This window comes from Pseudoliparis swirei, chromosome 15 (genome assembly GCF_029220125.1).
Source record: "Pseudoliparis swirei isolate HS2019 ecotype Mariana Trench chromosome 15, NWPU_hadal_v1, whole genome shotgun sequence".
In the NCBI taxonomy this organism is placed as follows: Eukaryota; Metazoa; Chordata; class Actinopteri; order Perciformes; family Liparidae; genus Pseudoliparis; species Pseudoliparis swirei.
The window spans coordinates 9,499,376-9,632,198 of NC_079402.1; the positions used below are offsets into that span (position 1 = coordinate 9,499,376).

A 132,823-nucleotide genomic window follows, 5' to 3' on the forward strand; every position below is an offset into this window, starting at 1 on the left:
ATCACAGTTACACACAAGGATGGCGCCGCCGCCCGGAGGACCCACACAGGTACCATGGCTGCTGCACTGGGTCTCTCCACAGGTGGGCAGGCTGTAGTCGATGCCTCTCGGTTGCCGAGGAGGGAAAGGGCTGGACATCTTTGAGAATCGGAATCGGAATCAGAATCAGAATCAGAATCAGCTTTATTGGCCATGTGTGCACAAACATGTAATTTGAGTCCGGTGACACGTACGCTGTCGTCGTACATACATGTCATTTACAAATTGCAGGATGAATACATTCTTTATTTTATACTCATTTTCTGATTTATTTGATTATAATAATTTAGGATAGAAATATATAAGCAATTTTTGCTTCTACCTGTACCTTTTCAGTCTTTCGGTTTTGTATATTATATGGAATAATATTGCATTGTATTGCAATGATTGACTGAATAAAATACACAACAACAACAATATAAAAAAGACATTGAAGACAACAGAGCAGCAGCATGTATGCACAATATAAAAACAACATCTTTGAGGAGGAAGTGGAGGAAAGGTAGGAAACACTGTTCTGTTAAAAGGAGGAAGTGATGAGTGGAAGGAGAATTCGAGGAGAGCGATGAGGTCACACTCTAAAACACAATGGACTCCCAAAACAAAGAAGAGACTTTATAGCTCAACCGTGTCCAGGGATCAGGCCAACGCAAACATGTCCACAAGTTGAACCGTCCTCCTCGAAATCCATTCAACACGTGGTCCACAACAGAAGTTGTTCAACCAGTATTCTGATTCAGACTCATTCTAATCGACTTCTGCACTGCAACGTTCAGTTTCCCTCTTCTGAAGGAAATAAAGGTGATCAGATCTTTCACCAGCAGCCAGTGAGTCTTTCTGCAGCACTCAAACTTTAACTTGTTTGGTGGCTTCAGGGTCTGTCAAATAAAAAAGGTGCTATACTGTGCTGCCTTCAGGTGCCAGACAGAAATGTATACTTTGAATGCAATAAAAGAGTTTGGTAAACACACACGACAGGGACAGTTCGATGCTCTGATCAGTGAGCACGAGGGTATGTTAATTATAAAGGATCTTATTAAAATCCTGCGTAAACTTCAGGCTTTATATAAATAATAAGTAGATACATATTCAATACCATAAAGTTGGGTTCATAAAGTTAGATTTGTAAGCATGTAAAACAATAGCAAAAGTGTACTAAAGATATTGTGTGATAATAGGAATGCTTCTTAATAATAATAAAAAAGCCCAGTGTTCACACAGCAGCCTCCTTGTTGTGTAGCGTCTCATTTGGGAGAAATTGGTCATTTAAATGTGATAATTTAAAAGTAAAATTCAGCTTAGAGCATAACTGTAGCTATTTTAGGGAATTGGAAGAATTGTAAATCTTGCCTTATGACAAATGACTTCTTATTTTTTTGTTGCATTCATTGACGTTTACTCCGTCTGAGAAAAGAGTTGTTTAATTATTAACAGCGTTATTAGTCGAGCAGAGCCTGAAACCAAGAGGAAGCCTAAGCCATCAGGTCTTATAGAAACATCAACCAATCATGATCAGCAGCTGCGTATATATTCACTAACATACTGGATTCATAAAAGAAAAAGGAAGGTTAGTATCCGTCTTTTTTAGATTATCTACACAACAGACTAAGAGCACAACATAGATCATCTCCAGCCACACAAGGAACACAGAGTTAGAAAGAATCGAGGCGGGTTGTTTTTACTTCTCAAGCATCTCGTCAATCAGGTTTTCCACCAGAGCAGAACGATAGCATTCGAAAAGCTTCGGGGCCGACTCTCACCGTTGAGAAATAGCAACGCAACATCTCAGAATACGACCAAAAGGAAACGGAATACTCACGGAAGCAAATAATGCAGATGTGGGGTCTGTCATTTGGAGCTGGGAGTCCAGGTGTCTGCTCAAGGTCCTAGGTTTTTGAAAAAGATGATCTAGTTCCTCTTTCAGTGAGGGAATGTGCAACAAAGGGTAGGAGGGAAGCAGCAGAAAGCCGAGACCTGTAAATACCTGCCTCTTTTTTTCCCTTAACACACACACATAAAAATCACCTCCTCCACCCTCCGACTTATCTTTAATGGCTTGAGTCCTTTACACACAGTGGCTCCCACCCAACATCTCTGACATGGAGCAACTTTAAATTGCATAAGGAGTATGCAAACCAATGACTGTTGAACCACATGTAATACTCTGGAATGAATTCAACGTATGTGGGACCTTTGAGACACACCTTGGACACCAAATAGCAAAGACCAACTAAAAGTTGACAGAGAAATTTAGATTAGCACAAAAAGAAAAAACTGGAAATATGGCATGAATTTTATCATATTGAACACATCCGAAGTGGAGGCTGAACATTATAAAACACACCCTACCCCAAGGACCATTATACCACGTTACAGTTGGTGTGTTTGCCAGGCGAGCGGGGGGGTGGGAAGAGGAAGAGGTGAGAGAACAAAACAAGCTGCAAGACTCGACAAGCTAGACACGCCTGTAACACTGTGCTTCACGAGAAAACAGCTGTGGTGGATTGCTACGGCCTCCTGGGGAAGTACTTCTTTTCGAGTAAGATTTCAACGTTTAATTTTTTTGTGGCATTCAAGAGATGGCGATGTTGATCAGTTGTTGTCAAACATCTACAATATCAATAAATAAAAATAAGTCACAAAAAGAAAGAACTAGAAAACACCTCTCGTTACCTTTAAAAACACAAGCTGTGAAGTTGCAGTCTTGCTGTAGGAAGATGATAACGACAAAGACAAGATGCTGTCTGAGACCGTCTGTACACACACACCTCCATTCATACTGCACCTCACACGAGTATCTGAGTCATCAGGGGAGTTCACTGCAGGATTATGACGATATTTAACAGTACGCTGTAGATGTGTGGCTTTGAGTCCAGAAGACCTGTCAGCTTCTGTTAAACTACCTGCCACCAACACAATTGTAGATACAGTACAAGAAGGAAAGTAAAGGATAAGTGAATTGTACTGGTACTTTGGTCAGTTTCTGTGGATCCAACAATGGAGGCAGAACCAAAACGTCACAGGAAGCACTGGATCAAAACTGGTATCAGATTACAAAATGGCTACGGACCAACATGGAAATCAGCCACAACAGTTTGGCAGCACACACTCACCGAATGCACTCCTAGGATAATGATCTGTGAACACACAGCGTGCGCACACATACACACACCATAAGCCCAGAGGCATTAGCAGACAAGCGGCAGTAGTAAGCTACAATATGGTGACATATGGCTTCGACTCGAGATGTTAAAATATAGTAAGCGACAATAGAATTGTATACATGAATAAAGCAGCAAGTTAGAACACTGCCATGCCCCCCTGCATGCCTCTGATGGATGAAGTCAAAAGTTTAACTACAAATCAAACTTTTCTGAAAGTTTGTGTGAGCAACATTGAGGCATTGTGAAGTTTAGTTGTCGAGTAACTAACCTTTAACTGGCTGCTCTACATTTTGGTAGAGCACATTGTGTCACTGTCATTGAAAAATGTATCAAACTGAACTTAACCTGATTAAACTCTATTTGTTTGAGGTACCTCATTATAAAAATAAAAAAAGCTATTGGATGCCACTGTCTTTAAGAAATATGCCTTAATATATAATACTCCATTCAATATATTGTTTTGTAAAAAGTAAATATCTTGGATAAGTACGATAGTTTTCAAACAATGGATGGATATTAAATATTATGATGCAAGGCCACGCAATTTTCTGGCCTGACAGAAAATAGAGGCTTATAGGCTGCTGGGGACATTTTAGGATACACTGAGCACCTCTCTTCTCTCTCCTTATGGATGAATGTTCATCTCTCCATTGCACATTATTAACTGCTTCCTCCCCGGAGTCCTTGTGACTTCACGTCTCATAGGGTCCATTGGACCTGGCTGGGTCTGATGCCATGGCCCTGATGATGCTCCGCCCACTCCTCCTCTCTACCTCCATCTGCCTGACAGATCATGGAGGTCTGGATCGTGGTCCATTTCTACCACCAACTATTCATACACTGTTATACTCATTGAATGTGTTGTAACTCTGTAATGATTCCTTCTTGTCACATGACATCTATTGCATCTGTCCATCCTGGAGATGGATCCTCCTCTGTTGCTCTCCTGAAGGTTTCTTCCCTTACCAACGTAAAAGTTTTTCTATTTCTTGAGTTGTTCCTGATCCGATGTGAGGTCCTGGGACAGGGATGCTGTATGTGTACAGGTTGTAAAGCCTTGAGGCAAAATTGTAATTTAGGGCTGTATAAAATAAACTGAAAATTTGAATTTAATTGTTGTGGCCAAAACTACAAACGATTTAGAAAACAAAGACTGGGATTGTTGACGAGAACCTTCAGAAGTTGTCATCCTTCTTGGATGGAATGAAACAAAGCCGTGTGATTTTGGGTTCATGTCCATCTTTAATGCACCAAAAGACAACCAGAGAAATACATTCTCAGAATATACTTGTGAATGCATATTGAAGAACTTCTATTTGAGCTGCAGGGCCTTCAACGCCAACGGGGGGTTCTTCACGTCTACTGGGGAGTCCAGCTCCTGGGAGAAGAAAAGAGCATTAACTTAGAAAAGCATTCCAGACAACACTAATGACAAATACAGCTGCCTTTTGGCCAAATTATAGAAATAAATGGATTTGTAATATTTCTAAATGAAAATAGTATTCTTGAAGGTTTTTTGGCACTTTTAAAGAGTTGCATGTCAGTCAAAAAGAGGTAAATGTGCGATTGGCACAATGTGATATATCCCGAGTAAACAAATTAATCAATTGTCAAATTAACTTATTATACAAAATAAACAGAACCCTCTGCCCTCATGGATCTATATTAATGTATGCTCAGCGGCCTGAGGCTTTACCTCACAGTCTGAGTCGTACTGTTCACATGGCAGCTCCATGTTCTCCATCAGAGTTGCTTTCTCCGTGGATCCGCTTCCGAGGGACGGCCAGATCCTCCTGTTGAAACGAGATTTAGAAGAGAGTGTGTTCATAGTTCAGGAGTTTACAACACACAATATCTCTGATGGTAAAACATTACAGCAACTGGCTTCAACGTTTCATTTGTAGTCTGTAAAGTGTTCACTCTTCAGGAGGAATACGCAACAACCCGGCAGGATGCTTTTCTGCCCTCCACTCAGTGGACCCCTCTGGCCAAAAGAAAGAAACTTCTTTGTGGTCAGTACCTTTTAAGCAAAAACAAAGCGACGGCCGTCAACGCAGCAATGAGGCAGAAGACGCCGAGGATCACCGCCACGTGGGTGTGTCCCAGCTGCGCCTCCTGACACGACGCCCCCTTGTAGCCGGCCACACACTCGCAGTGAGTGACGTGGCCTTCTGTGACGCAACGGCCCCGACCGCTGCAGTGTTGCAGATCACAGGACGGAGAGGCTTTCTTAACCGAGGGGACGGAGTTCTTTCCGTCCTTGTTTGGGTGAGGAGTGGCGGAAGACTGGGGAGGGCGGCCATCTCTGGATTTGGTCCAGAAAGACGAAGAGTTTGTGCTTGGACCTGAAGAGAAAGTCAGTTATTTATTATTATGCTAAATATAATTAACATTCATAGTAGCTTTCAGGTATTTCTAAAGCTCCAAAAAAATTAAAAAAGACAATATAATTAACATTAATCAACCTCAATTCATGCCCGGTTTTGGGGCGACATTGATAACTAAGAAACGAGGAAAACAACAACACATTGGTAAATTGAAAATGGACCGACTTAAGGTACGATCTCGTCTGACCTGGATACAGTTATATTTCCTTTGTGGGGAATTAAAGATTTGGATGAAAACTTACAGTCCTGTTCATCCGACCGGTCTCGACAGTCCACCTTGCCGTCACAGAACTTGCTACTGCTGAAACATTTGGTACCGTCGAAGCAAGATTCTTCGCCCGCCGGGCAGTCGGGGAGCGGCGTGCAGGAGGCGGCCTCGGCGGCGTAGAAACCTCGGCCGCATTTACATGTGTGACCTTGAGGGTAAGGCAGGCACAGCTGGACACATCCACCGTTGTTGATGGAGCAGCCATTAGTTCCTGGAGGAAGAGAGGGGAGTCATCAAATTAACAACCATCAGTCTTTCGAAGGATATTAAAGAAAAAATATTAACATTAGAGTGATAATTATAAGTAGAGTGAGTTTGATTCATCATGAATTGCTGTCCACAGAATTATACATGCCACTTAGTAATTGGTCCCACATTTATTCACATACACCTTCCTGGAGTTTTGTAAAACCATGTTAAGACATATTTCTATTAATCTTAATGTCCCATTGTGTAAATAGACATTATTGCATAACATACAGCTGCTTATATCATGGAGTAATGAGGAAATAACAGGCAAACAGCAGATCATTCATTCGACCTCATGGCGTGTCAAACACACAGGGTGCCACGGCTTTGTGTGCGTGACCTGTCCGTTGGCACTGGAAGGGGAACGTAAAACAGGGTGCGGGTAATTGTCAAGCGGACATTGGGCCTGTGGATGTCCGGCACTTAATTTGATAAGCGACTGCATGAGCGCCAACAGCATTCATGAGCGTCTTGAACATTCCAATGAGATTAACCGCTTGTTGGCTGGGTGTCTTTGATTCAGACGCTGCTTTACTGTTCATGAAGTACATTCATGTCAGTTATATTTGAGTGTTAACATACTTTTCTATAAAACCTTATTTTCACATACGTATGCTAAGACTGCCAGAGGGAGTGTTGTGCAAGTGGCCGTTGAGCCCAATTCACCGCCACTTTCCCACTGGAACACGCACAACAACAGACTCACACGGCGCGCCGAGTCCCTGTGCAGACATCACATGGCTCGGCCATCTATTCAACTCAAACTGAGAGGCTTTCATTCTGCCCCGAGTGTCCAATAACACACTTTGTCTTCTCCCTGCACTCAGACCCAGAAAGCAGAAGCGGTGACGGGGGAATGAAAGCATGCAGAAGCCTCACTTGTGATTCTTGAAAAACTTGTTTGGCAGGCTTTTTCTTTTTTAAATTAAGCAGACATTTGGGCAGTTTGTTTGTAAGCCATAAAAATATCTCCAACCACTCTCTGGTGAACCAGCACGACCAGCACGCCATTCCTTCCGTCAGGTGCGAGACACGAGCTCGGGGACGTTGACGACTCAACATGGATTAGGAGAAACAGTCCAGACTACAACTAAAGTGCCAACACAAATAAGTTTAATGATCAGCGGTCGCGACCATATGAGAAATCCAGATTGAAGGCAAAGAGCTAGCCGGTGGGGCACACATGCACTAAAAGCTTGCGGTCGGCCCCGGATACGACCACAACTCAGAAATGCCGGCCTCAACACACAAAGGGGAGAGAGACTTCACATTAATTAATGCCTTGAATATTAAACAGTTCCTTTTCAGAACAGAGGCAGCCTCTCTGGAGAAGCTTTAAAAACATGCTTCTGGCATTTTCCAGACAGGAATTTTAGTGTTCCGACCCGTTCTCAGCTTTGAAACCATATGCCGCTTTTTAAAAAACTGTTACACAAACTGAATAAACGGCTGAACCGATCACTTTGTACGTGTGAGAAACGGCCCTGAAAATGACCCGTCTAACGCCAGCCATGCGTTTGTGCATAGCTCTTGAGGTCTCATTACTTGGCGTCATAGTAAAAGCTGCTCTGTCTCTCTTCAGACTCTTTGCCTTTACAGTCTGCTCTGGAATATTTTAAAGCCCTGCCATCTAGTGGCCATTGTTGAGTCCTTCTCATTGTGTCAATTCTGTTAAGCCCACCCGTCTGTCCAGCTGCTCTCAACGATGAACTGCAGTATACAGATTAATTGGCCGTGAACCTGAAGCAGCTGCAGTGTTGAAGCTGGATGGAGACACTTACCCGACTGACTCTCGTTGTTGTAGGCTTGGACTTGCACCACGCTGATCTTGGTCTCAAACCACAGCTGGTTAGGCTGGAGACCGTCACTGAACCACAGTTTGGTTAAATCTACAGTTTGGAAACAGGAGAGATTGCTGAGAGGTTGTCTAAATAATGTATTGTTACATTAGTCTGCTGCCTGGAGGCAATGAAGATGGATGAAACAAACAAAAAAAGAAGTTGAAAACCAAGAGGAATGAGAAATGTGATTTCACAGCAGGACTGAACAATTCTTATTTAAGTGGAATTGAAAGAAAAGAACAAGACTGTAAAAATATCACAAATATCAGTATATTTTAGGTATGATTGAGAGCTGTGTTAGGGCCAATTCTTCCAGCCTTACCTTTGTCCACGGTGACCCAGAGGAGGATGTGCTCAACACGTGTGAAGGTGGTGAGACCCGGCCCCGTTTTGTATTGTTTATATCCCGTCCCATCCACTCCAATAGAGGAGATCACACTCTCACCTGGACAAAATAAATAAGAGTAACCAGAGAGATACACACAGGCCAGCAAAACGAGAACATATTTTGCAATCTTTTGACTCCTCACCCATGTCAGCCCAGTAGATGCTGGTTCCGTGCTTGGAAAAGAGTAGTGATGTTGGGATGCTCGATTTCTTCCACAACACTACCTTGTTGCGTCCATCCATCCAGACGCAGCCCACCTCAGTCTGGTCCTTCCCACCTGCCTCGACTATACCCGTGTAACAAAGTTGTCCCGAGGGAGGATGCAGCGCGATGGATGTTGTGCACTGAGGGAATGAACAAGACCTTGGATAAAGTGACCAGGACATGCAAAGAACCACAATGTAATCTTGGTGGCGCAAAGAAAGTAAAAATTCTCAATTACACTAATCTTTCAAAACTAATATTCTAAATACAGGAGTCCTTTTGTCCGGCCACAATCAGACAAGCAGCAGCACCGCAGACAAGTCAAAAGAAGTTGGAGAGCGGGTACGAAGAGAAAAGTGTCGGAAGGAAAGCGTCACGTCAGCGTGAAGAAAAAAAAAAAGAGGCTAGATGAGCCGAGTGGAGAACAGTGAAGCAGAGCCAACTTCACCTTCAGCGATCCCTTCTGCAGTAAGGTGGTGTAGCCGTCACGACGGGAGGTCACGTGAAAATTGGGCCTTGCTGCGCTGCTCCAGTAGAGGTTGGAGGTCACCCAGTCAACTGCCAGAGCTGTGACTTGATCATCCTTGTGAGGCAGAGAAGGTTTCCAGAATTTAACATGCTGCCTTAGAAGTTAAGTTGAAGTCACAAATCAAACGAAATGTCAATTATCAAAGATACTTATTACACATTTAAACTTTCTCACATGCAATCAATGAAAAAAGAATTACGTTCAAACCTAAAATTGTAGATTTTGATGAACAGCCAAGACTAAAGCAAAACTTGGATGGTACTTATGTCACAACATTTTATTTTTACTCTTCTGCAATAGTCAATTACAGGAACAGTTTATGCTACAATCTCATTTCATGGCCATCAAAAATAAGTGATACAAAACACCAGAAACTATGGAAAAAACAAAATTCATGGCAGTAAATGAAATTTGTCATGTTTGAAGAAATGTTCATTTCCTGTGAAAAGTTGATTATGCTTACGCTCAGCTTGAGGATCTGGCCGGCAGGCGTCGGTCCCTGTCTGGACTGGGCGCTGCTCAGTTTCAGAACATCCACAGATTGTTGTCCTGCATCAGCCACATACAGAGAAAGGTCCCGGAGGCTCATGTCCAGCCCAGAGGCCTCAGTCACTCCAAGCAGGGCTAAAGCTCGGCCGTTTGGCATTTTCTTCAGCGCAAGGCCATCACTATGCATGGCCTGCAAGTGAATCTAGTGGGAAGATACAGGGTACAGGAGGAAATGAGCGCAGGAGAAGAAAAGTGGACCAATCACAAAGGCTTCCAACAAGAAAGGACAACAGAAGTTTGTCAATAAAGGCCTGCAGAGTCTCTGGTCTTTACGACATACAGAGACCATTCACCTGATAGACTGTGGTACGAGACAGAAGCAGGATGAACGTTGACTCCTTCGGAAGAGTGCAGGTCATCTTGTCCTTGGAAAGCAGCAGACCCTTTGGGCAACGGCAAATTGCCGTAGGCCCCGACGCTCCAGACTTTCTACTAATCGCAGGGGCCAGGAGGCAGAGGTGGGAGCAGTGCAGCTGGGCACAGGGGTTGGATATGGCTGGCTGGGAAATGGTATGCATCAGCTGGGAAGAGGGGGAACATGGTATCAAGGCACATGGCTGGGACTTGGTGCTGAAGTCATTCTGCTTCAAAAGTACTTATTCAGCTGCATTTCATTCCTGAAATATGGCAACTTCCTAGATATTCATAGTTGCAGCCAACAGGAATAAATAAATATATATTAGTGAAATCTAAATATGTTCAAATTATAAAGCTTTCCAGCGGTTAAAACTACAGCATTATAGTCGAAAGTCCCAACAGACTGTTAAACAAACCGTACTGGGCTTCCAGACAATACTACAACGTTTTAAGATGTACTATATTTGGGCGATACCTCTTATAGATGGATTAAAGCAGACCCTCCTACAGTAGGTAACTGGAGGGAAATCACCAAAGAAATTCATGATGGAAAAACTGGTTCATACCAAGCTGAATGTATACATTGCCAGATGGAGGAAAGGGTCAACATATTTGTTTAAATAAGGAACAACTTCGGTAGTTGGCCTCAATCATCTTAACCTTCCTTTTGCTTTGACAACCATGGAACGCAAAATACTAATTGTGTAGTGTTATTTAAAGAGCCCCCATCATATCCAATGTTTTATTGCCGATAGTGAATGTCACATTGCGGTTCTGTTCGATTCTTTAGGAGCGTGGGGGTGCTTTACTCACTTTCAGTCCAAACGGCTGCCCTGGTCTCTTCAGAAGAACCTTTTGATCTTTGCCGGTGTTCTTTTCAGCCGAGCGGATCGTTCTTCTTTTCGTGTCGGACCAGAAGACTCGGTCATTGAAGACTCCCACGGAGAAGGGGCTTGGTGTTTCCACGAGCTGGAGGATCTAGTGAGAGAAGAAGGAGACACCACCATCACCGTTAGCCAGCTGAAATCACAGATGCTCAACCATCGTTCAAATCCATTTTTTATTTGGGTGACGTTTACCTTGATATTTTCTCCGTCCAGAGTGGCCGAGCCGATGCAGCGCAGCTTCTCATCGGCCCAGTACACCCTGTTGTCCAGGAGGTCATAGGCCAGACTGACCGGCCAGCTCAAACCTTGACTCACCACCACCTTCCTCTTTGAACCGTCCATCCCAGACCGCTCGATCTGAGGGGTGCCGCCGATCTCAGCCCAAAGCATCAACCTGAAAGTGTCCATTATGCAATCCATGCAACAAGGAAAGATATGCTTGAAATTTGGGAACAAAATGTAGTTCTCTCCTTTATTAAAATGAGCACCTTACCCTTTATGTGGCAGCAGGACCAATGCGGTTGGCTGCTCCAGATCTTCACCCAGGACCACAGTGTAGTCCTGAGATTTCACTGTGGTATCACTGAGCTTCACAGCCAGAATCTGACCCAGCAATCCATCCACCCAGTACAGGTTCTGACCAACCCAGTCCACCGCGATGAAATCAGACTTTACTCCTATGACGAGATTTCACTTTAGAGTCTGAACTCAAACTTATTTTTCCTGGGTGCTTGAAATCAAACACCTTATTGAAACGCAACTGTAGAGTTCCTGAGACAGCCATACCTTTGATAAGTGTCCCTTTGCTGTTTGAGTTTTTCATGTCAGCCCAGCGGATGCTCTGGTAGTCGGGGCTCAGCCAGTAAACTCTCTGTTGAGCCCAGAGATAATCCAGTGAGAAGACCGGCCGACTGGCAGAGGACAGAAGATGCAAGGAGCCGCTATGGACTCCCAGGACCAGGAGCTCCAACTGCACCGACGCCAGAAGCAAAGGCTCGTCTAGGGATGGAAACATGAACAGTGAGTTATTGTCTCTGTATGCAATCATGTTTAGTTCATTTTAATGTGCCATTAGTCAACCTTGAACAATATAGGCTGCACATCATACTTTGACAGCTTAACTAATAGTTTAAAGAAAAGCACTGTAAAAACGTTTTGAACATGCATTAGTGCTCCCACATCCCAAATGTGACGGTCAGCTGCTAAAAAGCATTGCCCTGACGTCACATTATGGAACACAACCTTTCCTTAAAGCAGAGACGGCGTCGAGACAAACTGCACCTTTGGTCTTGCAGCTTTTGTTGTCAGGCTCCATGTAGAAACCAGGGAAGCAGTGACAGACGTAGGACCCATGGGTGTTCCGGCAGCCGTGTTTGCATACGACATGTGGCACTGCATTGCACTCGTCAATATCCATACAAAGCATAGCACTGGTTCGTAGTTGGAAGCCTGTAGCACAGTAACATCTCTGCAAAAAAAGAGGGGGGAGATTACATTTTGATGGGTTTGGAAATAGGACAAATGTTACGTTTCTAGCTGCGACAGGCTGATCAAATATAACAGTTTCATAGACAAGTGACAACTCTAAAATGCCTGCCAAGAGGAGCTTGCTCGTTAGTGCATTGATGCAGATTGAGCTTAAGTTCGGGACAAAGCAGCGACCACATCTGTTCTGCACACTGACCGGTCCATTTGGGGTGCTGACACAGTGGTGGTCACACTGCGGCGCTGACTGACTGGAGCAGTTGCGTTGAACACATCCCTCTCCCTCATCAGAGCCGTCGGCACAGTTGGTGATGCGGTTGCACACGAGGCTGGTGTCCACACACTCACCGCTGCCACACTTGTAAAGTTGAGTGGCGCAGTTTCTCTGGCTGCCTGTGAGAACAGATGCAGATGTGTTGTTGCCTTTGTACATGTTAACACTCAACACAAGAAAACAAAGCCATACACAGCAAAAATGGACATTTGGGTACATGAAGCACCCTTGAGATAGTTTAATAGATTAGAGGCTCTTCATCAGTTCCATAAAATTACAGCTTCTGCAGCCCAATGGAAAAAACACTACAGGATGGATGCATGTCAGACAATCCATACCTGCAACTGACCAAGACTCTGAACAACTCAGTATTAAACTGAATAGACCTGTGTTTAGATGGCCAAACTTGAATTTCAATGCAACCGTTTTTGAAAATACTCAGATTATTCTTGTGCGACTAATTAAAATATGCCTCAAAGCTGTATGATCAACTTGTCTGACGCAGAGAATATTCCCGACCTACTCAGGCGCCAAATAGCGTATATTCAAGTGTAAATCACAACACGTATGTTGCATAAACAATTACTTTGACTTGAAGGTGCATCACAAAAAAAAAGTACAATATGACAAATTAAAAATATAGAATACAAATGTGGGAAACAAAATGCATTGAAACAAGTGCATCGTCACTGCGATAACATTGCTCACAGTTGGCCTCGTCCACGCTGTTGTGGCAATCCTTCCTCCCGTCACACCTCCATGACAGAGGGATGCATTGACTGCTGGTTCCACACTGCCACTGGTGTTCCCTGCACTTTGCTGGCGTCGAGACGCAGTTCTGTAGACAAATGGCAAGACCACGTTTCAACCACTGCATCCCAACCTCACTAAAAATAAAAGCATTGCCTCAGTCCACTCATTTGCCAAGCAAAGCTCCCACAGGCGTGTGCTACCACTAAACAATACGGTCTCAATTAGCTGGGGAGATCTCACCCGATTATTGCCTTTACTCATTAATACGAGTATACTTCCCTCCCAACTGTAGTGCCTCACCTTCTCATCCGACCCGTCTTTGCAGTCGTCTTCGCCGTCACAGAGCCACTCTTTCTCTAGGCACTGGTGGCTGCCTGGGCACCGGAGCTGTGTCGGGCAATGTGGGGGTCTTGCGCAATACGCCTCATCGGAGCGGTCACGGCAGTCAGCGTATCCATCACATCTCAGGGCATCGGACACGCACTGACCGCTAAGACAGCTGTACTGGTCAACCGCACAGGCCACCACACCTAGGGTGAAGCAAAGAGAAATGCGGTCATCAGCAGACATTTGTAGACGGTGCTGGTTGCAAAGTTTCTATCTGAGCACCTACCACATTTTTCTTCATCGGACCCATCAGCGCAGTCTCTCTCGCCGTCACACAGGAAGGTCTCTGGTATACAGCGAGTGTTGTTGTCACAGAGCCGATGGCAGCCATCAGTCAGACGCGAACAGTCCATTTCGTCGGAGCGGTCTTGACAGTCGCTCTGCCCATCACACACCTGCTCCGAGGGGATGCACCTTTTCCCATGAGCACAACGGAACTCATCTAGGGAAGATGAAAGGAAACTCCTCATAGACAATGAATTGAAATATCCATTTGTAACTATTCAATCCATTTAGTATTGTAAACACAATGGAGTTTCCTGATCCAATCTAGCTGTGGATTAAAATGTAATTCAACATTTCCTGAGACTCAAAACCTTTACAGTGAATCCAAAGAAAGGCCACATAATTCGAAGCTGAAAAATGAAGTTCATGATGTTGCTAACTGGAAAAAGATTTATACAAAACATTGCAATCTCTCAAGCTCTTTGTGACATGAACTGAACATTCATTCTGTTAAGCCGCTTTTCACCAGCTCAATGCACGCAACGAACCTGCTTTGCACTCAGAGGCACACTCCTCTTCGTCTGAACCATCCTGGCAGTCCGTCTCCCCGTCACACACATGGGTGTACATGACACACTCAAGGCCGTCTTTACACGGCTTGAAGGCTTGGCGGCACCTCAGTGGAGCTGAACTTGCACCGAGCTCATCGGCGGAGGCTTGGCAGAGAAACAAAGAATTGAAAGGATTATGGTGTCATCCAGTTTAGCTTTTGAAAGCTGGGCAAAGAAACGGTGAAGTCAGGGATCATTGTCCTGATTAACAAAGGTGTATGACAATTTTTAAGCAAGCTTGTAAGCTGAGCGATGGGGTGTTACGGGGATTTTACAGAGCATAGACATAAAGTATGACTGACGAGTAGTGTACATTGACTAGCAAGACTTGCAGCTGCTGACTGGGATCAATTCAATGTTTTTGCAGTGACGAGACACATTGTCGCAATGTATTTTGCCTGTTAGCTTACTGGGAGCTGCAAGATCTGTAGTTCGACACTGCTCCTCATCGGAGCCGTCGGGACAGTGGGCATGACCGTCACACACCTCCACCTTGGTGATGCACATCCTCCGGTTGCTGCATAAGAAGTCATCTAATGTGCAGGAAGACAAGGTGCAAAATTGAGGCGCAAAGAGTCAATATACCAGTGGAGAGTTGGCAGAAAAGCACGACTCTAAAATCCTTTGGTTCAACGCCGCCCAGAGGGGGGTATATTCATGGTCAAACTAGAACTCAGAATCAGTGAAACTCCCACTGTGGCGTCATATAAATTTGTTTTGAAGACCAAAATGTTTATATTTTTCTCATCTTTGCCACATGGTCATTGCTGGACTCAGACTTACCTGGATTTGTGCATTGGACAATACAGGCAGTTTCATCAAATCCATCAGGACAGTCTCTTTGCCCATCACACAGCTGAGTTGGAGAGACACACTGTGAGGAATCTGGGCAGCGAACTGAAGGACTGATGCAAGTTGACGTGCCGGTGATAACGGGAGTCCCTCTCGTTTCAGCAGGAACAGTATCTGGAAGGGAGAAAGTGTTAAACAAAGGTTGTCGCAGTCACTGGCAGGAATTTTGGCGAGCCAACCGTAAATTAAGATCAAATATAGAAGTGCGTTCGTATTAAATATATTCCTCTGTTTACTCTTAAAGCTGAAAATAATTGTGCAGCCGCATCAGCCTGAACACCAATGGAGAAATAAAATAAAAAAATCTGCCTCTGAAGACTTACCGCAGCCCACCTCGTCCGTGCCATCCAGACAATCTTTCTCGCCATCGCAAAGGAATTTCTTTGGGATGCAGCGTTTGCCATCAGCGCAACGATGCTCGCAGCTCTTGGTAGGTTTCCAGCAGTCTAGTTCATCGGACCGGTCGCTGCACTGCCACTTGCCGTCACACACCTGGGCCTCAGGGATGCACATATTGCCGTGTGAGCACTGAAACTCCCCTGGGGTGACGTTTATAAAAGAAAAAAAGAGTTACAATATATATACACACTTAAAAAAAAAAAAAAGTATTTAATTAAGCATCATTACAGCTAATCTTGACATTTTTCGTTTCTTATATTGCGCTCCACTTTAATTTATTCTCGTAGACTTATGTTGGACAAGATGGAAACAAATCTAGAAAATGTCTGCATAATGAGTCAGTGCTTTTTGTTCAGTTTATAGATGTATAACTCATGCCATGTTCACAGAGATCTCTATAAAAAGCTTAAAACAACCTTGCTTGCAGTTCTCTTGGCATCCCTGTTCATCCGATCCATCCATACAGTCATGTTCTCCGTCACATATGTGGCTGTACAAAACGCACTCTGTTCCGTCAGTACACGGCTTTGAGCCCAAGCTGCACTTCAGGACGTTTGCTCCAGCTGCAGGAGGACAGTCGACCTCATCTGAGCCATCGTGGCAGTCAGGGCGTCCGTCACAGACCAGACTCCTGGAGACGCAGCTCCGCCGGTTTTTGCAGCGGAAGTCAGCTATTAAAAAAGAAAAGGTCAAAGAAAACCATATGGAATTCTTAACAGAATGTGAAAAGGGTAAAATGTTTACGTTATGTCAAAGACCTCTATATATTGCTATGCAAATCAGTAACTGGAATCGGCAACCTGCTAGCCTCGGCCCCCTGATCCGGCAGGGAGTGGGGCAGAAACACCAGGATTAGGACCCTGGGTAATGGGTTCGGCACTGGCTGAATTGGTCTTACTTCAGCACAGCTAACTGAAGGTCCATCTCCCTGAGCTGCACTTACTTTGAGAGGGACATCTGTTGATGCACTTTTCATCAAAGCCATCAGGACAGTCTTTACGTCCATCACAAAATTGGCTCGGAGAAATGCAGAGGTGAGCAGCAGAATGGGGACAGAGCACAGAGGGGCTGCTGCAGGTCGGCACAGGGGGTTGGCTAGTGGGTGGCATTTTCTCTATTGGAGAATTATCTTGAAAGGGTAGAGTAATGATCATATGGACATTAATCCAATATAGAATTAAATTAGTTGTTAAAAAATACATATACATTTTTTTTTCAAGTAAGTGATATCTTGGAGAACTCACCACATTCCTTTTCATCTGATTCATCCATACAGTCATGTTCTCCATCACATATGTGGCTGTACAAAACGCACTCTGTTCCGTCAGTACACGGCTTTGAGCCCAAGCTGCACTTCAGGACGTTTGCTCCAGGAGAAGCTGTGGTCGGACAGTCAACCTCGTCTGAGCCATCGTGGCAGTCAGGGCGTCCGTCACAGACCAGACTCTTGGAGACACAGTGACGGCGGTCTTTGCAGCGGAAGTCAGCTATAAAAAAAAACCATATTGGAATAGTGAGGAATATGCACCCTTTAAAGAAAACAATAACCAAACATTTCCACCGCGACTCATTTGTTGGAAACTGAAAATACGGATGCATCAACTTACTCCTGTACGGGCATGTGTTGACACAGTTCTCATCAGATCCATCAGGGCAGTCTCTCTTTCCATCACAAAGCTGTTTTGGACTGATGCATAAAGAAGAACCTGGACACAGCACTGACGGACTCATGCAGGCTGGCTTGGTGGGTGCAGGAGATTCATTTAAGAGGAGATCTTCTGCAACAGTGGGAGTGGCAGTGTCTGCAGCATCTACCAATATTAAGATCAGTTTAAGGAATCAAATAGTTTTTCATCAGAAGAAAGATGGCATCAGTATTTCTTTTACTGCAAATGAGATGTCATCTTGGGAGACTCACCACATCCCTGTTCATCCGATCCATCCATACAGTCATGTTCTCCGTCACATATGTGGCTGTACAAAACGCACTCTTTTCCATCAGCACACGGCTTTGAGCCAAAGCTGCACTTCAGGACGTTTGCTCCAGCTGCAGGAGTACAGTCGACCTCGTCTGAGCCATCGTGGCAGTCAGGGTGTCCGTCACAGACCAGACTCTTGGAGACGCAGCTACGCCGGTCCTTGCAGCGGAAGTCAGCTATAATTTAAAAAAATCAAATAAATCATATTGGAATTGTTATGGATTTGCTCCGTTTACAGAAAACGTTTGTCAAACAGTTCCACCGCAACTTATTTGTTGCAAACTAAAAAACAAGGATACATTAACTTACTCCTGTACGGGCATCTCTTCACACAGTTCTCATCAGATCCATCAGGGCAGTCTCTCTTTCCATCACAAAGCTGTTTTGGACTGATGCAGAGAGAAGAACCTGGACACAGCACTGATGGACTCATGCAGGCAGCCTTGGTGGGTGCAGGAGATTCATTTAAGAGGAGATCTTCTGCAACAGTGGGAGTGGCAGTGTCTGCAGCATCTACCAATATTAAGATCAGATTAAGGAATCAAATAGTTTTTATCAGAAAAAAGGATAGCATCAGTATTTCTATAACAGATGTTTCCAGTAAATGAGATTTCATCTTGGGAGACTCACCACATCCTTGTTCATCCGATCCATCCATACAGTCATGTTCTCTGTCACATATGTGGCTGTACAAAACGCACTCTGTTCCGTCAGCACACGGCGTTGAGCCCAAGCTGCACTTCAGGACGTTTGCTCCAGGAGAAGCTGCGCTCGGACAGTCGACCTCGTCTGAGCCATCGTGGCAGTCAGGGCGTCCGTCACAGACCAGACTCCTGGAGACGCAGCTCCGCCGGTCTTTACAGCGGAAGTCAGCTAAAAAATAAAATCATATTGGAATAGTTAGTCATTTGCTCCGTTAACACAAAAAATTACAGAATACTTTTCATTCAAACACCTCCAACGCGGCACATTTGTTGGAAACTGAAAATACGGATACATTAACTTACTCCTGTACGGGCATCTCTTCACACAGTTCTCATCAGATCCATCAGGGCAGTCTCTCTTTCCATCACAAAGCTGTTTTGGACTGATGCATAAAGAAGAACCTGGACAACGCACTGATGGACTCATGCAGGCTGGCTTGGTGGGTGCAGGAGATTCATTTGAGAGGAGATCTTCTGCAACAGTGGGAGTGGCAGTGTCTGCAGCATCTACCAATATTAAGATCAGTTTAAGGAATCAAATAGTTTTTCATCAGAAGAAAGATGGCATCAGTATTTCTATAACCGAGATGTTTCCAGTAAATGAGATTTCATCTTGGGAGACTCACCACATCCCTGTTCATCCGATCCATCCATACAGTCATGTTCTCCATCACATATGTGGCTGTACAAAACGCACTCTTTTCCATCAGTACACGGCTTTGAACCAAAGCTGCACTTCAGGACGATTGCTCTAGGAGGAGCTGCGCTCGGACAGTCGACCTCGTCTGAGCCATCGTGGCAGTCAGGGCGTCCGTCACAGACCAGACTCTTGGAGACACAGCTACGCCGGTCCTTGCAGCGGAAGTCAGCTAAAAAAAATTGAAGTAAAAGAAAGATCAGATGGGAAATTCCTCAGTTTACAGAAAACTTTCAGAATATGTTTCATTCAAACACCTCCAACGCGGCACATTTGTTGGAAACTGAAAATACATTAACTTACTCCTGTACCGGCATCTGTTCACACAGTTCTCATCAGATCCATCAGGGCAGTCTCTCTTTCCATCACAAAGCTGTTTTGGACTGATGCAGAGAGAAGAACCTGGACACAGCACTGATGGACTCATGCAGGCTGGCTTGGTTGGTGCAGGAGATTCATTTGAGAGGAGATCTTCTGCAACAGTGGGAGTGGCAGTGTCTGCAGCATCTACCAATATTAAGATCGGTTTAAGGAATCAAATAGTTTTTCATCAGAAGAAAGATGGCATCAGTATTTCTATAACTGCAACTGAGATTTCATCTTGGGAGACTCACCACATCCCTGTTCATCCGATCCATCCATACAGTCATGTTCTCCGTCACATATGTGGCTGTACAAAACGCACTCTTTTCCATCAGTACACGGCTTTGAGCCCAAGCTGCACTTCAGGACGTTTGCGCCAGGAGGAGCTGCGCTCGGACAGTCGACCTCATCGGAGCCATCGTGGCAGTCAGGGCGTCCGTCACAGACCAGACTCTTGGAGATGCAGCTACGCCGGTCCTTGCAGCGGAAGTCAGCTAAAAAAAAAAAGGTGAAAGAAAAATCAAAGCCATGAGTGGAATTGTTATGAATTTGCAGGAAATTCTATAAATATGTTTTTAATAACTTACTCCTGTACGGGCATCTCTTCACACAGTTCTCATCAGATCCATCAGGGCAGTCTCTCTTTCCATCACAAAGCTGTTTTGGACTGATGCATAAAGAAGAACCTGGACACAGCACTGATGGACTCATGCAGGCTGGCTTGGTGGGTGCAGGAGATTCATTTAAGAGGAGATCTTCTGCAACAGTGGGAGTGGCAGTGTCTGCAGCATCTACCAATATTAAGATCAGTTTAAGGAATCAAATAGTTTTTCATCAGAAGAAAGATGGCATCAGTATTTCTATAACTGAGATTTCATCTTGGGAGACTCACCACATCCCTGTTCATCCGATCCATCCATACAGTCATGTTCTCCGTCACATATGTGGCTGATCAAAACGCAATCTTTTCCATCAGCACACGGCTTTGAGCCAAAGCTGCACTTCAGGACGTTTGCTCCAGCTGCAGGAGGACAGTCGACCTCATCGGAGCCATCGTGGCAGTCAGGGCGTCCGTCACAGACCAGACTTTTGGAGACGCAGCGCCGCCGGTCTTTGCAGCGGAAGTCAGCTAAAAAAAATTGAAGTAAAAGAAAGGTCAGATGGGAAATTGTTACAGAATTTCAGGAAATTTCATTCAAAAACGTGTTTAATAACTTACTCCTGTACGGGCATCTCTTCACACAGTTCTCATCAGATCCATCAGGGCAGTCTCTCTTTCCATCACAAAGCTGTTTTGGACTGATGCATAGAGAAGAACCTGGACAACGCACTGATGGACTCATGCAGGCTGGCTTGGTGGGTGCAGGAGATTCAATTAAGAGGAGATCTTCTGCAACAGTGGGAGTGGCAGTGTCTGCAGCATCTACCAATGTTAAGATCAGTTTAAGGAATCAAATAGTTTTTCATTAGAAAAAAGATAGCATCAGTATTTCTATAACTGAGATGTTTCCAGTAAATGAGATTTCATCTTGAGACTCACCACATCCCTGTTCATCCGATCCATCCATACAGTCATGTTCTCCGTCACATATGTGGCTGATCAAAACGCACTCTTTTCCATCAGTACACGGCTTTGAGCCCAAGCTGCACTTCAGGACGTTTGCTCCAGGAGGAGCTGCGCTCGGACAGTCGACCTCATCTGAGCCATCGTGGCAGTCAGGGCGTCCGTCACAGACCAGACTCTTGTTGAGACAGCTACGCCGGTCCTTGCAGCGGAAGTCAGCTAAAAAAAATTGAAAGAAAATCAAAGCCATGAGTTTACAGAATATGTTTCATGACATTTGCAGGAAATTCTATAAAAACGTGTTTAATAACTTACTCCTGTACGGGCATCTCTTCACACAGTTCTCATCAGATCCATCAGGGCAGTCTCTCTTTCCATCACAAAGTTGTTTTGGACTGATGCATAAAGAAGAACCTGGACACAGCACTGATGGACTCATGCAGGCTGGCTTGGTGGGTGCAGGAGATTTATTTAAGAGGAGATCTTCTGCAACAGTGGGAGTGGCAGTGTCTGCAGCATCTACCAATATTAAGATCAGATTAAGGAATCAAATAGTTTTTCATTAGAAAAAAGATGGCATGAGTATTTCTATAACAGATGTTTCCAGTAAATGAGATGTCATCTTGGGAGACTCACCACATCCATGTTCATCCGATCCATCCATACAGTCATGTTCTCCATCACATATGTGGCTGTTCAAAACGCACTCTTTTCCATCAGCACACGGCTTTGAGCCAAAGCTGCACTTCAGGACGTTTGCTCCAGGAGGAGCTGCAGGAGGACAGTCGACCTCATCGGAGCCATCGTGGCAGTCAGGGCGTCCGTCACAGACCAGACTTTTGGAGATGCAGCGCCGCCGGTCTTTGCAGCGGAAGTCAGCTAAAAAAAAGGTGAAAGAAAAATCAAAGCCATGAGTGGAATTGTTATGAATTTGCAGGAAATTCTATAAAAACGTGTTTAATAACTTACTCCTGTACGGGCATCTCTTCACACAGTTCTCATCAGATCCATCAGGGCAGTCTCTCTTTCCATCACAAAGCTGTTTTGGACTGATGCATAAAGAAGAACCTGGACAACGCACTGATGGACTCATGCAGGCTGGCTTGGTGGGTGCAGGAGATTCAATTAAGAGGAGATCTTCTGCAACAGTGGGAGTGGCAGTGTCTGCAGCATCTACCAATATTAAGATCAGTTTAAGGAATCAAATAGTTTTTCATTAGAAAAAAGATAGCATCAGTATTTCTATAACTGAGATGTTGCCAGTAAATGAGATTTCATCTTGAGAGACTCACCACATCCCTGTTCATCCGATCCATCCATACAGTCATGTTCTCCGTCACATATGTGGCTGATCAAAACGCACTCTTTTCCATCAGTACACGGCTTTGAGCCCAAGCTGCACTTCAGGACGTTTGCTCCAGGAGGAGCTGCGCTCGGACAGTCGACCTCATCTGAGCCATCGTGGCAGTCAGGGCGTCCGTCACAGACCAGACTCTTGTTGACACAGCTACGCCGGTCCTTGCAGCGGAAGTCAGCTAAAAAAAAAATTGAAGTGAAAGATCAGATGGGAAATTCCTCAGTTTACAGAATATGTTTCATTCAAACACTTCCAACGCGTCACATTTGTTGGAAACTCAAAATACGGCTAAATTAACTTACTCCTGTACCGGCATCTCTTCACACAGTTCTCATCAGATCCATCAGGGCAGTCTCTCTTTCCATCACAAAGTTGTTTTGGACTGATGCATAAAGAAGAACCTGGACACAGCACTGATGGACTCATGCAGGCTGGCTTGGTGGGTGCAGGAGATTTATTTAAGAGGAGATCTTCTGCAACAGTGGGAGTGGCAGTGTCTGCAGCATCTACCAATATTAAGATCAGATTAAGGAATCAAATAGTTTTTCATTAGAAAAAAGATGGCATGAGTATTTCTATAACAGATGTTTCCAGTAAATGAGATGTCATCTTGGGAGACTCACCACATCCCTGTTCATCCGATCCATCCATACAGTCATGTTCTCCGTCACATATGTGGCTGTTCAAAACGCACTCTTTTCCATCAGCACACGGCTTTGAGCCAAAGCTGCACTTCAGGACGATTGCTCTAGGAGGAGCTGCACTCGGACAGTCGACCTCGTCGGAGCCATCGTGGCAGTCAGGGCGTCCGTCACAGACCAGACTCTTGGAGATGCAACGCCGCCGGTCTTTGCAGCGGAAGTCAGCTTAAAAAAAAGGTGAAAGAAAAATCAAAGCCATGAGTGGAATTGTTATGAATTTGCAGGAAATTCTATAAATATGTGTTTAATAACTTACTCCTGTACGGGCATCTCTTCACACAGTTCTCATCAGATCCATCAGGGCAGTCTCTCTTTCCATCACAAAGTTGTTTTGGACTGATGCAGAGAGAAGAACCTGGACACAGCACTGATGGACTCATGCATGCTGGCTTGGTGGGTGCAGGAGATTCATTTAAGAGGAGATCTTCTGCAACAGTGGGAGTGGCAGTGTCTGCAGCATCTACCAATGTTAAGATCAGTTTCAGGAATCAAATAGTTTTTCATCAGAAGAAAGATGGCATCAGTATTTCTATAACAGATGTTTCCAGTAAATGAGATTTCATCTTGAGACTCACCACATCCCTGTTCATCCGATCCATCCATACAGTCATGTTCTCCGTCACATATGTGGCTGTACAAAACGCACTCTTTTCCATCAGTACACGGCTTTGAGCCCAAGCTGCACTTCAGGACGTTTGCTCCAGGAGGAGCTGCGCTCGGACAGTCGACCTCATCTGAGCCATCGTGGCAGTCAGGGCGTCCGTCACAGACCAGACTCTTGTTGACACAGCTACGCCGGTCCTTGCAGCGGAAGTCAGCTAAAAAAAAAAATTGAAGTGAAAGATCAGATGGGAAATTCCTCAGTTTACAGAATATGTTTCATTCAAACACTCCAACGTCACATTTGTTGGAAACTCAAAATACGGATGTATCAACTTACTCCTGTACCGGCATCTCTTCACACAGTTCTCATCAGATCCATCAGGGCAGTCTCTCTTTCCATCACAAAGTTGTTTTGGACTGATGCAGAGAGAAGAACCTGGACAGAGCACTGATGGACTCATGCAGGCTGGCTTGGTGGGTGCAGGAGATTCATTTAAGCGGAGCTCTTCTGCAACAGTGGGAGTGGCAGTGTCTGCAGCATCTACCAATATTAAGCTCAGTTTAAGGAATCAAATAGTTTTTCATCAGAAGAAAGATGGCATCAGTATTTCTATAACTTCAATTGAGATGTCATCTTGGGAGACTCACCACATCCCTGTTCATCCGATCCATCCATACAGTCATGTTCTCCGTCACATATGTGGCTGATCAAAACGCACTCTTTTCCATCAGCACACGGCTTTGAGCCAAAGCTGCACTTCAGGACGTTTGCTCCAGGAGGAGCTGCGCTCGGACAGTCGACCTCGTCGGAGCCATCGTGGCAGTCAGGGTGTCCGTCACAGACCAGACTCTTGGAGATACAGCTACGCTGGTCCTTGCAGCGGAAGTCAGCTAAAAAAAATTGAAGTAAAAGAAAGATCAGATGGGAAATTCCTCAGTTTACAGAAAACTTACAGAATATGTTTCATTCAAACACCTCCAACGCAGCACATTTGTTGGAAACTCAAAATACGGATGTATCAACTTACTCCTGTACCGGCATCTCTTCACACAGTTCTCATCAGATCCATCAGGGCAGTCTCTCTTTCCATCACAAAGTTGTTTTGGACTGATGCATAAAGAAGAACCTGGACAGAGCACTGATGGACTCATGCAGGCTGGCTTGGTGGGTGCAGGAGATTCATTTAAGCGGAGCTCTTCTGCAACAGTGGGAGTGGCAGTGTCTGCAGCATCTACCAATATTAAGCTCAGTTTAAGGAATCAAATAGTTTTTCATCAGAAGAAAGCTGGCATCAGTATTTCTATAACTTCAATTGAGATGTCATCTTGGGAGACTCACCACATCCCTGTTCATCCGATCCATCCATACAGTCATGTTCTCCGTCACATATGTGGCTGATCAAAACGCACTCTTTTCCATCAGCACACGGCTTTGAGCCAAAGCTGCACTTCAGGACGTTTGCTCCAGGAGGAGCTGCGCTCGGACAGTCGACCTCGTCGGAGCCATCGTGGCAGTCAGGGTGTCCGTCACAGACCAGACTCTTGGAGACACAGCTACGCTGGTCCTTGCAGCGGAAGTCAGCTAAAAAAAATTGAAGTGAAAGATCAGATGGGAAATTCCTCAGTTTACAGAATATGTTTCATTCAAACACTTCCAACGCGTCACATTTGTTGGAAACTCAAAATACGTGTAAATTAACTTACTCCTGTACCGGCATCTCTTCACACAGTTCTCATCAGATCCATCAGGGCAGTCTCTCTTTCCATCACAAAGTTGTTTTGGACTGATGCATAAAGAAGAACCTGGACACAGCACTGATGGACTCATGCAGGCTGGCTTGGTGGGTGCAGGAGATTTATTTAAGAGGAGATCTTCTGCAACAGTGGGAGTGGCAGTGTCTGCAGCATCTACCAATATTAAGATCAGATTAAGGAATCAAATAGTTTTTCATCAGAAAAAAGATGGCATGAGTATTTCTATAACAGATGTTTCCAGTAAATGAGATGACATCTTGGGAGACTCACCACATCCCTGTTCATCCGATCCATCCATACAGTCATGTTCTCCGTCACATATGTGGCTGTTCAAAACGCACTCTTTTCCATCAGCACACGGCTTTGAGCCAAAGCTGCACTTCAGGACGTTTGCGCCAGCTGCAGGAGGACAGTCGACCTCGTCGGAGCCATCGTGGCAGTCAGGGCGTCCGTCACAGACCAGACTCTTGGAGATGCAACGCCGCCGGTCTTTGCAGCGGAAGTCAGCTAAAAAAAAAAAAGTAAAGAAAAGATCAGATGGGAAATTCCTCAATTTACAGAAAACTTACAGAATATGTTTCATTCAAACACTTCCAATGCGGCACATTTGTTGGAAACTGAAAATATAGATGTATCAACTTACTCCTGTACCGGCATCTCTTCACACAGTTCTCATCAGATCCATCAGGGCAGTCTCTCTTTCCATCACAAAGTTGTTTTGGACTGATGCATAAAGAAGAACCTGGACACAGCACTGATGGACTCATGCAGGCTGGCTTGGTGGGTGCAGGAGATTCATTTAAGAGGAGATCTTCTGCAACAGTGGGAGTGGCAGTGTCTGCAGCATCTACCAATATTAAGATCAGATTAAGGAATCAAATAGTTTGTCATCAGAAGAAAGATGGCATCAGTATTTCTATAACCGAGATGTTTCCAGTAAATGAGATTTCATCTTGGGAGACTCACCACATCCTTGTTCATCCGATCCATCCATACAGTCATGTTCTCCGTCACATATGTGGCTGTACAAAACGCACTCTTTTCCGTCAGCACACGGCTTTGAACCAAAGCTGCACTTCAGGACGATTGCTCTAGGAGGAGCTGCGCTCGGACAGTCGACCTCGTCTGAGCCATCGTGGCAGTCAGGGCGTCCGTCACAGACCAGACTCTTGGAGACACAGCTACGCCGGTCTATACACTTGAAATCGTCTAAGATTGGAAATGATGGCAGATAAGGAAAAATTAGTTCTCGAGTCTGTGGTGAATATCTTTACTTCGCAAATAATAATACATTTTATTTATAAGGCTTTCAAGGCACTCAAGGTGCCGTACAACACATTAAAACAATTAAAGTTAAGACAACCGAAGAAACATGGTTTCAGAAGCACCAAGAAAAATGTACAAGTGATACTAAGACATTACCTTTAGAAGGACATGTGGAGACACAAAAATCCTCGTCATCTCCTTCGGGGCAGTCAGTTGTCCCGTCGCACAGCTGGGCTTGCGAGAGGCATATAGATGTGTGCCGGCACAGCACAAAGGGTTCATTGCAGACTGGCGTCTCGGGCACTATGGAGTGTAAAGGAATCCAGCAAAGCATGTCAATTAATATCAGCTTCTTTTCATAAAAATGTTTGATTATACATTTCGTTGTCCATGTGCTGTGGACGGTGAACATTGTTGCCGTCACTCATGAGTGTCAATTTGTTTTTGCTGCATTAGTGTCACTTGGGGATCATCATCAGAAAGGAACTGTCAAATGAAAAGTTGTTTATTCCTGTAGTATACAGTGCTGTTAAATTACTTATGCGCGGAACAGGAATTAAGGGTCTGTGTGGCAACAACCTCTTGCTGTAAATTGGATTGTGCGCAACTGACATGAGCCATAATGCACACAACGGATCAACAATGACAAAAGGGATTTAGATAAAAACAGAACGTAGAACATATATGTGTATTCCCTCTGTAACAGATTAACTTGGTCTGACCTGTGACGTCTCCGAGTGCAGCGATTACACTCAACACATCTCCGCTCACTGTCATGTCCCGAATGGTGCTCCCATCACGCCAGTCCCACAGAGTAAAGACATTATCCGAGAAGGACAGTAGGAAGGGCTCAAAGGCAGCCACGATTGAGCCAGACACATTCCATCTTCTACCGGCTTGGTGGCTTCTTTCCTTCAGCAAACTCATCGTTGTCAAACCTGTAAAATGTGAGACCGAAAATCACCCAACAGGCCTGAACTGTGGAAATATTCACTCAGAATGAGTGCCCATGTTGGGAAATTAAGTGCAATATACCATCCAACGTCAGATTGTGACAGCCAAACTTTGATAAATTGTCTTGTTTATTACATCCCCTTAACTGATAACATGATCAATAACTCAGCAAGCTCTTATTGCGGCATCATGACAACAGATTAAAGTCACTATTGTTTTTACACGGAGGAAATCTAAAGGAAATACACGACTTAAGCGTGCAACTGGACTTTCCGATCTACAGAAGTAACGTACTGACCGGCCCCTTCTGAGTTCCAGAGCAGACTACCGGCCCTGATGTCGAAGGCGATGTTTCCCCTGACGCCTCCTGCCGCCAAGTGCAGCAGCTCTTTGGCCTCGCCTCCCATCATGCTCATGGTGAGGACTTTGTCTCCCTCCAGCCAGAGGATGTCACCCCTCAGCCAGTCCAGGTAAATATCTCGGATCTCATTTGTCGTGTGGTACAGCTGATGCGTGTAGCGATTGCCGCCTGTGCCGATAATGTTTTGCTCACATGACAACCAATAAAGTTTTCCCGTCCTCTGGTCAATTTTTATCAGACAAACTAAAATATGGGGGGAAAAAGAAGTGGCGTAAGTGTGCAGAAAGATGTGATGAGTACAATTAGCTATTTGGTTCACTACTGACCAACATATACAGTTGAAAAACAACTTTTAAGCCATCCATTAATTCTTTTGATAACTCATTAAACTATAGATTTGTGTTGAAACAACATGTGTGGTATTTTGCTTAAATCATTTCTGTCATGCTTAATCGATTTGTCATTGCAATGTCAAGTCCCATGTCCTTACAAGCCAAGGAATACTCAAAGCACTAACCTGGTAGTGATGTTGGGACCAGCTGAATCTGACCTTGGGTTGGACTGGTGCGTTGGACATAGCCAGTTCGGTTAGCCCAGTACAGCCAGTCTCTGTCCCAGTCCAGATCAAATGACAGGATGCCGTCATCAGTGGTAAACAGCTGGATTTGATTGGCATCTCTGGCTCTAAATTCCAGCAAGTTGATGCTGGTGATGGTAGCGTATATAAACCGTGGATCTGTGGGACACAAATGATTTTCACATTTGTATGATGCCCTTACATTTAGTTATACATTTAAAAAAAAAAAACGTAATAGAGTTAATCCCATTATGGCAATAAATAATCTGACAACGCGCAGCAAAGTAAAGTCATGATGAACCTACATTCACATGTCTCATCCAGCATTAGCATTTTGGAGTTTGGACAAGTGCAGGTGAATCCACTGGGGCTGCCTTTGGTGAGCTGGCAGAGCCGACATCGAGTCTTCAAGCACGCAGAAGAACCTTTGAGGATATTTTGGAATGAGTATTAAAACATCGTAAAAAACCAACCATCACGACAAAGAAAGACGTAATCCCTGTTTTGTATTGAAATACATAGTCTGTAGTTTATATAAAAGACTCAAGTAGTAGTAGCAGTACCTTGAGGCTGCTGTAGCTCATGGTAAACGGCCATCATTGGCAGATTGTTTTTCCAGATGAATTGCTTCTCATTTGGTTGGTCCTGTGGAACCTGCCACAGTCCTTTGTCATCCACCCAGTATAAATAATCTTCAAACACAGCCAGGCCGAGCGGGGGCTTCTTGTTGAACAGGCCTGTGAAGGAGTACCGTCCTGTCCCGTCCACCTTCACCGTCTCTATAGACTAAATTAAATAATACGTGTTCACGGTATATGAAGGAAAACAAACATAGTTTACCAAATTCCTCCATACTGACAACCAAACTTTAGCTTGTTTTGTTAAATCAACTCGGGACACCTAAGGAAAGCAATTACTCCCACATTATATTTATATATGACCTTAGAACTAAAAGCAGAAAGGATTATTTTATAAAATACTGGGACACCAAATCTTTTGATTAATGTTTAGACAAGATGACAACTAGAAATGATGTGTTGCTGTTAGGCGTTTCACTTTGCCAGATATATATTGTTGTCCAACTAAAAACAGATTTGGTCGCCGCCATAGCATCACAACCATGTAAGATGCAGTTGTTGCCGAGTTTAGTTTGATAATGGAAGTGTGCAAGCAAGGTGGGTGAACCTGTGTCTATGAAAAACCACTGCTGTTAAAAGGCCCACTATGCATCATAAGTATGCACATCCAAGACATTACATAGTGCATTTAACTCATGTACACCAGAATGTGTGTCCCTCCATAACTCACCTTCTTGACATCGCTGATCCAGTAGAGCCTCCTGGCAGCCACGTCAGCAGTGAGGCTGTGGGCCGACTGAGCGGTGAGCACTGCCAGAGTGCTTCTTTCTGACGCGTCCATCCAGGACTGCTCTACCGTCACTCTGTCCCCGTGACCGGCATTGATCCAGAACATCAGGCTGGGAGGCAAAGGGGAGAGAGAGGATGAATATGCACGACTCTGTTTCATCACCTCTTTGGGTTCTTCCATGATAGATTTGCATGTGTACCGTGAGCGCAATTTTACTCAATTTACCAGGTTCCATACACCATGTAAATAAAAGCAGACTCATCATTCACCAATCACAGGATGATCATTTTGATATTAAATCATTTAAAATGTGATTACTGTATATACTATGTAGCATCATAGCATACCTCTCCACAGGTATCAGCACCAAATCTGATGGGCTGATGTTTTTGCTCAGCAGAGTAGTGTAACTTTTCTCATCAGCTGACTGCATGTAGATCGACTTGGTATTCGGATTGGTCCAGAATAGGTTTCCAGTCAACCAATCACAAGCTAGACCCTTGATTTCAGGTTCCCCTGTAAAAGCCAAACAACTTGGTTAAAAAAAACCTCAAAAACATGTCCATACATAGTCTATTTCCCCATATCTCATGCTCCCTTGCTTCAGTCACTCAATAGAACATATATAAAACAGTTTAAATAGATTGCAGAATCATAAAATGCATTACTTAAATATATAACACAACTCACAACAATCTCAATAATATCTTTGAAAAACATAACACATCTTGGGTCAACTAACCAGTGTAAATTGTCCAGCTACGCTCTCGATCACATTTGTAAATGCTGCCATGGTGGTCAGCCCAGAAGTACCAGCCTCGGGCACCATCAAAGGTCAAGGCCACTGGGTCAGTCACGGGAGTGTTGATGGCTTCAAACTCTTGAGTCTTCACATTCAACAGACCGAGAGAGCTCCTCTGCACGATTAACAATCTGGTATCATTACCTGGAAGTATGGATAGATGCAGGAGAGAAAGAGGACAGTTATGTGAATACTTGCTCTGAAGTAAGTTTCACTTCCTGATAGGTCAACATAAGGGATTACACCACAGCACCCAAGATACACGTAGAAAGTAAATTGTAGAATGTTACAAAGACAATATATTCATGAGAAATATATATAAATCTACATTGAGAGAAAAACCCTAATGAAATAATTTAGTATTTCATCCTTTTACCAAAAATGTGTGGGGGGCGAAACTCAAATTTGATGGAATCTGCACAAATCTTAAGTGCCGTCTTTACCTTTTGTCCACGCGTTTGCACTTCATAACGTTAGTTTTGATCTGTTCAGAGGATGAAACTAAAGCTAAAGTAGAGTCACATTAATCAGTTAATCTGATCATTAGCTCACCAGCACTAGATTTGTACTTGCATGCTGGTTGATGTGTCAAAATAGTCTTGCAGTGCTCGGTGGGCTCCAAGGCTCAAAATATTAAGTTGGCTCCAAACAAGATTGGGGCCCTGAAGTGTAGATGGGGACAACCAGAGAAAACCCCTCATTACCTGTAGCTAGACATGTGGAAGCTTCGTTCAGTTGGAAGCCCTCTCTGCAGAGGCAGTAGTAGGATCCGACAGTGTTCACGCATTGATGCATACACGGGGCAAAGGGTGGCGCACATTCATCCAAATCTGAGGAGAGTGAGGGTTTTTAGAAAACGTGATGATCATAAAGATGCAAAAGAAAGCAATATTTTCAGTTTGATAGTCGGAGAGGGGTTAAAGAGTCCGATGTGGTACTGCCGCAGGCAGCAAACACACCTTTGCAGACTGCTCCATCGGGTGAGAGTGTATGTCCAACGGGACAATCACACAGAGTTCCCCAGGGTTCATCGACACATATGTAGCTGCAGCCGCCGTTGTTTGTGGAGCAAATTTGACCTGCAGCAGAGACATTATGTTATTAACCAACAGTTGTGGTAAAGGATCAGATTGTTCCTTGCTGTGACTGGCGTCTCTGCGATTCAGGTAAATCTGCCCCACCTACCGCAGGTTATGGGCTCATCGCTGCCATCCGAGCAGTGATTTGTCCCATCACACCTCTCTTTAGCACTCAGACACGTCCCGTCAGGACACCGCATGCCGTCCTCAACACACAGACCTGGAAGGAAACAGACTCGCTGTTCGTTTTCTGATACCTGCCATGAGTTAGGAGCTACCTGGTTGAGTCTGTACTCTACTCAGATTCTGTTAATGCTTCTCGCACACATTCATCATGTCTGCAAGTTCACCGTTCAAATGAAATTGAGCCAAAAACATATTTGCCTAGCTCTACATTTAAAGTAGACTGGAATGGAGCGCTTAAAAAAAGGGTGTGCGGTCGGAGATGTCTCAATGCTTATATTGAAAAGAAAACTTAATTGTTCCAATAGCTTTTAGCTTGGTTGAGTTGTGTCAAAACAAATTAGTGCATAGAAAATATTTAGTTGAAGACTATAGAAATATTTGGACAGCTTTCAACAAACTAGATTGCGCCAGTAGACAATAAATTGTAGTAATTTGGGTGCACTGGCCCTTTAAATGTACTTCGCGCTACAGTGCCTAGCAGACTGATGCCCTGCATCGTGTGGCGCAGCTATCAATGTTTCATCCTTCTCACCACAGTCCTGTTCATCAGAGTTGTCCAGGCAGTCATTAAGTCCATTGCAGCGCAGGTCTTTGGGGATACAGAGGCGGTTTCGACAGGTCCAGTCAGAGTCCAGGCAGCCCTCTGTAGCGGCACAGTTTTCCTCATCGGAGCCGGTGGGACACTGCTTCTGTCCGTCACAGCGGGCCGACGCATCAACGCAGCCGATGGTGTCAACGCAAGGAAACTGACCTGGCGGACATTCAGGAGCACCTGGAAGAGCTGGAGGGAAGAACAATCCCGTAAGACCTCTTATACTGAGCTTTGAATGAACACAATTGGCAACCCGACAACCTGAATTTCTAACATGGAAATAACAGAAAATATGAATGGTTAATTGAGAGAAATTCTTTCTGCTGCGGTCTTCTACAACTTGCATTTGGGTTTTCATAGTTTTGAAGCAGTTTGGTCACTCAAGTGTGAATAGAAACAATCCTGAAGTAATTTCTGATCGCTCGACAGTCAGCCCTGTTAAATATAGTGCCAACCATTTCAGACTCAAAAAAACTGATGTTTTGCAGAAGGAGTATATCTACCAGTGCAATCCATTTCATCAGATCCATCCAGACAGTCTGCACTTCCATCACATCTCCAGACATCAGGAATACACTTTTCATCATCACACTGCCACTGGCGACGTCGGCATCCCAAAGTTTCACCTAAACACACGAAAGAGGAGAGAGAGACCAAAAATATGACCAAAGGTCAAAGAGGAAGGCTTAGATAATACAACTAGCCAGTGGCTGGGGTAGTGCAAAATTATACTGGACAAATTGTAGACTTAGTCCTTCAGGATTTAAAAAAAAACAAGCAAACTCACTCAAGAAATAACAAGGCCATTAAAAGACAACGGGGGTCTGGTGTAAAAACTTGTTGAAACACACGTACACATTTGACTGGCTTGTATTAATATCCAAATAAAGTTTGTAACCCTGAACACATGAGGGTCCAGGAACCTAGGAGGTATGCCATTTTGCCTCGTTCGTGTTCTACGTTAATTGACTTGACACACTCTCGCTCAATTTAAGTCACACACATGCCTTAAAAACATATTCAAATGTTAGTTTACCTCGGGAGATGCACAGACTTCCCAACAAAATCGAATAAATGAGCTGCCGTAAGTCCATGTTGGCCCGCGGCTCGTCGTGACAAACTGCGTCACTTGAGAAGGAAACAAATCAGCCGCCACTGCTGCTGGTGTGCATGTGATCATCAACCCGTCTCTTATGTACCGTTCACACAAATAAAATAAAAAATCAAATGAAACCTTTCTTATTGAATATTTGATGCAATGAATGTAGAATTCATTTATTCAACCAGTTTCTTTTTTACAATGTTTAAAAAAAATGTGTTTACATATATTTGTGTGTTTATTTAATCATTAATGTATACGTCATTTCCAGGTTTCCTAACGCGACACCGGTGGGGTTGATTGCCCAGAGCGCGAGCTCCAGCATCACGCTGACCAATATGTGAGCTCTTTACTGGTTTACTTCACTTACTGATATTACATCCCAGAACAAATAAATAAATACAAGATTAGCAGTTTTTCCATCAGCCCTGTTTCCTTTCTTTTGATGTGCGACTTGAATGAATGAGCGACACGAGTTTGACGTCATGATGTACATTTAAATATGATGTCATCTATCATTGATTGTTGGTATTTAATGACATATTTAAATTCTAGCTTTGTTGCTGTTGTTGCATTTTCTTTTGAAATTAAAACTAACACTAGTCGCCTCTCCCCCTTGATAAATGAAAACATGTGTTTCATGTTGGGACAATACATAACTTTCATTCAAGACACATTTAGTGCTAATTGCACTTTCTGATTCATTTCACACATCATACTCTTCAAAGGGAATCAAAGCTTTGTAGTTGGCCATCAGCTCTTTCCTTTGAGGTCGATGTGCAGTTTGAGTTATTGATGGGCAGCCATTGACTGGCGTGACTGAAGTTATTAATGTTCCTTTCATGCGGCATTGTGAATTATAATAGCATATTTTAGACTTTAGCATGGATTATTTGAATTGTAGTTATCCAACATTGTTGTTTTATATGTGGGTATACACATACAGTGTTACCATTCGCTCCATAAACACATTACGTTTTCCATATAAAATGTGGAAAAAATGGCAATACATCTTGTGATTTATTTTTTATGTGGTGTAACATGATGTGTATCTATTACTGAAACTGGATTAGTCAGTTAATGAACACGTCCATTACGTTTTCCTGTTCAGTTCCACATTTAAATAGGATATTATTATGGTCGTTTGTATATGCATTCAGGTAAAACATTGTCAATTTTAGTTTAAACACTCTGAATCGTGTCTTTGTTGCATATTTATGGTTTTTGTGTTGATCTATATCTAATTTAAACTGAAACTATTAAACTGCATGGATTTGCGCAACGACCTAATATATTAAGTGTCTGCGTATCCCTAAAAAAGACAACACGTCATTACAAATTAACCAATGATTTAAGAGCAGTAATCTTTCCCCTTGCATTAGAGTAGTTGTGATAAATATTGCTCTTATGGGGGCTTATTGCTTATTGCGGTTTATTTCCCAGCAGGCTCACAACAGGAACACAAAGTGATTAACTGCCGTGTTACTTCCCCATTAATCACAGCGCAGTTGCGCGGCTCCTAATCTCCTTCATGTATATTATTGTCACGGCTTCATATCAAAGGGATCTGTAATGTACAGACCAACAGTGCTCAGAGTGGTGTGCGCTCACAGTTTTCACGCCAGAGGTTTCGAGGCGACAGATCTCTTCAAAGGACGTCAGGAGAGAGGAGTGAGACTATATAAATCCGAGCCTCGGCATCTCACCTGGAGCATTTGGAAACTACCTGTGTAAGGCACAGCAGCACACGTTGGAATTATGAAGGGACTCGCAGTGGATTACTCTGTCGTGCTTCTTCTGGTGGATTTGTTTCTGGGTGTCGCCGCCGTGCAGCCCTTTCCCGGGATGCGCCCTGACGCACTGCTCAGTGGGATGAGCGCGGGCTCCAGACGCACCGCGCGCAGGCAGCAAGCCAGCCAGCTGTCCCTCTACATGATGCACCTCTACCGGACCATGCGCACCGAGGACCGGGAGAGCACTCCGGCTGCCAGCGTGAACCCCATCAGGACGGAGGACAACCCCGGTCTGCACGCCTCCGACTCTGTGATCAGCCTGGTCGCTAAGAGTGAGTATTAAAACAATGTTATATATATATGTATATATATGTATATATATATATATATATATATATATATATGTGTGTGTGACAGATTTGAGTTGGTCTTGTGGTTCAGGCTGTGCGTTTGTTCCTGATCATGACATTTACCAGCCATGCGTGTGTGTGTTTTTATTATTATTACCGACCTTAATTTGTCATATATCTAACACAATTTGATGATTGGTAATACAAGCTATGATGATTTGGTATTTTCTTGTTCAGAACTAATAACCAATATTCGTGACTCTTATTTATTTCAGGCTGCCAGCAGATTGGCAAGAGGTGGTCCGTCACCTTTGACATGTCCTCCATGTCTGCAAGTGACAACATCCAACTGGCGGAACTCCGCATCCGGCTGACCCCCTTCACCGAGTCTCCCGCAGCCTCGGTGGACATCTACCACTCCCACGGGGGCCGCTGCTCGGACACGCACTGCCCCGAGAACCGGCAGTTCCTGGGCCGCGTGGTGGCCCATCCCAGCTCGATGGTCTCCGCTTCCTCCTGGAAGGTGTTCAACATGACGGAAATGCTCTACCGCTGGCTGCAGCGGGAGCACCGTGCGCAGAGGATGGGGGAGGCTGAGGCTGAGGTGATGGAGCAGGAGGGAGTCGGACACCCTACAGCTCACCGGGTCATGATGGTGGTCTTCTCAAGACAACTCTCCAACAGCCGGCGAATGCCGACACTCATCCGCACGGCAGAGCACTCCAAGTACGTTAGCCTGGACCGCGAGGGAGCGGCGGCCGCCTCCGGTCCCCGGCCGAGGACCCGCAGGTCCCAGAGGGACCGGAGGCCGACCCACGACCAGCGGCGGCAGAGAGTGGCTGGAGCCGCTCCTGCCCGCAGGCCCACAGAGGAGCAGAAGGGTCCCCTCTGCAGGAAGGTGGACATGTGGGTGGACTTTGCGACGCTCGGCTGGAGCGATTGGATCGTCTATCCCAAACAGTACAACGCCTACCGCTGTGAAGGGAGCTGTCCCACACCAGTCGATGAGACCTTCAGCCCAACCAACCACGCATACATGCAGGTAAGGCTGCATTGAGACTTGTTTTCTTCTTCGGGGGACACACATATTGATGATACACTGATACCCTTCACAAGTGTTCTAATCGTTATTCCTCTCTTTCTCGATCCAGAGCCTCCTGAAGCTTCACCACCCAGACAAGGTGCCGTGCCTTTCCTGTGTGCCAACGCACCTGTCACCGCTTTCCATGTTGTACTTCGAGAATGGGAAGATGGTCACGAGGCATCACGAGAACATGGTGGTGGAGGAGTGCGGCTGCCACTGAGCAAAAGACCTGAACAAGCTTTTGGCGAAAGGCCAGATGGACTGGACACCGACAGGTGGAAACGGTGACCACATGCACTTTACAGAGATGTCCGGTTTGACTCTTTCACTGGGACAGAGGCTGCTGCTGAGGTGGAGGACGTTGAAGAAGGGGACTTCTGTATATCCTGGGCACAGCTTGCTCAATGGCTGCTACTTTTTGTAGAAGATGATGTGATCTTAATTGTCCCTTGGATTGCAAGTGGATGAGCTACAGTTCACGTTTATAAAGATGGAAGAAGGCAAAAATAATGTCACTGACAAGCAGATTCACACAAACAGGTCTTATGCAGTCAGAACGGTTTACGCGCTTTTAACTTTATTGAAATGTTTTATAAGTACAATAATACAATAAATTATTTTTTTAACTTGACAGAGTGCTTGTTTTTTATTTCTGTGCGTTAAGTTGTGCAATGAACAAATAATAATAGTGAACATAAACCGAGACAATAATGATGGTAAAAGTTACAACATATCTTTTCCCTTGTGCACAGGTGTAATTGCTCATTGGCAAATGGAAGAACCTTTAAAATGTCTTTAGTAGCCACTGTGCAAAACATTCGCAAAAATATATGCACTTGCTATTTAGTTTTTAGAGGGAGTTGAAAAATGTATATTAAATTATATTTTTCAGTTTTTGAAAAGTAAGACATAAAGAAGGACTAGTTTGCTTTCAACGAAATAAAAAACGTACAAACACCAAAATGACAAAGTTAGCAGCTAGCACGTCTGACTAATTTATTTGATCTCATTGAATATTTTACAGATGTTCTTTAGAGTCCCCAAATCACATACGTTTTGAAGTGGTTTAATTAAATAAGACTTTGACTTGCTTGTCAAATATGGCACAGATCATACAAAATCAAATGTCCTCAAAGTAAACAGATAATTTCATGCATTAGTTACAGTAGTGTTTTTTTTAGGTATGATAAAAAGAAATCTGAAAGTGGAGAATGCCGCTAAACAAAGACTGAGCTTCTTATTTCAACCGAGGAATCTTTTTTTAATCTCAGTAAAATATGAAAGTACAAAAAAAGCAATAAAAGAATTTTGGGAATCACTTTTATCCTTGCAGCTGACTCTCCTCAGATGTCCATTTCAAACTGGGCATCTGCTAGAAAAACAGAAAAGACAAGTTGAGGAGCGGGACGGAGACAAAGCAAAGACGAGCGTCTTGTTGGCATTGTAAATGTGCGGAGAGCTTCTTACCCGCGTTCTCCTCGTTCAGCCGGTGGAGCTGGGCGGTGTCGCCGGGGGTCGGTTCGGGTTGGCTTGAGTCGTTGCAGGAGTTGGGTTTGAGCGGCCGGGTCACTCCAGGGATGTCGGGCAGATTGGGAGGCGTACGAGCCAGAGGAGACGTCCGACACTGCAGGAGGAACTTCCTGTCGTAGATGATCCTGGTACCTTGCGGGCGGGCGCGGAGGAGACCAAAGGCGCTTATTGTCAATATTTAGTCAAGAAAGACGTTTTTTAAAATGCACATTTAGCTTTGTGAAGAAGCTTATGCTAATACTGAACTGTTTATTTGGGCTAATCGACCAATGCACCATTGTGCAACAAGTTAAAAAGGATACAAACAAAACAGAACTAAATCAAATTAAAGGCAGTTGCTATTCTAAACATGAAACACTTGCATCTAGTGGGAATTCTATTCAATAAAATTCAGCAGCTGTCATTTTACATTAAAGACTTGGAATTTATTTAAACACGCAGTAGACAATACATTTCCATGTTCCCCAAAATAATTTAATTCAATCTAATAAAAGAAAAAAATTGCAACAGCTAACGTAAACGTAAAACTAGTAAAAAAAAAAAATGATTTAAAAAAAAGGATCAAATTAAATGAAATAAATCAATAGTGTATCAACCACCTCCGAGATCTAGTATTGTCGAGACCTCCCATTTCTCTAAACGCCTCAATACATCTCCAAGACCAATGACCTCATTTTATGGTCACACTGACCCAATTCGGTGTTTATCTGTTTACATCTGTGACCAGAACAGTATCAGATCTACAATGGACGCTTCTTCAACTTTCTCACAGCCGCGGAGGGGAAACATTTCCGGTTTTACGTTCCAATGTGTCGAGCTTCTAGGTGTTAAACTGATTACATTAGAGCAGTGGTCACCAACCTTTTTGAGCCCAAGATCACTGACCTCCACCTTCATGACCGGCAAGATCTACCTATTGAGGCGTTGAGAGAAAACGACGGTCCAGACTGGACTTATGACTTGAGGCTTTTTATTTGGCCTAATTCTAATTGAATGAAATCAAAACACATTGGTTCAGCTTTCAAATTGATGAGACCAGGAACACAGAATTTAAGTGCAATATAAAAAGTAAGATATTTGTTCACCACACACAATATGAACAAGAAAAAACACATTTCAATGAGCAGCTGGATGAACTACCAATATAAATGTTGTATTTATTTACATTACAACACGACACTGACAACATGATCAGTCAGTGCAACTCATGTAAGTTCAGCTCTCATCATAATGCCATCAAGTCATGTGACTCCAGTCAGTGTGATGGCTGTGACTGAACTCTGTCTGTGAGCTTGTAGTTAGTTCATAAGCACAGACAGACAGTCTGAGGCCGTCTGTGAGCTGCTGTCAGTAATCCAGCTCCTGGTCTTTGATTTGGTGATTTTCTCAACTTCACTGACGAGTTTTTCGGGGCAAATGTGGTATTCATGAAAGTTTTATCATCTGGGACTGGTTCTGAAGTCAGCCCGTTGGTGAATATATTCACATCAGCTCTAAAGACATCCTCAGATTTAAATAATTATAATAATAATAAATATGAGAATCACCATTTGTGACTCCTGCATCTGTGCTTTTTCAAATAATAGAATAAATATAATTGCAATCACTTTCAAGTAAACCAGATTGCTCCATCAGACAAGAAAAAAAGCTCAATGTTGAGCTTTTGTTTTGAAGGACAAAAGCAGAAAAGCCGATCTCATGGAGGTAAGACCTGGCAAGTCGCCAATAATCTCCGCAGTTGCGCATGCGCAGGCGTAACCTGTAAATGCCGTAACGTAAACATTTACACTAAGGTACAGGCATTACAACATTTATTTATTGATGACGTAGTTGTATGTCCTTGTACTTTGAACTTGTGTAATATGTAAAGTTATGAATAAAGGTCTTTCTGCATTTCCCCTGCGCCTCACTTGTGGTACGCTCCCCTCTTTCGGGGAGCACAGCTGACAACACGGCTGTCAGAGAACCCGCTTTCAGGCGTTCATTAAAATCAGGCGGAGATCTTTTCTGACGTCGATGTTCCAGTAAGGAAGAAAACGTTTCAGAAGACACTTCAGAAAATGTTCGAGAACGAGGAACAATGTGTTTCTGATTTTATTTTCATTTTATTTTGGAGATCGACAGGGAACGTCTCCGAGATCGACCGGTCGACGACCACTGCATTAGAGCAACACTGGCTTTGTAGTCATAGATTACGTGTAAAAGTAGTGGTTAGAGGGATAAAGTTTGGTTTTAGCAGCTTGCATGTATTCTCAGAATAAATGTGTTGCACAACACATCAGGGAATTTATCGCTCACTTTCTTCCTCTTTAACATAACTGGAGTGCCGTCGTAACACTTTGTAAACATGTTCCTGAGGCTCAGCAACAGCCGGCTGTAAAACCAAGGCTATAAATATATAGGACCAAATCGGTGGAGGCCTATATTTGACTGAAAGGGGTCTGTGTGTATTCTACAGCTACAAGCTGCTCAAACTGAATTAATATTTAACAAATCCCAAAACAATGGAATGCTTATTTGCTTTAAAAAATAAAAAAGGAGAAAAAAGGTGTTCTTAACAGATAATCTTGAACAATCTTAAATGAGGAAGAAGGCCATCAGATTCAATTTGATTGTATTGGAAATCATGTCTACACACTGACGTCATAAATTAGCATAAAGCCACTGTGGAGAAGGTGGGATGATAATGACAAACAGCTTCATATATATAATATATATATAATATATATACCTAGTGGGATGGGGGGTGTCACGTGACCAGTGAAAGGGCTGTGCAGTTTGCGCAATGCATGCTTCCGGTGCAGAAGTGAAGACTGCTCTAATAGGATTCCTCTAAATCCGTTAACAGGTGGTGGTCTTTAGCAATAATTAGTCAAACATTAACAGGCCGACGGACCACAGACCCTGGGACAGCACCTAGGCTGGCCCTTTGACGCATTTCCTTGACAATGACACAACTACATACTTGTTCTAACGCGTGTAATAACCATGTCCCTTCAAAAGCCAAAAGCCAAGGTGTAATCCTGAAATGGACAGGGTTATTATTCAACGTTAGGCCGAATGCAACATAGAAACAAACACATATTTTTAAGTCAATGTAAGTGTCCCTTTAAAACTGTTCTCTCATTGTATTAGTGACCCTTTGTCTTAACCCCTTTGCTTTCGGCTTTCGTAAAACATTAAACGCTGCGTGCAGTCCTGTGACCCCGGACACATCGATTACCTCCAGGCGTGGTGCTGAACAGAGTCCCCCCGGGGGTCGTGGAGTAGTCCTCGGGCATGTGGGCAGCGTCGTGGATGGTGACCCGTCTGACGGCTGGGATATCCCGGTTGCCGGTGGTCTGACCTCCCGCTGACATCTTTCACAACCGAGTCTAAAGCCCTAGAGACCCGCGCAGCTGCGTTTAAGTGTGAAGGAAAGCGACGGAGCTGAAGCCAGGAAGCAAGACAGTCACCATGTGCTTCCACGTGCTGCGAGCGCGTCCAAAACAACCCGTGGAGTGGAAGGCTGTGATTGGCTGGAAACGGGGGGCGTCACACCACGTGGAGGTTGTAGTTCCCCACCCCGCCCGCTCTCTTTTTTTCTAAACCAACGAGAGATGACGCAATATTCAGAACAACAATATATATGGCGTGGACAATTATGACACTTTAAATGTGTTTTAAATAGAATAATCTAGTCATAGTAAAAATAATAATAACTCAATAAAATTTGGATTTATATTCATTAAAAATAAAAATAACTAGATTATAAATAGTTTCCTAAATGAAATAATAATACATTTAAACGTATCTTTATTTATTTAAGTTCTTACCTGAACACTTCTACGAAAAACATGAGATATTTTGGAGCAATAAAAAAACAAACATCCATACCACTTCCAACTTACACTGAATATACAATTATAGAGGACAATATACAGGACAAAGCATTTATGTCACATCTTTGTTTATTAATTCTTGTAAATGGTTTGAGCTGGTGTACAGGGTAAGATGATCTATACATATCGTCATGTCAGAACGACTGATTGAAAGGCTTGTATACATATTCACGTTTGTTTATCCTCTCTCCAGGACAATACGAAAGAAAAGAAAACAAGTGTTCATAGCTACAAAGCCTCTACATTCCCCATGATGTGGGTGTTGGCCTACTCTAGATAATGCTTAAAGAACATCCATAACAACTTTATGAGGGTGCATAGCATTCTAATTACATATATTTTGTCATATATTTATACATATATTTTCATAAAAACATCTTTTTTTGTGCATGTGCGCAGTTGCATTCCTTAGGATAGAGTAATATGATATTGCGTTTACATTGTCATGTATCCATTCTAAAGGAGTATAGGTGATCTCTATTCTTTCGCGACAGTTAAAGTTTTACAATACACTTTTTTTTTAATACATCGTCGAAGGATACACGTCCTCTCAAGTCACACGTCTTGTAAAAACGTTCTCTACTCTCACCCCCCCCCCCCCCCCCAACAAGTTTTGGGATCCCTCTCTCTCTCTCACACTCTTACACACGCACGTGCACACTCACACACGCACGTGCACACTCACACACAAACATGGTGGAGTTGAATTTATTTCACATTGAGTTCTTTTAATTCAGAAGTTATTATTAGATGTCAATCAAACAGAAGGATAATGGCTCAGATTAATAATTTGAGTCCCTGTTGATTTGGCGCCATGGCGTGCATCAACCACCGGGGGGCAGAAAACAGGCCGGGAGACGCTGCGAGGGCCATAGTTAGACTTTTAGAAATACTGAGGTCATGAGTCCTATCCTATCTTTTTGGTTATCCACCAAAGAAAAGGTTGTTCCCACGTGTACTCATTAGTTTAATGTCCAATAATACTCAACCAGGATTCATCCTAATGACTAAAGAAGGCAGCTTGACTCTAATCCTTGCATATTGCTTGAGACACGTCCATGCACCATTTTATTGTTGTCCCCCGCTCTCGCCGAGCTCACGCTTTGTCTCTTGTGAATCCTTCTGGCCTGGCTATGCAATTAGGATCCTAAGCGGGAAAGGCGGCTTCCTCCACTAACAAAGAATCGACTATATACTGAATCGTGAGGTGATTCTCCACCTCTTTCTTGTGCTGATACAGAACAAGACGTAGAGACTAACTATAGTCGCTTTGGAGATTGAGGGAGTCATATTCTGTCAGCACAGCTTCATCTGGCGATGTTGGGAACTTTGTTTTATAAAATGTAGTCTTGTTTAACTTGGTTTACTTCTTTGTAGAAGGAATAATGCTCGACCAACTCCTTTTTTTATTTCATTGTGTTCATCACTCGCTTAGCAGAGCTGAGTGGTTACTGAAGCACATGCTCGACACTCTGTCTCCTCTTTGGTCTTATTTGAATCAACCACCACCACACACACGCACACACGCACACACACACACACACACACACACACACACACACACACAACCCTCCTCCATACCATCCTCCCCAGGCTCCTGTGTATCCCCATTCTGCCCCAAAACGGCCCCAACAACCAAAGTCTTATTCAGAAGCGCTCGCTTTGTGTCCCACACACGTCTTTGAGAGGAGGACTCGGAACTTAAAAAGGAAAACACTTTGATTCTGACAGAGCAGAACTGAAAACCTGAGTGGAGTAACAGTGTGGAAAACGTGTGCTATGTAATAAACATGTGCCGTATCGGATGAGGCTCTCGTGTGCGCAGGCCGGGCATGGAAAAGAATGTGCATCTGTGTGCTGCGCAACAAATGGATGCGTTCACTTGGTGTCTCACTCATTCAGGCTACAGTAACATTTACAGTACTCAAATATTGTGTTTTGATGTCCAGGAGAATGTGTGCTACTATGATATGAACGCCTTCATAGTAATGCCGTCAGGTTTCTGGCTAAAAGGAAGTGCTTAGTGGGTGGTTTACAGTGAAGCCACTATCGTGTACAACTCAAACTACACAGACAGAGACAGTGGAGCTGGGTGGCTTCCACCTCACGGCAGCAGCAGACTCCTCGGTAGGTATCAGTGAGTTAGGTTAACATACCCTGGTTTATGTTTTGCTACGTTGGGTGCTGAAAAACAAACGCCCCCTCCCAGGCCTCCTGCTAAAGCTGGATCGTCGGGTCTTGTTTGTCTTCTTGGACTACTTCCCGCCAAGGACGACGGAACCAGTCCGATAAAGCACAGCCGCCCCGACGCCAGACTCCAATAATGTTCGCCTGGACCGTTGTCTTCACAGAGGAGCTTTCATTTCCCAGTCCTTCACGAAGACCTACAGAACCACTGGCTTCCATCTTCTGCGTTCTTGCATTATTGCTGTGGCAAACTCCAACATCTAACACTCACACCAGGCAATAGCTATTTCATTGTGACACGATGCTTCTGATTGTGTGTGTGTGTGCTTATGTTTTGTTCACGAGTCTGGGGTCAGTGCTGATAAGACAATCACAGTGTTACCTGTCTGTTCTTATCACAATGCCATGTTCCATTCCTGTGGTATCACAATGCCATTTCAGACTTGCTACCATTGAAGCGCACGACTCCAAATCCCTACACGCTCAAACAATCACATCCTCCGTGTTTTTTTCCACTTCATTCACTTGGTTTCATACGGATAGACTTGCATCTGACGGCGAGGCGCTACAGCCGACGCAAACAGGTGAAGATGGAGCGCACGAGGAAGGTTGTTGAGCATTCGATGGAGGAGCTATGGACGCTGATGAAGAGGCCTGTGAGTTCACTGCATATTGACGGAGGCTACTGATAAAGACTGTGAAGGTGACGAGGTGACGTGCGCTACTGGGAGAAATGACGGAAGAAGGTAGAAAAGGTCACGGGGGAGAAAAGCGTCAATCTTTGTGTCGAAGAGCTGCTGCACAAAACAATCAAGCAACCGACCCCTTTCCGAAGAACACGAGGGGTGAAAGAAATTCAGTTCTCAACCGTGGTTAGACAATACCAAACACTCATCATAAAAAGTAAACACAACAACAAGGTGGACAGGCTGCGAAAAAAAAAGAAGTTCATCCACAAAGGAAAAGACGACAGCACGCGCAGACAGAAACACTCACGAGCGGCACAGCGGCTTCCCCTTCCAGCACTGAGCGGGCCGTGACATCACAGGGCCAGAGAGCCAATCATTAGGCAGAGCTCAGCAGCAAGTTAGAGGCAAGAAACACATGCGGTACAGAAGAATACGCGCACATATACGCACACATACGCACACATACGCACACTGACACATGTCCACATCGCATAGAGTGCATATATCACATTGAGAATAACAGGGGGAAGGATCCAGTGAAAGAAGCTCCGGTCGGCTCAGCTGTGTACAGGTGATCCGTTCAGGGACTCTTTTTTTTGTTGGGGCTGTAGTGTTATCGGACTCCACTTGCTGACACAAACCACTCCAGTTGGGGGGGAATAGGTCCTTGAAATGGCCTGTGGCCAAAGAATGGGCCAGCCCCGTACCTTGTACCCCTTCGGTTTGTAGATAATGACAGTTCAAAAGGTCAAAGGGCATGCACCAGCAGTCATCATGCGATTACAGTTCACAGGAAGCACTTTTTGTGGCATTTTTTTTTTCTTGGTTGTTTTACTGACATTTATGTTTTTTGTTGTTGTAAAAAAACAAACAAAAATAGAAGAAGAATCATGCCTTACTCTAATTGATGTTTTTCTTTACAAATGTTATAAAACTACAAGTTGAATTCCTCTTTTTTTTCTCTGTCTCTGTCCCTTTTTCTTTTGTGGTCTCAGCCGGTCACCCGCTGAGGACGAGGATTCTGTGTTTGTCATTTTGTAGTTTTCACTTCTTAAGTCTTTGTCTTGCTCTTCCTCTCCTCCCTCGCTCATTTCCCTCTGCGGCCTGGTTGTGTTGTTTTTGTGTAGGATGATTTGGCAGTGGCTTTCCGGTCCTAGAAGACGGAGACAGAAAGCTTTCACACACAAAACACAGGCAAAAATTCACTCGGCCCTCCAAAAAAAAAAGATGAAAGTGTATTTAATGCCAAATCTATGGTTCTAATTTTGAACATAAATGGAAAAGCACAGCATGTGAGATATAATTAAGCTCTAACAGAGTCCACTTTGTTGCCATGCAGGCTTCTGTCCAAGCACTGGGATGCACAAGTGCTTGTTGTGTGTCCCGTACCTGGAGGACTGGGTAGTGTGTGTATTTCAGTGTTTAACTCTCCGCAGACTGGTGTCCTTTCTCACATCCACCCCCACCTGGAGCAAGGAGGGAGGGAGGAGGGAAGGAAACAACACTCGGACCAGTTAAGGGCTTGACGCCTCTGCATTGTAACCAGAGCAGAAGACTAACTGGTCTGATGGCGAGACAGCCGGCGTGGCTCGCTGCTGTCCCCGAAAAGAACACAGAACAAATGTGCCAGCACAATGAAGACAATGACGATGGCAATGTAACACTCACTTTGTACAACGATGTAATGTGTTTTTTAACATATGGATTTGTTTAATATAAGGATGTCCAGTTTTAGATTAGGAATTATCATTAACTCAGAAGCAAAGTGGGTTTGTTGTCAAATCTGGCAACAAAATGTTTGTGAGCAACATGGTGGCGACGGTTCACTTCCCCCCTGTGTGCCAGGGGGTGTGACTGATTCACAGACATGTGCTTGGGTCAACAGTGTTCATGTGTTTATGGGCCACAGGGTAAATGCTTAAAACACGACTGGCTCACCCTTCTGGCGAGCACCCGCCCGTGCTCATCCACAAACTGCACCTCAGCAGCACGGTCCTCTTTCTCCTCTTTCTGTACACAAAGAACACATTTTACATATAAAATATATAATAGAAATAGAAATTCAACATTACTCACTGTTGGAGCTATTTCATTTGACATTTGTATTTAGGTTTTATTGTCAAGTAATATTGATTATTTATTGTTTATTACCTTCGCATTGAAAATGCGGAAGGTTATGTTTTGATCGCCGTGTATTTATTTATTTATTTGTATGCGTGTTATTCGCATAAGTAAAAAAGTATTAAACCGAATCGCATGAAACTTGGTGGGATGATTGGTTATTATCCGGAGACCATTTGATTAGATTTTGGGATCGATCGGGTCAAAGGTCATGGTCAAGGTCATGAAAAGGTTAACACCTTCTTTTTACCATAGCGCGGTCAATTTATATCCAATTGGCATGCAACTAATGCCAAAATGTTCATAACTCAATGCCCAATCTTGTGATATGCGAAGGTATGCGCTCTACCGAGTGCCCATTCTAGTTTAGGTTATATTTTGATATGTTAGTTGTTTCTTATGATAGTTGTAGTTTAGTTTAATATATTTAGTTTTAGGTTCACTGATTGGGTAACACTGGGCACCTGTGGTTATATTTAGAGGTGGGTAGGCACAGGACCAGCATGCAGCAGGGTGGCCAATGTTTTTTTTACCACAGCACAGAGAAGGAAGTGTCAACATTTTGTTTGTTCTCTTTTGTTGGTTTAAGAAATGAATTATCAGAATAATAACAGGCGGAAATGGACATTACATTCTTTTGCATGCGTCAACACCGAAACCCACAGTGCATCAGTGGCGGTTTGATTTATAGTTTTGTTTGATTTCGTACGACAAATGGCCACTACACTCACGTACGTAATTAATTGTTTGCAATAACCATAACATATAACCAAAGGTATTGGACATGGCAGAGATTCCCTCTGTGTTGCATCGCACAACACATCATTATAAATAAAATAATACAAATAATATTTTTTTATGACTGACTTGTTAAGTGAAATTGAATTTGTTGATGGTTGTGGCCAAAATAAAAATAAAAATAATTAAATTTAACGTTTATGTTCCGATCCTATAATCAATAAAAGATAAAAGGGATGGATAAAGATGTTCCCCCTCCAGGCGCCAGAAGTGGCGAGTGGTCGGCCCCGCCTCTGCTACTGTTCCCAAGCACGATGGCCCGCCTCCTGGTGAGAGAAGCCCAGCCCCCTGTCAAAGGGCTTTGTGCCCTGCAGGAGGCGCCCTCGCAGCACATGAGCGTAACCTATGTCACACACCGGAGTCGGCACAGCCTCCGGGGCCGCGCTCAAGCCTGGCACGGCGCCGTCGCGTGCCGATGACACCGAGCCCACCCAGGCCTGCAGGGAGTCCTTGTCTGCTAAGTAAGGTTGAAATGCTTCGCCTCCCACCACGCTGGACAGAAAGGAAAAAAAGAGGGGGAGAAGAGACAGATATAGTTATGACGCCATTGTGATAACAGATAGCAGAAAACATCACAGAATGTCTTCAGTCTGGCGACATCGCCGACGTACCGCTTATCTCCATTGTGCTCCGATGACCGACTCAGTCCTGACGTCTCATACCGCTGGACATACACCTGCTGGCCTGCAACAACAGAAATCCCTTCCACTGAACCCAACTCCACACCTCCTCCTCCTCCTCCTCCTGCTGCAAGGACCTCTCCTCTCCTCCCATCCAACCTCTGACCTCCCAGCTGGCCATTTAGGTTGACCTTGGGTACAGCACCACTGGCCCTCACCCTGTCCCATTCTGCCAGTAAAGTTGCTGGCTCCTGTGGCGCCTCCTCCTCTTCAACCTCCACTTCCTCCTCATCCTCCTCCTCCTCCTCCTCCTCCAGCTCCATGATGGAAACACTGGCCCCACTTGCTCCACTGCTCGGGCGACCCAAGCTGCAGGGAAGGGAGAGTGTGGCGCCCTCCGAGTCGTCTGCCCGACTGCTGCCGTCTAGGGACGAGTCCTCCACCGTGACCAGCGAGGGGCTGAGCCCCGCCGGCCACACCTGAACGTCCGACATCTCCATTAATGTGTCTTCTTCGGTGGTGGCGATTGGGGCACACTCGAGGATGGACACTTCCTGCCAGTAGGGCTCTGAGCCCAGCGGGGAGGGCAAGCCGTACTGCATGGAGGCCGGAGACAGCAGCTCCTCCTGCACCAGCCCATAACCTGAGGGAAGACAGGGGCGAGACAAGAGAAAGACTAACACCACGCAGGCAGAGCCGGGGGGAGGATGGGGAGGTGGTGGATCAACCTGTTTCTCCAACCTATGGGGAAACAGTGGGGCTCGGCTCTGTCCCAATATACCAACAAAGAGTCTTAATAAAGCCACAAATCTAGGGTTGAGATCTATTTCACTTGGTGTGAAAGCAGAACAGTTTGTATTACTATCAGTTTTAAAAGTATGAGAACAAGAACAATACTTGAATTCAGCTCCTTTTGTTTTTCTAATGGTAATTTGTCTAATTAATGTTTGTGGATTTGATTAAAGCACTTTAGCTTCATTTCATTGGGACACAGCAGGCCGAGTGAGGTGAGGGTCGAAGGGGCCACTCTCTGTGAGGTGAAGGGTGTCGGGCTCGAGTCAGAGTGAATCTGGAGAACATGAATGGTGTTCATTGAGAAGTGAAAAAAAGGTGATGCTAAAGTGGTTCAGCATATTGATTGTGGGGTTGGCATGGTATAAATGTATAATTACTAACAACAGAGAAAAGAGTTCCAATCGGATTTCACATACAGCCGATAATGAAACTACATCTGTCAAAGGACATTTGTAATATCTGCTATCACAGATATGTGTGCAGATAATTAAGGAAAAACTGTTCTTCGTTAGATAAATGTGAGCGTTGACCAGCGGAGCAGGAATGTTTTTAATCCTCAAACAGATGTGATGCGAATAGCAAAACTGTCATCGTCCAACCCTGGACAACATGTTCAGCAGCAGCATGAAAATGAAACGGTTGCTCTTGAAATTATCAGTCATGCATCTGCTGTGTGTGTCTGCATGTCAAGTATCCAAATAATAATTGTACACGCACTCACACACTCATACGTACACACGCACCTGCACATTAGACAAAGTTATTGTGCTTAGAGAGTTGTATTTTAAATAACCATGCTTATCAATAAGAGCAAATTACAGCATTACGACTTGGTCTACATTGCATCAAGGGTTATTCTGTGTTATTCTGTTTTATTTTGTTTTATTCTGAGTTATTCTGTTTTATTCTGTTTTATTCTGTGTTATTCTGTGTTATTCTGTTTTATTCTGTTTTATTCTGTGTTATTCTGTGTTATTCTGTTTTATTCTGTGTTATTCTGTGTTATTCTGTGTTATTCTGTGTTATTCTGTTTTATTCTGTGTTATCCTGTGTTATTCTGTGTTATTCTATGTTATTCTGTGTTATCCTGTGTTATTCTGTATTATCCTGTGCATTATATTGAGTGATAATTTTTGGTATTATTGTTTATAATATTATTTTCAGGGCAAAACACATATGTAGTATATTAAAATGTCAAAAAACAACCGGTTCGTTATCTGAGTCTAAATGTAATTCAGGTTCAGTCTTTTGTTTTTAGTTTGCATTTCAATTTTTTTTCATATTTTTCTTCTTTTGTTCACAGTTAATATTTTGATTCCGTGGCAATTTTCAACCATTATCTGTTATGTCATCAAGTTTAACATTAGGACATGGTTTAACTATTGTCGAACTATAAAAATTAACATATATTTTAAACTAATATATTTTGGAAATGCTATGCCCATAACGTTTATAATCTGTTTGGTTATATTCAAAGACAATAATATTCCAATAATCTAGTTTGGATTGCTTGATTACTCTCAGTCAAATGTTTCTGATGAATAAGATGAATGAACAAAGGTAACATTGAACAGTAAAGGAGTACTTCACCCAAAATAAAATGTTTGTTCTAAACCACTTTGCATTTTTGAGAGAAGCACCAAGATATAATACAAAATGTATGCAACATACATACGTACATTTGCTTAAAAACTACCGTGATGTTCAGCTGTGGAAACCTAAAGTAAGAGGCATCGCTACATGAGAGTTATGCCAAACAACTAGATTCTTGGACGGGTTGGATGTCATTTTCTTTTCAGCAAAAACAAACAGTGGAATAAATACCCAGTGAGTCATTGAGGACCAGCTATGGAAAGAAAATGTTTGGGAGAAACAATTTGGGAACGTCTACCTTACCTGATCTGCATTTTCTGTTCTTAGGTTCTAAATGCCTGATGCAGATCCAGTTTAAACCAGTGCCTCTTCCACCATCATTAAAATCTCACAGAAAATCAAACTGAAAAAGCTAAAAAATAATCCATAACAACTCATCTCTGATGAGGAAAACAAAGTCTGCATTAATGGGGGAAATACCACTTTACTGTGCAAGTCATTGTCTCTCAGAGCTTCTGTGCTAATGGACTAAAAGGTGAGAAAGCATGTGTGTGCGTGCGTTTCTGAGATGGTCCAGGGCCAAGATGATGAGATGCTGTCAGAATGAGGTGAACAGGGGGGGATGCCTCAGATTTAGAATGAGAGTGAGAATGAGTTAGAGGATTCTGGGTTAGCCTTTCCCTTGACTGCTGCCATTGAAAACACAAACACACACACACAGGTGTCGAAAGCACAGGATGTAGTGAAGCACAACTAAACTCCACAGAGACTGACGCCAGGAAGCAAATCCAAAACAGAGACAACACACTGCACACCACGCTACTTAATTCACAACTGTAAACGCACACAGACACACAATACTCATATTAACATAGAGATGAGGTCACGCACTTTTAGTTCAGGTGACCTTCAAAATGTACAATAATAATCACACAAACACACGTCACGGCAATATCCCTGCTGGCAGATAACGTTCAGACAATGTTAACAGTGAGTCCGTCATCAGACTTGGGCAAAACATAGTTTTTGAAAATTTAATTTAAAGATCTGGATGTAGATCGAGTTCATTTCTGACGTCATTGGGCAAAGTAATAATCTTTCAGTATATCGCAATTCAAGTTGTTTAAGAGAAAACTAGACTTCTGCATTTGATGTTTAATAAAGGCATCATGATTTAAAAGTTTTAAATGAATGTCTAGTTTTAGTACAGTAACTCAATACATTACATGCATATGCTGGTGCAGAATGAAGGCGGCATTTTCAAATTCTGGTGTTTTTTTGTGCCTTTTCCAGAAAGCTGCCTATACAGGGAGACCACTTTAATTACAATTTGCTCCATAGTACAAACTAGACCAAGAGCCCAATTTATCGAACATTGAGAATAATATACAGGTAGTAAGTTTGCCCATGAATGAAAGACGTCATGTCCCAGCAGCATTGAACATTGAACATTATGTTTACACACCATCAATTTTACATTTAATGACAAAATAAACACATTTGTTTGTTAATATTGCATTCAAAACAAGAATGAAATATTCCCTTTGAACAGAGAAAACAGTGTTATACTGCAAAGGAAACTTCATACATTGAAAGCATGCCATGCACATAAAAAGGTCAGAATAAAAAACAAACGCAAACTTTTTTTTGTTCACGAAAACTCCAAACTCACAAGTCCAACCACTCACGGTACAGACACAAATCATCTAGAGTAGACCTGGACAATATGGTATGATATATTTGATAAAACTAGATAAATAACTGAGACTACTCAAACACTTGTGTAAAAACAAGAGATACTATCCATACATATGATGAACTAAACTAGACATGATATTCTTGACTTTCTTTGAGTGCTAACACATTTAGCTACTAATAACTAAAGCCCTGAACTCACACAAACACACACACACAGATACTGTGACAGCAAAGCGTGCACGTGCACATGCACACACTGTAGAACACACACAGAGCTGGATTGAGAGAGGAGGAGAGGGTCCCCGCTCGACTGAACGAGGGAGGAGCACGGGGAAACAAGATGACAAGAGAAGGAGGAGGCCCAGATGTCAACATGAGGTCAGAGGTCGGACAAGAAGAACTGTGAGGAAGAAGAGCAGGAGGGGACGAAAGGAGGGGAGGAGGAAGAGGAGGGCGGCTGGGCAGCAGATATGACATGTCATATGTTGAGAGACAGACTGAAAGAAGACGGAGAGAGATAGTCCTGAGCGAAAGACACAATTCTGAGACCGCTCGCTCGGACATCGCAGTAACATTAAAGTGTCTGCTGTCAATCGAGCTTCGACAGAATGAAATTCTGTTTTGTTCTCAGGGAGATAAAGAGAAAGACAGAAATAAAGAGTGAGGGATAACATCAAGGTATGAAGGCCCAGAGCACACTATCATCTGTGCACTAGCACCACTTTTGAGTAGTGCATCCATCCCAGACAAACGCACACACACACACACACACACACACACACACACACACACACACACACACACACACACACACACACACACGCACACATGTAATCGAAACAATCTTCAACATATTTATTTATTAATGCAGAATTAACCATTTGTTGAGAGTTTGCTCGTTAAGCCTTAAATTAATGTCTCTTCTAAATTCAAGTCATTTGTAGCACAAGGGAGTTATCCTCGTTTCTCATAATAAGTAGGAGGAATAAGTACCGTCATTTTCAGGGCTCCAGTATAAGGTGTGAACAAATAAATGACTCGTGCCCCAGTGAGGAAATGCACAAAGGCGGTGTTAGTGCATGCTGCAAGAGGTTTATGGTGGGAGAACGACACCATTGCTCAGACCTCAAAAACATCATCTGAGTCATCATCATGTCAAGAGCAAACCCAAACCACCGTGCAGCCCGAGTTCCCTTCAACTTACCCCTTCTGAAAAACGGGGGTCTAATAACTCGTGGCTTGTGCATGAGGCGCGGTGACCTTTTGTCCTTGACCTCTTGTGGAACAACAGAAACACGGTAAAATAGCTGTTACCCAGACTCAATGGGATCATTGGGGGGGGGGGGGGGGGGTCAGGGGTGGAAAGTAAATGAGAACAACAGCTCACCTTACTGAGCTGAAGAATGCTATCTCACATTTTTAGGAGTGCTGACTTTGACCAATACATTTGTTTACAGAAAAAAACTTTGAAGTAAATAAATCCTGGAGGCAGAATTATGAATTCAGGGTAGAATCACAGTGATTTTCATATTCTGAGGTTTTTTTGTGAATATTCTTGTAATATTAAGTATCATCTTTTATTCTCTTTGAATTATTTAATGAATATTATATATATACAGTATATATATATACCCGCAAATATGACCGAATACTTCAAATACTGTACTTGTAAATTGAAGTGAGCCTCTGATTAACTTTCCTCCAAAATTCTGCTTAAGCAGGAAATTATTTTAAACTTTCCATTTCTGATCGTTACAGATCATCATCGGACAATCAAACATCACTCTCTTCTATATTTATTTAATCGTATAATCACCCTCAAACCTTTATAAACAGTAAAACATGTTGGATCCATAACTTGCTACAGTAATAAAGTGAAGTGATCTAACGTGGGAGATAGATTATCTGGAAGGTGTTGTTTACATTACAATATACATTTTAACCCCTTGACATGTTTGCAGTCTAACTGTGGAGCGGTTCGCTGCTCGATGATAAATACACTGGTATGAATATTGCATATTTTGTGGGGTGTGTGACGCGTTTGTGCGTCTTACCATTGAAGACACCGGGGGACAGCAGGGTGGAGTCGCGGTCTCCGAGTCGACAGGCCCCCTCCTCTAAGAAACCGGGCGCGGGCTGTGGCACCTGACTCTCCAGAGACGTCACAATGTCTGCACGGTCGATGTTCCTCAGAGCAGTGTGCAGGCTCTCCACTGAGAACAACGAGGACATGTGCATGAGGACGGGGAAGTCAAGAAAGATCGTAAGTCAGAGAGCATTATTCTCCTTCTGGACAAAGTGAAACAGAAAGTAGTGAATCTGACAGTTACATATGAACGTGTGTGCTTCGTATACTCCTTTTTGTTTTTTAAGGGAATTATTTATAAAAAAATCCTTGAGAGTTATAAATGTAATTAAAAACGGATTAATATGGAAGATGTATGTGGTAATATATATAAATATATTTTGTTTTTTATCTTGTTTATTGTTTTTTGTTCTTCTTTTTTTTCTTTTCTTTATTTTATATTAATTCCCTGATTTATTTTGATTTCAATTTAGGATAGGAATTTATAAGCATTCTTTTGCTTCTACCTATACCTTTTCAGTCTCTCTCTTTTGTATTTTTTATAGGATAATATTGTATTGTATTTGATTTGATTGACTGAATAAAAAATACAAACAAACAAAAAAACTAAACAATATACAACAATCTATCAACATCTGTGACTTCCAGCAGTTTGTATGTCCCGATGAATGAACACTGCAGTCGTGACGTAGCGTGGGACTTACTCTTGGCCCGTTTGCCTTCCCTGCCGACCCACAGGTTGAGCAGCGCAGAGCTTTGGTCCAGCAGGGAGTTTGGATTCTCGACACGAATCCGGTTGATGTCGTCCACAGCAAACTGAAGCTCACGAGCCAACTCTGACCAACGGACAGTTCAAGAAGAGACGGAGATGACCACCGAGACAGACGGATACGGTAGATGCATCGTTTGATCTCGTTTATGACTAACCTGCCCAGCTCAAACCGAGCTGTTCAGATATGATGTTGATTTTGATCTCCGTCCGCTCCATGGCGTTCACTGTGGCTAAAATGAAGAAGAAGAAAAAACAGCCACATTAGAAACGAGCTGCCGAGCCAGAGTCAACGAGATCAAAAGGTTACGTTTACTGAACTTAGGAGACTGTACCACTGATTACACCAATTGAAATAAATACTCTATCTAAGTCACAATTTTCTTAGGTAAGTCCAGCTGATATTCAAATGATAATATATGTATAATTTCAGAGTTAGTAGACAGAAAATATCAACTTTAGACAGCTTCTATTATAAGTTAATTTTTTTCTTTAGGTTTCAATAAATCTTGTGTCCAAAAAGACTCGACACTGACTTGAGTTGTGATTATAATTTTGAATAGCAATACGTACCTTGACAAAGCATTGCTCTGTTGAAGGAAATAAGCAATACCCAAATAACCTTCAGGGTTAACACACCATATGGGCTGGGGAGGTTAGACTTTGGGGTTCATTCAGGTACTAGTCCCACCAATCAAAGTAGCATTCAGTAACTATTACAGAAGGACCGAGGAGCAATGTAGCAGTGCTGTGTGATAGACAGAAAAGGCCTTTCCTCTTCAACCCACTGCCCGCCATCAGCAACGTTTAAAGCAACCAGAACGGCCACCTCGACTCGGTTCATTTACCGCAGGCCAATTGATATCAGGGCTCCTCTGTCTAGCTCCACTGCGAGGTCCTTGCCCATTCCCAGTGCTAAGCTACTGTGCTAATGCTAACAGTACCTGCTGCCATGTCATTGGAAGTCGCAGTGGAGACACTAGCGCCATGCAAACCAATCACAGAAGTCATTCAACTGTTGTCATAGATACCAGCACACTGGACAATCATTTTGGGTCGTGTTGGGGTTGCGGCTGCTCATCATTAGGTCGCACATTCAATATGAATTACTCTAACTGCACTGCAAAGAACTCCAGGGGGGCATACTGTCGAACAATGCATTGCATCCAAGGCTCGGTCTTTGTGCCATGCGTGCACGCGAGACAGATAGAGGGAGGATTGAGAGGGCAGAATGGGAAGCGAAGGGTTGTGGGTAAAGGGGGGCGGTGCAACATTCAGTGCCCGTCTCCGCTGTTTATCAATCGGGAGCGGGCTGAAGGTCAGGCAGTGAAGGACTCACCCACGCCCGGCTCGTTCAGTGCACTGTAGCGCTCCCTCAGGGCGAGGGGGGTTAGGGTTCGCCTGCGCTCCTCACTTCCAACAACCTTACAAATAAATACAAAATGTAATTATACTTATTGTCTGAATGGACATTAATGTAGCACTTTCTAACCTTTTAGTGCCCACTGTTTGGCCCACAGGATATTAGCATGATATACTATGCTGGAAAAGTAACATAAATATGAGCATCTGATCGTTAAAAAAGATTCAAGCTTTTGGTTATTGTGGTCACTTTCAAAAATGCAATAACACAGCAGTGGAATCTGAGTCGTACTACATCCTTGGGAACTAAATGCCATTTAAGTGACCACCCAAATAAGGGGGAGGTGTTAAATGGGTGAAGCAGTGCTGCTTTGCGATCGATTTCTCGAAGCAGGATTTAAATGCATACATGTGGAACGACTGAAATTCCTTTTTTGTGAAAGTGGAAATATATTGTATATATTAAATGTAGCATTGACAGTCATTTTACAGCAAAGGAAAACATTATTACAGTTTATTTGAAATCTTTGATGTATCAATGGAACACAGTTAAAAAACTAAAGTTTCTGTCCGTGTGCTTGTGGGGAGGCGTTTGTCTCACCTTCACACAGGGTGGCATGGTTATGTTTAGGTTACACAGTACGTGCTGTGTGTCCTCGTACTTGGTGCACTTCCGCAGGAAGGACAAAATCCCAGTGGCATCCTTGTTACTATCTCTGACCTGACAGAGTGAGAAACAACGAGAGAAGAAGAGGGAGAATGTGGAGAGAGAAAATGGAGGGGAAAGGCAAACCCGGACAGCGAAGAGAGAAGTGTGAACATAAGGAGTCGGCAAAGAGAGATGGAGCAAGAAAGAGAGTGAAAGAAAGAGTAAAGGGATGGAGGCAGAGCACATAGGAAAAGGAGAGAAGGATAAAGAGCAAGAGAGAGGAGGAGGAGCAGGAGGAGGAAGAAAAACAGACCAGAACGGGTATTAGAGCCCACCACAATGTCTGGAGCATGTGGCGCAGTAACATGGGACGAGAAGCAGGGGAAACAGGGATGGAAGCAGTCCACAGGCAGGCGAGAGGGAGAGATTTACCTGCACATTTTACCTGGACGTCTGTCAGACCAGACAGTTACAGAGTGACCGCGAGAGAGAGAAAGAGAGACAGTGAGACAGACACGTACAGACAGGCAAGGCCGCAAGAAAGGAAGGCAGGCAAAGAAAGTGAGGGAGTCACAGGACATGCACACAGTTACCCAACAGGGCCGACAGGGAGATCGGTATGTTTGCTTGGCTACACCATCAACTAAACGATATGCATCAAAGTCGTCATTGGGCTGAGACTGAACACGTCGTGTGTCAGACACACATAGACAGAGAGACACTGATAGGCAAATAGATGGAGAGTCGAAGAAAGTGAACAAACACAGTAGAGAATTACTTGAATACGATAATACGTATGAAAAGACAGCCGTGAAAAAGCACACAGTGTGAAAACAGACATGTTATCTGTGTGAGAGAGAGGGGGGGTGGAGGGGTTAAACAACATCAATAATGTTGCTGACATTAAAAGAAAAGACAAAAAAATGTCTAAATGACGGACTACTGTTACAGCGATGCATCTGTAACCAAAGGGACACAGTAAAAACAGCGCACCAATACATATTAGCTCGGGGTTTATTGTTACACATTCAATTAAAATTAAATTAAAATAAATCACAAAAGCCAGGGACAGACTTTGACGATGTTGAACCTGTCATCGGTTTAGAAAGAATACTCGACAATTCGACATCCACGAAGAAGAATGGGCCGACTGACAGACATACACAGGTCGAGAAATGTTTAAAATCATCATGGTAATACTCTCGATTGAAACATCCTCATACTGGTTGTAATCCTGCAGAGTAAAGTTCATATATCTTATCTTTGTACGTTAATTCATCAGGAAAATCCTGGAAGCTACCATCTTTGCTCTGTGACATATGCACAAGGCCTCCTCTTGCTATCCGTCCCTAACATCCGTCTGGAAATGGGAAAAAGGGGTTTTAGGTTTGCTGCTCCTGCGGCTTGGAATTTGCTGCAGACTAATCTGAGTCTACGGGAACCGGTCTCTTTTGGTGTTTTTCAAAATAGATTAAAAGAGTTGGAGGGAGATTCATCTGGTTGCAGATGTTTTCTTTGACTGAGGTATGTGCACCTGTGTGAACTGGGTTATGATGACTTGAGTCTTAGTTTTGGTTTTATTCATGCTGTGATCTAAAAATCGTATCTTTCTTTTTTATTTTGTTATATTGTCTGTCACTGTTTTTATGTTGTATTGTCTGAAACTGTGTGTAATGTGTTACTGCTGGTGTCTTGGCCAGGACATTCTTGTAAAGGAGATTTTTTTATCTCAATGAGGCATTTCCTGGTTAAATAAATTTGAAATAAAAATAAAATAAATATGTTATCTTCATCTTGAGAGTTAAACTATTCTAATTCCACAGGTGTATTGTGCTTTCTTCTATGGGGTGTTACAGAGTGAGTGCCCGGCGCTGTGCTGGTATCGAATCCTTTACATGCTAACATCGAGACAAACGGAGGGGCTGCCTGATAGTAATGAGACAGAGAACACGGAAAAAACACACCGTACGAACGGGTTGATTGGCGGGTGATCAGCAGGGAAACCGACTAAGTGGCTGAGAGGATCCTCGACACACTGAACCCACAGCAGAACAAACACCACCACAGTACTGAGCGAGTGAGCAACAACAGCAGGCGTGTGAGCGGTCAGCGAGAGAGACGGACCTTGACGGAGACAGGCAGCCGGTTATCTCTGAAGGCCTGGAAGCTGAAGCTGCGAGGCTGCTGGGTGGCCTTCCGGATGGGCACGAGGTTCCCAGAACACTCGAGGTGCAGCGGCATGCCCTCCATCAGCTGGGGAAAGTTTCGCAAAATGTTAAGGGGTCAAAAGATCAGCGATGAAATGATTAGTCGATTCAAAATGATTAGCAACTGTTTTGTTAATCGTTTGGGGCCTTTTTAAAATTCTTAGATTTAAAATAAAAAACATTATCCTGGATATAATCGGCAGTTGCAGCCCGAGACAAGATAAATCATACGAGCAATGGAGTCTGAGAAGGATTTGACTCTTGTGAAGCAGCCAGAATGGGAACTGACCCCACAAGACACAAACTCCCACTCCTCTGGACTGCAGGAAAACGATCTACTTGCAGGATAATTCCTCATAGGACGGGGAGGTTTAGGGAGCGATGCCAGCGACGGTGTTAGCGGTCTTTCTTTTCGTCATGCAAAGACAAATCACTGCTTCTTCTCGTGCATCTTCTAATGCTCCAGAATACTCAGGTGGCGTTCTCGACCACACGGAACACTTCATGCAAACACATTGAGCGCTCATAAACTGCCTGCACCTCCTTCTTTGTTTAGCCCCACATATAAATGGACAGACGCACTGTTTGCAAGTGGTTTTATACTTTTTTGGGGGTCTAAATAGTTTCGGCAGATTATAACCGTAACGTCCCGCATCTAAGCATGCGGCGTAATATTGAAATGAGTATGACTAAATTAGGGGTTATGTATTGTATAAATTCTTCGACTATACACTACCGTTCAAAAGTTTGGGGTCATCCAGACAATTTCGTGTCTTCCACGAAAACTCACTTTTATTTATCAAATGAATTGAAAATTTAATAGAAAATATAGTCAAGACATTGACAAGGTTAGAAATAATGATTAATATTTGAAGAATTAATTTTGTTCTTCAAACTTCAAGCTCAAAGGAAGGCCAGTTGTATAGCTTATATCACCAGCATAACTGTTTTCAGCTGTGCTAACATAATTGCACAAGGGTTTTCTAATCAGACATTAGTCTTCTAAGGCGATTAGCAAACACAATGTACCATTAGAACACTGGAGTGATAGTTGATGGAAATGGGCCTCTACACACCTATGGAGATATTTCATTAGAAACCAGACGTTTCCACCTAGAATAATCATTTACCACATTAACAATGTATAGAGTGTATTTTTCATTAATGTTATCTTTATTGAAAAAACAGTGCTTTTCTTTGAAAAATAAAGACATTTCTCAGTGACCCCAAACTTTTGAACGGTAGTGTACATATTTTTTAAAGAGTCACGTTTCAGGTACTAAGTTTGGAGGTTGCCATAACAGCGACTTCCTTTTTGCAGCTCGGCAACATTTTCCTTTGCCACTGTGCTGACCTCAATGTCTCGACTGCGGGCCACTTCGGTGAAGTTTTCATGCAGCTCCAGTGTTTTGTCCATCTTGTCATCTGTCATGCAGTAACAACGCAAGCGGCCCTCCCGTGCTTCATTCATCTTAGCAAAAATAACAAACTTGGCCATATATGGAACAGACATCAGCTCCCGGTACAGCAAATTGGCAAAGGTCACTGCCTCTGCCGTGCGTGGACAGTCTGCCAGCCAGAATCTGGATTGGGTAGGAGAGGAGAAATAAGAACTGTGCAGGGAGAGCAGGGAACACGAGCTGACTGAACGCTTGCCTCGATTGCTGCTTCGAGGCTCACCTTGCCGAAACATTGGTGGTAAAGTTGGCACAGCTGTGGGCATACATCAGCTTGGTGGTTCCAGTGATGTCCTCCCACTGAGCTGGCGCTGTCCCACCTGAGACACAAACAAATCACTCTGTCGTTCACGCCCTGATGAGCAAGGTAACAGATGCCCGCACACACCCTTTAGTGAATCCTACCAATGACACTGCAGAGCAGGCGCAGGCTGGTGGTGTCACCCTCCCCGGCATCCCGCGGACTCTCCCGCCAGGATGGCGGCAAAGAGATGCGCAACCCGATTGGACGGTGAAATTTGCGTCGGCGTGGTTCGATGGTGACCACTGGGCTGAAGGTCGCCTGGTTACCAATCTGACGAGTCAGCATCTCATCGGGGATTGGCTGCGCCTGCGGTGGACAGGGTGGGGGGTAGAAGCTTATTAAGGAGGACGCCAACAAAAAAGATAGTTTGAATGATATGGAGTTGAAGACGGCTGGTGCATAAAGAAAGATTAACTCAAGCACAAACACAATATTACAGTTGCGATAAGTATGGGTGATCCAAACGGATGGAAGATAGGCACACCATAGAAAGAAAAAAACATACAGAGCAATAGACTGAAACATCAAACTCACAGCCATACTCACACATGCAACCAATTCATATGTCACACCTGACCCAACTCAGATCAGTGCATCAGCTCGGTCAGTGTGGCTCACAATTTAAATCAGGCAACTGAGGAGTGATGAATGGCTGGATGAAAGGAAAACATAAACAGAGCAGCATAAGGCAAAGCAAAACTCAGACCCATGCAGTTTCCTTAAATCACATCAGTGCTGTGACAGACAATGTAAACAATGTGCGCTGAAGTGACAAACTGAAACGTAGAACCCATAATCCCTCCTAATCTCTCTGTCATTGAGAACAAAACCAAGCGGAGGTGTTGGTGGAAAAGAGAAGGTCAGCCTGAGTTTTTGCCAAGTTCCCATATGTGGGGCCTGTGGAGGTCTGTTATGAGCCACACATTTGCCAAAAGCTCCTGTTGGGCAGGATAGATGGAGCTAGATAAATGTTGATTTAGAAATGGTGTAGGATAATAATTCAGGCTGAGAAAATCCTTTATGTGGGCAAATGTATTATATTGTAAACATCCCATCATGTTGTACTATAAAAGCCCTGGAAACCTATTTTGTCGATAACTGTTTAAAATAAAAAAAAACTCTGTTTGTTGCTGATGTAGTCATGAATATTACATTTCATAGATCAATTAAAACAAGTTAAAGGGGGTTTTAACCTGGAATTAACTTGGCCTTAGCAGGTGGAGTTTAATGTTTACATCATAAAGGACCTTACCTGGAATATTTTAGCCATTTACTACAACTGTGCATATTTTCTCGTACTGCTGACCAGTTTCTAAGGCATATAGTTGTGCTTTAGATGTGTTATATTTCCCTCATATCTTGGTTTAAGTTCAGTTTGAGGAAAACCAAATTTGGTGTTCTCTATGATGAAAGAACTTGAAGCAAATACATACTGTCATTAAATCAACATAGCGACTGTACCAAATGGCAGGACAATGAAGTTACAAAAATAAACAGAATAAAAATAATCCAAACATCTGTCCTCAGTCATTTATGAAAAGCACCAGATTTTCTCTGTTGTCCAAGCAAAATAACAAACACCCAAGAAATAATGAAGGATGTGAAGAATCTGTCATGTCATGTCTGCAATTCCCTCTCCTCTTCATCACTCCAGCTGTCTGTTCCCCCTTCTTACCTGCAGCCCCAGTCGCACTTTCTTGGTGACGGCCGTCTCGGGGAAGATGGCCTCGACGTGGGTCACCAGCTTACTGATCAGCCGGCCGCCCTCCGGACCAATCAGATCGCTCTCCTGCTGAATGCGGGAGACCACAGCGAAGTAGAGGGGGAAGTCGGTGGAGATGATCCGACGGATTCTCTTCTTGTCCAGTTCGTCGTGACTCTCCAATTCTACACGCAGGGAGGAGTAACGAGGAAGAAGAGGTCAGAAAGGGTCAGAAGTAGCATTAATATATATAGAGGGAACATTAGAGAGCAGGGTAAATATTAGAATGCAATGTCGAGGCGATAACAAGTGCACTTCTGTATTGGTGCTTTGACAACATTACAAAAAAAGTATCCCCTCCCTGTTTCCTTGTTTTGCTATTCCAGTGTCCTACATCAAGGTTAAGGCTGACTTATCTGCAACTGTGCACGGTCTCACGGACAGTTATTCATTCCCATCACACTGACCTTCATCCATGCCATTCAGAATAGTTTCCAGCACTTCGTCACCATAGCGATTGCGATGTTCCTTCCAGACTGAGCCATTTTCGCTGCGGAGGACCACAAGCTCTCGGTCCCCTCGTCTCAGAGAGGCAAAGTGGGGAATTTCTACTATTACTGGCCTGTGAAAGAAAAAGAAAAAAAACAAGTTTCAGGCTTCTTCTTTGGAACACATATATAGATAATCATTAATTAGTTTGAAAACGTTTTTCCTTACAAAATTGAGTTTGTGATCAGAAAATTCAATTTTTTTCTAACCTTACTTAAAACATAAAAACACAATATCCAAAAATTCTCTCATCCAATATACTTTTTTATACCATAATATACAGGGGTGCACATAACTGGTACGCAGGTATGCATGGGCGAAAATAATCAACAATGCGTAATGCCACTTGTGTTACTTCGCGCCTTTGCGTACTTGACTGATCTGATATTGATCGTCTCTAACCAACAGCGTGTCATTCTGTCTCACTGATAATATACATCATTGCCCTGATATATATATAGACCTATTAATATCCACTAGATGGCACTATAACAATCAGCGTATCATCTATTTTAAATTGACACAAAATATTGCACATTATTGTCATTTTCTTTCATGACTCCAGTGCAAGTCATTCTTACTTCTAGTTTATGTTTGAGTTGACAACTGCTTATTCCTCTTAACCCTTGTGTTGCCTTAGGGTCATTTTGACCCAAATCAATATTACACCCTCCCCCCGCTTTAGGATTAATTTGACCCGATTCAATGTTTAATGTCGGTGTTCTTTCGGTAGTCAACAAACAAACATAAAGTACCTCACACTTAAACTTGGAAAACAATATTAATTCTAATAATTTTCTGGAGGTTTTAATTGCTGGCGTCAAATTGAACCCAAAGGGTAAAATATGTTAGTAAATATAAAGGTAACAGGAGGGTGAAACATTGAATCGGGTCAAAATGACCCAAAGGCGGGGGGAGGGTGTAATATTGATTCGGGTCAAAATGACCCTAAGGCAACACAAGGGTTAAAACAAATGGATGAAATTGAAACTTTCAGGAAACTGAATAAGTATTACCGTAATCGAACAGAGAAAAAACCCATTTCATATATTTAACATTTCATTTCTTTCATTTAAATATTACACACGGAAATATAATAGGAGCTGGGCTAACAATGTAAATGTACTTGACAAGTAATTGTTGTTGCCGTGAAGATGGCCAAGTAGATTCAATATAACAAGGACAAAGTTGACTCACCCAAGGAACTGCATGCTCGATGGCCCGAGGGAGATGATTCGGCTAGCGAGCCCCTCCCCCTCCACCAGCGGAGGAGGTGTGGTCAGTTTCTGAGGTTTGACCAGGCGGCAGGTAATGCGTGTCGGTGCAGTGCAGGTTCGAGGAGGGATGATAACTCGCAGGCCGTGGTGTCTGCTGCCTCGCATGGAGCCTCCTCGAGCATCCACCATGAAACTCACCAGGAAGCTGAGAGTCAGACGATAATGAAATGAAAAGGTTCAGATGGTCAATAAATCACCTTTAAACTTGTTGTTATATGATCAAGATGTATTAAGCGTAACATAATATAAAATGTGGCAATCGACACTGGTCTTTCCTTGGGGAAATTCTTCCACAGAATAAGACAGAAGGATCATTCATTTGTGGTTTATTCAGCATGTTTGGAATTGATCTGTCGGTTTCAGTCTTTCATCAAGGAGAAACTATGTGGGGGCTCTTTTCACGTGATTGTCTTGATATGGCAGAGGCCATCTTGATTGGCCACTAAGTGCAGCAAGAATAACATAAAGAGACTTCAAAGATCCCCATACTGTTTGATCGTGTATTAGACGGGCAGCTTCATATAGAGGTGTGTGTGTGTGTGGTAGGGTTTTCTTTAACTCATATTGTGCTTTTAATATGCTGACTCATTGTGCTGTGCATAAATTATGACTAAGCACACGTAATCAAATTATGTCAGGAAGTTGTAGGAAATACCCAAATTACATTTATTCTGTGCAATAATTATATGAACAACGTGCAAACACAGTGGCAGTGGAGATAGTTTATGCTTTTATGCAGTTTACAGTATAAATTCTAGCCTCAAAACAGCACGAAATCTGTAATTATGGAGGCATTTGCTCGCACGGTAGGGGAGGTGGGTGGAGAATCCGTGGTTCAGACTTGGCATTCATTGATGTTTTGATATCATGGATGTCACGACATCAGCAATGACCAGTGTTCATAAAAGACGAAGGATGATTCTCCAAAGTGCAGCGTTCTCAGGGGTGAGTTTGTGAATATGCCGACTCCCTTTAGAAATATGTGCTTTGTCACTTCTCTCAAAGCAATTATTATTCAATCAAAACATTTCAAGATTGCCAAATGCCCAAATGAGAGCCATGTTCCTCACATACTGTACATGTGAGTCTAAATCATAAAGTCTCAGTCGGTGTATTTTCCCAATTTTTCATTTGCATGCATTCTGTACTTCTGTACTAAAAAATCAGTTGCAATACTGGCATCTGAGTCTGCCAAGACCCTTCTTTATAATGAGCATGACAGGCAGCACAAATCAATGACATCATTGAATTGTTATAATCTGAGGATTAGCGGTCTCGTTAGCTGACCCGGTGTGAATGGGGCTGGCCACGGGGCTGACGTTGTCCGAAGTCTCTGTAGCCGGGCTGCTCGGGATCAGAGAGTCATCATCATACTCCTTCGGCAGGGGGATGGGGGTGTGCTGAGGTCAGAGAGGGGGGAGGGGTGGAGAGACAAGCGGCAGCAAATTGAGAGGCAGTTAAATAACCATGACTGAAAAGAATTAGGCAGAGAAAAACTGGAGGGAATGACAGAGAAAAGAGAGAGAGAGTGATACAAAAAAGTACAGAGTAAGAGAAAAGAGAGACAATGATAGACGGAAATAGGCAGAGAGGAAACCAGAACAAGAGGAGACAATCTAATAGAAGAGACGGAAATTAAAAGAAGAGATAAAAATAAACGTCAGAATACATTTTGACTTTCACAAATGAATATCTGTCTTCACTTGGATAAAAAAAACAATGCTGACAAAATGCAATGCATACTCCAAACATAACGAGCTAAGCCTACCTGATCCAGCAGTACAGTCTCTGGGGACACGCAAGGGATCCTGGGAATAGCAGGAGAATACGGCCTGTCGGAGAGGAAGTGAGAATAATGTAAGGCAAGAAACAGCTGACTATTATTCTGCAATCAAGATGATTTCATCTCATTCTTCTCATTTAGAACGAAGATACTGTAAATGAACTAGGTAACACTTTCAAAGACTCACTCAATCCCATTTGGCAACTTGTGTTACGTTAGGTATTCTTGAACATAAATCAAAGCCAATCATCAGGCACACAAATGCAGAACCGAGAGAACACACTGACTCACGTGGTTCCCAAGCCACCCTCAAATTCTCTCATGGATTTCTTTGGAGAGAGGAAGTCATCGTCCTGGTCCTTGAAGTCATCAAGCTTCAAATAGCGTGCTCCATCCATCCCGAGCAACTCGTCTCCTATGGGCGAGGTTGGAGAGGGGCGAAGAGGAAAGCACAAAAACTGTCAAAGAACAGGATGCACATCAAGAATGAATAGAAAAAAGGACGAGACCGGGCCGGACAGGGCACAATGATGCTGATCTCAGCTCTCAAGTTCTTCCACTTAGTCGTTCAATGTGTTGAATCAAGTAATAAATCTGACAATGGAATTCCTCAGTTTGACTTTTTTTAAAGCCTTTTTAATGGGTGTCAGTATCTTGACCTGTGGTTGGCCTCTCTGAATAGAAATAATTTCACTTGATTCGATTCTCAATCGATGTAAAAGTCGTCATGGTAGTCGTTGCTACACCACCATCCTTCCCATCCCTTCTCCTTCATGAGAACCACAGGAAATATTGGCCACAAAGCAATCTCTTATCAAATATTATAGTTGGAGCAATGGAGGTAAACCAACCGGAGCAAATGGAAGCTAAAGGAGTGAACGAAGAGGATTGGGAAGACAGTGGGTTTCAACACAGTTTAAGACACTGCATGGACGGCCAGCTGCACGGCAGCTGGGGACAGATGTTTTACTGAGCATGCCCATTACAGATGAAATCACATGTGGTGATGGTTGTTTCTGTGTAGGAGAAAATACCTTCATTATTAAGGAGGAATGATATCATGACAACAATATTAAACGATAAAGCACTTCACGAAACAGAGTTGTTCACAGACATTGAAACATTCATTAGTACAAGCTGTCCAGGTTTACAACACATGTGGAAGAAGACAAAGCAATACAATTAAACAACATCAAGAGCTAAATAGATTTAAAAGGAATTTGTTGTGAATATTGAATTTCTTCAAAACAGAAAGACGTCTGCATAAGCAGCAACTGTGTGTGTGTGTGTGTGTGTGTCACAGCTTGGGGACAGCGTGTGTGTAATTTAGCTTGTTGATCAAAAGGTAGAAGCACTCATTTTCATAATGTCTCAATTGGATGGATAGAACTGGAGTTCCGTCGATAATGAGTCCACACACAGATGTGCATTAGACGCTGGTAAAAAGGAAAATGTCGTGACGACATGCTGATGAGAAACTAAATAAATCTCTGGGCGAGACAGAGAGGATAAAGATAGAGAAGATAAAGATAGAGAAGAGGAAAAGGGCTGGAGTTGAGAACAGAGTCAGACTCATTAAAAAGACAGTTAGTGATACACAGAGAAATGCAATGAAGGCACAAGTTCACGAGCCACCAAACCCGACAAGCCAGATACAGACACGATCCTACCTAAACTTAGCTGGGCAACACCTACAAAGCAAACGGAAAAGGGTGTTATAAACAAACATCAACATATATAAATGTGTGGTGGTACTTTGAGTCAGTGTTCCTCCCATACAGTCTCCTTCTACCAAAAAAAGCAAAACAAGGCTGACAATGAATATCAGAGCTGTGCAGTTGAGAACACACTTCAATCGGATAGCCTACCTTCATCCTCCGAAACATCCAAAATCTCATCGACGGTCTCAGGGAAACTCATCCGATGCTTCTCAGTCGTGATCTGTAGAGAGCAGAAGAGAGAGAGAGAGAGGGAGAGAGATTAGAATAGATGGAAAATGCAGAACTCTTTTGGGAGCAGGCGAGGGAGCTGAACCTGACCAAGACAAGACGATTGTTTGATTGAACATGAGCCGCGGTGTGCCAGGGCTACTTCTCTGCGTTCTGGTGTAACCATGTGAAACATGCGTGATGTGTTGCTCACCGCGGAGACAGACTCCTCGGTCACCAGTTTGAGCACATCAATGACGGAGATGTAACCCAGCCGTTTGGCAATACCCAGGGGAGACGTCCCGTTCTGTACGGAGCAAGAGGGGAAACATTGAGCAACATATTGCCATACATTTTCAACTGAAGCATTTCATTCTTTCAATGGAAAGTATTGCGCAGATGATGTCGTAATGTGGTACAACTCTTAATTGTTGAAAATGAACATAGAAATGCAGATAAACATATGTAGGTATGCTGAACATGAATAGTTTACTTAGAGTTGATTAGCATTTCTTTAGAACTGAACTGAGCCGATGTCGACACACAAAGTTATTTCCAAAACAGTACACATCTAGCACCTTAATAATTACGTGGGTCATGTAAGATCCAACATATGAAACACATGCTATGTTAATACAGATATGGTAAGGTGACTTCTTTCAATGTAGAATTTGCAATGTGGAATACCAACAGGGGACAAAACACAAATTGCAACAGACAGTGTCATCTGCATAAAGGGATGCTGAATGGTAACTGGAGACGAGGGGATACTCATAGGCACATCATCATATTATTTCCCTGAGCGATTCATATAATTTACAATCACCACTGATGGGTGAGGAATCTTAATCTTAGACAATAACTAAATTCTACTGGTCCTACCATGGGTGATGCATTTGAAGGCAGTATTACAGTAGAGTGATATTTCAGTGCAGTATATTGACCCTCACCCTGAAGAATACAGGTATACAGGATGTGGTCGACATTGTCAGATGCAAAATAACATTCAAATATAAATGGGGCCATGTGCACCTTTCCAGGAGTGTGGTCAATTTATGGAAGAAATGAAGTTAACCAATCACAAGGCATGCCTTCAAAGCCATTTAGTTTTTTTATATAATAATTCATTTGAATAATGTATCATTTGTTTTCATGTTATCTATAGAACGCATGTTTGCCCAGAGAAAAAACTGTGTGCAGGCCAGAGGGAATGAGAGGAGGATTATAGCAGGATGAGCGATCCCTAAAGGTGCCTCACCGAAGTAACCTCATTGGGCTGCGCTCCGTGTTTCAACAACAAGGTGACAATATCCGTGTGGCCCTGCTGCGCTGCCTGGTGCAGAGGGGTGTAGCCCAACTGGAGACAAAGAGAGGAGGATGGTCAGGCAAAGAAAAGTATTTCCATTTCTGATTTGGCACCGAATGCTCATACTGTTCTAATGTTGCAATACAGTGTTCATAAAACACACAGCCAGTCACTAGGCACACATGCAGCACACTTATATGTATATATATATTCATAATATATACTTTTGAGACAGAAATCATTTACCCGTGTCTTGCTGTTCACATGAGCCTGCTGCTGCACAAGGAACTTCACCATCTTGATGTTGCCATAGTGACAGGCAGCATGAAGGGGTGTGTAGCCCATCTGAGATAAGGAGAGAGAGAGAGAGAGAGAGACCATTAGCTGATGTTCAGTAGCTTCATCAATGTCTGTTGTATGTCTATAAAGGGGCCTTAACCCTTGTGTTGCCTTAGGGTAATTTTGACCCGAATCAATATTACACCCCCCCCCCCTTTTTTTTTTTTTTTTTTCAATGTCTTAACTCCTGTTACCTTTATATTTACTAACATATTTTACCCTTTGGGTTCAATTTGACGCCAGCAATTAAAACCTCCAGAAAATTATTAGAATTAATATTGTTTTCCAAGTTTAAGTGTGAGGCACTTTATGTTTGTTTGTTGACTACCGAAAGAACACTGACATTAAACATTGAATGGGGTCAAATTAATCCTAAGGCGGGGAGAATATATTGATTTCGTCAAAATAAAAATAAACAAAATTAAGCAAACACTTAAACAAACACATGCGATTATGCTCCTGAATCCATTGTTATGTTGTCTTAAAAATAACTGATATATTTGATATACATTTTTTATGTCTTGAACACAAATACATTATTGTGACAAAACCACGAGCTGTGTATTAAATATTCATAGATTGAAATGTATGAGTTTAATAAAAACATCGGGGTGTATTATGTTACGTGAGGTTAGTCAGAGACGACATTATGACACTCTTTCCATCACAAAGGGGGAACAAGCTGAATAAGTGTCATCAATTTACTCATCTTGCATCATAAGAGTCTGTGTGTAACGTACCCGTGAAGCAGCGGAAACGGAGGCTCCTTGTCTGACCAACGTGTCAGCGATTCCCACGTGACCTTCCTGAGCCACAAGATGCAGCGGGGTCAACCCGCTCTAAAAGACAGAACGGACGGAAGAGGAAAGGGTCATTTTGGATGTTGCAAAGCAACGCGAAGTAACTTACTCTCTCTGGGATTGATACCTTTTGATCCATTCTAATACCATACCTTGTTTCCTTGATTGACGTCGGCCTGTTTGGAGATGAGCAGGGCCACCATGTCCGACCGCCCCTCCTGTGAAGCCAGGTGTAGGGGCGTGATGCCTTGGAGGGACTCGACATTGGGCGTTGCCCCATTCTGCAGCAGACAACTGGCCACCTCCATCTGGTTCTGCTTGGCCGCTATGTGCAGGGAAGTGTAGCCGTTCTGTGAGGAGGAACACACAAGGACACACACACACACACAGGAGTTGTCATCGCTTTTCTACGCTCTGTTCAAGTCTAATTTTAGATCTAGAAACTTGAATGTCGTCATGATGATCGAGGGCTTTGGAGTACAACTGTTGTCATGTCATAACCTTCGCATTGAAAATGCGGAAGGTTATGTTTTGATCGCCGTGTATTTATTTATTTATTTGTATGCGTGTTCCTCGCATAACAAAAAAAGTTTTAAACCAAATGAAATTTGGTGGGATGATTGGTTATTATCCGGGGACCATTCGATTAGATTTTGGGATCGACCGGGTCAATGTCAAGGTCATGAAAAGGTCAAAATCTTCTTGAATCGCATGAAATTTGGTGGGATGATTGGCTATTATCCGGGGACCATTCGATTAGATTTTGGGATCAATCGGGTCAAAGGTCAAGGTCATGGAAAGGTCAACATCTTCTTTCTACCATAGCACGGTCAATTTTTATCCAATTGGCATGCAACTAATGTTCATAATTCAATGCCCAATCTTGTGATATGCGAAGGTATGCGCTCTACCGAGTGCCCATTCTAGTTTACTGTATGTTTCGGTATCACACACTCATTTGACCTGCTTCGCTATGTGTGTCAGCGATGGGTTGGCATACTGTGTTGGCCTGCCTGTGTGAGTACGTGCACACACACATGTGAGCATCTTACTCGGGCAGTGCTGTGTGCAGATCCTCCCTTGCTGACCAGGAGTCTAACAACATCCAGGTTGTTGTGATGGACGGCCACATGAAGGGGTGTCAGACCGTTCTGTTAAACACACACACACACACACACACACACACACACACACATACACATATATAAACCCACAAACATGGACACACACACGCACATAGAAACATGTATATATGAAACACATACTGTAAAGCTGATACCCCTAAATCATCTCTATGGCACCAACCTTTCAGGCAGAATGGCTCTTCACAGGAGTGTCAGAGTACGTTTACGTGGACTCTTGTGTACAGATTGTCTCACCTTCCCAGCTGCGTTAGGGTTGGCCCCTCTCTCCAGAAGGAGCTCGGCCACATCCACTTTCCCATATTTAGAGGCCACGTGGAGGGGAGTGAAGCCTTTCTGCTCAAAAGAAAATGCTTTCTATTATTGTATATTACACTCACTGTTGAAGGACAGAAAACGCTGTAGTTTAGAAAATTGGCATTTATCTAATACCCATTATTATTATAACTTTGTCTATTTTGGAAAGTTCCAAAAGACAAATGTTTAAGAAATTACTGTAATTAAGATCTCCAAGGACAATAGAGATCATGTTTGCCTTTCCTTGAGCAGTACTATAGTGTAAGACCAGTTCCGCTGAGGCTGAAATCGCCGAGCAGTAAAAGAGCATTAACGCATACAAAACCATTTCTTACCTTCGTCATCTTGGTCTGATGTGCCCCAGCATCCAACAAGATCCGGATGGTGTGGATGTGTCCTTCACGTGCAGAGATGTGTAAGGGTGTGTGGCCTGCAGTGGTTGCCGAGTCGGGGCTGGCCTTGTGCTCAAGAAGCAACTTGACCAGCTCCTTGTGGCCCATGCGGGCCGCACAGTGTAGAGGTGTCTGGTCATCCTGGGCACAAAGACAAAGGGGTGCATTCATGTTTCAATTAAACAGGGAAATAAATAGGTATCATAAAGTAGGTGGTTATGATTCACAATACCAGTCGGCTATATTCAACCTTTGATGCTGTTTGTTTTGTTGAACTAGATCAAGACGACGCGGCTCGTACCTTAGCCCTAGCGTCCGCCTGCGCCGTGTTCTGCAGCAGGAACTGAGCCACTTCACAGTGTCCTGCTCTGGCGGCCATGTGGAGGGGGGTCTCCACTTTCTGGTTTAGAAGAACAAAGGTCAATCAGGTCATTGAAATGACATAATAGCAATATAAGTATGACAATTAGATTTTAAAGTCATTAGTCAAATACTACATTTTGCCGAACAGTTAGTAAATCAAGTAACAGGGTAGTAAAAACCCAAATATCGGGGCATTTATTAAATATATAGTCATTTATATACAATTCATACTCATAAAGCAATATATTTTGGCTTTCCACAATGGCAAAATAAAGAATCCCTCAATTGGTAATAATTAGTTATTTGACCAACAAAATGAATCTTCTCAAATAATTAATGATAAAAAATGTGAACCCATAGAGAGGTAGCTCTTTGTTGTACATCTGAATGTGAATTGCATAAAAACGGACAACGTTGAACGGATTAAAAACGAAAAGAAAAAAAGAATAGAAATGAAAAAGGACTTGTCCAGTGTTGGGTTGGAAGAGGGGTTCTCACCACATTGGAAGCATTAGGTGAAGCCCCTCTCTTGAGAAGGTTCTTTACGATGTTCAGATGGCCCATGAAAGCTGCTACATGAAGAGGAGTGAGACCAGACTGCACGCAAAAAAACACAGACAGATTAGGTCACCAAGGCTCGTGGAGGACACTTGGGTGAACACTTTCCTGTGCTTCCAAAGAGTGGCTCATTGTTCATTTTCAGGCCGGTCCCTGGTGGTCACACAGCGTCTCACCTCTGTGACAGCTTCTAGGGAAGCAGAGTGCTTGAGCAGCAGGTCCATGGACCGCATGTGGTTCTTCTTGCAGGCAATATGGAGAGGTGTGAAGCCATTCTGGAAACACAGTGGCAATAGTTCACGTCCTGAAGCCTACGTATTATTTATTTGTTGACAGCATTACTTTCCTTAATATCTCAGTTCTCTGATGTCGTGCACTGCCAAATGAATACAGACTGAAACACTAAAGCGGGCATTTAACCCTTGTGTTGCCTTAGGGTCATTTTGACCCGAATCAATATTACACCCTCCCCCCGCCTTAGGATTAATTTGACCCCATTCAATGTTTAATGTCGGTGTTCTTTCGGTAGTCAACAAACAAACATAAAGTGCCTCACACTTAAACTTGGAAAACAATATTAATTCTAATAATTTTCTGGAGGTTTTAATTGCTGGCGTCAAATTGAACCCAAAGGGTAAAATATGTTAGTAAATATAAAGGTAACAGGAGGGTGAAACATTGAATCGGGTCAAAATGACCCAAAGGCGGGGGGAGGGTGTAATATTGATTCGGGTCAAAATGACCCTAAGGCAACACAAGGGTTAAAGAGATTGGTTTCCTTTTGAAGTTTTTGCACGACTTCAGTTCAGTAAAAATACATTTGCATTTCTTTTCTGAACATATTATAAGCACAACTATCATAACAGATGGCTAAACTATACCTAAAAAAGTAAATAAATAAATGTATCATTTAGTTCCTCTCAACATACAGATGACAATAGACAAAAGACAATCACTATAAACATCTTGATTGATGGATAACTTTGAATATTAGAAAGTCATCAAAATAAACAAGACAACAACACAGAAGAACCTACCAGAGCTCGTGCGTTGGCTTTGGCCCCCTTGTCCAGTAGGACTTTGGCCATCCGATGGTGACCACAGTGGGCTGCTACATGAAGAGGGGTTAAATGGTCCAGCGTGATGTCATCGATCTCTGCGTTGTACTGCAGTAGCTGCTTGACACAGTCCATGTGATCCCCCTGAGCTGCCATGTGGATGGGGGACAGACCGTTCTGCAGGATAGAAAGAATGGAACAACACAGACAGGGGGGGTGAGAGACGGGCGGTTAGGGAGAGAACAAAGGGGATGGGCATGTATCATGCTGTATGAAGCACATGGTCTATAAGACTACGCTTTAAATAAATGTGTAAATATGTTGTTAGGCACCAATGGTCCACCAAATCATATGGTCACACAGCATTGAGGTGCTTGGTCAAAGATATTGGGATATTTGATTGTCTCCATGTCGCCCAGACCTAACACACTGTAGTAAAATGACTTGCAAGTGGCAAGGAATCTAGTGGCAATAATATCTAGATGGATCTAGGATGCTTAATAAACAGACCAAAGATGGAGGCGTGCAGGTTTCTAGGACTTTGGGTTAATATGCCGATGTTCTGCTGGCCTTGGGAGAATCATGTGTCATAAAATGTGGACTCTCACACAGTAATGAGATTCACACAAATCTGTACTGAACAGCACACCCCGATGATCATTGCTGATTATACAGCATCTACCTTGGTTTTCGCCTGGATGGGAGTACCGTGTTCCAGCAGGATCTCAATGATGCGAGCGTGGCCATTCCTGGCTGCACAGTGGAGAGGAGTCAGCTCATCCTACAAAGAGAGAGGCCGAGGGGAAGGATTGGAAACGTGTTAAAGAGCATCAGGAACTAAATTGAGCACTTCAACAGGGAGGAAGACAAATGGAGGGAATAGATATCTGTAAAGCGTTGGGTAAGTGAGAAAATGCCGGAGCAGAGTGGAGCTGAACAGTAAACTACCTTAGTTACGGCATCAATCTGTGCTCCTCTGTCCAGCAGTAGTCTGACCATCATCACATTGCCCCTCCTGGCGGCTATGTGAATGGGTGTGATGCCATTCTAGAGAAGTTGCGAGAAATAAGTGCACTGTATTAATCAACACCATTTGCAATCAATGCATCAAGTCTCCAGTGTCAAAATATGGCAAGAGAAAAGTCTACTGGAAGCTGATCCATTGATAAAACCCCAAAACAAATGCATTTGGAAATGCACTGTTAGGTTTGAACCGCAGTCATCATTTCTTCACTTTTGACAAACTGACCTTGGGGGTGAAGTTTATATTGGCTCCTCTGTTCAGCAGCAACTGGGCTACGCTCATGTTCTCATAGTGGGCTGCAATATGGAGAGGTGTGAAACCAGTCTACAGAGAAGGAGACGTAATGGGAAAGTCTGAGAATGAGGTATAAATAAGAAAAATGACAATCTATTTATATCACGATGCAAAAAACGAGGTTAGAACATGACACAGATTAAAGTATGAGTAACGTGAGATTAAATTTAGAAAGAACAGTAAAACCAAATTATTTTATAACTGTGCTTTGAAGATCATTTTCACTTTAGTATTTTCTTGGAGAGTTTTCTTTTCATTTGAGGACATCTCATTGTAAATGTGTTGTTTCTGCTCATGCCATGTATTTTTCTTTTTCTTATCTTTTTAATGATCTCTGTAAACATTCATCTGCGTATGAATGCAGAATATTAGCCAACGGAACATCATTTTGATTGTACTATTGACCAATCACGTTTGAGCGACCTTTGGTTGAACCCAGGTAAAATGAATCCATGTCCAGAGCAAATGAGGCAGAATGCGTTTGTTAATTTAGTTTTTTAAAGAAAAGTTATCTTCGTTCATTGCAGGAATCTGTTTTATAGAGATTAAACGTCTCTCAAATGCAACTCCATTCTCGCAACTCAAGTTGCTTATCGGGTAATAAACGATAACCGGCACATGGAAGAGGAAGTCTTGGCTCAGGAACCCCCAAAATATTGTCCTCTGCCCCCGGAGGCTAAATCACCATCAGAAAGATGCTGTTTGCCTGATTGCATTATGATTGTACATGTAGTCAACCTTTTCAGTGACCTCGGTGAGCGTCTACCTTGCTGAGAACATCAGCGTTTGGATCGTTCTGCAGGAGCACGGCGGCGGTGCGCGTGTCATCGTTCCGTGCGGCGATGTGCAGCGCTGGGAGGCGGACCTTGCCCTTAGTGCCATAGTTGATGAGTAGTGCCACAACATTTTCGTGGCCCTGCTGGAGGGCTACTGCCAGGGGGGTGAAGCCGTCCTGAAGGAGTACAGCAGGGGAGGGAGAGAGATAGCAAGGAGGTCAGAAAGTGGCATGGAAGAGAAAATAATGAAGAAGAGGGAAGCACAACATGGATTTGATACCCTGCAATATTCTATTCTATGAACAGATACAGTGAAAGATGCAATATCTTGTAGCCTGAAATACGCACATATATATTTTATTCCAAAACAATAACTATGTTTTCACGTACCTCGGTTGGGAGACTCTGATTGGCACCGTTCTCGAGCAGGAACTTTACCACCTCTAAGTGATTCTCCTGTGCGGCCATGTAGAGAGGACTGAACCCTTTCTGTAAGGACACACATATATTATGCATAGTTACAAACACACAATGACATATTACAAGATGCAATATCTGGGGAAAAAAACAAAGAAAAAACCCTCATCCTCATGTTACAGAGATTTATGTCTCAATTGACGCCGAGCAATTCATAATTAATAGGTGTTTATTTTTTGACAAAAACCCACAGTTCTTGTCTGCAAATATGTGGTCAACTGATACAGACGCAGATATGAGGCACGCTCCTCTTGCTCGGAGGTCGCCGTGACTCACGTGTGACTGGGCGTTGACGTTGGCACCATAGTTGACGAGCTCAGCCACCACTTTCTCCTGCCCTGCCAGCGCTGCGATATGGAGAGCCGTGTTCCCTTTCTGGAGGACACACACGCACGCACGCACACACACGGACGCAAAAAAAAGAGAATGATTGCAACGTAATGGCCTAGTTCGCTACAATGAGAAATCGACGCTGAACTACATCTAGAGGTTTGTCATCATCCAGAATATAAGAATATAAGGAAAATATGTGACGATGAAAGAGAAAGAAACCTCAGCCTTTCTGTCCCTTATGAAACTAAAAACCAAATTATTATTAGTTATTAAATACATATTTTACAGTTCAGGTGGCTCAACATGATATTAACACCTAGCCATTGCAGATAGCGTATAGCTAGCTGAATCACTGTTTTGTTTTTGTTTTTTTGTATTCATCTGAAGTGAGATTCATATGAAATGATGCACTCTTACACTGTTGTTCTTTTACACAGTTGTTGTTGTTGTGGATGCAGCTGAATTAGCTCAGACTATAGTTTAAATTCATAAAAGTGTTGGGAAGGCGTGACAATAAATGTGCTTTATTCATTTTAATTCAGTTTGAAATGCTACTTTAGATAAGTGTGTATGCAGAGGGAACGAGGTACCTTGGTGGTGGCTTCCAGCTGAATGCCGGAGTGTAGAAGCTCCAGGACCATTTTGACGTGGCCTTCTTTAGAGGCCAGGTGCAACCCGTTGAGACCATTCTTAGGGAGGAGACGAGGAGATTTAGTCACGTTATGCATAGGATATATAGGATAGAAAATGCTCTTATTAAAAACTATTGAACGTTGGCTTAAACACAGCATTGTAATCGTACCTTAAAATTGTAGAAATACAGTAGCATGATAATCCTGCTCATACACTGAATTATTATAATCCCAGTTCACACTAGCTGAAAAGTGATACCACATCTCTCCTTGACATTCACGGATCCCGGACCTTTCAGAATGCGCTCTTCGTGCAGCGGTCGGAGGCAGCAGACTGGAATGTGTTTGATTTGTGATACTAAACATCTCCAAACTCCCAAGTTCCTGCGTTAAATGAAACCTCCCTACAGATGGAAGCTCAGGTCTTCAGTCTCAGAAAATGAGTGATTAACTCACAGCAGCAGGAGGACTTCTGCTTGTCCTTCTGTCTGTCCCATTGTCTCTGTGGATGTCTGGCTACATATTGTACTGGTCAAGTCGAAGCTGCGACCTGCCTGCCGTACCCACTCTGGCCACAAGGGGTCTCAGTTATCCACACCGCTCGCAGGCATCCCCTCATATACTGCGGTGTCACGAAATTCAAACGGGCAACAAAATCCCTCAGCGAGCAGTGAGCATGCGCAGAGGGGCGGGGAACACACCGCTAACTGCGGTGTGCCTGAACGTCTGCTGCGCACACACTGAAGAGGAGACGCTGAGACGTTCAGTTTGTTTTACACCCGCTCCATACGCATGTATTCACAGACACAGACACGAGCACATCAAGGGTCGGCAGCTCGAGACTTCAATAAATAGGCTACAGGTAAAGACAGGGAGTGGGAGAGAGAGAGAGGCAGAGAGCGAGAGAGAGAGAGGTGTAGCTATAGCAAGGCCAGGCTATAGCTGCAGAATCACATAAATCACACATACGTATAAACAATACCCTTCCCTCAGTTCTCATTAAATATCCATCAATCTACGACAAGAAACATAGGGGAGTGGGGGATTGGAGGGTCATATTTCCTTTAGTCACATTAAGGGCCTTTAGGAATATAATTTATCACATGGGGGGCATTTAAATCGTGTGTAGATCATACACAAATATTAATTATCTGGTTGATGACAATCTCAATAGGCATACGTTAAGGACTCTTGAATATTATGCAAAACGTTGCCGTTCATGTCTACAGTCGTCTTTGTTCTGCGTCTCTTCTTCTGTCTCGCTCATGCATGATCGCATTAATAGCAGCGCAGATTGCTGCGTTCACTCTTGGTGTCCAGACCTCCATCTCACTGACGGCGTTTTGTCTGAGTAGAAAAGCACTTGTCTCTTCATTCACCAAACATCACTCCCCAGACATCCCGAAAACAACAAGTGACAAACAAGCTGGTTGTGTGTGTCCAAACACACACGTTCACTCTCACACGTTCACATTCGCTTTAAATTCTTGTTTTATGGGTATGATGCAACGCGGTGGAAGTGTGCAGACAGTCGGCCTGAAGATTGAGGGGACTATAATCTAATCCACTTATTTATTCATGGCACCACTTTACACAAAAGACAGAGAATCAGGAGGTCTAAGGAGTCATGAATTTTTAATTTTCTTTTTGAGTCTCTTATTTTACATCTTTTGCTGATACTGCAGAATGACTTTCCTTCGAGATAATAGTGACATTGTGTGTTGCAATCAAATCCCAAAGCTCCTCTCAAGGCTAACACAGTATGTTGTACCTCAGAGGAGTAAAATGAGGTTCCTAAGTCACATTTTAAACTCATGACCTTGTTGCTTCAGGAAAACGTTTTACTTTCCCACAGCGGGGTGACGAAGACAGACAGTAGTGCAAGAGGACGAAAATCTCTACAGTTGATCAAAGTAGAAGCCACAGTTCATACTTCTACCTTCGGCAAACAAATATGTTGAGAAGATTGTTTGGAAGGGTTCTTTATTTTTTTTAAATGTGTTATACGTATTATATCTGGTATATTTGGCAAGCAGGTGAGACTTTTTGGCTTATTGTGGCCTGTAAGAGCCATAACGTGTGTTTTTAGTCAATTTAAGTTTCAGAATTGTTTATAATTTAATATTTTGAATTATGCTCATGGTGGAGGAACTATAAGTTAAATATATTAAAAGATCTTTATGTTAATGACTGACGCTCGAGCCAGGCTATTTAATGACGTCATGACGGCAGCAGGTGTAACGAAAGAGCCGCATTAGAATAGAGAGCAGATAGTTTTTTTACCGTAAGACCATGAGATCGTTTTGAACGTTAGTTATTTTGTATACTTTGTCAGTGTGTTTTGCTGTTTAAAATAAAATCGAAAGAAAAGGAAATGAGCGGTCTCCTGTCATGCGCGTGAGAGGAAACTCACTGTGTCTGCAGCTCTTTAGCGGATTAAGAAAACAACAATGACGGAACGCCGCTACATGGCCCAAGTTAAAAGTTGCGTCTCACTGGTCCCACAACAGGTGAGTCCCCACATATTCAGCCATATGATGCAATATTTATGCTCAGAATGAACTGAGCAAACCTGTATTTTTTTTCCAATCAGCTGCCCTGGGCATGAATTAATAAACTCAAAGTTGGTTTCATGGAAAAGATCTTATTAAGTTGAGTGAACATCCCCGCTGTAGTATATAAAAAATGTCATCTAGACCTTCAACATTTTAAATTTCTCCTGAGGAACATTAACAACTCAGAGCAATAAAGCTCCCATGCCTCGGTCTGCTGCTGATGTGGCTCAGCAGAACAATTTCATCCTAGAGACGGTTGCTGGTCACTAGACTGCAGTATGTCTGCTTTTTTCATTCATATGAGCATCCAGCTCCTGACTTTGAATGTGAATTAATCCACTAATGCAGATCCATCAGTCATGTACCCGCAAAAATCCAAAAGAAAAAAAAGGTATGACCACTTTTAGTCAAAATGTTTTCTGAATAAGAAGTAATTTAGTGTGACTCCTCCACCAGGTCCTCCTATGTTGCCATTTGTGTTAAACACTGTGAGTACTAAATGTTGTAATTGACTTTAATGCCAGCCATGATGCCATTCACCATTTCTTTCATTTAAATCTGTGATTGGCTTTCCTTTCTTCTCCCACTGACGCACACAAAACAGCTTTTTGGATGTCCGTGCTGCTCAGTGGAAGGACATAATCTTACTTGATTGGCTATGTTGATGTTGAGTCCATTCTTCAAGAGATCGTGAGCCTTGTCCAGGTTCCCTGAACGTGCCGCACGCAGGAAGCTGGTAGATGCATCGGCCTGCAACGGAGAGGAAGAGAAGTGGTAAAAAAAGGAGAGCAGAGCACGAACGTAACATCCCAACACGTTATCCACACATTCATTCCTCCTTCACCAACAGCACACACATTGCACATGTATGCCAACATCGACAGCTCTGAAATATACACAAACACTTGCTCGACATCAACTGTTTCTCCAAGATATACCACAAGCCCTTGACATCAGGATGCAGTTTCACATAAAGCCCCAGTCAGGTTACGTCTCTCCATCCATTACAATAATATCACAATCACTTGAAGGCACGAGGCTCTATGCAGCTATACTGCGTTCACGGCCACTCCTGCCCTCTGGTAGAGGCTAAAAAGGCTTCGCCCACACTGAGAGTTTGGCAGGCGTTCACAGCCGAGCACACACCGCCACGAGCTCCGCTGGCCCGTCTGATCTGCGAGGAAGGCTCCTGTGGTTTGTGTCTCGGTGTGTGTCAGTGTTTGTACGCCCACCTCTGAATTCATTCATCCGCCGATAGTGTAAATACGGCTGGCCGGCACAGAGAGAGGGTTCCGATGCCCTGAGGGGGAAATAACGCGGCGGCCCGTTTGACCCTCTGCCCGCCCTTGTCAACGGAAACAATATTTATCCGTTTGAGATGTTATTCTCAAGCGGTTTAATTGCACTGAATTTCTGAAAGATATGGCTGCTCTTTTCAAACGATTATTTTTTCTGTGCAAATATTCTTTGTGTGCACCATGCACTGCATTAGGTTGTTTCTGACAAACACATTATTATTCGGTCTCCTCCCCATCAACCTACCTTCCCTAAATCAACACCTGTTTTATTCCCTTCCAATGTATTCCCTTTCCTCCTAGTCAAACTCCTTATATTAAATCACAATGTTAGGAATATTAAGAAATATTTCCTCTGACTTTTGACCACTCACAAAAATATATGGTGGATGAAGCACAGAATATAAATCTATATATTTTTAAGAAATCCATGTGGAATATTGTAACTAATTAATTTAAAAAAAATGTCAGATGTATCTGGCCCACAGGTGTATGAAGTGCTTCATTTCTGCAGCTGGTGCAGATAATAAACTAATAATCACATGTGTTGTAAAGAAACACCATTTGGACCATGCCTCTATTTTTTTTCTTATCCTGCAGCCCATAAACGTCAAGAAAAGTATCTATCCACTATCTCATCTCTTTGCTTTGAACACGAGAGCTAGACATGACTCAGCTGAGAGACAGGACTTCAAACAGTTGGTGACAGGAGCCTCTCCAACTTCACAACCCCTGGTGTGCTTCAGGTATCTGTCACATTATGCAGAGATCCTGAGGAATATTCTATCATTAAAGTATTCCGTGCAAAGTCTCGTTGGCTGCGTATACTTTGACATGATGTGTTCACTTGTTTCTCTGACTGTCAATACTCTCACATTGCGTGTTTTAAAGCCGGTGTGACGTTTTGTGTTCATCTGCATATGTTACACACTCTTTGTATATTTCTCTCCACCCGTGCTGTGATTTTGTTCATGACATGTGCTGTATGACTGATGACAGCCTCCACCTGCATCCCCATGACTCCACCCCCGCTGCTTCATGAACCAGTTCTCTCTGTTCGGTTATCATCGCGTTGATGAGCGCTGGTCAATTTGAGTGCATTTATGTAGGAGAAAGAGAACGAGAGAGAGAGAGAGAGAGAGGGGGGGGGGGGGGAACAACAGCATGAGCTATGAGCTGGCCACAGTTTGCAGGAAATATAGCATATTGCAGCACCTTCCAGAAACTCATTCTTCACCAGCTCTTTTTCACGCTGCTGTCGGGCATTCTGCTCTCTGCTCCACGACCGTCTCTGCAGTTCCATCTCCCTCTTTTTTTTGTTCAACCACTTCCTCCATCCTTCCTTCCTTTCATTCTTCTCTCTATCACAGAGATGAAGGCTGTACGTCCATCCCGGACAGCTCACTTGATTCATAATCATCAAGTTACACCAAATAACCAGATTACTGAAACACTTCATGCCGTACTTTGCCTGGACATCAATCTGATTTGTCTTTTCCGGCTGCCTCTCCCATTCTTGCCATTTCCCCCTATGACTCACACATTCTGCTTTATGTTCTTATATTTATAACATCACCCTTTTTGTCTGTAATATATGGATGAAATAACCCTGGGAAGAAATGTTGAGCAGGAGTGTTTAATTAATTATTGCTATGGTACATATCGCTGAAATTTAGAGACGATAAACATTACCAAATATAGTTGAAGTTGGGGTAGGGCGTCTATTGGGCAGAATTGGGGTGAGCCGGTTACCAGAAGACTTAACTAGGACCAGCCTCTGCCTGGAATCACCTGTGATTGGCCAAAGCCTCCAATCATAAGCTAGATTTCTAAAAGTCTGAAAACAGAGCAAGGAGGAGGCGCAGAAGTCTAGTTCTCAGGACACTTAGTAGTACAATATGCTGAAATTGAAAATAAACGTGGCTGTATTTGTGATCTCACTGTGGAAATGTGTGGATTTCACATTTTATCCCATAGTCTACTGCCTCTGGTGATTAATATGTATTATTAAGATGTGTATACTGTGTGTAAGATAGGTGATACACTGATTTGTGATTGTCAACACTGAGCCAATATGATCTGCTGCAGTGCAGGGATTTTCAGATTTTCATTTTCACACTCTTATTGGACAGTATTTACCTGTTTATACACACATTTGAATCTCTTCACACTTCATATAATTACTCAGGTGGACCAGATGTTTTAAGATTCAGAATGTAGGGAATTGTAACATTTATTATGATTGGGTTTACATTTTAAATAATTTTGTTAGGCTCATACATTGTGAATATATGAATGTCAGGCGCACCGTTGCTTGATGTGTTTTCGAGTGATTATCCGATTAAGAAATAAATAAGTAACCTAGGTCAGTGTACAGTTTGTGATACAAGTAATGCAGACGTTGTCTTAACTCAGATTAACTCACGAGAGTAAAATAACAAACAAATCAGAAATGCGTACCATCAGAGTGAACACACAGCTCATCCAGGCAATCATAAATATTACATGTTAATAATGGACTGAATAGTAAATCAGTGCAGAGCACATTCTACAAGTGAATACTACAATACACAGAGGGGAGGAGACGCGAGCACGGGGGAAGCACACATGAACGGGACGAGGAACTTTGACGGTTTTCCTGAACACAACAACAACAACATGAACAGAAGCAGCAGCAACACACGACTATCACCACATCAGTCCACAAGAAAATGTATTGTGTACCAAGTTTTTAAATCAGACTTTTATCAAGAAAGAACATCTGCCAGTGAGGTCAGTTTAGTTTATGAAATATAAATGTGTGACGACTGCAGATGTTCTCATGTTGTCTCGAGATAAATGTCAATCTTCCAATGTCAGTAGCAATATTCATAAGTCATGTCAATACAAGACATGGAAACGCGGACATTCTTTTGCCAAACCTTCAGAAACCCCACCGCAGCTGATGAGGAAACACAAATAAAGTGTTGAGGGAAGTGTGCACAAGGATGTAAACAAACATCTTATTTACTCTGTTATTAAAGAGCCGACCTCTCAGAGCCAACAATACTGACCTGAAGGACAAGTCAGCGCGGAACCACATGAGCCTAGAAGACAACACACACCAGCCAAGACAACACCAAGACAAGACCACACTGTTAATGGGAGACCAGAAGAGCAGCGCATGAACGGCTTGACCAAAGACAAAAAGTTTATTTAGCATCACCCATATGTTGTTTTTCATCAATGTTCGAGGGGTGGAGCTAAACCCTCAAGACTTGGAGTGATATGACTCAAGACTATATCTCATATGACAATTGGTTATTAAGAGATTAGTGCTTGCCAAGATATTCATTCAATATTCACACTGATACTGTTAATTTAAACATTTTAAGCTAATCAGTGAACTAACTTTTTGTAACATGCATATAATACAATATTAGCATATATTCTTAATGTCATGAAAACAGAACTTCATATTTCAATCTGCATGTGCATGGCAACACATCTATAAACTCCCGCCCAGGTAATATACAGGAGATGGATTGAATACTTTTTAAATCCCCACTTTGTCGTGTACAATCACCATGAAGTGCAGACAGTCTATTCTTCTCTGTGTTATGATCCTGTTCTCCTTGTTCCTCGAGTGTGGCTAACACACACAAATAGGATTGAATATCCTCACAAGTAAACCCACTCTTATGAGCGCTCTATGCCGAGCCAAAGATAATCATGGGGACATGAAAAAAAAGCCAGAAGAGGTAGATACTATTACCGAGGCCAAACAAAATCCTACTACACGTGTGGAAATGGAAAAGGAAAGAAGGTTGAAGCCATTGATTTTTACGGTTTGCTATTTCACAAGAGGTATCCATGTCCTTCGATATTCATCATTTATATTTTTGCACACAAACATACAGACACACACATAAGTTGAAACACACACACAATGGTCAGGCACATAATGACAGAAACATAGGTTGATAAAAAAAAAAACAATCTGACAAGATGACTAACACCTCATGCCATCTCAGAAACATCCAGCACTGCAAACTGGGTGATTGTGTCAAAGTATAAAGTTAAGTAAACTGTTGTTGGTGTAAATCTTTTACATTGTATGACTGATCTAACGATGTGAGCGTGTGTAATTCGTGTTCATAAACGTTGGGATATTGAAGGACTCATCATTTTCGGGCTGCAGGCTACGAGTTCACGAGTGTATTCTGTGATAAGCAGTCGGGGAGGCATTGGATCTCTGAGCGTCACAGACTCTCTCTCACAAAATCATGTGGTTCTCTGCACATGTGGTGGTTCTCTGCACGTGGTTTTCTCTGACCAACGTCACTGGCAGAACATTTGATACATCGACAGCTCTCGTCACCTCTGATTGTGAAATGAGTCCTTGTGACACTTCGAGTTGAGACTTCTTCCTCCGTTTAACATGCATCTCATCTCCTTTAAACTCTAACTTCTGGTGCTTGTAGAAATAACTACCACTACCACTAGTACTACTACTACTACTACTACCACTACCACTACCACTACCACTACCTACTACTACTACTACTACTACTACTACTACTACTACACTGTGTTACTACTGCTGGCACAGACAGAGGATATGTTTAAGTCTAAGTTTACTAAGCGAGTACATTTATTATAACATTTTCAGAAAGACAAGAGGAAGTATGAAGGAATGTTTTAAAAATAAAGACAAGCAATACACTATTTTATACATGTTGATGACTTAGTGATATTGGTTTGTATCATTATATCCTAATGCTAACTCTATATTTTGTAAAACTCACCCGTTCATTTCATTATCATTATTATTGTTTATGTCAAGGGCGGTTATGGTTAGTAAGATGCAGGAGCGCTTTGACACATTTCTTTTTCACCCACATTGTTATACTCTTTGTGAAAAGAACCCAAAAGAATGGTCACGCCTCATATCCAAACACCAAATTTGAATGCCACACAAAGGCAATACGGGCCAACAAATGCATATATTTACCGTGTAATAGTAGAGTACTTTAATTTAGCTATGGGACCTTTGAATTACTGTTAACAATAAATGTATACCTATAACTAGCCTGTTCCTTAGCGTCTCAATGTCGGCCGTCTACACCGCTGAAAACCAAACACATGGGTTTGTAAATGTGAAGGAAGTTCAACACTGTTGTTTTCACAACGTCATTAATTATAAGGCAGAAAACAGGAGCGAGATGCAGACAAGAGGGGAGTGGGGAAAACAACAACAAAGAAACGAGAGCGATAGAAGTAAACATGTCTTTATTCGAACAAACATTTAAAAAATCCATTTTCTCCAGACAGATCTATACTAGTAGAGTAGGTCGTGCTCTACATGTTGCATGAAATGACACGGCATATTTTGGGTGTATTGTGACGAATCCTGGTGGATGGTCAAGTGAAGATAACAAAGAAACGGATGCATCAACACAAGACTCATTCACATAATGCTAAATATGCATATTAAGACAAATCACCTTGCAAACACACGCGCAAGCAAAACCAAAAATAGCCGCACAGACGGCACAGTATATTAGTGTTGGCACTAACAAGGAGGGAAATGGATCACAATAATGAACCCTCATGGGTTTCAACAAAGACCCACATCGACCACAAAGAGAGACTCAAGCTATCTCTCTCTCACACACACACACACACATACAATAAGAGTAGATTTACGCACAACGCACAATGATTTGCAGGCTCAGACAGCAGGAAGCAGGGCAGTAGACAGGTTGCAGGCCACTGCTGTCAAGTATATATCACAGTGAGCACAGGAAGAAGCAAAAACAGAGCGATGTGTGTTCACGCACACCCATAACTGTGTACATTGTTTTCTCTAAACCTGCTGAAACCTGCACAACGCAGCACACGGACATATTAAAGCAAGTTGCTGAATCTTATGACATCTGATATTCCTGGGACAGTTTCTTCTTCCCCACTTGGTTCCACATCTATTCAAGCTGTTCCCCAACTCCCTGTTAAGCCTCCAACTCTAAATCATTACCTTGGCAGGAAGGCCCGGAGTTAATGAAAAAGGGCGTTCAGTATAATTACATCGAAACATCTAAGCTGGACCGCCGGTGCCGCTCTCCGTAGCTATTTGTTCTTCTTCTATCCCGAGACCTTCAGGAAAGGAAGCTGGAAGGATGTCATCCTCCAGAAATAAATCCCCCTACAGTCTGAAATAAATCGCCTCATTCTGACCTGTGGACCTGAGAACTTTCAGCAGACACTGATCCGTGATGCAGAAATAAATAAACCATACGCAGCGGTGAACTTCAGGAGTTCCGGTTGCCATTTTGACAAATTTAGTGTCATTCAAATCTGATAATTGGTATTTGAGATAATACATGTGACAAACAGACACAGGAACAGCTTGTGAGTTGTTAATTATCAATGACTGCTTCGTTGAGTTTATTAATATGCCAGACATATTTAAACACTGTGATGGTATCATTTAAATCTGAGGGATAAAAAAAGAATTTAAATACGTAAACCATTTGTGCATAAAATACTTAATTATGTTAAAGAGATACACTGTGATGAATGATAGTCAATCCAGAGATGAGGGATCATGATTTGACATCAAAGCTCAGGAACGTGGAGATCATTTCTCCAGCGAGTTGATGTCTGGCGGGATGAAGTCATTGCTCCGAGAATGAAAAATCAATAGAGTGAGAGTTGATCCAGTATTGATGGATGGACGGCAAGCGTGTGTGAGTGTAAGACGACGGTGCTCCACAAACACACGGTATAGGTGGCCCGAGCGATAACACCAACACATGACGGATATGTTGAACATTAAAAGACTGCATTTGAAAGGCACGGACATTTTCTTTTTCTCTTATTGTCAGACTTCATTAAAACATGAATGTCTTGTTCAGCGAGGCATGTTAAAGCAGTGTGGCTTTTCAAAGCTCTCCAGACTGTTCAAAGAAATACTGTTTGCCTTTGATTTATATCGAACAAATAATGAGACGTCACATGAGCTTTAAAGCAAGTTGATGAACTGCACGGAGCTGTCTCATAGGAGAGTTCATGAAGACGTTTGATGTCATCGAGTGTGGTTTGATCCAAATGCTCACACTTATCCCACAGAGCCATAATAATCATAATCACAATGCAGAATGAATCCAGACGGCAGTCTGTGCACACGAGCCCCAACAAGAGAACACACGTCCTGTAACAGTTTAGCTCCACACCTTCCTTTTTGTATTAGTTGTTTTCATCCTGTCTCACTAACTATCATGTCATTCCAGATCCTGCTTCCCATCTCGTCAGTCCAACTCCCTTCACCTCTGATCACCTCGTTAGTCCCTCATTACCTTCACCTGGTCTTCATGCCCATCTCACCTGTTGCCCATTCATTAATTAGTCCCTGTCTACTTAGGTTCCCTCACTTGCCCTCTGCCAGATTGTCTTGTGTTTTTTCGACCAAGCCCTCCCGGTCCACATTGTGTTTGATTATTCTTTCTGTTCCGTTCCTGATGACGCTCTGAGTAAAGAGATCTTTATTTGCATTATCTGTTTGCTGAGTTGTGCTTTTGGGTCCACCCGCACTTGTGTGCTCGTACACAGCAGGTGATACAAGCTAGTTGCTAATGCTCAGGCCACAGCATTGTGATGATGACAAACACATATTGGGAGTACAGTTGTCTGAGAGTAAAACCAACACTGGATAGGAGACGAGTACAACGTTTGTCAGTACAATGGGATCCACGTCTCCCATGGGCTGCTCATCTGACGCTTACATAGCTGCTATTTATCATAAGAATAAAGCCAACAGTTGAGGACTGAATAGATGATTAAATGATTTGTTAACATTAATATATTTTGCATGCTCATCAAAATGCCTCTCCACTCGCGAAACAATGATGAGATGTAACAAAACAAGGAATCTTCCTGTTGTCTTCTCTTTGCCGGTGCTAAAAAAGAGCATCTGAAATATTTATAGGCCCTGTCAGGCCACTGCTTCTACAACCCATTACAATCAAACAAGCTTTGCTATAGATGGTTGTATGTTCCTTCTATATATATAGATATATATCCAACACACACTCACTGATAATTGGGCAATTAAAAGATGTACAGGTTTAGATTCTATCAAGTCTGGGACACAAATATAATACAACTTTACTGATATTTAATACACATTCTGCATGTGTACAAAATCGATGGTAAAGGGACTGTTTTTGTCTTGATGGCATTCAGGGATAATAAATAATATATTTTTGGGGGTTTTTCATGTGTCCGAAAGCTTACTTGGAAACAGAAGCAGGTCTGGAAACTTTCAACAAGCCTCACCTCTTTCAGTGTTAAGCAGCCTAAAAGAAACACTGTTACATCTTCCTTGAAGATACATAATTTATTATTCTTCCATTTAACTTTCCAGTCCAATCCCTAAATTCCTAATCCACTATCTCCTGAGAATACAGATGTACCGTACAAATGTGCACAGGAAAATAAATAGGGGACACATTTCTGCCTTTTTAACGAGCGATTTCTTTGCAATAGGCATCCCGCACATACACTTGGTTCTGGCTCTCCCTGATGCAAGGTCCTTTTGTCTTTACTACTCTTTTTATGTTTCTGCCAACAGCACAGAAAAGAAGGCAGACCCAAGAGAGAGAGAGAGAGAGAGAGAAAGGCACAATAACAAAATGTGACACAGGGAGAGGGAGCCCTGAACTTCTCAATTCACGAGAACTTATTTATTTGCTCAGCTATACATGTGACATCCACTCATTTATTCCCCTTACTCTTTCAACCTCTCTCTCACTCCGTCACCCTCGTGCATCTCTTGCAGCTTGGTTATCCCCCCCCCTCTCTCTTTTCATAACCTTTTTAATATTTATGAGCACTGCAGAAATGCTACTGGCAAAGCATGCTGGGAAGAGCTGTCCCTCAGAGTGTGTTCCATGACGTCATCACTGTGTACTGACATTCTGGGCTCCCCCGCCCGTCACAGTAGCTGAACTAAAGTCAAGTTCCCTGCCGACAAATATCTGAACATGCATTTGAATAACACAGAGGTGTCATGTTGGAATTTAGTGATTAGAAATAAGGGATTTGGCTGCATAAAAACATTTTATAAACTCAAATGTATGGTAGATGAATGTCAGATGTCGGTCACTGTATCTCACGAATGAACCACTAATAATAATACAAATAAAATGTACTCTCAATATTTAAGTGTTCATCAAAGCAATCACAGCAATGAAGCACAGCATCTAATCTGGAACATGTTTAGCCAAGTGATATTCTACTAGGTGCTTGTGCCTCCTTCTATCCCATCCATGTGAGAAGAGGCTTGGGGCTGATTGGTCAAAGCCACATGACCTTTAATTGGAGGGGAGCTGTCTGTGATTGCCCAATCAATGTTCAGAGGTAAGCCCTATCAGTTCAGCACCACAGATTTCAGCTGTATCATCCAGGACCTGATGTGACTGATCTTAAACATGTGCCGGCACTAGGGCGGTGTGTGCCTTTCACTTTTAACAGCTTTTAAGGTGCAAGATCCCAGGTTAAGAGCATTTCCGTTGCCGTTCGACGGGTCTTAACATGTCGACTGCAGGCCAGCGGCTCACACTAACGGTGTTTATATGAGGGGGAACCGGAGGGCGGATGTGCCGCTACCACGACGTCAGGACGCCATTATCATCAATCAGTAATTTTTCATTAAATGATTCCTACGATGTTTGTATTGTATTGATTGTAGTATGAATAATAGTTGTTATATTAAGATTCATCCACAATGCAAAATAAAAGATTAACCATTAGGGACGCATAATGACATCAGCATGTCATTGGAATCGGCAAATACAAATAAAATGTCAACATTAGCCGGGAATGAAGATTGCCTCTGATACGACAGGCACATATGATGACGCGCATGTTTGTTCAGCCTAACATTGTTGACACAGAGCAGATAATAACTATTGGTAATGAGCAGGTGGCAACCTAACATGTGAAGCCAATTTAAAGGTGTCTTAAAACTTGCATTCTCTTTTCTGGCCAGCAGGGGGTGAATCCTCTGGTTGCAGAAAGAAGTCCAATTGTATGGAAGTCTATGGCAAAATGACCATACGTCTCACTTGATTTATCACCTCAGTAAACATGCTACTCAATTACTTCAATACAACACAATATTCATTGAGTAAATGATGGTCCCATTTAGAGTAAAATAAACAATAAAGGGGAGTATGCTTTCGTGTGAGCTTACTGTGATTGACACGCTGCTACAGCTCTCCGTCACTCATCTGCATCCCACATATGGTCACTTCCATCCATTGGTTGCAAAAAGCCGAACTAAAGGCTTCAAAACAGCAGTTCACAAACCAATGGATGTCGTCACGATGACTACGTCCGCTTCCTTTATACAGTCTATGGTCGATAGAGCAAAAAGGAAGTGGACTGCTGAGTGTTTGAATGCGCTCTTTCTCTCTCTGCGTCGTGATAGTGTGTGTGCAAAGCCCGCTATCAGTGAAACACACAGACCAGAGGAGAGGGGACAGTAAATGACACGGTAAAGATGCTCACACTTAGCTCAAATGACACGAGAGCATACTCATTTGGTTTCTTCCTTTCAGGAGGGGCAGTTGGTTCCCCTAAGGCAAATCTAATACATGCATCCTTACCAACCGTGTACTTATTAAAAGAATACCATTTATCTGTTCAGTAAAATGACATTTTTAATGGGTTAAAGTCATTCATGAAAGGAGAAGATAGGAGCAAACTGGTGACTCATAAATGGTGCATAAAGACACTTATATATATATATATATATATATATATGGGGGGTAGACATGGAAGCAGGGAGCCACTGTCTGAAAGTCATGTGAACATAACTAATGCAAATCACTCAGCTGCATTTGCTCACTGACGGCTGCACTAACTCCCATATCGACAATATACAATCACGATGACAGGGGGAAGCGGTCAGTAAAGGGAGGAGCCGGAGTGATGGCAAGGAGAATAAAGACAAGAAGGGCAAATAGAAGAGAGGGCGCCTGTTAAACCACATAAAGGAAGGTGTAAAGGACATAGAGGTTAATGTTTCCACGAATGAGTAAGAGGGGGAAAAAGACACAGGAGGTAGGGAGGAGTGATGTAAGATGTAAAGAAGAAGGCCGGGTGAAAGGGACTGAGAACAATGCCCACATTGAAGCTGATCATTTTGAACTTGCGGTTCGCATTCGTCTTTTTATTTTTGCAAGTCGTCACTTAGAAAACTCCCAACAATGACATGTTTTCCCCCCCACGTGGTTGTTGCTCATCAGTCAAACCTGAAAAGCATAGTAGACATCTGAGGTCACATGAGAATATCGTGGCATGGCACATAATAGCCTCAGACTATTTTCCAATGAGTGTTCAAATATCCACAGCAGTGTTTCCCAAACTCTTTCCCTGGGGACTCACCATTTTCACATCACCTACATATTATATTATCTTGAGGTAAACTAGATAATTAAAGGTTTTCTGCAGATTGTTTTGCACACACTCACACACACACACACACACACACACTACTCTCCCCCTCTACGCTGCTGTCTCAGTAGACAACAGTTGTAACACTTCTTGTTTCAGCACTGTCAGTGTATCACTTCCCCCATCCATCTGTCATCTGTTCATTTTGATGTGATCTCAGTCCAAGCCCGAGGTCGTTGTCATTACATTTGGGCTTTGTTGCATCCAGTCTGACCATATTTTACGACACTTTGGGCAAAAGCTTACGTATTCTATTTTTATTGACCCATTTGTTGCATTTAATTGGGATTGAATACAAATAGATTAAAGACAAAAACATGTATATTGCACAATAACACATGTGTATATATCATAGTAGCATCATGTTTAAAAAGCTCATTGAGCTAGGAGTTTAATTTCGCAAAGTGTTCATTATTTATGTCCCTCCCTTACTGTATGAACTGATATTAAATGGAATACATATCATACCTGTGACAAGTGTTGTTAAAACACGTCATATACCTATATACTAATCACAACTGAGTCATAATGAAAATGTATTAGTTTTCATGCAATACATTAGAACATTTGATATATAAAATAAAAATATCTAATTGTGTGGGGGCAATATTTCATCTGAAGGGAAATAAAGTATACAGACAAACTAAGTATCAACATGACAAACAAAACCACAACGAGATTAGATGCCAACAAGAAAGTTCACCCCAAAACTCAACAGGGAAGTTGCCATAAGGTCACCGCAGTATAACTCAGGAGCTGAAGGCGCAGTTGGACGTTTGCTGTCAGAGTATCTGTGATCGAGGCCTGGGAGGAGGAGATGGGTGGGCCGGGAGGCGTTGAGGGGGAGGAGGGGGGAGGGAGCGGCTGCCCCATCGTGACGTTGACTGACTGACTACCAAATCAGCCGTGTCATGAATCAGGACTGTCGAGAGCTCTGGACCTGACACACGCACTCACACTCACACGCAGACAGGCGACCAGACACATGGAAACACACGCAATCTTCTGATTCTTTACCCATTTGTGTTTTTTCTCCCACAGCTCATCGCATCCAGTTTGACACATGCAGAGAGACAAACACAAATATGAACTTACATGATAAACATATGCAAATAATGTGCACCTCATTGCTTTGATGTTTTTCTGTGTTGAAAAATCTTGATTGGCAACATATTGTATGTTGAGGTGTTATGTTAAAGTATGACAAGCGTTAACATAAGCAATATGAATTAGCTGAGTTGACTGTATATCCATGTGTTTGCATATCTGTGCAAACATGTGGCAGCTGCATGTTGCGCGCGCCCCGCTGTGCATGTGTGTCAGTGACAGCGGATCACCACTAATCACCCAGTGGGTGCAGAGTCATAGCAATGAGCCTCATGCTGAGAGAACGATGGGTGCACACAGGTACCGATGGAGGATGAAGGAGGAAAAGGTCACAAAGGACGAATGCAAGATGAACTAAAAGACAAGATCGCAGGAGTCCATGTGAGTTCACGACTTCCTCTATCGCTGCGGTATCTAAAAGTATATCGATGACACGGCATTAAAGGCACTGTCCAGCTCTGCCTTGCTATCCTTAAAGCACTGAGATCAAAAAGGCCCCTTTCTCTGTTTTAAAACAAGCTGTCAAATCTGCTACTTTGGTATCTGGTATTTAAACGGTTATGACATGAAGGGGAGATGACAAACAATTAGAGTACATATGCTGTTATGGAACATAATCACATCACAACCAGAACCGCAAAAATTGCAAATCATCTCAACCTGCCACCATAGGAGAACATCGTATTATCCTGCGCCACAGATTTCCATTGCTGGTCTGATGGATTGTGACCACTCCCCGAGAGCCAACCCCTTATGATTCAGCACACAGTTGCACAAGGGGCCTTTTAGAGCACGAGGAGCCATTCATCAACTGGACAACCTGTCACGAATTCCCCACCTTCCTAGCTAAATGCATGCTCCTGTCATTCCAGATCCTGTCATATTCACCTGATTGTCTCATTCCCTTCACCTGGTCCTCACACCCTTCTCACCTGCAGCCCCTCCCCTCATTAGTCCCTCACTATTTAGCTCCCTCACTTCCACTTGTCCTCTGCCAGATTGTCTTGTGTTTTTCCGACCAAGCCCTCGAGCGTTCCATAGTTTGGTTATTCTGTCTGTTCCGATCTTGACGACTCTTTCAGTAAAGAATCTTTATTTGAATTATATGTCTCCTGAGTCGTGCATTTGGGTCCACCCTAATCCCGTCGTGACAGAGACGTCATTGTCAGGGACTAGGGAGCAATGTGTTTTGTTTGTTTGTCACACATTTCTACAATAAAATCCATAGCATCCTTCCACATCTGCATGCACTAAAAGTAAGCAATGCAATGTGTATTACATTGAATAAGGCATTACAAAATAAATATTAAAAGATATATTTCTTAAAAATCATGATACTTCAGTGAATACATTTTCAAACCCTAGTATCCTGTATATGAAATCCTTAATTTTGTATCATGCATTATGTCTTAACTACCACAAATAATGCAAAATGTGTAAAGCCCAGCAAAGGAAAGTGATGGAGTCAGGGTGTGCCTGAGAGCGGCTGCTTCAGAGCATTAGTGGGTTCCTGCAGGCCGCATGATCCATGTAGACCTCGAGGAGTACTAATCCCATTCCATAAAGCCCAGCTCCTACTCTAAGTGTATGTGTGTGTGTGTATATGTGTAGGTGTGTGTGTGTGCGTGTGCCTGTATGATTGTGTGCACTTTGTGGGCATATCAGTGTGTGTGTGGCATTGTCCCAATCCTTATTACTTTCACTCTTCCTCTAATGATTCTTTGGAATTAACGGCCCTCGGATCCTTTGCTAATGACTTGTGATGAGTTAACGTAGTACGATATGGTATATCCTGTATGTAGGTTAATTGTAGGGCTGTAAAGGTGTATTTGCGGTGAGCTGTCACGGTAACGGGGGTCCTTGTCCGGTGCATGCAGAAGACACGGTTTGAAGAATTATGCAAGCTCACGAGCCGCCCAGAAACTTTATGACATACTAAAACTAAAAACACATCTTTTCCGACTATCTGGATTAAAACACAGATTAGCACTTCAGTGGCACTTAAATGGCTCTTATTATGGTACTTTTGTAGTTTGACTATGCTGAGGAAATGTTACTTTCTGTATTCTTGTTGTTCTTAGTTTGTACTCTAGGTTGAATGCACTTATTGTAAGTCGCTTTGGATAAAAGCGTCTGCTAAATGACATGTAATGTAATGTAAAGACATACGCCGCTAGCTTCATGCTGCTAGTCAGACACACGATGGAGCCCTCCCTTTCCTCAGAGGGGATGGAGACGCACCAGCCCAAACTATTACGCCTCCTATTGCTCTCGACTGTCCAAAAAAACTTGTGTATCATGTCTTACATCATGATCTTTGTGAAAGTGGATCTAATGTAAAAAGCTTTCACTATAACCTGCGTCACCTGAAATTCAGTAAAACTCAACATGTATGATTGTAAATTGTAGGGGAGAAGGTAAAGTCATACTGTATGCAGACATGTTCAGAAAACAGGCTCAGATAAAGCCATTGCACACTCACTGTCCAGCACCAAATGACAGAAAGATTACAAAAAGCAGCTAACTGGTGAAGCAACATAGCCAAACACGACAAAAAACATTTCTCAGAAGTTGGTGGTATTTAAAAGAGAGCTAAAAGGGCAGAGAATCTGAAATACATTTGAATATAGGTAGACATGTTAGCCATAAAACCGATCAAGTATGTATTTGTCAAATTTTTTTCGATATTTGTCTGACTCCAAAAGGCAAACAATGTATGAAGGCAGCTTTACACTAAAGGGCACGAAGTAACATCGGCTGAGTTTAACATTTGCGCTGTACATTTAGTTTTGAATTATAAAAGGAAGAAAAGTTATAATTCTTAATAGTTGTTTAAAAAATGTCTTAATAATAAATAACCACAGTGAAAAATAAGAAATAAGAATAAAATTGAATATGATGATAATTTCTGGCTGAAATCCAGGGACATAACATTATGTAAATGTCCTACCCTGCTTCCTACATACCAAGTAGGCGACGTAGGGTATTTGTGTTTCACACCTAAGTGCACACAACTGAAGCACCATCAAGTTAAAGTCTATTAAAAGTTAATATTTATATTAATCATAACAATATAGGCCTGTGATTGTCTTTCAAAACCAAACAAAATACAATTCCGACTAATTTCTTCTTCTTTTTTATTTGTTTTACTCCGACACATCACTCGTAACCAAGGTAAGTCAACTCAAAAAGGTGTTTCCTCCTTGCAAAATCCACCTTTGCTGAGTATTGGCTGCAGTAATTAAAAAAAGAATGAATGAATGCATACTGATGAACATGTATGAACACAAATTCACAGGTGAACCGAATAAAATCACACAAAGGAGGACATTTCTGATACATTAGTCCCTTGGATTCACTTCCTTAAGAGCCCCCCTCTCATGGGACCAAATAAACAAACTTCATTTCCTCCCCCTCACCACTCAAATACACAGTGACTCAAAGTATTATTTTCATACCACTTCTTTCTTGGAACCTGGGACAGAAAACACGACTGAAGTTAAACACAGTAGACCTGCAACCAACTGCAAACTGATTCAAATTCTGTCCCATAGAAAATATATAAAGATTTGACTGAGGAGGACAATCCTCTACGCTTCTCGGCTTCTTGTATAGTTTTAAATAGTTTGACCTGAAGTGAATCAATTATAATCCAACTGTTCCTGCGGTTCACAAAGGTCCCAAGAATGTTTCAGTCTGACAAAACGATCCGTGACTTTGCATCCGACGCTCTAATAACAGAAGATCGTTTTCCCCTCGTCTAAAAACATATTTGGAATGATATATTCAGATGGCACTTTTAATAACCAAGTTAGGCATCAATACAAAACTTCTCGAATGTGTTGTTTTGTGTGAAGACAAAAGTGGCAGAGAGGCCAAGAAGGAGAGAGAAGGGGGAGGGAGAGAGAGTTTCAGCTCATTAGAGTTGGGTATCCATAAGGTTACATAAAAGTGGAATGAGATATCCTGAAGCGACGCTTTTGCACTCACGCTCACACAAACTGCATGTGCACGCACGCACGCATGGAAACACGCTGAGAGAATATGAGCAGGCACGTACACGTGTGCACAAAAAGCGCACGCCGTGCATTAGCCGATGTTGGGTCCATTGTAATAAGTGCAGGCCTGGAGGAAAAGGAGCCTCATGCTGAGGCACGGCAATAAAAGGGTTCATGTCCCGGATTAGTCCGTCCCATTGGTTACAGAGAACAGGACGGGAACACAGACCATCACGAGGGCAACTTGAAGATCACCAAGCATGTTCAGGTCCTTCTTCAGCCACATTATTCCATTCTTATTATATATTATCACATTCTTTATTGGGCCATTGTTTGCATTGATTGTCGGTATGCAATTACCACTGCAATTTATGAGACCATATCTTCACGAGCATCTGTAAAATGTTAAAGGAAATTGTATTCATCTTGACTTGGCCATTTTTAAATCTTGAGTTGGTCATCGCTTTCCCCATTTAAAATGACGAATGTTGTCTGCGGCAGATCCTATCAGCTGACACTAATTAATGAGTAACTTGAGAACAGGCTAAATCAAATTTGTCTGTGGTCTGGTTGAAGTGCTCTTCACAAGCTGGTGTCCGTGTTCAGCCAAAGATCGTCTGTGCAGAAAGAAGCGTCACTCCGTTCCTCTGAGGTGCAACCGTTAATGTTTCTGCAGTTCCAACAACTCCAAGAGAGAGAGATACTTCTTCTCTCTGGCTGACTGCGCCACGCCAATTTCAGAAGTTGCATTTTTCAATTCAATTCAATTCAGTTTATTTGTATAGCTCAATTTCACAAATTACAAATTTGTCTCGGAGTGCTTTACAATCTGTACACATAGACATCCCTGCCCCAAAACCTCACATCGGATCAGGAAAAACTCCCAAATAACCCTTCAGGGGGAAAAAAAGGGAAGAAACCTTCAGGAGAGCAACAGAGGAGGATCCCTCTCCAGGATGGACAGATGCAATAGATGTCATGTGTACAGAAGGACAGATTTAGAGTTAAAACACATTCAATGAATATGACAGAGTGTATGAATAGTTCATAGTAGGCATATTCCACGATGGAGACCTCCACGATCCATCAGGCAGATGGAGGTAGAGAGGAGGAGTGGGCGGAGTCTCAACAGGACAGTGGCGTAGTCAGGAGCAGGAATTCCACGACCTCGATGATCCATCAGGCAGATAGGATCTATGCCGTCTCATAGGGTCCGATGACCCCATGAGACGTGAAGTCAAAAGGACTCCGGGGAGAAAGCAGAGTTAGTAACGTGTGATTGAGAGATGAAAATTCATCCTTAAGGAGAGAAAAAAGAGGAGATAGGTACTCAGTGCATCCTAAAACGTCCCCCAGCAGCTATAAGCCTATAGCAGCATATCAAGGGGCTGGACCAGGGCAAACCTGATTCAGCCCTAACTATAAGCTCTGTCAAAGAGGAAAGTCTTAAGTCTAATCTTAAATGAGGTGTCTGTGTCTGCCTCCCGGACTGAAATTGGAAGCTGGTTCCATAAAAGAGAATTTTGCTGTTGTACTTGATGTAACACCCTGTTCTGTTTCTCCTGTGTTCCGTGTCTCCGATGTCTCCTCTGTGTCTTCTGTCTTAATTGTTTAATTCCCTGCACCTGCCCTCAGCCACTCTTGTCTCGTTACTGTCTGATGTCGTACACCTGTTTCCCCCCTATATATTGTGTCAGTCTTTCCCTTTTCTCCTGGCGGATTGTCGTCTATAGTTCCGTGTTCTTTTCCCGTCGTCCGGTCCGTGTTCCTGGTTCTGCCTGTTTGACCCTGCCTGCCCCTTTTGGACCTTGTGTTTTGTAAACTGTTTTGCCTCATTAAAGAGTGCCTTTTTTGTTATTCATATTGCGTCCCAGCCTGTCTCTCTGCGCCTGAGCCTCACCCTTCAACAAGAACCTGACACTTGATTGCATAGCATATTAATCATTTGAGCTGATCAATTTATCAGTTTTGACTTTTGAACCAGGGCTTCTGTTAAGTGCATGAATAAGCTTGTGAAAAATACGGTGTGCGTTAGCGGTCTTCAGCTGTTATTTAAGTGTCAGATGAATTCTTTAAACAATATTTACCAACATACAAACACCAGTGATGAATAATGTAGAGTCAGCAAGTGACCCATAGCAGTCAGGCTACATCCAGTGAGGTGCAAGTACTTTCCGTCAATGCAACCAAGCATTTTACAATTCCACATATGACACAATGCAGTACACATAGCTTTGACAACAAGTATCTCAGAAGAAAATATTGATGTATATCCACCGTTATATTGTTATTTCCAACCAGGTCTGATCACAGTGCCTACCCTCCCAGCATGGCACGACTCCGATGCAACTACCTCTTTCGGATACGAGTGAGGGAGAACAGGAAAGATCGGGAGAAAAAGAAGTAGATGACAAAGGTTGTTGATCTACTTCAAACCCACCCTCAGAGCCAGCAGATTGCATCAGCACTTTCTTTTCAGATTCCCTAACCGCATTACCATCCAGTCTATCCAGCGTTATGATGGGATCTCTGGTGGCACTTTAGTGGCATGACCTTTGTGCAAAGGGAGGCGTAGGGAAGAGACATGCCATGCTGCCGAGTTTGATTTACATCGAATGGAGCTAATTAACATCGCCCAGAACTTTAATACCTGCCTGTGCTTCATCTTTCGCTCTCAGGCTCTTTGACGCGCTTCCTCACACTTTGTGGGAGCATAGTAACGATCAGCTTTAGTTTAGTTTAGTTTATTTCGATCAGCAATAATATACAAAAATCAAAATTTCAACAAAATAGAAAGTGGCTAACCGAAAGGGTCAAGGCTGAAGCTATCAAGCTTATAAGTGCCCTAACCTATGATTTCACGAAAAATCTTATTTCAGAGAACCATATATATATACCTTTACATACATATTCACACACATAAACATATACATACACACACACACACATACATATTTACATAAAACAATAAACAAAACAAAAAAAACTTGTCCCCATTAACCGTTACTTATGATGCTTCATCAATGCTGATACGTCTTTGGGAAGAAAGATGGACAGAGAACAGAGGCACACGGTGGCATGGTGGAGGATTGGGGTGAGCGTGAGGGAGAAAGGGGCAGAGCGAAGCAGAACGAGGTCTATTTTGCCGCCAAACGTTGAATGTTGCATCAAATGTGCCTTAAGCTGTGAAATCCATAGGTGGCAAGATGGACACTGGACACTGAACACGACATAATGACAGCGATGCAGATCGATGAGAGTTTTTGCTGATTCATACTTGGAACTCCAATGAGAACTGGACATAGCAGGAGCTGATTTGTTTTGGCCACTTTCATGGCCTTAAAGGGCACAAGGGAAATACTGTTGAATACTTTGAATTCTTCATATTATTTCATGAACTGAGTAATTTTGCTCGGGTTTGCATATTTTATACTAAAAGGAAGCCTTTTAAAATGGAGAGTTGTAATAAATAAATTACTATTAATGACATCTTAAACATACCAGCTTGATGGATTTTTGGACGTTAAGATAAATCTAGGTAGGGAACATTAACAGTGACGAAAAGATCAGTGAATGGCTGGTAACGAAGCGGGCTTTCACAAAATCAAATGATATTAACTGAAGGGTGAAATATAATTAATATTCTTGATTCCTTTTGGCTTTGAGTGTCTGTCAGGGCAGTAAGCTAATCTTTCTGTTTGATCAGTGACACTGTTGGAAATAATAATAATCAGGTAAACCCGGTTAGTTATTTCCACTCTATTTATTCATTTTATCATAAGCAAAAAGAGTTTAAACCTAAATGTATCAAAAGTACTTGAATGTGTTGTAACTCTGTAATGATTCCTTCTGGTCACATGACATCTATTCTTCTCTGCATCCTGGGAGAAGGATCCTCCTCTGTTGCTCTCCTGAAGGTTTCTTGCCTTTTTTTCTCTGTGAAGGTTTTTTTTCTATTTCTTGGGAGTTTTTCCTGATCCGATGTGAGGTCCTGGGACAGGGATGTCGTATGTGTACAGATTGTAAAGCCCTTTGAGGCAAATTTGTGATATTGGGCTAAACAAAATGAACTGAATTGAATTGAATAGCTTACTTCATATAATATATTTGTTCTACTTAATGCAATAGAAATTACAGTATGTGAATGCAAGCATTCAGTAAAAAAGAGATCCACTTTTATCAGAAACCACAGGCGTGTAGTATGGCCATAATTTATAAAGTTTTTTTTGATTTTTTAAAAATCTGGGTAAAAGAGAGATGGAATGCAGAAAGCCTTTGAAATGAGAAGTTTCCATACTCCTTGGTCCTGCGTTGTTCTGGTCGAATACCAATACCCCGCATCCATGAATGTAATCCTAATCCTGAACGATGCTTTATGTAATCTCATAATTCATAACAACTGGTGTCCACACATCGTAATCTTAATTTGTGTCCCATTTGAAGCTATTCAAATTTGTATCAGATTTTTAAAGAAAACATCAACGATATCTGATTAGTGCATGAGGGACATTAAAGAGGGCCTTTGTAAATGACAATATACAGGTAACACAAGTGATTATCTGTTATTGTAAAATAAAATAATTGTAAATGCCAAAAACCTTCTCCATGGCACAGACAATCTGTTTCATGTTGAAAGAATATTAAACACAGATGAAAGATGACACTCCACGAGAACCCAAGCTTTCTATGCTGAGTCAATTTTTTATAATCGTTTCCCTTCCTCATTTTGTGTTGTTTGTGTTTCTCTCTTCCAGACTCGCATTATCTTCATTTCAAACACACACAGGCTATTGAACCCATTCAACAAGTGCCTGACACAATAGAACATGGACCATGTCAGTACCGCCGAGCATGAGAGCAAGGCGGCACAGCCCCAAGACAACCCACACCTAAAGGCACGACCAGAGTGGGAGTGCAGGGCAGAAGTGAGACGGAATCGTGATGAGAGCGAGATCTCATGCCTCCAGGAGGATTCTCTGCGTGTCTCGTTTTTGACAACACTTCTACGCGACCAACATTACGAGCACCACTCATCATTAATGTGGGATTCCTTATGGAACAATACATGTAGCAGAAACATGCCCCCCCAAAAAAATTGGTTTGAAATTGTATCTATTATTAGAGTGTACCTCCATCTTCCCCCTCCATTTTACATCTTCCCCAATGAAAAAGAGAAACCCTGTAATATGGGGGAAGACTCCCAATCTAAGACCAGCACAGCTTCGAGGAAAAGGACAGAGCATGCAGAGCCCATCACCAGAGTGAATGGTGATGGGCGTAAAAATGAATGGAACTGAACTTGCATTGCATTCATAAATTGGCAGAATCCCCCAAAATGCGTGTGAAAGAAAACTGACACTGACATCACCTGTTATTTAACCAACAGACTCTTCGGGCCCCGGTCATCATCAGTGTCCCCCTGGAGCTACATAACCTGACCATGCACACCAGATCATATGTGTTTGACTGGTTAGCCTGCACACACACACAAACACAAACACACACACAAACACAAACACAAACACACACACACACACCAGCTGAGGCCGCAACACCAACTGTGTAATTACACATGTGTAATTGCATCCTCGCCAATCTTGCACAATATATGCAGAGCGAGAGAGTAGAGAAAGGCAAGTAGAGGGGGAAACATGGATGTAAGAAACACCGCCACCTCCCCCGACTCGTGAGACAGCCGTACCTTGCGCCTGCGATCCCTGGTCCGATTCCTCTTTTTGATCTTCTCCTCCTCCTTCTCCCTCTGCTCCTGGGCGACGGCCTCTGCGAGGTCCTTGGTCTTACGGAGCTGCTTGGCGGCTTGCGCCATGGTGCCGCTGCTACTGCTGCCGCTGCTGCTCTAGTCGGCGTCGCTCCAGCCCTCCTCCCGTCCGCACAGCCACCAGTGGTTCCCGTTCCCTCGTCCCTCTGTCCCCCAGAGCCCCGTCAGTTACTCCCGCTTCACTGGTGGCCACCACGACATGTGTGGGCACCGCGGCAGGCGGCGGAGACGTCTGCGTCCGGATCTCTCCGTGCGTATGCGGGGGATGCCGATGCTCCGGCAGGCAGAAGACAGCCTCCGGCAGCCACAAAGAACGCCGCCGCCCCTCGTGGTGCTGATGCTGCTCCCTTTGCCGCGGCTGCTCCTCATCCAGTCAGCTCGCACTGCGCTGAATCGCCTCCCCTCCCCCTGCCTTCGTACCTTTCTCCCGTCTCTCCTCTCTCTCTCCTCCCTCTGCCTTCACAGACCAGTCACGCAGTCCTGTTGTTCAGCACGGCGGGGATCCTGCTGCAGAGCTGCCCCCTTTTTTAATCTGTCAAATGTCCTCTTGCTGCTGCTCTGCCTCCTTCTCCGGATGTCTTCGCCGCTCGCGGCTTTTCTTCCCCCCCGGTCGCTGCCGTCGCGTCTCGCACAAGCGAGGCGCAAAAACGACGCAGCCAAAACTGAGGGATGTGTTCAGATTAATATTGTTCGCGCGTCGTGCCTCTCTCTGACCAAGGTTCTTCAATGGCACCTCCCACCTGGAAACAGATGGAGAGAAAGAACAGCAGTGAGGGATGAACGCTTGTAACATGGCAATGGAGAAGCTCTTGTATCTAATATACGTTGTCAAGGTGCTGCATGGTTCTCTGTGCAGATTGGTCATTTTTTGACTTTCGGAGGCTGATGTTCAGGCAGCAAGGCAACATAGTGCCATACATTAGCCTACTCCCCTCTTAGGAGCAGACAGAGGGAAACCATCAACACAATGCTTCATAACAACTGCATGTCCTCTGCCTCTCCTTTCATTCCACCACTCTCCCTCTTTCCATCACATTGGGAGGTCATGCATGGCCGTTTGATGTTGCAATTCAGTAGCAGATGAGTAAACAACAGTATGGATCCACAAATTAATTTAAGGCGATAATTCAAAGGCAGAACGATTGTGATTGGTTCATGTTTTGGTGGCCATAAAACCAATTTCTGTATAACTTTTAATAACAACTCCAATTAATCCTTGAAATGATTTGCTGTGTTAACACTGCAAAACTAAATATATTGCTCAACACTATTATCTACGCCAGGCGTAATCCTGGAGGAAAAGTTGCGTGTTCGGTCGCGTCTGTTTCTGTCCCTGACTGAGTGTGCGCCACTGATTTTGTCCACAGCTAATCTCACATTCTGCTGCAGCAAACTGCATATTTTTGCGCGTGGCCAGTTATGGCCACATGCTCAAGGACCTCTCGTGGTTGCGGGGACTCTCAGAAAACCATTTCATTGTCTGTGTTGTGCTGTTATGGTGGCTGCCTTCTCACTCCCCACTCACCACTCTTAATCGGCAGCGCGGTTGTGACGACAAAGCCGAGTGCATCTGCGGCGCCCAGTCGCTCCACTGAGCGACCAGACACACAGTGGGGCGGAAACAGTTTGCACACTTGTATTGTTCTTTTGGGACGGTGTCTTTTGGATATCCACTAAACCGTGCCACTGCTCAGCTGCTGCTAAGCAACCAGACAGCTTGGCGAGTTTACCTTCATATTGCGGAAGCATTGTCTGAAGTATATTATAAGATGATTTTGAGCCCTAGTTTTACTAACTTTGTATCTTTTTTTTCGCATGTTCATTCGTCCTTAGAAGACATCACGGTGTCCTGAGGTATTAACTTTAAATGATATCATGTCAAGTGTGCAAAACCGTGTATGAAAATGTAATCACACCCATCAGGAAATCAGTATGAAAGTGCGTGACTCATTTTTTTTGGTGTCATCTTCACAGTTACATTTTTATTCTAGTCATATGATGTATTTACTCTCTAACCCATTTTTCCACATCAGAGAGAAGATGCACCGACTTCCAACTCTCTCTCTCCGTCACATTTAATCCCCCTCTCCCTCCTGCATTCCAATCTTTCTGCAGAATGATGTTGCAATGTACCGTTCAACAAAGCCTCCAACAAAACTCCATGTTACAAGACTAGGAAATGTATACATTTTATATTCAGAGGTGCCTATCTGCCAACAGATTAACACCAAAGCCATTCCTACATTTCAAGCCAAAAGGCATGATGTGAAAATCAATACTGTGGTGAAGATATTCAAAATGTGTGATTCTCTTAACAATGTATTTATTAGGGATTTTTTTTTGTTGCCAAATAGTATAACCCCAACTCTTAGTGTTGTTTGTACAAAGTTGTGGGTGTGTGGCTTTAAACAATCAAGATGAGGGACAGTATTGTATTCTCTAATGCCTGATGTTATTGGATATATTGACATGGAGGTACGTGACACAACATGATGCCAAAGCCTCGACAACAGATGAAAGGTCAACGTTACCTTGACTGATTATCAAAATTCCAACTAGAAATTGTCCTCAAAGAGATGCATGTGTCCATTCAAGGTTATGTGCACATCATAAAGATTAGATAGGCAACGAGTTACCATGCACAACATTAATCCTCCCACAACAGTTTATTCAGTAATGTGTCAGTTGATCTTTGGCAGGCACATTTTTCACTTAAGAACACGTTTAAGAACACATTTAAGAACACGTTTAAGAACACGTTTAAGAACGCATTTAAGAATGTTTAAGAACACGTTTAAGAACACGTTTAAGAACATGTTTAAGAACGCATTTAAGAATGTTTAAGAACACGTTTAAGAACACGTTTAAGAACATGTTTAAGAACGCATTCAAGAATGTTTAAGAACACGTTTAAGAACACGTTTAAGAACGCATTTAAGAACACAATTAAGAACACATTTAAGAATGTTTAAGAACACGTTTAAGAACACGTTTAAGAACGCATTTAAGAATGTTTAAGAACACGTTTAAGAACACGTTTAAGAACGCATTTAAGAACACGTTTAAGAACACGTTTAAGAACGCATTAAAGAACACGTTTAAGAACACATTTAAGAACACGTTTAAGAACGCATTAAAGAACACGTTTAAGAACACATTTAAGAACACGTTTAAGAACGCATTTAAGAACACGTTTAAGAACACATTTAAGAACACGTTTAAGAACGCATTTAAGAACACGTTTAAGAACGCATTTAAGAACACGTTTAAGAACACGTTTAACAACACATTTAAGAACACGTTTAAGAACGCATTTAAGAACACGTTTAAGAACACGTTTAAGAACACGTTTAAGAACGCATTTAAGAACACGTTTAAGAACGCATTTAAGAACACGTTTAAGAACACGTTTAAGAACGCATTAAAGAACACGTTTAAGAACACGTTTAAGAATGTTTAAGAACACGTTTAAGAACACATTTAAGAACACGTTTAAGAACACGCTTAAGAACGCATTAAAGAACACGTTTAGAACACGTTTAAGAACACATTTAAGAACACGTTTAAGAACGCATTTAAGAACAAGTTTAAGAACACAATCATAATGAAAATATCGTCCAGTGAGTCATTAACTGACTGATTGCAGGAAGATCGAGCATGTATCCCTGGTGTTTGCTTCATGCTGTATAATTGTTATGAAATTTGCCAACATTATCAAAAAGTGTTTTTGATCTAACGTTCTAACTAGCTAACCATGTTTCTACACCATGGATGGGCAATGAAAAACACATAGGCCTATAAAATGTTATTGAATTTATGTCTCAGTTGTATTGAGGTGTTGCACCTGTCGCGGTTCAAACTCAACTCTGAGAAAGTTAATGACGGCCATGATGCCGCGGTGTCCCGGGTCTGTTCCTGTGTCCATGTCTGTACGTGTCCGTGTCTGTGCGTGTCTTTGCGCGCGCGCGTGCGTCTGTGTGTGTGTGTGGCGCGGGCGCGGGCTAATTAACCCGCACCTGGGCTCATCTCCAACACCTGCCTGCAATCCTGTTCATCGGCCGCTTCCTTCTCACTCGTCCCCAGATGATGTCGTCAGCTCAGCGGTGCTGTGCCGCGCGGCCGCTCGGAATCCTTTTAACGATGATGAGTACTGTTTTGTGATTTACTACGTATTGACTTAACGACTAACCTCTGTTCCTTGTGCCCAGGATTCCCGTAACTGCACTGCGGCGCACCCACCGCCGCTCGCGCCACCACACCTTCTACCTGTGTTCACCACCAGCAATCTGAATAACATCAATTCATTCAGCTACCTTGCGGTCACCGTGTCTGCACTTTGGCCCAGCCTAAAACCGACCACAACATCTGCGCTCCATAACAGACCAGTATGGGAATCATAATGGATGGACATGCACGCATAGTTGTACACGACAAATCTGCAAACGGTAGTGAGGATTTCATTGGTGACGTCACATAGCTGTCCATCCTGGAGAGGGATCCTCCTCTGTTGCTCTCCTGAATTTGGGAGTTTTTCCTGATCCGATGCGAGGTTTTGGGGCAGAGATGTCTATGTGTACAGATTGTAAAGCACTCCGAGACAAATTTGTGAAATTGGGCTATACAAATAAACTGAATTGAATTGAATAGCCTACATTATTCTACTTGGATTTATATATATATATATATATACTGTATGTGATTACCGTTATGGTCTGTTTCATGCAGGCAGGACCAAAGTGATTGGTGACGTCACATACATTATTATGTATATATATATATGCATAGTTATGTAAATAAATGATGACTTGGAGCAGATGGTGCTCGGATCTATCATTGATGAAAACGTTGATGTATGGTTCTGGGTCGGATGTGATTCCACCAGCAAAACGTTGACCTGATTAATATTGAGAATTTAGGAAGCAAATATGTTCATATTCTGTTACCTGAAGCAGAACCATTTAAATGGGTTGTGTAGTGCATTAATTATTCATTTGGTATTTGGAAAAATCCTTCGGTCTTCAATGTTTATTCGGTATATTGTCTTGAATGTGACTTCACCTATAGACTTGTATTATATTTTGTGGATATATAATATCAATATAACCAGTACTGAACTTCACAGCAATACATACAGAGTAATACACTGACTGCTGGGAACTGGAACATTTGTCAAAAGGATATTTTGGGGGGGTTTGAAAAGAAAAGTCTGCAGCCACTCTCATATCTTTGGCCTGGGTTTTACATATTTTATGAGAACAATAGTTACCGGGCCCTTCCAATTTCCTCCTGAGTGCTTCTGGGAATATTTTGCTTGCTGTAGAAGATGTACAAGTATGTTGCATGGCCATAAACAAATTGAACACTTAACATAACAATCCAAATGAAACTTGGACTTAATGCAATGGCTGCAAGAGTAAATTATGCCTTCATTTTGAGACACCGCAGTAAAGTCTTGATTCATTACCGATATAGGGTATAGCTTTACAGTATAATAGTTATTGCCAGCATGTCACACTCTATATTCCTGAGCAGATTAAAGTGTTTCTGGATGGTGATTCATGAAGTACACCACGGCTATTTAAAGCCTTAAACCTTACTGCAACATCTTGGACCCTCTCAAGTCTGCGGTGTTCTAGTCCCATCAGGTGGAGGCTGCTGGTCAGTACGACTGCTGCACTCCTTTTTTCTGTATCTCCCTTCTCGCTTTTTTTGAAAACGTTGAGTCTTTACAAAGAGACTGCTGTGTGGGTTCTTACAGGCGGGTTTCAGTCCCACTATTGATTCATGGAAATTTGTCCTTCACAAGATAAAATAAATGAATGAAACTTTTGGTGTGTTCATATATTTGAAGATACAATGTGACACTGGTGGTGTCTGGATGACGTTATTTCATGATGGACTCTGTATTCCAACAGGCTGGATTTTCATTAAATATATTCTGTTCATAAATAGTTTTTATATTTATCTTTCATGTGATTAGATCTTTGCTCTTTGTATATGCACAAATATGAATATATAAGTTAACTAGAACGGGCACTCGGTAGAGCGCATACCTTCGCACATCACAAGATTGGGCATTGAATTATGAACATTTTGGCATTAGTTGCATGCCAATTGGATAGAAAAAAAGAAGATGTTGACCTTTTCATGACCTTGACCTTTGACTCGATCGATCCCAAAATCTAATCAAATGGTCCCCGGATAATAATCAATCATCCCACCAAATTTCATGCGATTCAAGAAGATTTTGACCTTTTTCATGACCTTGACCTTTGACCCGATCGATCCCAAAATCGAATCAAATGGTCCCCGGATAATAACCAATCATGCACCAAATTTCATGCAATTCGGTTTAATACTTTTTGACTAATGCGAATAACACGCACGCACGCACGCATACAAATACACAGCGATCAAAACATTACCTTCCGCATTTTGAATGCGAAGGTACATATATGATGTTCTCTATATGTCCCTGAAATGCCCTGGTGCGGTGCAGTGCCACCTGGCCTAACTCCAAAGTGGACCCAGTCTGCACTGGCCGTTGCCCTTGGCGGTGACTTGCACTTCTCTCGGCCAAACAATAAATACACTCTGGGACTCAGCCAGCATACTGCTGTGTTCAACCTCAGGCCGATAGCCATCTCTGAAATAAGAAGAGAGGTTCTGATTGCTGCAACAAAGGACAGGTCTCCATCTTCCCCTTAATGTGGTGTTGACCCCACATGTCGTTGTCCTTGAATATTCTCCATGTTCCAGCTCCTTTATTTACTCATTCATTAGATGTTCTTCTGTGTGCAAGTGTAGAGTGGTGGGTATATTTCATTGAGCTTTTGGAGCCTAGATTGCATTTGCAACTCGAACATATAGTCGATATAATAATCATGATATGTAAATGTCAGCTGTACATTTTTAATAGTGGCGATATTCCATAAGAGGGAGTTTCTCTGCATTCTGTTTCTTCACTTCTTTACTATCAAAGCAGGTAATGCCTCTATGCTCCCATCACCACCACTGCTGGAGTACCAGTACCAATGCACTTACACACTTGGAACTCTAGGTGGGAGCAACGTTTCAACATATGAATCTAGCACACTGGCCATTGTGGAGAAGGCGCTATTAAGTTGATTGAGATAAGAGCACACTGACATATCTGAGATAAAATTAATGTTGGGACCGAAAATTAAGGAAGAATAATTCTGCTTTTGTTTCCCACATTTTCTCATTTTTTATTTTCCTTGTTTTTATGAGCCGCGGTGGATCTTTCTTATTGCATCAATCACTTAAAACGGCAATGTATAGCTATGCAGAACTACTGTGACGTCTGTGGAGCTAAATCTAATTAAGCAACCGCAGCATAACAATAAGCTTTTGTATAAACCTTTAAAAAAAGTTTACTGCCAGCTCTGCAGGGTAAATATAATATATATTGTTACATAAGGACACCATATATTGCTAGGTAAGGACACCACTGCAGATAAACAGGGAAACAAAAAAGGAAATGAGTTTGCTCAGCACTTTAGCTGCTGCACCAGTGGACAATGGGAAGGTTTTTACATAAACAAAGCAAAGGGAAAGAACAGACATGTATACAAACAAAATAATCAAAAAAGGTTGTGATGTGAACCCATTCTGGAAATATTATCTGCAGTCTTCTTTGACATGTCTGTTGCATGTCAAGTACTTAGACAGTAGCAGTGACCAATTCCTTCTTTTTTTTTTTTTACATGAATGGGAAATACTTTTAAAGTTTGGGTCGGTGTGCTTTCCTCTTTATGATAAGCTGATCATCTCCTGGATATGAAGCTGCATGTTAAACATGAGAGTGACATTCTCATAATATCTCAAATATTCAAAGATTCCTTTAAAGACAAAAGTACTTGCTGGACTTAACAAAACATTTCAACGTATTCTTAGGATGACTCCTGCACGTTTGTATGGATTATAACAATTAGATCGGAGCAATTTATTTATGCTGCTGGAGCAAAAAAGGCTCAGAATCTCTGAATCCCTTTTGAATCTACTCCATTAGCATCCATTGATCCTTGGAGCTGGGCACGCTAGACCCACTCTGTGAGAATCAAAGTGCTTGGGGGTGAAAAGCTCTTGGCCGATGCCCAGAAAAGATCTCAGAGTCACCCCGGTGGAAGCCAAGACGCCACAATACTGCAGACCAGCTTCCTGTCAAGCAGAAGAGTAATGAAAACTTTCTCTGTTTCCATCTGAAATGCTGATGAGGAGACTAGCGCACACGGCAAATTTGCATTGCTTATTATACAGGTTCCTTTTTGTCATTGACGAAGCCCTTTGTGGAGCCATCTGATGATGGTGCAGCTTGAATATTTACCGTTACCCTTATTGGATTCATCTTAACATCTCCCAGCAGCATCCACGTTTATGTTAGTTTGTGGGGAGAGAATATAGGAAGCGCATCGAAAAGGTGTTGATTAACTCTAAAAATCACTGTTGAATCCGCCGCCAGGTTACTTGTCTCCTTCTACCCTCGAGCTGTAGCCTCGCCTCCTTCATCCTGCCAGCGACCTCTGAGGATTGGATTACCTGGCAGGGCCTGAGAGAGCAGCTCAAGAGCACTTGAGGATGAGACCTGCGCCGCTCCAGATCGATGCTCATCGATTGCGCCCCTTTTTCTCCGGGAGTTACATTACAGCAAATGTGTTTGCTTTGCAGTGTTTCTGCAAACTTTAGTGCCTTAAATGGCATTAAAGACACGATAGGCACAACACTGAGGACATTAAATGCACTAAAGGTACGACACTCATGACAATCAAGGCACTAAAGTCACGAAAAAAAAGCGTGTTCCATAGATTCGGAGGTGCAGCTGAGAAGTAGAGGTCTGATCCACCTTTGATGATGTCATGAGTGTCGTGTCATAAGTGACAACACTAACGCTACCTGCAGTATGACGTCACTAATGTTTCCTGCAGTATGACGTCACTAATGCTAGATGTCATAGAATGTTACTGACCCTACCTGCTATACGACGTCACTAACGCGATATGCAGCATGATGACACTGACGCTACATGTCATATGACGTCACTAATGCGTCCGACAGTATGACATCACTGATGCTACCTGCAGTATGACGTCACTGACGCTACATGTCATATGACGTCACGAATGCGTCCTACAGTATGACGTCACTGATGCTACATGCCATAGAATGTTACTGACGCTACCTGCTGTATGACGTCATATGACGCTGCATGTCATATGACGTCGCTAACGCCTTTAGTAACTTTGATGTCCTGAGTGTCGTGCCTTTAGCGCCTTCTTTATCCATGACGAAAAACTTGTTCCATAGATTAGGAGGTGTAGCGGAGAGGTAGAGGTCTGATCCACCTCAAATGGACCATGACAAAGGACGTGCCTTTCTTTATTGTAGCTGTAACCTTGGGTCCATGTCGTGCTGCAGCACGATGCGACGGGACACAATGCGATGGGACGAGACAGGGCGTGATGGAATGTGACGGGAAATGCAACGGGCCCCGAACTCGAGCAAAGCCAGTGGAGCATAAGCAGTGTGATTTAATTGATAGAAAAGCTCAAATTCCTCACATGGGAGCAAAATACACTAATCAACTGGTTTTAAAGGGTGTGATTTAATTGACGCTATCGTGGCATGGTTTCCCTTTTTTTTCCCAATCCAAAGTCAGGTTTCATGTTACATGAAACCTGACTTTGGATTGTTCTTACCACTATATTTATTCATCAGCCATGTGCTTTTTTTGTTGCCTTTCCATGTGAATCCTTTAGGACGCAATTAAGCAAAAGAACAGTATATTCTAAAAGTTCTCCAACAAAAAAAATCGAAGTAAAGCCCGGTGTGGCCGACTCCTTTTCAAGGGAAGCAGCTAGCAGCACTATAGGCAGGTAGGTAAGTAATCTAGACTAGATTACTGCAACTCCTTATTATCGGGCTGCTCTAATAAGTCTCTTAAGTCCCTCCAGTTGATCCAGAATGCTGCAGCTCGTGTTCTCACTAACACTAAGAGATCACATTACTCCTGCATTAGCTGCTCTGCACTGGCTCCATGGAAAATCAACAATCACATTTAAAATTCTTCTCCTAACCTACAAAGCCTTGATTGGTGATGCTCCATCATATCTTAAAGAGCTTGTAGTACCATTTTGCCCCACTAGAGAGCTGCGCTCACTAAATGCGGGACTACTTGTGGTTCTTTGAGTCTTAAAAAGTAGGATGGGATCCAGAGCCTTCAGTTATCAAGCTCCTCTTTTATGGAACCAGCTTCCCCCTTCAGTCCGGGAGGCAGACACAGTCACCTCATGTAAGAGTAGACTGAAGACTTTCCTCTTTGATAGTCTTATAGTTCGGGCTGAATCAGGTTCACCTGGTCCAGCCCCTAGATATGCTGCTATAGGCTGATAGGCTGCTGGGGGACGTTTAGGATACACTGAGTACCTCTCTCCTCTTCTCTCTCTACTTATGGATGAATGTTCATCTCTCCATTGCACATTATTAACTCTGCTTCCTCCCCGGAGTCCTTGTGACTTCACATCTCAGGGTCCATTGAGATGCCATGGCCCTGTTGATGCCCCGTCCACTCCTCTCTACCTCCATCTGCCTGATGGATCATAGAGGTCTGGATCGTGTTCCATGCCTACTACCAACTATTCATACACTCTGTCATATTCATTGAATGTGTTGTAACTCTGTAATGATTCCTTCTGTACACATGACATCTATTCTTCTCTCCATCCTGGAGAGGGATCCTCCTCTGTTGCTCTCCTGAAGGTTTCTTCCCTTTTTTTCCCTGTGAAGGCTTTTTTTCTATTTCTTGGGAGTTTTTCCTGATCCGATGTGAGGTCCTGGGACAGGGATGTCGTATGTTGTATAGATTTTAAAGCCCTTTGAGGCAAATTTGTAATTTGTGATATTGTGCGATACAAAATTAACTGAATTGAATATGTAGGCCAGTAGCACCATTAGTGATGTGTGAGTCATTTGTTTTACTGACTTGCGAGTCACAGATCCTTGTAACCGATAACTCGATCACTCCTGCTGTGAGAAAAGCAATCACTTTGGAGCTTGTGTCAACCGAGTAGCCAACTTGCTCTCCCAGCTTGGGCAGGAATCCATAAATGTTGATCGGCCCCTTTTAGTAGTTTACTAATCCTCGATTATTGATCGACCACTTTAATTTTTAAATTTTTATTAATTTGATCTCAGAGCTGGTCCAAGTTGTTTATGCTGCAGTGTGTGAAATTATTTAAGTCATTAAAGTCTCAGAGAAAAACTAATTAAACACGTTTAGATGATCTACGTGACTGTTTGGGGGTCATTAGGTTTTCCTTACAGCGGAGGGGAGGGACGCAGAGGTACTATTGTTGTGTGGCTGCTGCAGTACAAAGTTTTCATCTTTGGTTTCATGAACATGGATTTCATATCGCCACCTGAATTCTTAACTTTAAAGAATTTAACATAAAAGTAAAACGGTTCTATTCTTGACATCTGTGTTCTCGGCTGGTTGAATTCTTAATTAAAATTCAACCAGCCGAGAACACAGATGTTGCAAGAACACAGTTTAGTTTCGAGTCCACCAGGCGACCGACTTGATTCAAGGCGTGGTTATAGGCGTTCCTGTGATGGTGAAGCTTCGATGAGAGGCTCAATGATCCCGGGAGCAACATTTTCCGGGGGAGGGTCATTCACAGAATCCAGCCACCTGAAATCTTAATTTTAAAGATTTACAGAGATGTCAATTAATTTAATTTTTTATTTTATATTAATAATTCAACCGTTTGACATCTGTGTTCTGTATAAATAGTTGAGTTCACTTGTGTTTAATAAGGGCTACAATGATGTGACGTATCTAGCCACCTCGTCCTGGCAGTGACTCAATTCAATTCATCAGTTTATTTTGTATAGCCCATTATCACAAATTACAAATTTGCCTCAAAGGGCTTTACAATCTGTACACATAGACATCCCTGTCCCAGGACCTCACATCAGATCAGGAAAAACTCCCAAGAAATATTAAAAACCATTTCACAGGGAAAAAAGGGAAGAAACCTTCAGGAGAGCAACAGAGGAGGATCCCTCTCCAGGATGGACAGAAGCAATATATGTCATGTGACCAGAAGGAATCATTACAGAGTTACAACACATTCAATGAGTATGACAGAGTGTATGAATAGTTGGTAGTAGAAATGGACCACGATCCAGACTTCCACAATCCATCAGGCAGATGGAGGTAGAGAGGAGGAGTGGTCGGGGCATCATCAGCGCCATGGCATCAGCCTCAGCCAGGTCCAATGAACCCTTTGAGACGTGAAGTAACAAGGACTCTGGGGAGGAAGCAGAGTTAACAATGTGCAATGGAGAGATGAACATTCATCCATAAGGAGAGAGAGAAGAGGAGAGAGGTGCCCAGTGTATCCTAAAACGTCCCCCAGCAGCCTATAAGCCTATAGCAGCATGAAGCTGGTTCCATAAAAGAGGAGCTTGATAACTGAAGGCTCTGGCTCCCATCCTACTTTTTAAGACTCTAGAAACCACAAGTAGTCCCGCATTTAGTGATCGCAGCTCTCTAGTGGGGCAATATGGTACTACAAGCTCCTTAAGATATGATGGAGCATCACAAATCAAGGCTTTTTAGGTGAGGAGAAGAATTTTAAATGTGATTATTGATTTTCCATGGAGCCAGTGCAGAGCAGCTAGTGCAGGAGTGATGTGATCTCTTTTCTTGGTTTTAGTGAGAATACGAGCTGCAGCATTCTGGATCAACTGGAGGGACCTAAGAGACGTATTAGAGCAGCCTGATAATAAGGAGTTGCAGTAATTTAGTCGAGAAGTAACGCATCATCTTTTTGAGACAAGATGTGTCTGATTTTTTAAATATTACGTAGATGAAACCATGCAGTCCTTGAGATTTGCTTCACGTGGAATTAATTAATTCACCCCCCCCCCCCCCCCGCCTCACTGCAGAGAGACAGAGGTAAACAGGGAGAGAGACACAGAGATGCAAGGCTGCTCAGCAAGGGGCAGGGAGGGGGCTGAGTCTTTGGGAAACGGGGAAGTGAGCTGCACTGCAGTAACTGGGCGTTGGCTGAGCCCAGGAGAGGAGGCCGAGGAGAGAGGGACACAGAAGGAGAGGTCCAGGGGAAGTCTACGGGTCGTGTCGGGAGGAGAATTAGACACAAATGAACACACTGCTTTTATTGACAACATGTACTCCAACAAGTTGACGTCGTGAGTTGGGTACATTCTGGATCAGGGCACTGTGCTGAAGTTAGAGGTATGACTACATTTGGAGTTATTAGTTCAATGGAAAGTAATTAAGTATATTGGAACTGTAGATTTAGATTCAGATTTGAGATCATTACTAATCGGCTAATTCAGATTTTTTTATGCAAAACATAGGATAAGCTAATAAAACATGATACATATCGATAACACCACGCCGGAATATACAAATAACAGTCTTACTAATATAACGCTTTGAAAGCAAGGGGCAATTTAGCATGAGTACTTTTACTTTATGTTAATTTAGCTGACAATAACTACATAGTGTTTTTTAAATAAAAGTATATATGTGTGTGTGTGTGTACACCATCTGTCGTGTTTCCTCCACCAGTTGTTACGTCTGTTCCTCTGGGTTCGTTCAAACTGAGGGTTCATGACATTTGTTTAGACTTCTTTAACTTACACATTTGATTTCAAATTATTCTCAAGAACTCTACGTTTCCAAAGACACGAATTGTGTTTGGCTGTTGGAAAAAAGCAAGAACATTTTCCAGAAAACGATGAAATGTATTTGTTAAGATATGTCTGTACATACTGTCAGTTTCATTTGTGGGACACTTATTTTGGGTTCTACATCTCACAGTGTCACTGTTTCACACGTTCACCTGTTGCAGCAGCTCACCCATATGTGCTGTATTTGTCTGTTCAATAAATTCAGATGTTCACTTCTTTCCGATGCACCTTCTGACGATCCCCGGTAACGGTCATCACCGGTGCTTCCAGAGGAGTGCATTTCCTTTGTCGGATGAGGACACACTCCGAGCTCACAGCGGAGTCATTTCAGTTTGTCGGTCACGTTGTAAAAACATCTCAAGCGATAACATGCAGGCAGCTCCCTCATCATCCGAGCCGCCATAAGAACAGCAATATAATGTTTATTGGCAAAAGCTTCTTTTTTGTTTAACCCCCTCACACAGCTGTCCTCCGGTCTCTCCATCTTGCTTTATCTTTTCTTTTCTTCCTCCCTCTCTTCCACCCTCCAGGCCAAGAAAATGTGCTGTGTCGGCAGGGAGGTTATTTGGTGCAGGAGACGGCGAGTAACGGTGCTGGCTTTGCAATCAGGAGGGCTGTGTTTGCTTTTCAAAGAAACGAGAAAGAGACAGCAACACTGATCATGACGGTGAGAGGGATAAAGAGGTGGCAAACAGGGAATTAAAGGGAGACATAAGACTTTTTTCTTCTTTTTTGTCGTAATTGCTACAGGCTACATTTGTTTTTGTTGTCGTATTTCTAGGCTACATTTCAGTTGTCTGTAGGTTATTTGAGAGGGGACGATATCTTATCACTACTTAATTACACTCAATGGTGTTCATCCACTGACTTGTTTGTATATACTTGAAAACCAACTCAGGCATTACTACAATATGTAATGATTATTTGAGCAGTTTATTGAAATATATGAAAATTAAGTACACGTTTGCAAGTATATGCTTCCATTATATTACTTTCTCACTGTGTATGATGATGATGAATGACTTTGTAATGTTTTTTTGGGCCTACATAGCGTGCCTTGCAATAAAAAGTGACACAAACTCAAATATAGAAACACTTGTTCAGTTCATTCAATTAAACCTTGACAGCAACATGAAAATGATCAGAGTGCTAAAATGTTTTTTTTTTAAAATACCATCAGTGTCACACATGCCAGACATTGGAAATCTGACATACGGCACACAATGCTCCAGTGAAACAAGGTGGAGACAACTGTTTCTTTGTTTTACTTGTTATTTCAGTAATAATTTAAAGCTCGTAAAGATCCATTTAAAGACAAAATTCAGCTGCAAGGAAACTGCGATGCTGAAACAAATACCGTATTTTTTGCACTATAGGGCGCACTTAACCTTTAATTTTCTCAAAAAACGACAGTGCGCCTTATAATCCGAAGCGCCGTATATATGGATTAATTCTGGTTTTGCTTACTACCTCTAGCGATTTTTTGTGGTACAAGCAAAATTTTTTAGTACGACTTTGGTAAACTACAAAGCCGCACTGCAGCATTTTACGGCTACAGCCAGGAGCGTCGCGGAGTGTAATATATACTGTCGACCCTGGTGGTCAACGCCTATGACTGTAGAGATGATATAGGGTATTTATTCACACATACAGTAAGGAACATCTACCGTTGGCCCATAAACGACAACGTCATAGCTCCGATCGAACCCCCGAACAACAACACACACACAACAACATCACTCCTGTCCAATCACAGACACCTCACAGCTAGACGTTCAGTTACATCCGGACATAACATTTCTCAGTCCGTTTACAATGTGTGCTTCCATAATATTACAGTGTGTGTAAAAAAAAAAACAAAAAATACAAATAAGGTTGGTAGTTATTGTGAATTCACTAACGTTTGAATAATGTTGAGAATTATTATGAATTGTGAATTTAATTTATCTGACTGTTTTTTTCCGCTTAATGCGCCTTAGTCCGGTGCGCTTATATTAAAAAGATCGAAAATAGACCATTCATTGACAGTGCGCCTTATAATCCAGTGCGCCCTATAGTGCGGAAAATACGGTAGATGCAATGCATATGTTTCCTGTGTGAGTGGTTGCTGATGCAGTTGATTACCGTCCAGGGTTTCCAGCGGTCGCGCCCGACTGCATCAGACCAGCTTCACTACTGACTGTGCTTCTCAAATATTGATGAGGTGTCTCTGGCTGAAAATACTTGACCCACGGAGGTATATAGGCACGTATGGACAGCGTGTATACTGGACTGTCGAGGCAGAAGCACACACACGTAGTGCACACACAGATGTCCTGACAGACAATGCACTCACTCACACAAATGTACACGTTATATTGATGAGCAAATCTATTTGGCCATGACTGGAAATATTGTATAGATATCATATTTCCACATTTTTCCATCTAGTTTCTTACTGTATTTTATTTGAGTTCAAACTTTTCTTTGACTTTGAAGATCTCATTCAGAGGAAACAACAGCATGTTGTGGGGGAAAAAATAACAAAGCTGCAGAGAAGAAGGAAGAGTTTTGAGATTCGTCCTGCAACAGGGGAACATTTGCCACACCCAAAATGCAAAACACTCCCACCCCCTTCCCCTACTCCCTCTTTAGAAAAAAATGAGATATGCTGATGAAGCTGGCAGCAAAGAAGAAGCAAGTTTGCGCTTCTGAGGCATCAGAGTGAGTCATGCAAACCGAGGGGAGAAGCTTGTGATATTTCATCTCTGTCAGTTGTGGGTGTTTTAACTGCGCTTGCTTCGCTCTTCCTCATAGAGTATATTCTCAAAAACGTGTGCTGTGTCTTTATTAGGTTTGTCCAACTCTTGTGCCTCTGTAACCGCATCGTGCTGTTTTCTCAAAGAGTTTATCGAGTCGATGCTGAGCTCTTTTAGTGATCATCAGAATCTCTTGGAATGCTGTTTCTAAATGACTAAGTATACGTGTAATAAGCAAACCTTCTGATTTATTTGCAAACAATCGGCTGTCTGGAGTGCTTTCAGATTTTTCTTTTTTAACGTTCTCTATACGGCAGACATGACATGACTGCTGTGGGCTGCACTGCTGAGAGCCACATAATGAAGGGAAAAAAAGGGGTAATAAACGTATCGGGGTGAAGAGCATATCTAAATGTGTCAGAAGTAGATTGACCAACTTGATTTATTTGGGTCAGTAAAGAAGTTTCTAACAGCTATATTTGCTTGTAAGTTCTATTGAAAGTTAGAATATTTTTATTAAAACAATTAAAAAAAACAATAGATGAAATAGAAATGGAGTTGCAGTTGTCTGGTGAACAGCAAGAGTACAAGTGTACCTTCTTGCTCTACACCCCCTCCCTCTCCCCTCCCCCACCCCCCTTCTTGTGTGCAGCAGTTTTTTTCGCAGCCTGTTCCTCTTTCATGAAATAAGCAGAGTGACGCTCAGTCTTTTTGACATTCACCAGTCGGGGGTTGCGTGACTGAGCATCGACTAAACCAAAGAGACGTCTTACTTCTCCCGTGACACGACTCTAACCCGGTTCAGCCTGACTGCACAGTGTGTTGTATGAAAAGAGAAGTTAGTGCATTAGTGAGAGAGAAAACAACCCTGTCATGCTTTGAATTTCTTCGAGTGACATCATAGGGAACCTGTGTGGATGCCGTATACCTCTGAAGGACTCATCCCTGCTGTTATATGCCAAACAATGCCCATAAACTACTGTATATGAACTCATGTTGAGAGCTTTATTATGCACCTTCTTAAGAAATACATGTTTTCTGCCTCTTGATGGAATTGATTTAATATATTGAATGTAACAAGACATTGAAGCATGAACTCTAGAAGTCTTACTTCGGAAAAATAAATGCGACAACAAGGCGAGATTAGTGGAAAGAAACAATAAACAGTTATTTATTATACATGGTGCAGTGCCTCTACTCATATTTAGACTATGTGGTCCTTGAAGGGAAATCTTTCCCAGAGCAGAATGAATTATCATAGACAATGTAGTTTATATAAGCCATTTAAACAATGGAAAAGGAGGCGAGGGGCGACTGCAGAAGTTTTCTCAAATTCTTAATATAAAATGTGGAGCAGTAACTTCAAGGATTTTAATGTTCGAGCAGAGCTGAGGCACAAAGCTGATGTAATGTTCCAACAACCATGACTCATCTCCATTAGGGAGGCACCCTGGCTCCATCCCTTTCTGATATCCATCCACCATCCCTCCTTTCCTTTAATGTGCTTGCATAGCTTTTCTTAGATTAAGAGTAGCTATAGTTAGTTCTGCATTAAGATGCAAACAAATATTCATCTATAATGTAGTGTTGCATACTTTCAAGAGCAGACCTCAGGATGTTGCTCAATCGGGTATGAATCTGTGTTCCATATAAAGACTTTCAAAAAAAGAAGATTGTATTTGATGAGCATTCCCTTGAAGCAGGATAGTTTATTTCCTTTCCAAACTATATTGAATACAACATATGTAATAGCCAACGTGTAAGGTTGTAATTGTTTGAGCCACCATTAACAGTACAATAAGAGTTTTTACAAATGGGTTGAGATTGTATTCATTCATATGCAAACATCAAAGGATGATGAAGTAAAGCAGAGAAAAGTAAATGAGAGATAACTGAAGTTATATAAGAAATGGAGACAAAGGAAGAAAGACTCAGAGAAACTTTTGTACTTCAACCTTCAACTCGTGCTTTTAGCTCAGTCCCCAAGCGGTCAGTCACCGGCATACGAAGAACACACCCACACAGACCTTTGTGTGTGCACACTTATCAGGACGCGTAGTCTCTTAACACATTCCCTTTAACCATAACCTTTAAATCCAACACTAAAGCAAGACCTTGATGATGATGGTGATTTGAAGAGCTTGAAAAGTTTCTTAAAAGTAACATAAAGATCCCAACAATATTTATACTAGGTATGATGTTATGGTACTCGTGGTATTGTCCAGGCCGTTGTGTGCGTACACAAATTCACAATACATACAGTATTTGTCTTTTACAGCAGAGTCATGTTAGTGAACTTATTACAGGCTGTAAATAAATGTACCCTCATTCTCCTCCAGCCATTCTCTGAATCACAATTTAATGACAACTTTAAACCCACATTCCGACAACTTGAAAGTATCTTAATGGTCGAGGTGGAGAAAGCATCAATATATCTGGTACAACACAATCTATGAACTATATATTTTTCCTTTATTATTGCTATTTCCTATATGCTCTCTCAAAAATGCACAAGGACCATAATACACAAAGTACACACTCAATGTAAGACAACTAAACTATAAAAACAATAGTATGGATCATGTTATTTAGCTCCAAACTCTTTGTGTAAGAAATAGTGGATTCTCCCGGGTTCATTTGAGCATTTAAGTGTTCTTTGTGCTTATTTATGTTGTTGGTTCTGTAAACTTACTGGTACACTCTTGCTACTCTCATCAGCATTGTTTTCAGACACAGAAAAAACATCTCTAACATCCCGACGCTCTCCACCTGCCCAGCGTCAACGACAGACAGAGTTAGCAAAAAGCTGATGATCGCGGAGCTTTTATCAGCGAACAATCAGACACGGTTTAGTTGGTGGAGACCAAAACAGAGCTGGAAGGAGAGTGAGTGCTGGACTCAAGAGTCATCAGGTGTTCACAGACATGACTCCAACATCATGCTCATGTCGCTCTGTGTGTAGGGAAGCCTCCATCGCGAACCATCTAACGTTTGCCATATTAACTTCATGACTTCAGGAAGTTGCTAAAATAAATGTAAATGCTTTTGAGACAACAACAGTAACAATTCACCTAAATATCTTGTATATACGCTTTTACTTTAATACCACAGTTCCAACCAGTTTTAATCTCAACATCATGACATTGAAACAAAGTGCTGACCAAATAGTTTGAGTTGCGATCGGAGTTGCGGATCAGGGGACCGCCTTTCTTGTAGGCCCAATAGTTACAGAAAAAGACAAATAAATACAACATCTAGGGTTTGATTCCAGCCGTGGGACCTTTGTTCATGTCATAGCCCAATCCCCCTACCCCCCCAACCCAACCCCCCGCTGCCCAGTCTGCCTATACTCTGTCGTCTGTCCAATAAAGGTGAAAATGCCCCCTCCCCCAAAAATTGTTCCATGAGTCATTCAGGAAGTTGCGACACATTTTGTCGATCAGCTATGATATTAACAGTTTGACGGTACACACAGAGACCGTCCTCTTCACTGCAACACTGTTCTCTCCGTGCTGCAGCAACAGAGACAGTTACATCATGAGTTTAGAATTACATCCCCAAAACGCACACACACACACACATCAAGCAACACCCACCTTCCTTCACCTCAAAGCCTCTGTTCTCGATTCCTTTCTCCTTCCCTCTCTCACCCCATCTTGGTCTCTCTCTTCCTCGCTCTCCCCTCCTCTCTCCTCTCTCCCTCCCTCATTCAGCTGTATCATGGTTCTGCAGCTCAACCTCTGCAGTATGACTCCGCTTTCCTCTCTGCGCCTCAGACTCTGGAGCAGCTCGCTGACAGGTCCCAGAGAAATACTGGAGTGGCCTAAAATAACTAGAGGCAGACCCTCGGTAGAGTAGATGCCTTTGTGTGTTTTACCTCACGGAAAGAACACGCCACACTTTTACATTAAGTGGTATTTCTAGTAGTGTAGACAGTTTAATTGTTCCTTGCTGCAGCCATTAGAGCGTTGAGATTCCCTCGTACATGAATCAGACAAAAATAGCATTCTCGGCATACTGCCGTTGAGACCAGTTAATGTCCCACAGGACCATACCAACATTTGTACGCAGTCTCCCTAACATTGTTACCTCGCTCTGTTTTTATGTTTCATATTGCCTGTCACGACTCAAAAGGAAAAGGGAAAAAAGGAAAAAGGAGAAAAGTATTTCACTGATACGGAGCATGCAGAAACAAGAGAGTTTATGAAAGCCAAAAAGGGTAAGTGAAAAGATATATAAAGACAGCGAGGCAATCATTTCACTGATTATCAATCACCACAACCCTGAGCTTTACTTTATCAGCTTCACTGACAGTTTTGAACACTGTCCAGAAACACCATTACCCAACTCTGATTTATAAGTCATAAATCAAGCCCATTCTTTTCTCCTCGAGCCAGATCTCTTCAAGGACACATCTTTAATGTTGGGGTCCAGATGTTCTTTTCTGTCTTTGCCACACTCGTAATTGCAAAGGTAGAAGCCACAACTTAGTGAAATATATGCGTTACATTGTGTCCTATGAGGAGAACACCCGCTTATAGGAGCAGCAGCTCTCTAAGGCTATATTTAGGCACGGCTGGGACTTGAGCTCCGTTCTACAGCGAATGACACTGTGACACCCTGTTGTCTATTGGATGGATCGCCATGACATGCTAACATTCGCTAATTAGCTCTAAATAGTGTTGATATAAAATATGATGATAAGTCGGGTGGACAACCGAAATCATCCTGGGGAGAACATGAATGTTACAACAAACTTTCATGGCAATCCATTCAATAGTTGTCACAGAATTTTCCCGAAAACTGCAAATGTCAACCTTGTGGCGACTGGATAAAATGTCACGGTATGACAGTGTCATTAGCGTTGATGGTCTTGGAATGATACATGTTATAAACAAAGTGTGTGTCAATTTCATCTCGTAGATTGATGATTGCGACCTGCTGGCGGTGCTCCATGAAAAGCCAGGAGTCAACCAAACTTCATGAAGGGGACCGACTGAAATGAATGGCGTTCCAATCAATAGTGGTTGAATATATTTGAGACTGGATTCCAAAGTGATGGACTGACCAGTTGACATTGCCATCCGCTCAGCAGTGCCGCTAGCATCTAGTCTGAGTTCATAGCACCCCATCGAGTCTCAAACTAGCTCCTATTTATAAGAGATGCTAATGAATCTCATTTACCATTAACGCTATTCATCATAGCATCCCCTAAAACACTACAGGTGATTTATTGACACAACACTTAAATGACCACCTGCATTTTTATCTATTTGATCTCAAAAGGTGTTTTGAATACACACACACACATATATATATATATATATATATACAGGGGTGCACATACATTTTTCAGTGAGTTACTCAGGTGAGTACCGGGAGATGGTGTTTGGTACTCACTCCATATGTAGCGTCAGCTTTGCTGCTAGTGAGAGTGCTCACCTCTGCATCGGAGCTCTGCGGCGCGCGAGACGGAGAGCCGAGAAGTGTTAACGCGACACGTAGAGACAGAATGACATGCTGCTGTGTAGAGACGATCAATATCAGATCGGTCAAGTACGCAAAGGCGCGAAGTAACACAAGTGGCATTATGCATTGTTGATTATTTTCGCACATGCGTACCTGCGTACCAGTTATATGCACCCCTGTATATATATATATATATATATATATATATATACACATATGTAATGTCATGTTTACCCTCAAAAGGAGTAATTTAACTTAGTGCTGACAGTATTCTACGAAACAAATCAATTAGTTTACTATATTAAGTGCACTTTTAAAAACACGAGTCAGCATTAAGTGTTGAATGCAGCAGATTGTCATTGTAAAGTCATTTTGATTTGCACATAGTCAGACAGACAATGATGACCACTGTCATTTAAGTTTCTCTAATTCTTTGACTGTCATTTAAGTTTCTCTAATTCTATTTTCTGGTTTCTTTGAACTTTGTCTGGCAGATCAGAAAATAAGCACTGAGGTAATTTCCTGAACGGGTACTGAATAAACGATTCACAGAGCGCTAAAATGTCTATAAAAATGATGGAGGAGGACGGAGACATAAAAAAAGAGACAGTGAATCTGCTTCTGTCTTGGTGGAGACGGCAGAGGAGGGAGGAGTGTTGCAGAGAAGCAGAATGATGAGACACGATGCAGATTAAAGGCATGTCAAACCACTGAAGATGGTCCAGGATATTGGAGATAGAGAGATAGAAATATGAAAATGAATCCTTTTTTTGTTACATTGGGAACTAAAAAAGCAAAATATGATTGTGAAATTCACTTTTTGTAAACAGTTCCACCGCTTTCACATGTATAATACAATCCATACGACTTTGATGTGCTTAAATAACTAGATTTTAGAGAAGATGCATGTGCTTGGGAAGCATACTGAGCATATGATTGGATAAATGAGACTCAGATTATACTCCTCGATTTGTGTAACAGATATTTTGATATAGTTTTGCTCTTGTTCAACACGGCTCTCATTTACTTCAATTCATCAATACCTTTCTTTGTTTTTAGATTGTTTCTGCTGTGAAGGCATGTCAGAAAAAAACACAATTATTTAAAAACTCAAGGTAACGGGGTCATTTGTTTACAAATGGTCATTTGTTGTATTCATAAGGCCGACAACCCACCTGATGACTGGATTGTATCTCTCTTTGTGTGAAAAAGAAAGTCAGGTCATGGGGAAACAAATAACCCTCTAACATGATAAACAATGATTTTGTGAAAAGAGAGTAAAAATTCAGCAGACACTGATGAAATAACTAAATAGTCTCACAGTGCTCACCCTCAGAGGGATAATACAGTTGTATCTGGCTTCCGCTGATCGTTCACTTCCTCCCCCAAATCAACAAAGCTGCTGACTTAAGGTTCAAATGTGTTAAGGCTCATCGTGAGGCAAGACTCTGTCAGCATGTCTGTGTGCCAGAGAGAGAGAGAGAGAGACTAAAACACACTGAATTGATGAGTACTGTGTGTGTCCATGACAGCGTCTGCATGTTCAACCCGCTACAAGACCTTTGCCTTTGTTCCGGGTGACCCTGAAGAACTGCCCCCACGATGCAGGATCCTCCCCCCACACTGACAGCAGGTGGCTGTATTTGCAAAGCACGACATGTGTAAACCAATTTGTCTGGATGACATTGGCCCGGGGTCGTATTGACGTCTTAGCCACACGATACATGCTGACATGGTAGAGGGAAGAGGACGCCACAAACATGCTGGAGGTGGCAGAAAGTGCTTTGTACACAGTTAACATATGCTCTGAATACAGCAACGCACCGTTGCTATATTTAAACACTTAAACTGCTGTTACATGGAATTTGACTTCTGCTGCAAAGTGCCCAGGGGAGCAACTTGGTGTTCGGTGTCTTGCTCAAGAACACTTATTGGTCTACACGCTGTCCGCTCGTCGGAGCCAAGGATCGAACCGTCAACCTTGCTGTTTAAGGGACGACGCGCTCCGCCCACTTTGTGATGATATGACAGGATGCGCCGTAGCCGGTATATGCTAGGCTTAAGTCATTCATGTCATTAACAGGGCCCCAAAAGTCCTACTGAAAAACTAAATAATAGCCTAAACATTCACTTTGAAGATGTCACAAGAAAGAAACCATCATGATACCTTTCAAGTGAGTGTTTATCCCCTCAGTTTATCTATAGGACTTTAGAGGGGCTGAGTACTCCATGCAATATGGGCCCTTCAACTCTGTAGGGAGAAATCCAAAAAGCAAGTGCAAAACAATAGCATTAGAGCTCTGTCTAAGCACCCCCACCCCCAACACACACAAATGCGCTGTTTATGTGGCATTTCTGTAAAGTTGTTCTTCATGAAGACCCCATTATGATGTTATCCACCCCTGATCTGTCTGAATGGAGCCCCTCAATCATAACACATCATAACATTTCACTGTATGCTCCTTTAAATATGTTTTACTGGTAGGCTTTAACTGGGACAAGTGAGATTCCTTACATGAGCTTAAAAAAACTATTTTGAACAGTTTATAGAAAAAAAAATCTCGCGTTAATCTCGCGATAAAAAAATTAACGGCGTTAAAATGGGTTTGCGTTAACACCGTTAATAACGCATTTAACTGACAGCACTAGTTACAACTATCGAATATTTAAAGTTAGTAAACTGGAGACAGGCAAGTTCACGATAAGGTCAATCAATCTCGAGAAGAGCACAAGCAAAATTGATTTTTTTTTTTTGCGGGGAGGGTGGGGTGGCCTTGACACGTCCAGGCCCAGGGGCCCGTGGTTTCTTAATCCGTCCCTGCGTATAAGCACATTTCATGTGTTGTTTGACTTGGAGAAAACATATGGCCGGGAATGTGATTACAGGGTACACAATAAATGTTGAATACAGACAACGAGACCCTCATGCATTGCAATAACTGGCAAAAAAATATGCAAGCAACGTGTACAGCATCAGGAAAAAAAAGTGAGTATTCATGTTGCTATGAGATTAAACTCCATCGTAACCGTAGCCTACTGCCAGCTGCTGTGTGGTCATCAGGAACAGGAACGTACTAGAGAGCTTTCAGGATATCCGAAGAATTTATCTCCAGCACCAAATGCTGCATTAAGGGCAATAAATATAGTTTAGTGGAATATAAAGTGTGTGCGTTGTTGTGTGTGCTATGAATTGGTTTCTCGTTCACTCAGCGAGCCGAACGATTTACAACATGGTCCCCACTTGTTTTGGTCATATATCGTGTTTCGTAACGCCATTAAATGGTGATATTTAAACTAATATTGATATTTTATTGAGCGTTTGATGTCTCTCCAGGTGGAGGAAACATATTTTTCAGATTGCCTATCAAAACCTAACAGAGGAGCAAATTTAGGTCTTGTTTCCCCAGGTATTCCTCTTGCTCAATTGTGAGTATGCATACAGATTACTAACTCCTAACCTGCCGGGCTCCACAGAGGTATAATCTGACAGCTTCTTCTTCTCTATGTCTGCACGTGTGTGTGTGTGTGTGTGTGTGTGTGTGTAAGAGACGTAACTATTTATCTTTTTTGTGCCAGCCATACTCCCTGTGCGAGGACAATGTGGAACAGAATTATTTCTGTGGCTACTTATCCGTCCACAGAGAAATCACCTCCACCAGAGAAGACGCTGCATCTGAACCTGATCCACACACACGGAGGCAAAGCTACTGATGCATTGCAGATAAACTGCAGATCCTATGCAACCCCTCCCTATTTCTCTCTCGGCTCCATCACCCCCCCCCCCCCCCCCCATTCGTGTTGCTCTTTCTTGGCCTGCCACTCCTCATGACATCATCACAGCTTTTCATCCCACGTGCTAGCATCGCCCCATAGAGCTGTCACACCCTGCTTACTGTACCTCACCATCCGACCCTCTTCTCAACACAGCTTTGACCTTTGCATTACATTCTTCTGACAATAATCTATATTGTTATGTAAATGTTGACATCATTTATGTTTTTCATTGAAACTGTGAATTTATCTGGCTAAGAAATTCATTAACAATCTTTTTAAAAAGTGCCAATAAAACATTATATGAATGTATTGCTCATCATTAACAATCTGTTTTATTTTTTCGCACAGATTATATTTGAACACAAGCCTGTACCATAAAGGCTGAGTCAGTGGTGGAGGTAGTGCTCAGATCCTTTACTCAGTAAGAGTATCAATATCACAACATCTACTTACTTCAAAGGTAGAAGCACTATTTATGTAAAACTACCCCATTGAAAATGAATTACTTGATTGGATTTGACTGTTTTCAAGGCGGGGGATCTTGTTTTAAATGTAAAAGTACTTATCTTCAAAGCAAGTATCTACGCGAGCAGTTAATTAAATGTAGTAGAGTAAAAATACACAATTTCTTCCTGAAATATAATGAAGTAAAATGTTCACATTGAAAATTACCTCAAAATGTTCCACCCCAATACTGAGAAAGATCAGATTTATACTTCATACAAGGATATGATGATACTAATTCACAGCTTAAAATATAATTAACATCTCTATTTAATGCTGTTTAAAACAGGTTTTCTAAAACTAGTGACCTGCTGTTTTTTCGGAATTACATATCAAGGGTTTCTGTATTTTTATTGGATATAGAATAACACCAAACTCAACTCCATCCTGTTTTCACTGGATGAAAGAGAGCATACACTTATACTTAATTTACACCCGAAATTCAGCAAGACAAATACTGGACTATATTATTATATTATAGGATTATTAGATATCTTTGGATATATAACTAGGATTATAATGCTTATATAATAATAATGTTAAACAGCATACCTGTGTAATGCAACAAGGTCAGTGAGGTTTACAGAGTCAATCTGAATTCAGATATACTCGAGGGCAATCGTTAAACACACACAATACAATCTGTAGTTGCAGGTTCAGTGTCACGGGTTCCACTAAAGACGGTGTATTCCTCTAAACACAAAAAACTACGCCCACATGGATTTTCTTAGCCAGCATGTGCATCAGCAGAGTTGTGAAGACCACTTGGGAGGGACAGAGATGAGGGGGGGAGGAGACAGAGATGAAGGGGGAAGGAGACAGAGATGAGGGGGGAAGGAGACAGAGAGAGGGATGAAGGAGACAGCAGGACGGAGGAAGTTCGAGGAGAGCTGGGAACAGATGGACATAATAGGACATGATAGCAAAAAAGATATGGACTGAGTGGAAAGAAATGAGTGAGAAGGTAATCAGGAAAAAAAAGGGATGCAGAAGAAGAAGAAAAAAACCCAGCAGTGATGAAAAGAAAGGCAACCCAACAGATACATACACAGAGATGAAGAGGGCAACGTGTTCCAACTGGTGTCCCGAGCTGACTTTATTTAGCTTTTCATCGTGTGCTATCTATTTCCTATTTCTCATATTATCACTTGTGCCTGCAGGTGCTGCTGCTTAGAAAAAGTTGCAAAGTCTCGCTTTTTTTGGGTACTTATGACCTTCGTATTTCTGAAAACCTACTGACTGTTGATCATAATAATAATACATACAATTTCTATAGCGCTTTACATAGTACTCAAAGAAGGCTTTTGGACTGTGTGCCCCATTTATGAAATGCTTTATAATACTGGTAACAACAAACATTGCAACGCAGCCACTTATATGTGACACGCAGCGGCACAAAAGGCCACGCTGTCCTTGAATTCTCCGCATCAGCATATATTAAAAACATATATACACCATGTCACAGAAAGATGCTCCTGCCTTGAACACATTGCAAGGGGGATGCTCTCTGGTCTCTGAAGGTTAGAAGCTGGGAGACACTGGGGCTGACTGGGATGGGCTCGTCTCC

The 132,823-nt window shown here is 42.6% G+C and overlaps 7 protein-coding genes across 8 annotated transcripts; 1 reads left to right on the forward strand and 6 right to left on the reverse strand.

Moving 5' to 3' along the window:
- Positions 1-4,420: 4,420 nt before the first annotated feature.
- Positions 4,421-21,299, reverse strand: LOC130205594 (low-density lipoprotein receptor-related protein 1B-like). Its single transcript, XM_056433058.1, has 38 exons — positions 21,132-21,299; positions 20,811-21,014; positions 20,484-20,720; positions 20,179-20,382; positions 19,843-20,085; positions 19,532-19,735; positions 19,158-19,400; positions 18,835-19,038; positions 18,458-18,700; positions 18,137-18,340; positions 17,767-18,003; positions 17,456-17,659; positions 17,093-17,335; positions 16,792-16,977; positions 16,265-16,519; positions 15,773-15,988; positions 15,381-15,563; positions 15,008-15,130; positions 14,535-14,702; positions 13,988-14,203; positions 13,675-13,904; positions 13,330-13,459; positions 12,547-12,740; positions 12,144-12,330; positions 11,649-11,861; positions 11,356-11,539; positions 11,055-11,256; positions 10,789-10,953; positions 9,912-10,139; positions 9,533-9,760; positions 8,989-9,123; positions 8,479-8,680; positions 8,271-8,393; positions 7,889-7,996; positions 5,833-6,069; positions 5,224-5,548; positions 4,900-4,996; positions 4,421-4,581 (listed from the first exon to the last, which is right to left on the reverse strand). The coding sequence occupies exons 1-38, from the start codon at positions 21,157-21,159 to the stop codon at positions 4,516-4,518; spliced, it is 7,299 nt and encodes a 2,432-aa protein (XP_056289033.1). The 5' UTR covers positions 21,160-21,299; the 3' UTR covers positions 4,421-4,515.
- LOC130205678 (low-density lipoprotein receptor-related protein 1B-like) lies at positions 21,243-27,614 on the reverse strand. The gene is made up of 16 exons (XM_056433176.1): positions 27,560-27,614; positions 26,994-27,140; positions 25,842-26,078; positions 25,521-25,724; positions 25,156-25,398; positions 24,465-24,707; positions 24,154-24,357; positions 23,789-24,031; positions 23,470-23,673; positions 23,136-23,378; positions 22,815-23,018; positions 22,448-22,690; positions 22,125-22,328; positions 21,792-22,034; positions 21,493-21,674; positions 21,243-21,374 (listed from the first exon to the last, which is right to left on the reverse strand). The coding sequence occupies exons 1-16, from the start codon at positions 27,612-27,614 to the stop codon at positions 21,243-21,245; spliced, it is 3,231 nt and encodes a 1,076-aa protein (XP_056289151.1).
- Positions 27,615-29,045: 1,431 nt separating this feature from the next.
- Positions 29,046-30,530, reverse strand: LOC130205679 (very low-density lipoprotein receptor-like). Its single transcript, XM_056433177.1, has 4 exons — positions 30,445-30,530; positions 30,038-30,206; positions 29,293-29,515; positions 29,046-29,134 (listed from the first exon to the last, which is right to left on the reverse strand). Exons 1-4 carry the CDS (start codon positions 30,528-30,530, stop codon positions 29,046-29,048), a joined length of 567 nt encoding a protein of 188 aa, XP_056289152.1.
- A 2,258-nt stretch (positions 30,531-32,788) lies between these two features.
- LOC130205680 (low-density lipoprotein receptor-related protein 10-like) lies at positions 32,789-33,871 on the reverse strand. The gene is made up of 4 exons (XM_056433179.1): positions 33,793-33,871; positions 33,260-33,382; positions 32,849-32,945; positions 32,789-32,807 (listed from the first exon to the last, which is right to left on the reverse strand). The coding sequence occupies exons 1-4, from the start codon at positions 33,848-33,850 to the stop codon at positions 32,789-32,791; spliced, it is 297 nt and encodes a 98-aa protein (XP_056289154.1). The 5' UTR covers positions 33,851-33,871.
- Positions 33,872-35,613: 1,742 nt separating this feature from the next.
- LOC130205597 (nodal homolog) lies at positions 35,614-37,242 on the forward strand. Its single transcript, XM_056433063.1, has 3 exons — positions 35,614-35,920; positions 36,214-36,980; positions 37,090-37,242. Exons 1-3 carry the CDS (start codon positions 35,614-35,616, stop codon positions 37,240-37,242), a joined length of 1,227 nt encoding a protein of 408 aa, XP_056289038.1.
- Positions 37,243-37,577: 335 nt separating this feature from the next.
- Positions 37,578-42,037, reverse strand: LOC130205599 (eukaryotic translation initiation factor 4E-binding protein 1-like). 2 transcript variants are annotated; one of them, XM_056433066.1, is made up of 3 exons: positions 41,776-42,037; positions 38,490-38,684; positions 37,578-38,391 (listed from the first exon to the last, which is right to left on the reverse strand). In XM_056433066.1, the coding sequence occupies exons 1-3, from the start codon at positions 41,909-41,911 to the stop codon at positions 38,366-38,368; spliced, it is 357 nt and encodes a 118-aa protein (XP_056289041.1). In that variant the 5' UTR covers positions 41,912-42,037; the 3' UTR covers positions 37,578-38,365. The 2 variants fall into 2 exon arrangements, with proteins under 2 accessions (XP_056289041.1, XP_056289040.1); XM_056433065.1 differs by having other exon boundaries at positions 37,578-38,394; positions 41,776-42,034.
- Positions 42,038-43,073: 1,036 nt separating this feature from the next.
- On the reverse strand, positions 43,074-105,079 carry LOC130205595 (ankyrin-1-like). The gene is made up of 44 exons (XM_056433059.1): positions 104,954-105,079; positions 82,002-82,103; positions 78,757-78,855; positions 78,110-78,208; positions 77,747-77,845; positions 77,347-77,532; positions 76,512-76,610; positions 76,211-76,309; positions 75,945-76,043; positions 75,242-75,439; positions 74,381-74,479; positions 74,145-74,243; positions 73,585-73,683; positions 73,227-73,424; positions 72,832-72,930; positions 72,505-72,603; positions 71,605-71,802; positions 71,393-71,491; positions 70,560-70,658; positions 70,266-70,364; positions 69,222-69,314; positions 68,948-69,020; positions 68,750-68,770; positions 67,371-67,494; positions 67,065-67,128; positions 66,584-66,696; positions 65,217-65,441; positions 63,938-64,092; positions 63,444-63,655; positions 61,870-62,074; positions 61,688-61,784; positions 61,362-61,590; positions 59,925-60,053; positions 57,753-57,872; positions 57,129-57,213; positions 55,948-56,022; positions 55,725-55,856; positions 54,989-55,147; positions 54,139-54,210; positions 48,840-49,491; positions 48,585-48,720; positions 47,248-47,319; positions 46,699-46,775; positions 43,074-46,462 (listed from the first exon to the last, which is right to left on the reverse strand). Exons 1-43 carry the CDS (start codon positions 105,077-105,079, stop codon positions 46,725-46,727), a joined length of 5,688 nt encoding a protein of 1,895 aa, XP_056289034.1. The 3' UTR covers positions 43,074-46,462; positions 46,699-46,724.
- Positions 105,080-132,823: the final 27,744 nt, after the last annotated feature.

Coding starts and splice junctions, on each gene's coding strand:
- LOC130205679 (XM_056433177.1), bottom strand. CDS start 30,530: ATGCAGTCAGCTGATGAGAAAAGTTACACTACTCTGCTGAGCAAAAAC. Junction 30,207..30,444: donor GTGCTGATACCTGTGGAGAG/GTATGCTATGAT, acceptor TTTGCCTCCCAG/CCTGATGTTCTGGATCAATG. Junction 29,135..29,292: donor TGAGCTACAGCAGCCTCAAG/GTACTGCTACTA, acceptor GCGTGCTTGAAG/ACTCGATGTCGGCTCTGCCA.
- LOC130205599 (XM_056433065.1), bottom strand. CDS start 41,911: ATGTCAGCGGGAGGTCAGACCACCGGCAACCGGGATATCCCAGCCGTC. Junction 38,685..41,775: donor GTTCAGCACCACGCCTGGAG/GTAATCGATGTG, acceptor CCCGCCCGCAAG/GTACCAGGATCATCTACGAC. Junction 38,395..38,489: donor GCTGAACGAGGAGAACGCGG/GTAAGAAGCTCT, acceptor CTGTTTTTCTAG/CAGATGCCCAGTTTGAAATG.
- LOC130205595 (XM_056433059.1), bottom strand. CDS start 105,079: ATGGCGCAAGCCGCCAAGCAGCTCCGTAAGACCAAGGACCTCGCAGAG. Junction 70,659..71,392: donor CCGTTTCCGCTGCTTCACGG/GTACGTTACACA, acceptor TCCTTATCTCAG/ATGGGCTACACACCCCTTCA. Junction 46,776..47,247: donor GGCGGGTGCTCGCCAGAAGG/GTGAGCCAGTCG, acceptor TCCTTGCTCCAG/GTGGGGGTGGATGTGAGAAA.
- LOC130205680 (XM_056433179.1), bottom strand. CDS start 33,850: ATGGACTTACGGCAGCTCATTTATTCGATTTTGTTGGGAAGTCTGTGC. Junction 33,383..33,792: donor AAGTCTGTGCATCTCCCGAG/GTAAACTAACAT, acceptor TCGTGTGTTTAG/GTGAAACTTTGGGATGCCGA. Junction 32,946..33,259: donor TGATGAAATGGATTGCACTG/GTAGATATACTC, acceptor TCTTCCCTCCAG/CTCTTCCAGGTGCTCCTGAA.
- LOC130205678 (XM_056433176.1), bottom strand. CDS start 27,614: ATGACAGTGAGCGGAGATGTGTTGAGTGTAATCGCTGCACTCGGAGAC. Junction 26,079..26,993: donor CTCCACATGTCCTTCTAAAG/GTAATGTCTTAG, acceptor TTTTTTTTTTAG/CTGACTTCCGCTGCAAAGAC. Junction 22,329..22,447: donor ATCGGATGAACAGGGATGTG/GTGAGTCTCTCA, acceptor TAATATTGGTAG/ATGCTGCAGACACTGCCACT.
- LOC130205597 (XM_056433063.1), top strand. CDS start 35,614: ATGAAGGGACTCGCAGTGGATTACTCTGTCGTGCTTCTTCTGGTGGAT. Junction 35,921..36,213: donor GATCAGCCTGGTCGCTAAGA/GTGAGTATTAAA, acceptor TATTTATTTCAG/GCTGCCAGCAGATTGGCAAG. Junction 36,981..37,089: donor CCAACCACGCATACATGCAG/GTAAGGCTGCAT, acceptor TTCTCGATCCAG/AGCCTCCTGAAGCTTCACCA.
- LOC130205594 (XM_056433058.1), bottom strand. CDS start 21,159: ATGGATGGATCGGATGAACAGGGATGTG. Junction 14,703..15,007: donor TACAGATCTTGCAGCTCCCA/GTAAGCTAACAG, acceptor TTCTCTGCCAAG/CCTCCGCCGATGAGCTCGGT. Junction 4,997..5,223: donor GCTTTGTTTTTGCTTAAAAG/GTACTGACCACA, acceptor TCGTTTCAACAG/GAGGATCTGGCCGTCCCTCG.